We start from the raw sequence: 143,370 nt of genomic DNA on the forward strand, positions 1-143,370 counted from the left end.
GGTCTTTCTGGACTTTTTTAGGCAGGCACTAAGGTCCTTCCCAACAAGGCCATGCCCTGAATATCTCCCAAGATTATCAAGTGGTACCTTCACTATATAGGTACAGCTGTTGTTTTTTCACTTCCTCTTTAAAATGTCTGAGCTGATACACTGTCCTTACAAGAGATCCGAGACATCCAGTGAAAGGAAGCCATTTTGATGGCTTGGTATATCCACGGTTGCATTCCTATGGTCAATACCCAATGACTTGGCCATGCCTGACGGTTAGAAAGCTTATCGACTGCTGAGAGCTTTGTCTTCAGTTTCCCAATAAAATAAAAGAAGTTTAATGGCTTTATTGCCTGATACCCATTCTTCTACTTTTTGCGTGAACAAATGTGTCTATTTTCCACCATCTGGGTGAACTTTATTCTGTTGTCTACTTTAAATTAAGGATTCGGTGCTAACACAATGACTTCCGATGAGAAGTCAAATTTACGGATTCCGGCACAATCACCATTTCCGTATAACATTCTCTGGTGCACGTTAGTTACCTGGCATTTTATCTTAATGGCGGATAAATGTGGACATTTATTACGAGCATAGTCCTTTTGAGACTCTGTTTCAAAACGTTTTTTTCAAACCCCATATACAGATGAGGGAGATTGTTCCCCTAGGGCTTGTCCGGGATTTGACCTCTCGCACCCTAAGCCAGAATCATACCCCTAGACCAACGAGTCACATAAAACACATTTTTTTGCAATTTTCCATCAAGGAAATACAGCCTCGGTCTGTTACTGGCTCAAAAGGCAAAGGTCAAGATGTTTGTTTGGCATGGGTTCTTTCCATGCTGCCACTGACAGTTATTTTGCAATCTAAAAATGAACGTCCTCCTGTTTTTGGAACAATTGTTGGCAGTGGGAAGGATAATTGTTCTTTACAATGAATATACAAAAGGAGTTGCTCACAGGTTCAGCCCAGGTAAATGCTCAGTTTGTTTTTAAATGAATGGTAAATTAACATGTTTTAAAAAGTAGTTTTAGACCTCTGCTGGAATTTGTCAAAACCTGACCTTACCCATTCTGACAAACTGCTTTGATCACTTGAGGTTAATCAGTAAAGTCTTATATATGTACCTATCATCAGTTCCATTGTTTTTGAACAGTTCATTTACAATCTAAAAATGTACGTCCTACTGTTTTGGGAACAATTGTTGGTAGTGGGAGGGGTACTGGCTCTTTACAATGAATATACAAAAGGAGTTGCTCACAGGTTCAGCCCAGGTAAATGCTCGGCCCATACACACACAGACCAAAACCTACTCACTGGCTGCTGGTTACAATATCATAAGATAAATTATGCTAGAAAAATATGGCAAGGAGTGAAACGTGTTGATAACTTGTATTAATAAACTATTGGCTTTTTACTTGCAAAGGCTTTATTGCACTGACATTAACAAGCAGGACCGTCAGTTACGATCCCTGTGTGTCCACGTGTGGAGGGCCTAAATAACACAGGTAGTGTGGCCGAGCGGTCTAAGGCGCTGGATTAAGGCTCCAGTCTCTCAGGAGGCGTGGGTTCAAATCCCACCACTGCCATTTGGGAAAGTCACATATCTGGTAAAGCAACTGACTTTATGGCCTGAGATAATTATAAGATTCACAGAAATCTTGTAACATAGCTTGTTGAACTTGTCTGAAGCAACTAAAATGATAAGTGGCAACTTGGTATCCTTGCAGACTCTTTCATTTATATCTGTACTCACATTGCCCTTTTTTCCTTTTTTAAAAATACAAGTGTTCAATGTGAAATATGCATGTATTCTCACTAGTGTCCAATGTTATAATAAGCATTTATTATGGAGTGGAAAACATTCGTAACCAGAGGTCGATCGATTGAAACTTTCCTCTGCTAATAATAATTGAATTTGCATTCTATCACCCCTTTAAAGTGCCCATATTATGAAAAAAACACTTTTTCTGGGATTTGGGGTGTTATTTTGTGTCTCTGGTGCTTCCACACACATACAAACTTTGAAGAAAAAAACCCATCCATGCTGTTTTGAGTGAGATACGGTTTCTGAATGTGTCCTGCCTTCAGTCTCCGGGTGACGTCACAAGCCGAAACGAGCTGGCTAACCGCAACCATTAGCTCGTAGCGCTACCGTTAGCATGCTAATGCTAACGCTAGCATGTTACCTCGTTCTCAATAGCAAAGCACTGCTACAACACACACAAGTTCACCATAATCTCCAAAAGAACTACTTCCATGTGCGCCCTCATTTAGAAGTCTCCCAGCTAATCCTGCCTTGTAACTGACTGAAGTTGGAGAAACAGCCTTTCTTTTACTGTCTATGGAGCTAGCTAGCTGACATGATCTACATCTGAGCTACTGCACATGTGCGAGTGCAATCAAAGATAGTACAGAAGAAGAAGAAGAAAAGAGGTCTCACTCTGTAGCTAAAACAGAGCCCAGGTGAAAAGAGGATCTGCAGCAGTGAGAGAGAGCTGTGCAGTACAACAAAAATATGGTGTTTTTTGAAAATTAAACCATGTAAACCTATTCTGGTACAACCTTAAAATACAATTATGAACCTGAAAATGAGCATAATATGGGCGCTTTAAGTATCCACTGACACAAGTTTGTCCTAAGTGAAATGTCTTTACTATTTATTGCTTCAGTGTACACCCTCAAGACTCTAGGAGGAAATCAGGAAATTCACAAAAAAGATTATTGCCGATCAAATGCTTAACTTTGTAAGCTCCTGAAATCTTGGTTGCCACAGGTTCCCAAAAATTCCCATATTAGATGAACCACACATTTTCAAGCCCCCGGTCCTGAAAAGCAGAGCAGAGTGGCTCAGCCAAAGCGTGCTGGGCCCATAACCTAGTGATGGCCAAATGAAACTTCATGAAGCTTTGTGAACCATTTTCTTTATTTTCTGAGCCCACTAGATGGCGCTCTTGGTTTAAAGAAAAAGGCTCAATGAATGGTAACTCAGTGTGGTTTCAACCCTTTGTTGAACAGAGAGCGCCATCTGGTGGGCTCAGATAATGAAGAATATGGTTCATGAAGCTTCGTTAAGCTTCATTTGGCCATCACTACCATAACCCAGAGGTTCATGGATCAAAACCATTCTCTGCTACTTACAATGCTTTAGATATGCAGCATTTCTATATCCCTTCTATCTATATTTACATTTCCATGTGACAAAGCATCTGTTGCCACAAGTGTCCAAAGTGAAATGTCTCCACCTGCATTCTGACAAACTGCTTTGATCACTTGAGGTTAATCAGTAAAGTCTTATATATGTACCTATCATCAGTTCCATTGTTTTTGAACAGTTCATTTACAATCTAAAAATGTACGTCCTACTGTTTTGGGAACAATTGTTGGTAGTGGGAGGGGTACTGGCTCTTTACAGTGAATATACAAAAGGAGTTGCTCACAGGTTGAGCCCAGGTAAATGCTCGGCCCATACACACACAGACCTAAACCTGCTCATTTGCTGCTGGTTACAATATCATAAGATAAATTATGCTAGAAAAATATGGCAAGGAGTGAAACGTGTTGATAACTTGTATTAATAAACTATTGGCTTTTTACTTGCAAAGGCTTTATTGCACTGACATTAACAAGCAGGACCGTCAGTTACGATCCCTGTGTGTCCACGTGTGGAGGGCCTAAACAACACAGGTAGTGTGGCCGAGCGGTCTAAGGCGCTGGATTAAGGCTCCAGTCTCTCAGGAGGCGTGGGTTCAAATCCCACCACTGCCATTTGGGAAAGTCACATATCTGGTAAAGCAACTGACTTTATGGCCTGAGATAATTATAAGATTCACAGAAATCTTGTAACATAGCTTGTTGAACTTGTCTGAAGCAACTAAAATCAGAAGTTCCAACTTGGCATCCTCCTTGCAGACTCTTTCATGTATATCTGTACTCACATTTCCCTTTTTTTAAAAGACCACACAATCAGAAGTGTCCAATGTTATAATAATGATTTATTATGGAGTGGAAAACATTCGTAACCAGAGGTCGATCGATTGAAACTTTCCTCTGCTAATAATAATTGAATTTGATCACATTGCCATGTTTTAGAAGATTAAAAGGGTGATAGAATGATTATATACGGTATTCCACGCTGTTCCTTAAGGTCTCCTAATAGGGTATGTAACATTGGTTGGGCTGAAAATGGCCCGGGTGCTGTTCTATGCACCCTAATGCAACCCTGTGAAATTGTCATAGAGTGAAAGACCGATTTTCTCCCTTATATGGTATGCTCATGAATATTTAGATGAGCTGCGCGCTGATTGGTTGGTTTACAAGCGAAGCACACACACACACACACACACACACACACACACACACACACACACACACAATGGGGAAGGGACAGCAGAGGTCTATATTTGTGTATATATTTCAGATACTGCTGTCAGTTTCAGCAGAGCAGATCCTTGAAAAACTTCCAAACGTTCTTCTTTGGGTACCGTCTATTTGCTGGATTGTTCCGAGGTAACCGTCGGTAGCTAACGTTAGCAGATAAGCCCGTTGACAGCAACGGTAGTGTAGTTTTCAGGTAACGTTACTGTTGACGTTCAAACAGGCCTGTGTGTGTGTTTTGAGAAATATCTTTATACTGCATTAAGGCTATATTTATTTTATTTTTATTTGTTATTTATATATTATTTTATTGCCATTACCTGTTCCCCCTGTTTTCATACATACAGAAGTTTAGTTTGCTAAATATATCAAATTTTTTTTGTTGGATATTGGATGTGAAAAGAAGGAAATGGTTCTTTCATAACGTTGCACTTTAGATGTGTGTGAATTTCCCACACCAGGAGTCATTTATATAGTTGTATTTTATAGCAATCGATTATCTATTTAAAAAATGTTCTATGCAAAATGTAACATTTTCTATTAAAGAAAAGATAGAAAATAAATATTGTGTGTGTTGTAAAGTGGTTAGAAAAAATTAAATCGGAATCGGCCTAGAAAGTTGTAATCGGGGCATCTCTAATATGTGTATATATATATATACATATATATATATATATATATATGTATATATATATATATATATATGTATATATATATATATATATATATATATATATATATGTATATGTATGTATATATATATATATATATAAATATATATGTATATATATATATATATTAGGGGTGGAACGGTACACAGAAGTCACGGTTCGGTTCATACCTCGGTTCAGACATCACGGTTCAGTTCGATACAATGGAGGGAAAAGCATAACAAAAACGCAGAAGGCAAATTTCTTTTTTATTGTGCATGTCTCAGGCTGTACTACCTAGTACCTACCTAGGGGACGTGGAATGTCACCTCTCTGTGGTGGAAGAGGCCGGAACTTGTGCGGGAGGTGGAGCGCTACCGGTTAGATCTGGTGGGGCTTACCTCTACGCACAGTCTTGGTTCTGGAACCATACTCCTGGATAGGGGTTGGACTCTTTTCTTCTCCGGAGTTGCCCAGGGTGTGAGGCGCCGGGCGGGTGTGGGGATACTCACAAGCCCCCGGCTGAGCGCCGCTACGTTGGAGTTTAACCCGGTGGACGAGAGGGTCGCCTCCCTACGCCTGCGGGTTGTGGGGGGGAAAACTCTGACTGTTGTTTGTGCATATGCACCAAACAAGAGTTCAGAGTATTCGGCCTTCTTGGAGACCTTGAGTGGAGTCCTGCATGGGGCTCCAGTCGGGGACTCCATAGTTCTGCTGGGGGGACTTCAACGCGCACGTGGGTAATGATGGAGACACATGGAGAGGCGTGATTGGGAGGAACGGCCTCCCTGATCTAAACCAGAGTGGTTGTTTGTTGTTGGACTTCTGTGCTAGTCATGGATTGTCTATAACGAACACCATGTTCGAACATAGGGATGCTCATAAGTGTACTTGGTACCCAGAGCACCCTAGGCCAAAGGTCAATGATCGATTTTATAATCGTTTCATCTGATCTGAGGCCGTATGTTTTTGGACACTCGGGTGAAGAGAGGGGCGGAGCTGTCAACCGATCACCATCTGGTGGTGAGTTGGGTCAGGGGTGGGGGGAAGACTCTGGACAGACCTGGTAAGCCCAAAGCGGGTAGTGCGGGTAAATTGGGAACGTCTGGAGGAGGCCCCTGTCCGACAGACTTTCAACTCACACCTCCGGCGGAGCTTTTCGTGCATCCCTGTGGAGGCTGGGGGCATTGAACCCGAGTGGACAATGTTCAAAGTTTCCATTGCTGAAGCTGCGGTGAGGAGCTGTGGTCTTAGGGTCTTAGGTGCCTCAAGGGGCGGTAACCCACGAACACCGTGGTGGACACCGGTGGTCAGGGAAGCCGTCCGACTGAAGAGAGTCTTTCCGGGATATGTTATCCCAGACGACTCCGGAGGCAGTTGCCAGGTACCCGAAGGGCCCGAAGGGCTGCAGCCTCTGCCGTGAAAGAGGCAAAGCAGCGTGTGTGGGAGAAGTTCGGAGAAGACATGGAGAAGGACTTTCGGTCGGCACCAAGGTGCTTCTGGAAAACCGTTCGCCACCTCAGGAGGGGGAAGCGGGGAACCATCAAGCTGTGTACAGTAAGGATGGGGACGCTGTTGACCTCAACTGAGGAGGTAATAGGGCGGTGGAAGGAGCACTTTGAGGAACTCCTAAATCCGACTAATCGCCCTCTATGGTAGAGGCAGAGCTGGAGGATGAGGGGATTGGCATCAATTTCCCTGGTGGAGGTTGCTGAGGTAGTTAAACAACTCCACAGTGGCAAAGCCCCAGGAATTGACGAGATCCGTCCAGAAATGCTTAAAGCTCTGGGTGTGGAGGGGTTGTCTTGGTTGACACGCCTCTTCAACATTGCGTGGAAGTCTGGGGACGAGTGCCTAGGAAGTGGCAGACCGGGGTGGTGGTTCCCCTTTTTTAAAAAGGGGGACCAGAGAGGTGTGTGCCAATTACAGGGGTATCACACTTCTCAGCCTCCCGGTAAAGTCTACTCAAGGTGCTGGAAAGGAGGTTCGGTCGATAGTCGAATCTCAGGTTGAAGAGGAACAATGCGGATTCCGTCCCTGGTCGTGGAACAACGGACCAGATCTTTACTCTCGCAAGGATCCTGGAGGAGCCTGGGGTATGCTCAATCCAGTCTACATGTGTTTGTGGATCTGGAGAAGGCGTATGACCGGGTGCCCCGGGAGATACTGTGGGAGGTGCTGCGGGAGTATGGGGTGAGGGGGTCCCTTCTCAGGGCCATCCAATCTCTGTACGACCAAAGCGAGAGCTGTGTCCGGGTTCTCGGCAGTAAGTCGTACTCGTTTCAGGTGAGAGTTGGCCTCTGCCAGGGCTGCACTTTGTCACCAATCCTGTTTGTAGTATTTATGGACAGGATATCGAGCCGTAGTCGGGGTGGAGAGGGGTTGCAGTTCGGTGGGCTGGGGATCTCATCGCTGCTTTTTGCAGATGATGTGGTCCTGATGGCATCATCGGCCTGTGACCTTCAGCACTCACTGGATCGGTTTGCAGCCGAGTGTGAAGCAGCTGGGATGAGGATCAGCACCTCTAAATCGGAGGTCAATTTATCGCACCGTTGTGACGAAAAGAGAGCTGAGCCAGAAGGCAAAGCTCTCAATCTACCGGTCAGTTTTTGTTCCTACCCTCACCTATGGTCATGAAGGCTGGGTCATGACCGAAAGAACAAGATCCAGGGTACAAGCGGCCGAAATGGGTTTCCTCAGGAGGGTAGCTGGCGTCTCCCTTAGAGATAGGGTGAGAAGCTCAGTTATCCGTGAGGAGCTCGGAGTAGAGCCGCTGCTCCTTTGCGTCGAAAGGAGCCAGTTGAGGTGGCTCGGGCATCTGGTAAGGATGCCCCCTGGGCGCCTCCCTAGGGAGGTGTTCCAGGCACGTCCAGCTGGGAGGAGGCCTCGGGGGAGACCCAGGACTAGGTGGAGGGATTATATCTCCAACGTGGCCTGGCAACGCCTCGGGATCCCCCAGTCGGAGCTGGTTAATATGGCTCAGGAAAGGGAAGTTTGGGGTCCCCTGCTGGAGCTGCTACCCCCGCGACCCGACCCCAAATAAGCGGATGAAGATAGATGGATGGATGGATGTCAGAAAAAAATAAAAAAACATAATCACTGAGTTGGAAAAAGGATCACCCCCTTGTTTCAGTATTTTGTTGAACCACCTTTTGCTTCAATTACAGCCTTCAGTCTGTTGGGATATGTCTCTACTAACTTTGCATACTAGACATTGCAATATTTGACCACTCTTCTTTGCAGAACTGCTCAAGTTCACTTAAATTTGATGGTGACCGTTTGTGGACTGTTGTCTTCAAGTCATTCCACAGATTTTCAAGGGGGTTTAAGTCTGGGCTCTGACTAGGCCATGCAAGGACATTCACCTTTTTCCTCCTTCAACCACTGTGGGGTCAGTTTTGCTGTGTGCTTTGGGTCATTGTCATGTTGGAAGGTAAATCTTCTTCCCATTGACAACTTTCTGGTAGAGAACAGCAGATTTTCCTCAAGGATTTGACAGTATTTTGCCCCATCCATTTTTCCTTCTATCCTGACAAGGGCTCCAGTCCCTGCTGCAGAGAAACAACCCCATAACATGATATTACCACCTCCATGCTTTACTGTAGGAATGGTGTTATTTGGATGGTGAGCTGTATTGGATTTTCGCCAGACATATCATTTGGCGTTGAGGCCAAATAATTCAATTTTAGTCTCATCTGACCATAACACCTTTTTCCACGTGGCCTTAGAATCTTCAAGGTGGGTTTTGGCAAAGCTCAGTCGTGACTGCATGTGGCCTTTCTTGAGGAGTGGCTTTTTTCTTGCAACCCTCCCATACAAGCCACATTTGTGGAGAATTTGTGATATTGTTGTCACATGCACACACTGACCACTCTGTCATGAATTCCTGCAACTGCTTCAGAGTTGCTGTAGGCCTCTTGGTAGCCTCTCTGACCAGTTTCCTCCTGGCTCTTTCATCCAGTTTGGAGCGACGTCCTGACCCAGGGAGGGTCTATGTTGTACCAAATAACTTCCACTTCTTAATAATAGACTTCACTGTGCTTCTAGGCACTGGTAAAGCCTTTGAATTTTTTTTTATATCCATCTCCTGACTTGTGCCTGTCCACAACTTTATCCCGGAGATCTTTTGACAATGCCTTGCCACCCATAGTTGATTGTTTTCTTCAGTTGCACTACCAAGGACTGAAATGCTTCAGGAAAAGCTTGTTTCATGCTGAGCTAATCAAAATGACCACGGCTGATCACAGTTGAAAGTCAATTGGCTTTGTGTGCTATTGAGAAGGTGATTAACTACACCTGGTTGGGTTTACAAGTCATTTTTAAGAGGGGGTGATTATTTTTCCAACTCAGTGATTTAATTTGTAATTTTTTTTTTTTTCTGACAAGTTGGTATTATATCGTTCACTTGGATGTTATAAGTTGTAAATACAGCTGAATGAAACAAAAATAGTTTTTGTCCGTTTTCATTTCAGGCTGCAAAGCAACAAAATGTGATTATTTTAAAGGGGGGTGATTCTTTTCTATACCCACTGTATATATATATATATACATATACATATACAGTATACAGTATATATATAATTACAATGAAATAATCTATGGTCAAACATGATCACTTGAACATTATCAGCTGACTCTGAGCTCACGTAATGGCACCAGCTCCACTTGTTGAAGAAGACATTGAGCTGTGGTTGAAAGCTCTTTAAGAATATTTTTTTTCAAATTATTGTGGGATACAGTCCACATTGGTAAATGAAATAAATCTGACTTTTTTCCATTTTCCTTGAATAAGAACATTAAAAAAAGATCATGTGTCTGGAGCCGCCTGTGTAATGAGCCATTTCTTTTAAATGTCACAATGTGTGACACCCCTTCCTGTCATCTTACTTAACACACTGTTTGGTTGCGCCACAACTCCTGGCTTGTGGGTGCTGTCGTGCCATACAGATATACTTCTGCACAGCTGTCAACGACACACATCTTCCTGCTACTGGTAAGGTCGCTTTATCACTAAATAGTTTGCTAGGAAAGAAATATGTGTTCTTATTCTTCAACGCTTCACTTCTTCTTTTTGAAATGTTCTTACATGGTGATGTGTTTCAAACCACGTCTGATGTCAGACTACAGGAATATGAAAGAATTGTCTTTGCGACACAACTAGTTTTGGAGTCATGTTGGGGAAGACAAGCTTCTTGTTTCTGAGAGGACGTGGACTGAATAGAGATATCATTTTCTCAGTTATTCTCTATTTGATATCTGAATCCTGTTTAACTATATTATGTGAAATAATTATTAACTATGAACTCATGTCTGACAAATAGGATAGATTTACTTTGCTGTACAGCAAAGTAAATCTATCCTATTTGTCAGAGCCAAAAGTTTAAGTCCGGTGAACTCCATAGTTACATGTCTGCAACAGGCGCAAATATTTCTACATTTTGGTCAAAAAAAATGTAGGGAGAAAAATGTACAATGCCGTGCCTTTCTAACAATGTACTTAGGGAGGCAAACAGACTTTCACATGAGGCACAGTGAGCTTCCAAGTGAAGTGGTGTCCACCAACTGCCACACTGCCTCCTGTATTAAATCATACCAGAAATACCAGGAGGAGTACAGAAACAGGCCCTTTCCAGACAGCTACTGTCTTCACATTTCTTACACAACACACACCATTCTTGCACAGGATGTTCAGCAGGGTGTCGTGATATCTGTCACAGTATTAAACATTTAGCGATAGGAGTAAGGGTTTTTGAGCAAGAAGCAGGACTATCTAAGGTGCGCTAGAGTCTCGTCTCTGTGAAAACAGCTGTTGGAGTTGAGGCCTGAAGTCAGAAGTCAGAAGTTAGGAGTTTATGGTTTATAGTCTACTTTGTTACTATTTGTTGAATGGTCTGGAATATTGTAGTTACTGTGTAATCTTTTCTTGATTTTTGTCTGGGTGGGTGGTGATGACGAAGGGAGGGGGGGGCTGTAGTTGCTCACAGCTGGCGTTACTCATCAGCAACATGGAACAGGCAGCTAGTGAGTGATCCGTATTATCTTCACCGCTGCTACATTCATATCACATAAATGATAAATGGATGAAAGCTTTTGGGAACTTAGTGGTAAAAATAATTGGCAGTAACAGTGGGCTCATTTGCTCTGTGTGCTTCAGTTTCTGGCACTACGCCACGTCCGTCATGAAACAAGCCATGTGTATGCTTATGTCTGAGGGAGGGGACACAGCCCTGGATAACCAGAGCAGGGCCAACTACTGTGCTGCCCTAGGCAACATTTCAGCTGATATTGTTGCTTTTTTTCACATTTTGGTTTTGTGTCTTTTCCTACATTTGTCTTTTTTGCCCCGAGCATATGCCTATCCTGCCTATGGTGAATGTTTGCTTCAAATGAGTCACAAATAACATTCCTGATATTACAGTTTTTAACAACTGCTTAAACACATTTTTCAAAAACTGCACACACAAAATGCAAAATGCCTCATAGCTCCTCCAGAATGAAACCCTCCATTCAAAATGCCATAAACGCATCTCAAAATTAAGCATTTACATCAAATGGAAAACACTTTTTTCATAATAGTACATTTTTGGATATACCATGCACACACTGTGGTTCTAAATCTAAAGCTCCATGGCTTATATCCACATTTCCATACAAGGTTCTACAGTGATAGTATCTGCTGAGAGTTTCTTTGACCTCTTTGGATGATACTATGTCGAACCATCTCCGCGAAACACTCAAGGATTTCTTTTTGTGTTGTATTACTTGTGTATTGAGCATTTCCACTGGACATGTTTTTCTTCCCTCTACTCTCTGCTGCCAGGACATTAGCATGGGCTAGACAGATACAGACAACTAAAACAACAATACAGGAAAACAAGACTTGGACAATACATGAACAATCAATGAGTGCAAGTGTAACTGCTGAGAAGAAACCGTTTGTATGTGATGGATGGTAGTGTTCTGATGTGATGGGGAATGTCATTCCACATTTTGTGGTATGAATGAAAAAAGGATTTCTGACCATAGTTGTTTTTGTATGGGGGGACTGGAATGAATGCCTGTGAGACTGACCTAGTGAGGCGTACTGGTCTCATATTGTGTGTTGGGAGAAGTGCAGCAAGTGCTGGTGAAGTGCTATTTTGTATCTGAAAATAAAATGTAATAGCGTGGCTGTTTATGTAGTTCTGGTAAGTCAGAGCGTTTGAGCGTGCGAGTGCAATGCAATGGTGAGACCACTTTAGGAGATTACTGTGGATCTTGAGAGATCGATTGTATAGTCGTGCTATTGGTTCAGTAATGTCCTTAGTGGTAAAAGACCAGATTGGAAGACAGTAGGACACAGTTGAAAACGCAAGTGCAAGTAGGTAGGTTTCAAAAACAGAAAAGGAAAGACATGATTTAATCTTGTTATACACATAAAGTTTCTGATTCAACTTTTTTGTTAAGTTAGAAATGTGTTCCCGGTATGTAAGGTGTGAATCAAGTATGACACCAAGATATTTGTAAGTCTTTGTGACGACAAGGTTGGCCTGTACACCATCGGTCTCACTGCTTCTTCTTACAGTAAAGAAACCATCAATATCATGCTGCTGTGGCATACTGTTCCTTTTCATTTCTTTATTCAATTAAAATATCTCTTTAAAAACTAAATAGAAAACATTAAGTCACTAACTTATTATATTAGCAGTACCCAAAGCTATAACCATTCAATAGTAAAGACACAAATAAAGTAGGCTATATACTGTATGTTCTACCACTCAGGGGATTCATTTGTCCCACTACACACCCCAAAATGTTTTTGTATAATACAAATGTAATGGTAACGTTAACACCACACTGCATTCTCGACCTTGTCAAACCCCCATAACTCCAGTGTTTGTTTATCACATTATCTTAGAGAATTGGATTGTGCCTTTTGGATGCGGTCATTTTGGTTAACCCTTGTGTTGTCCTTCAGGTCACCTGGACCCGTCCAGTTTATTTGGGGTCCCCAAAGCTCAACGCCAGGCCAATACAAAACGTCAAATAAACATATAGTTAACCCTTGTGTTGTCCTTCAGGTCCCGGTGACCAAAAGGACAACACAAGGGTTAACTACTAGCTACGAGCAAACTAACACACTTCAATATTTCCAACTAGAGTATTAGTTTATACATACCATGAAGAGAGATGTGGTGATTATGCAGTCTCTTCTCTTATCTGTTGGCAGAACAAGCAGCCAAGTGACAGTACTCTGACCCAATGGAAATGTTAACTGTCAGTGTAGCCCAATGGATGGGGGGACACCAGGAGGGGGTCGATCATATCTGCGCTCAACTCGTTTTCACTGCCAAATCGTCCCATCCTGATGCTTGGTCATGCTCTCAGCATCAGATACCGACACACAAGGCACCTTATCAGCCACCTGTCTCAGTGTCTCAGTGTGCTGTATGTTCATCATGCATATGCATCCATTCAGCAGGTTAATCAGTGCTGTTCTGGTGCAGAAATGGGGCTGTTTGAGTGGAAAACCCTACATTATTCTATCAATATGGCAATATAGGAATGTGCAGAAAAATACTTTGCACAACTTCAGTACAACCTGAGACAGGTGTGTCGGAGGGGGGCAAGTACGTAGGTCTTAAGTTGCAAAGAAATTCCTGCACACTGTCTAACTTGCAATAATAAATGTAATAGCTGGCAACGTTTCTGTTAGACCATCATCAGGCAAATGTTAAAATATTGGCATGTGCAGGCTAGGTATTGAAGAGAATTTGATAACAATGACAGAATAATTCTTTAAGCACAATGGTAAATGGTGTGGGCTATTTCCCTTCTAGTGCTAAAGCCTTTTGAAATGCAGAAAATGGAACCAGTTTCAAGAACTGATGAACTTTTGATGAGGTTATGTTTATTTTTAAATGTGTGAAAATGTCAGACGGTTATGCAAAGGCCTTTAAAGGAAGTGTGCAGAGTGGATGTAGCAGCCAGCTTCCCCTTTGTTCTGAATAGAGTGTGATGTAGCAGAGACTGATAAACATCAACTCATACTTTATTACAACCGAGATAGGGAGTGGTCAAGATGCACAAACATACATTAAACAGTCATACGGATATAAAAACAACACACACACACACACACACACACACACACACACACACACACACACACACACACACACACACGCACACACACACACACAGACACATACACACACCACACATACACCCAACAACACACTCACTCACTCACACACACGCACGCACGCATACGTGCACACACACACACACACACACACACAAACGGTAAACCAGAAACATGGTTTTACATGGTTTTAAAGTCCATAAATCATTATTCAATGATTACTTGTTTTGTTTTCTGATGTTAAGCTCTCTGAACTTACCGTGTAATGTCAGTAGGTGTGTCCCGAAACTTGTGAAATATCTCCAATGTTGATTAAAGGGTATGATATGTTGGAGCACCAACCAAAAAGAGCAACGTCCATGCTCGTTTTTATGCGTCTGTTACCATTTTGCGAACAACTATTTTCTCAATGTTGTCACTAGCAGATTACGATTCAATATCAGTGTTTGTTTTTACGTTACAGCGAGCCATGTCATTGTACACATAAAATCTATGACCATTTCCTTTGTTTTAGTCACACTGACCTTAATGAAATTGTCAGAACACCATTTACAGTAATGTAGTTCCCTCCCCCATCAGGGCTGATTAGTCATGCTTCAGGAGCCCCACCATGGCTGTATCATCTGCAGACTTAACAAAGGTGTGAGATGTCAACACATCCTATTTCTACGTCTTTGGTTCCTTTGCTTTGCCTCAGAACCACCCACACTGAAGTTACTGCTTAGAAATCTATCCTGTTTTCTAATGGACGTTTTGTACATTAAAAACCGACATAGTTTTGCTTAAATGTGTCTTTGTTATTCAGAGAGAGAGATACTGTCACAGATGTGTTGATTAAAATCTATGCTGTTTTCTGAGGTCAGGGTCAGCACTGTTGTCTGTTGGGTTCAAGGTAAATATCCATAATTAACTATCCTTTAAATATGTATCATGTGGGCTAGTGCTGGGTACTGTACTCAGTGACGTATCAGCTGTCATTTGAACCAAAAGAAGCAGCAGCAATATAATATACAAATAAACAAACAGAGATACATACAAGACAGAGACATTCTGCTTCCTTGTGTTTCAGCCTCAGTCACAGAGTGGAAATGTACAGATGACAAGACGGCTCTGTTCTCTTTGACCTATTATGGTATGCAAGAAACCATGTCAGCTGGGGCTCTGGCAGTGGGTGGAGGTTTCACACTTAGCAACAAAATGTCTGCACATTGTCATATGTACTCCCCTGACTGCATGATGTTTTAGGGACCTTTACAGTTTTTCTTGATTGCTTTGACCTGCTTAAAGAAACTGGGATCCACTTGGTTTTCATCATCACTGTCTCAGCAGAGCAGAAGACACCTCTTGCAAATGTGTTAACCCTTTCTCATTGGATTGACACATTTTCCCACCCTTTAGCAGAACAGTTAACACGGATGTCATTCAAGCAGTCCAAACTCCATTGTTTTAGCTATGGTAACCAAACAGAAACCATCTGTTCCGAACTATTAGAAACTACCTCCATCAGTATGAAATCACTGAAGCACCTGTTTGACACTCCTTCACACAAATCTTCAACTAGCAATCAGTCTGCAGGCCTTAAAGGTGCAGCGTCTGTGTTGAAGAGACTGAGTATCAATAGTGGCTATTTTCTTATACTCTACAGTAATAGATTTTTATTTTATTTTTATTTTCTTAATTTCTTATACTCTAATAGATTTTATTTTGGTTTACACGTATTTTGTGTAATATTTACAGTATTTCAGTTTTCAGCCATAGTTTCAAAATAAGGATCAATGGAATCAATAACATTTGCATCAAAGCAATTCTGATTCTGGATCCAATTCTTTGCAAGAAGGCAAATATGTCAACAAATGTCCTTGGCATGAAAGCTACGTAGAGTAATAGGCTACAGTGACAAGCAATGGTGCACTGATTCTCACTGAGTGCTGTATTTAGTATTTTGTTGTCCACTGTGTAATGGTTGATTGGAAGAGCCCAGACACTTATTTGCAAGTTGTGTTGTTTGAAGGCAACATTTTCTTTTGTTGCATATTTTAAATGTTTTGGCACGGTTAGAGCCTTTTGCAAACAAAATGTGTCATTTTGACCATGAGTGCCACTGTTTCAGCCTGTGTGTTAACTGTTTTGAAAAATGTGGCGTGTTGAGTTGACTGCTGCGTCAAAGCAATCAAGAAAAACTGTAATATTTTAACATCAAATGTTTTTGAGTCACTCGTCATTGGTTTACCAACATATATGACGGTATTTATCGCGTAGCTTTCTTTCCTATTAGTGGTGCCACTTTTGTTTTCGTCTTTTGTTTTGGTGCTTCCTATGGGCAGTCCAGTGCTCAATATGACATAACTTGGAATAATAAAACACCTTTTTGCATGATGCACATTGCCTGAGCCTCACCTTATCCCCTTCCATGCCACAGTATGTACATTGCTGGGACAATTTTGTGGGGTGAGTCACTCCCTGTCCCGCTGGAGCGACCCTTGTCCGTTTAAAGAACCCCCTCTAAACTGTCTTGGTCCTCTCATCCTGCAGCCAGCTGAGTAATGTTCGTTGCTGCCACACCTGAAGCAATGCTTACAGTCCTCATATGGTGTCAACATTCTTCTCTTGTCTTGTCTCTCACTCTCATAGGCACAGGAAGTGTTAAATTTTTCCAGTAACAGTTCATCAGAGACATTTGTCAGTTCAAGGTATGGTTGAAGGTCACGTTTTATGTTATCACTTTGCAAGCCAGTCAACACTGTGTGAAGGAACATATTTTGGACCAGACCTGGGTCATATTTTAATCCTGACTCTGATTCTTGTGAGGCAAATAAGATCTTCTGTCTCAAATCCAGGGCACGGATGACAAAGTTGTGAGGGGTCTCTTTTGCAGCTTGTGCTTCAGAACGTAATTGTTTGTACAGGTCTATTGCACTTTCTTCCTGATAGTGAAACCTGAGGATCCGTCTCAGTGTGGGTAATGTCAGGTCAGTTTTCCCCTCTAGGTAGCTGCGGAGTTGCATACCAGGAGCAATGGCTCTTATCACAGCATCCACTATTTCAACATCTGAGAAGCCCTTGGTTAGACCATGTTCTATCTGCCGTGCTAAGCTGGAAAAGGTAAGGTGGTCTTTCTGTCCAGGCTCACCAATCTGGCCAGATATTTTAAGATCTTTATGCCATGACTGAGGAGTGACTGGAGGGGGAGCAGTATAAGGAACTGACATTCTACTGTAGGTCGTGGCTGTCTGTGCCTTATTTTCTGGTTTTTCACCCTCGTGTTTCTGCAGCAGTGATAATCTCAGTTGCAAAGTCTCAATTCCCTTATCTAATTTAACCTGTTCCTCCATTTTCTCTTTTGCTTGACTTTACTGTCTATCTTGCTTATTATCCTGTTTTGTCTGTTCATTGTCATTTTGAGCTAGTCCAGTTATCTCACTGACAGTCTGACCCTTATTTATTTGATCCATCAAACACAGGAGTTCAGCCATACCTTTATCCTCCAGTTCCTCCAACTCTTCTCTTTGCAGGTGGTTGCTTATGAGTGAAATTAGTGCAGTTCTGTTCTTGCCACTTACACACTCAAACTCTGGACCAGCAATAGTCAAAAAGTCACATAAATTCTCGAGATGTTCTCTTGACAGCATGCATAGTGCTTGTATGGCCTCCAGTTGCAGTTTTTCTAGCTCCGATGACTCCATTTTCAACGCGGTGACGGGGGCAGTAGCAGGCCGTGTTAGCGTTAGCTCGACGTAGCGGCGTTAGCTCTCCTGGTAACGTTGTCGTTACTCAGATAGCAGGCAGCTGTGCTCAGATATCCCGCAGCCCACAGTTGCTACTTTAATACCCGATGTCACCGGTCTGGGTAATTTGAAGGGTTGAGTGACAAATGGGTTTACTTTAGCAACTTGAAAAGCTAGCCTACGTTGCGCTCATCCCAGCGGTGCCTCCAAAATGTTAAGCCCCTGAATAGGGGAAGAAATAACGAGTTAAAACAATAGCGACTGTTTAGCTCTCAAGCCAGTAGTTTAATGACTGAAAATAACAATACAGGTTAAGATTACACCAAAATATAAAGCAAGAAGAGTACGTTACCTGAATAGGGGAAGAAATAATGAGTTAAAACAATAGTGACTGTTCAGCTCTCAAGTCAGTAGTTTAATGACTGAGACACTGGCCAAGAGCTCCCCCTACAGGCTACGCAATGGACGTGATGTAACTGGCTACTTTCCTTTTTTTTTCTTATCATTACAGTCAAACAAAGAACAACATAAACACTCATAACATTGCATCTACCGTTACTTTGAAGTGCATTATTTTATACCTTACGTATAGTATCTACAACAGCATCATTTAACAACATTGTATATTATTAAGTATTAAAATGAAGAGAAGAGAGATTATCATGAATGGACAACAGACAACGAAAAACAATGTGTTTAATTGAATTTACTCCACATTAAAGCCTTATGTGTTAAGACAGTGTTAGACTGTATAATATTAATGGACAATGCATCCAGTTCGGCGAAGTGCTGCAAATGCGGAAGTGCCTTAAACCTGCATTCTATCTGAATTCCAGCAGGGGGAGACTCGTGCGGTAGCAAAAGGAGGTCGGTTTCTGTAGAAGTCTATGAGAAAGTGACCCACTTCTCACTTGATTTATTACCTCAGTAAACATTTTCATAATGAGTTTTAAGTCTTCTGCAACACAGAAGGATGTTCATTTTTTGAATTATGGTCTTGTTGATTTTAAAATCAGCGATAAAGCAGGGGGTGTTTGAGGGCCTGGCTATGATTTGATTGCCAGTGAAAGTGTGTAACATAACGTAGCGTGTAAGGGCTCCTCCCTCACGCCTCCCTCTCGTCTAAAATCGTCACATCCGCAACCAGGATAGCTGCGCTCGTAACGGCAAACTCAGCGACTCATAGCAGATCTCCACAGACCAATGGGTGACGTCACACATGCTCTGTCCACTAATATTATACAGTCTATGGTTAAGCTCTAAACAGCTCCTAATAACCCAGCATAGGCTGCTGCTCCGGGAGCGGCCAACAGGAGCAACATTAGGGCTGCTCGCATCACTTTCTAGGGGCCGGTTAAGCAGCTAGCCAGCTAACAGCTAACACTTGAGTTTCCATGGTGCAGAGCCCACTTCCAACACCAACCGATCCGATTATTTAGGATAAGATAAGATTTCTTTATTGTCATTGCATTATAGATACAATTGGATTTAGGTGCACTACCTGAGAAGGTGCACTAAAATATCGTATCAAACATCTCACATTCACACACAACTCACATTCACGGTTGTCAGCATGCTGCAAATGTGACAGGCGAGTTGCAAGGGAATAGGGCGGGATCTCCAGCGTCTGACCAATCAGTGTCTTTGGAATCGCTACCACAGCACAGTTGGCTAGTCAACACTGACAGCCATCTTTCAGCCAACTCATCCAGCCCAAGCCCCCAGTCAGAGCACCATGTCTTAAAGCCACCATGGGCTTAGCGGATAAGGGTGGAACTGCATGGCCCATAAAGACTTTTCACATAGACTTGCACAGCGAAAGAAACTTCTATATTTCAGCGGATCATTTTTTTTGGGGTACATCAACTTACAAGCCCGAACACTTAAAGGGTCCTTGTTTAAAACGTCACGTTTTTAACATTTTTAACATTAACTAGTAGCCAAATCCAGAGTTATTAAACTAGGCATTATTAACGTGCATAATGGACGCAAGCAGACTGCACTGCGCATGCTCATATGACGGTTCTCCCGAAGGTCCTGTAGCTGTGATAATGGATAATGCTAACGCTAATGGTTGTAATTCACCATGTGTTCTATTAATACATCCATGGTATGTATGCTGTAAAGCCTGTAACGTGGATGAGAGATGAAGCCATGGATGTTATTAAGAGAAGCTCTGTTCATGACACTGCAGGCTAACCGTAGGAGTTAGCACTAGGAGTTAGCTAGCACAACATAATAATTAGCTACATCTCCTTGGTTGTCTAAATACATCCATCATTTATTTAGATAAGCATTTAAACGATCGGGCACAACGAAAACACAATGTTTAACGTAAGTGAATATTTTATACAATGAAACGGCGAGTTCATGAGTTCGCTACTTATAAGAGACACGAGAGAGAAGCTCATGAACGAGCATGTTGCTACGACAACACAAACTGTTGCTAGTGCGCATGTCCGTTGTGAAGTCATGGGCCAGTCAACGTGGAAAATCCAAGCTCCATGTTTGCTTTATGCGCTTTTGAGCACTCTCATTGGAATGAACGGGGCTTCCCGCCGAATGCTGTATCCAGTTCTCTTACAGTTTTTTACAGTTGCTAGGATACATTTCTCAATACTTGAGGTCACTTTTTCAAAACTCTTTTTCGAAACTTTCAGTTCGGCACAGCAGTTCATTTCACATTCAAAATACACTAAAACTACCAAATCACTTCATACGTACGTCTCAAATCAACTCATTCTCCCATAACACTAGCAAAGGTTGACAGCCAACAAACACACTTTGTCACCCACAAAACAATGACCTAAAATACACTAACAACAGGTATCATTATACAATGTTTTCTTATGTAAAACAAGGACACCTCTCTACTGTTTAGAATTCACTGCAATATATGTTACTGGAATGAATCAGACATGATGCAGTACGCTTCAATATATTGTATGTCTTTTATTTGCACTGAGTATTTCCAAAATACAAGAATTTGTACACACCATCCACTGATACAGATACAATAGGAATGCTAATCTACTCGGTCTACTGCATTTGGCCACAGGTTCTCATCCACATCACATCTTATAACGTCTAGGGCAATATACCTAGGAAAGAATCTTCTGGCAGGCTTGATCCATCCCTGGCAATCTTCTGCTGATATGTCCAGGCATCCAGCATTCATTGCTTCCAGGAGGGACATTTGATTATGTGGATGGTGGTCCTAAGCCTGCTAGCTACACAGCAGCGTCCGGGATGAGGGGATTCAGGCAGGTTTCGGTGATAATCATCATGCAGCAGTTCAGTGTGTAATTGTTCATTGCTATGCTGAGTTCTAGCTTATCCATTATGTGTGCGATGGATCTGGCGTTGGTGAGTAGGAGGCTTTAGCAGTGGGGGTCTGTGTTGTAGTTTCCTTAGCCGGGCTAGCAGGCCCGAGTGGCATTCTCGCTTCTGCTTTCTCTCGACAACAACAATCCACGGAGTGCCCGGTCTGGCTATGTCCTCCTGGATGTTATGAGCCATCTGGAAGGCTCTCGTAACGGCTGTGTTGTATCGTAGTCCAATATTGATTAGTTCAGTGTGGCTGTGCTTGTTAGTAAGACCTCGACATGGGAACGTTACGAAAAACACAAACAAAAAACATAAATATACACCGACAGGAGAGCTAGGAGCCGCTGCACAATCGCGAGCCGCCATCTTTGTCGCCACCATCTTTGTCGCCCCTTTGTTTGTCTATTTAGGATCCTCATTAGCTCCTACATTGAAGGTGCTATTCTTCCTGAGGTCCATACAACTCACTTGTTAATGTGGCAATGCAATAATAAATACACATAACATCTACCACTCTACACTTTTAATGCGTGTTTTGAAGTGTTTTTTTCAAAGTAATTTAAATACGCGATAATGTTAATTTGCACATCGTTAACACAACAATCACAATATTATTGTAGACGATACATATCGCCCACCCCTACTTGGGGATCAAAATCCTAAGAATCTGTCCAATATTTATACTATAAATTACTTGCAGACTATTAAAGAAATAAAGTCTGATTTCAACAGATGGACCTTACTACCATTGGACCTCCATAGTCGAATAGACATAATCAAAATGAATAGCTTACAATGATTACTTTTTCTCTTCCAATCCATACCTATTGAAATACCCTCAAAACAAGTTATCGAGTGGAAAAGAATGATTTCTTGGTGGTTCATATGGAAAGGTCTAAAACCAAGGGTTAGACTTCCTACATTGCGATTACCCAAACAAAATGAGGGATTAGCTCTGCCAAATTTGGAGAGTTATTACAAATCAGCACAACTGATATACTTAATTGTTATTATACTTAATTAGTGCTAAATGGAAAATGTTAGATCTGACTCAACTGGATATTCCCCTCCAATCATTACCTGGAGACATTATAAAAAGAAAAACTGAACTGTTGGACAAGAACACTCTTGAACATTTTGTTTGATGAATGTCGCAAGCTAAAATAAAAAAAAATAAAAATCGTTAAGATGGTTGGCACATGATAAAAACTTCAAACCAGCCCAGATGGATTATCGATATAAACAATGGTCATTTAGAGGTATAACAGCATACTGTCTCATTTCTGACAAGGGGGGATTGGATAGCTTCCAAAAACTTAAAGATAAATATTACTTAGAAAATCAGGACTTCTTTAGATACCTCCAGGTTAGAGCCCACTTTATTAAGACAACAGAAGACTATAACACAGACCTAATTCACATATTGATTGATACTTACAAATCTAAGATCAACAAAAAACGCATTGCTAGAATCTATATGCTTACAGCTACATAATGGAAACTCGACACTCTATTAAAGCAAAATGGGAGAAAGAAGCGAATATAACTATTTCAGTAGAGGATTGGCTAAACATTTGCAAAACACAGCACTTCAAGTTCAGGTAATTGGAGGGAATGTACATGGAAGAATATGATTAGATTTTTTATTACAGTGAAAATAAAACCAAAACAGAAGGATTTGCCAAATTTGGGAAGATGTTGGAGGGACTGTGGTGACACTCAAGCGGATCACTTCCACATCTTCTGGGATTGTCCAACTATCCAACCTTATTGGATTGAAATAGTGGAAAAGATTAACTTAATAATGGGCTTTGACATTTAACATGATTTCTGTACCATATATCGTGGCAATCTCCAATCCATAATCAATTCTAGTGATAGGCACTTGATAGAAATGATGTTGGCAGCTAGTAAAAAAGCTGTAATTAGAAAATGGCTAATTAAAGAGCCCCCAACTAAAGGGGAATGGATTGGAATTATAAAAGAAATGCATAATATGGAAAAACTAACTTTCTCCCTGAACCTACAAATGGACACATTTAATAATTACTGGATGAAATGGATAGCCCATTTCAATACAGTAGTACCTTGACATGTCAACACTAAATCAGGATCGATATGGCTACATGTGTATGTGAGAAATTGTGGATGTATTTACATGAAAATGTAGTAGTCTATGTAAAGATGTGGATATGTACTACTGGACAAATGTTTGTATATGGGGGATATGTATATGTTTGTTTGTGTGTATATAAGCACATACAGTACATACTAAGAGCATAAGTTTGAGGAGGAAAAAAAATTCGGAGTCTTTGGAATGCAATAGCTCCCACAACTGTATACCGAGGCCATCAGCAAACAGATCTTGGACTTATGCTATGACTTTTGATTTAATCAAACTGACGTTGACCTACCCTGTTCTTTTGTTTGTTTGCCTGTGCCATTAACCTTTTTTCTTTTCTTTTTTCCTGTATTTTATAACATGTTAATGCAATAAAAAAAGAGTAAAAAAAAATAAATTTAAAATACAATGTCTGTCTGTGTTTTTTCATCAGGAAATGGCTCTGTGTTTGCGGTTCCTTCTGCTCCTGCTGATGGCTGGAAATGGTAACTTTTAAAAAGTTAACATTACATAATTTATTTGAAAATCTTTAAGGCACAACTGAAGGAAATTACTGTGTAATAACTATTACTGTTATGGTAAACCAGGGGTATTCCACGTTTTTTAAGCCATGGACCCCTTGACTGAAAGGCCAGTAAGCCTATCATCAATGTTTTTATTCTGATTTATATTTGCTAATAATGTGTTGGATGTAAGGTTATGAGTTTTGAATTGCCCCTCTGGGACAAATCAAGTTATTTGAATTGAATGTTAGACATTTAAAATTTTGAAAAAACGTTATAAAAAATTAACAATTACCAATAATTTGGTGGCCCCCCTGCTGTAACTCTAAGGACCCCCTAGGGTTCCTGGATCCCCTGTTGAAGACCTCTGTCGTAAACTATAGGCTATGTACCAAATGTTTGTGACGGCATTTTGTCATTGGGTAGCAAGGGGCTAAAAATGAGAACTCAAAAAAAGAACTCAATTTCAGTAATAAATAATGTTCAGACCAATCGATCATTCAGTTTCAATTGCAGTGAGTCCCAGGACCCTTGTTCTTCAAGTTGCAAAGATTGGTTACATAAAATAAAATGTTCTTCAGGCACGCTTAGGCACAAAGGAGAAATAGGCCTACATTATTAAAAGCCTTTATTTAGTTGGGCATAATGTCTTCAAATGTCAAACGGTTTGAAGCTCCTAGGCTCTTCATTAGAGCAGGAATAATAAAGACAATACTACACCACTGAAGGTACCAAGAGGAGGAAGAGTGAGTGACCATAACCCCCCCCATAGCCCTCTACTGGACTCTATGAGTAATAGCCTGCTCCAATCCTGAACACGTGTTGGCCCACTGAACTTTGCATAAACGTAGCTGGCCAGTTAGGACATGCCTACTCAAACCGTGCAGCAGCACAGCATAAAAGGCCGCGTCACTGCTATCTGACATCCTACGATCTCTTCCTCGACGTCGGACACGGAATTTTGGTCCTGAAAAGCGACTCCATGCAGAAGAACGGACTGGAGTTTAGTTTTTTTGTTTATTTTTCTTTGGACTTGTAGTTGAACGGTCTTCTTTCTCTGTCTGTTGGTCCGCCATTGTAAGTCAGCAGTACTGAAATGCAGGCGCTCGACCAATTAAAGTTCTGTTCCAAGTACAATGGAACGCAGCCTTGGCTGTCGTCCGTGTTTTCATCTTAAACTTGTGTGTTTTCACTTCAGCAAAGTTAATTAGAACATTTTGGTCACCTTAAAATGTCTTGTTTAGCATTCTGCCAACCAAGCTAGCAAGCTCGCGCTAGCGTTAGCTGTAGCGGGAAACACAACAACACGTTTGGGACGTTGAACTTGATACAACAGAAGAAAAGAAACACACTTATCTCTATTAAAACTTATCTCTAGTATCGATGTAAGGCTGATCCAAATGCTTCCAAGCTTTGAACATTGCCACGGTAACCGGCGTCCTAATCTGCTTTGCCATTGTTGAAGCTTTGAATATATTAAAATATGTCACTGAAATTCTGAAGCCCCAAAACTTGTATAGTGAAAGGCCTAACACAAACTGTAGTACAGGTGTCCATCTGCCCACCTCTACAGAATCTATGTCATTTCTAGAAGAGGTAGATGTGAAAAATGAATTCTAATTATTCGTGTTGACAGCACATTATAAAGTTTAGAATCTGTGTCTTACTTGTAGAAGACTGTGTTTTCATGTAGTTGTGTTTTCTTTGCAGGGTTGTGTCAAGAAGAGGAAGTTTGCTCAAAGTCGGTGATCCACTCGTGTAATGACTGTATCAAATCTGGACCGTACTGTGTCTGGTGCCAACAGCTGGTGAGAAACCAATTCAGGCCTTCAAATCAGTGGCAGCTCCACACTTCATGGACACGTCAATTATCCTAATCAGATTGTGATGTATTGTTAAGAGAGCATGTGAGCGGTGTGGAGCGCTGAGAATTTCCACTTCCCCGAAATAACTCACAGAAGGCCCCCAAAACAATCCCGCTATTACGATATCAAAAATCTAAGATGACATCTAGTCTCATATCACGATATCGATATAATATTGATATATTGCCCAGCTCTACTCTCTTTTACTCTTCACTTTAAAATATATTTCTGGGGTCAATGCTCTGTTTGACTTTTTAAAGAACCGTGGCTGTTACCCTTCTTTCTCTTTTTTTAAATCAATGGTATTTAATGGTATTTACCTTTACAATAAGGTACACAAAAAAATAGGTAGTTAATGATTAGTTAACTGTTAACTGTTTTTGAAAGAGTAATAAATTATTAGTTACTGTTTTTCAGAAGGGTAGTTTCCCTTTTTCATAAGGGTAGTTACTGTTTTTCAGAAGGGTAACGAATGATTAGTTACCCTTTTGCAGAAGGGTAGTTACTGTTTTTCAGAAGGGTAGTTACCCTTTTTTAGAAGGGTAGTTACTGTTTTTCAGAAGGGTAGTTACTGTTTTTCAGAAGGGTAGTTACCCTTTTTTAGAAGGGTAGTTACTGTTTTTCAGAAGGGTAGTTACTGTTTTTCAGAAGGGTAGTTTCCCTTTTTTCAGAAGGGTAGTTACTGTTTTTCAGAAGGGTAACGAATGATTAGTTTCCCTTTTTCATAAGGGTAGTTACTGTTTTTCAGAAGGGTAACGAATGATTAGTTACCCTTTTGCAGAAGGGTAGTTACTGTTTTTCAGAAGGGTAACGAATGATTAGTTACCCTTTTGCAGAAGGGTAGTTACTGTTTTTCAGAAGGGTAGTTACTCTTTTTCAGAAGGGTAACGATTGATTAGTTACTGTTTTTCAAAAGTAAAAACAGTAACAAATTATTTGTTACTCTTTCAAAAACAGTAACTAATCATTTCTTACTAAATACCACAGTAGCATCAAGATGAAGCCTATTCTACCATCAAGAACACTGTGACGACCTGCAAAAGTGCAAACGTGATGCAGTGCCACGTAGGCTGACCTACATGCTAGAAAACCTTCTGCCCCACCGCATGTAGCTGCTTTGTTGCCCCTGTCCAACAGATGGCCTGGGAGTTTTACTCCACTGGTTACCCTGCAGCAACACTCAATGGTTGGAGTGGTTAGAGCCTGGCCTGGCCTCCTCTTCTCCTGAAGCCTCCTGATGGGGGAACACTTGTACTTCTGGATAATCTTCACTTCCATGACTAATAGAACAAACTCAATGAGCCTCAATTGTCCTTCCTTGAATACACATTTATTACAACACAAATCTGACATCAGAGAAGACATACCAAAAACTTACCTAGCATTGCATTTGCTCAGCTTTATCCAGTATGTCCCAGGTAGCATCCTGTATGATCACACCAACAGGGAGGAGGCCAAGGGCGGACTGGCCATCTGGCATACCGGGCACTTTCCCGGTGGGCTGACGTGCTTTTTGGGCTGACCGCCCCGATTTTTTTAAAGGTGCCCTGCCACACATATTTCATTACTTTGTGGTAATGTCTGAAGTTCTACCATGGACATTTTTTGTGGAAGAAATGCCTTGGTTACCTTTTTTCAAGCCATTCTAGCGTGGTACAGAAAGCCTGCAGGAAGACTCAGCTCGATTTGTGCCAGTTCTCATTAATATTCAACAAGCTAAGCTACTTGACTCTGATTGGCTAACAGCTAGCCAGTGAGAGCCTGGCTATCAGCATCCTTTACCCAGCGCAATTGGGCGAGCTCATGAATAGTAATGAGCTCAGGCAACACCACGTCAGACTGACCAGCTTTTGTAATTGGCCTGATTTCTCCGCTTATTTCTTTTCAGTGGCTAAAGCTGACAGAGGAGGTAGCAGTTCATTTTCACATTCACGACATAACACAAACACATATGGACCTAACATATTTAAAAAAATACATGAAAAAACGGTTTTCTGTGGAAGGGCACCTTTACATTTGTTTATTTTGTCCGGCCCATGAACCGGCCCATAAAAGTAGTAGGCCTAGACCGGCGGCCCATTGTTTTTTCAATTGACACTGGGCTGCTGGCCCAAAACACTTTAGTCAAAAATATCACATGGGCTAGGTTTTTTTTCTGACAGACGCAGGCCACCAAACACGTAGCTCAGCGGCCCATTGGTTGTTTTCTTAATTTGACACTGGACTGGCCCAATCATATCTTTAAACAGCGCCCTCTTTGGGATTTCTGCCTGCATGCAGTGTCAGTGTAAATCTGCCAGGTTAGAATAGTGATAGAGATCATGGAGAAGAAACGCAAAGGAGGTGCAGAGAAGCTGCGTGAGAAAAAGAAACAGGCCCTTCAGGCAGACGCTGCCAAATGTGTCACATTGACAGACATGTTTTCGGCAGTAGCAGGACCTTCATCAGCTCCCGTGGCTGATGATAGTGGTGGTGGTGTCGGCGGCAGTGGAATGAACAGTGAGGAGGAGACTGGAGGGACAGAAATGAGGGAGTGAGGGTAGAACCGTTGATGATAACACTAGGAGTATACCGTTTTATTGTATTAATAAACGGCACTTTTTTGATGTGTCAACTCTCACTGATTCTTGCTTACTCATTACATGGCGTTAGTAGTTTTAAGGAGTAGGAGTTGGTATACATATTCAGGGGCCGATTTTTGGTCCCAGTCCGTCCCTGGAGGAGGCCATGCAACATGTTACCATAGGAGTCAGGAGCATCATCAAGGCCAAACACCAGAGCCTTCTCACATAAAGTATGTAGGGGTGTCACCATGCCAGAAATCTAGTAGTCGGTACTGATACCACCAAAAGTACACGATACTCTACCAAAGTCGATACATCGGTGTGTAAAAAAATAAAAAGAATACCCTTTATTATAGTCCTCTATTTAAACATTTGAATATTATTTAAAAAATAGAACAGTGGCAACTACAGATGTCACGTAATGTGCAGTAAAAAACAAAACTGAATCCCATGTCCTCCTTTATTATTATTCAATATTTTGTATTGGTTTCTTCAGAACAAACAAGAAACACAAACATGAACAATCATGTCATGATTTTTCCAGTTTTAACTTTCTGTCACTGTGGAGTGCAGGGCTTTGAGTGAGAGTGTGATGTACATATGATGTGGAGAAAACGTCAGCCTGCTGCTGTAGATGCAACGTCACAGTAAAGCCAGAGGCTGGCTGGGGCCATCAGTGTGCACCGTGCACGGAGATCAGAGGATATTCTCTGTTTTTCTGTTCTGGTCGCCGTTCTTCTTCAGCATTTAGCAGCAACGTTAAGGGTACATACTGCCGCCGTCAAGTCCAGAAGGAATGCATCCCCCGGTACCTATGGTACTGTGGAAAAGTGAATACCGTCATGTTTTCTGAATTTTGGTATCAATGTGGTCCCAAGGATCGGTTCTTGTGACATCCCTAAAGTATGCCAGGTGTAAAGAACTCTGAGGCTTCTCAGGATAACAAAGCATGATTATCATGCCAACCCAGTGATGAACTGGCCATCTGGAATTTGGGCAAATGCCAGAAGGGCCGCCCCCCTATGGGCCACTACTGATAATTTGTCTTTGGTTAATTTTGATGTTATTTTATGCATGCAGCCACAGATATTCAAGATTGTATTGTGGCAAAGTGCGTGGAAAGATACACTCTAGATAGGCAGAGTTACTAATTTCCAAGCTGGGTTATTGACAAAAATAGGGCTGGTGTGTTGCAAATACCAGGCCCATTTTTTGATCCCAGTCCATCACTGTGCCAACCCCTACATTCTGTCATGTCTGATATCCAACTGTGCAGCTCAGTGTTGCTTTCAGTTCATTTAGATTTGCAAGTAGATGCAGACAAAAACTAAATCTCAATATTTCAGGGACAAGGGTTATCATTCATTGTCCATCACAGTCTCAACCAAAAGTTGCTCTTTGCATCCCAATGTAGCACGCCAATATATTTTGTAAGAGCCATCCTCTTGAAGCTTGGCAATCTTCAACTGAATTGAAGAAAAGTCAAGTGAAGCAGCACAGACTGAACATGATATGGACATCAAACAGTGTGTCTATATGTGTTTCTGCATTCCCTTTGTCCAGAATTTCACCAAACCGGGTGAGCAGGAAGCAGTACGCTGTGACACCAAAGCAAAGTTGACAAAGAGAGGCTGCAAGATTGAGGAAATCATCTCCCCAGTGAACAATCAAAGAGTTGTCAGGAACGATCCTCTGTCGTCGTCCTTTAACCAACAGGAGCCTGTCCAGCTGAGTCCACAGCACATCAGTCTGAAACTGCGACCTGGTGAGTGCAATCCCTTCACGCTCGCCTTGCTTGCAAAGCAGAGAAAGTGGAGGTAACCTTTCCCCTTATGACATCATAAAGGGAAGATTCCAGATCGGCCCATCTGAGCTTTCATTTTCTCAAAGACAGAGCAGGATACCCAGGGCTCGGTTTACACCTATCGCCATTTCTAGCCACTGGGGGACCATAGGCAGGCTGGGGGAACTCATATTAATGTTAAAAAACCTCATAAAGTGAAATTTTCATGCCATAGGACCTTTAAGAACACTAAAAAAAAAGTTTTTCTTTTCTTCTTTTTCTTCTAAATGTTTTCCCATTTTTCAATCTATCATCAAATTTAATTTGAGAACTGTATACACTTACTGTCATTGAACTTCAATTATGCATACATTAGCATGACAGTATTCCTTGTTTTCTTTCTTTTTCATTAGTTTGTTTCTCTTCTGTGTTCCCAGGGCTTCCCACCACATTCACGCTTTCTTTTAAAAGAGTTGAGGGTTATCCAGTTGATCTCTACTACCTGATGGACCTGTCTTACTCCATGAAAGATGACTTGGAATTTGTCAAAAACCTTGGACAAGATCTTTTTGCAGCTCTAAATGAAATCACTAAATATGCTCAAATAGGTAAGAATATAACCTGAATCATCTGAAATACTGATATTTAGTATTTGGTTACTCTTTTGAATATAGCCACAATTTACAGAGTATTTATCTTGTGTATCATTAGTGATGGCCAAATGAAACTTCATGAAGCTTTGTGAACCATTTTCTTTATTTTCTGAGCCCACTAGATGGCGCTCTTGGTTTAAAGAAAAAGGCTCAATGAACGGTAACTCAGTGTGGTTTCAACCCTTTGTGGAATAGAGAGTGCCATCTAGTGGGCTCAGAAAATAAAGAAAATTCATTTGGCCATCACTGTGTATCACATATCAATGAATACCTATTGGGACACACGCTGTTAATAGGTACAAGGAAAGAAGACAAGCGGGACTTGACACTGCAAGTATTTTAAACTATAGGATGGATTTAGTAATTGTGGGGGGGTATTGTAGTAGTTTTACTCGGTAACAAGAGATATTAGTTATGTTATTTACATTGTAATACATTATTAAATATGGAGTGTTATTGTGACTGGCAAACAAAACATTTGGCTCGGCCCCAGAATAAGGCGGGTCCTCTTGTACCCGCCTTATCCGGCTATCTGTTCAAATGCACAGTGTGTTTGCGAAATGGGGAAGAGTAATTGAGTGATGGGATCCCACTGACGATCCAAACTGATGTTAGAAAGAGATCCCAGGGTTAGATATGAGTGGGTGTGCAGATATGAGCTGTTATGGGTCCCATAGAAACAAATTATCCTAAAACAGATGGAAAACGTTGTCAACAGTACCGTTACCTAAGTGAATACAGCGTGTAGTTCCTTTTTTAGCAACAGTTAGCTTTATGTGCAATGGTTACTCATATGTCTTACAATTACATTCCAGGATATAGCCAGTGTCCTTTCTCTCACAGAAAGAATCTTTGGATCAGAAACAAATATTTGTACTACTGTTGAGTCCGTTCAGCCTCACACACATATCACACATAGCTAATGAACAATTCCAGATACATAACACATTTTTCAATGTGTTTTACAGATCACATTTTCTCTGACTCTGACCACTACTACTGTCATTAGTAAACATTGTGCCAAAATATGAACAATAACGTTGACGTCGGTGGGCTTATTTGCTAGCTATGGGAAAATCCGGCAAATAGACAGTACCTTAGAATAACATTGCGTAAAAACAGGTGATTTAACATCACCGCTCATTTTACAAACAGTTTAGCACAAAACAAAATGCTGACGGAGGCATTATTCCCTTGAAAATATTGTAAACGATAAATAATAAAACGGGTAGGTCAAATCAAGAAATCTGATTGGTTCATAGCCGTCATATATCTGAAATGTTATGAACCTTTAAAGAATTGATACCTAACAATGAGGAGAGAAGAGTAAGGAATGAATGTTGTTTGTCGACCTGCAGGGTTTGGTGCCTTTGTTGACAAGACAGTACTTCCTTACACCAACACCAACAAGGAGAAACTGCTGAAGCCGTGTGATGAGGATGACCAGCAGTGCCAGGCGGCCTTCGGCTACAGACATGTGCTTAGTTTGACGTCAAGGAAAGAGGAGTTCAAAAACAAAGTGAGAGAGCAGTTCATTTCTGGGAACTTGGACTCTCCAGAAGGGAGTCTGGACGCCATGATGCAGGCGGCCGTGTGCGGGGTAAGGACTCAAGCGAAGACATCCAAACTGTACTGGGAGAAACACAAGCAAAGCAAGCATGGGTTTTTTTATAAAAAATAAATCATACTCGTGGCCGGGTTGGCTCAGTGGGTAGAGCAGGTGCACATATACTGAGAGGTGTATGCCTCGAAGCAGAGGTCCAGGGTTCGAATCCGACCTGTGAGGATTTCCTGAATGTCTTCCCCCTCTCCCTCTCTCCCCTTTCTCACCTAGCTGTCCTGTCAAATAAAGGCGGAAAAGCCCAAAAAAAAATCTAAAAAAAGAAACTTCGCACAATATCTGTTCTGAGCAGCTAAAGCATGTGAATAGGTATGTTTGCACAACTCAAAGCTTGGTTAAGGTTAGATGGTAGGATGATTGAAAACTCAGTGGCCCTCATTTATCAACCTAACGTAGAAACCAGCGCAGATATGAGCAGAAATCATCTTATGATAGGCTTCACGTGTGATTCATGAAACGTTCGTATCACACCAATCAGAGCGTAAGGATGGTCGTACATTGATAAATGCAGCGGCTGGAAACGATCGTAATATAACTATCACGCCCCAATATATTCTGGGTTTTGAGGCCTCGCCCCTACAATTTACGACATGGCGAGACGTAATCCGGCTGAGAAGCGGCACTTTTCAGAGGTTGAGATTGAAACCCTGATATCTCAGGTTCACTTGCACTAACGTGTGTACTATTTGGCAGCCTGAAAACTGGTATTAAAGGCTGTAGAAAGAATGAGGAATGGAAAGAGATCACTGATGCAGTCAACAGTGTTGCCGTGGTAAATCGGACTCCAGCTTAAGTTTATTTAATGTATACATACTTGACATATGTATGCTATAGTCCTAATAGTAATATACAGGCTTATATTGCAATCTCTTAGGCCTACATGGTGTACCTATATTTAAATAAATGTCTTTTATTTCACTCTTTTGTTTTTTTTCATGAGTCAGAACCAGGCAACAGCTGTGAGGGAGAGCACGTGTCCTCCCCCCGTGCTGGACCACCACCCCGACCCTGTCTCCTGACAGCAGAGGGGCTGGAAAAACAAGCCGAAATATGTCAGTCAATGGCAGAAATAAATCGTTCACTTCACCATTAAAACTTTAAAAGAGAAACGAAAACTTGAAGAATAAATAAAAATGTTGTGCATCGTCATGTTTCCTGTATTGAATATCATTGCCAAACATAATACTATACCTTTTTAAAAGTGAGGAATAATATCCTGTGTCCTTCAGTATAGCCCCAGTTGGGGCTGTGCTGGACTCTGGTCTCTGGGCATCGGCTCATCTGGCTCCATCTCTACATTTATGGCACCCTGTTTTCCTGTGCGATGTTGTGCAGAACCCCACAGGCTAAAACCATGTTGCAGACTTGTTCTGGCGTGTATGGGTGATATCGCTAATGCAAGACAGAGCCGTCTGCCCTTAATCAATCCGATGGAGTGCTCCAACGTGCACCGTGTGCACTGTTATGGCACATAGAGGTCCACTATAAGAGCCAGATCTGCCATTGCTGATAAGTGATAAACTGATGACTTCTTCTTCTTCTTCTCCTGTTAAACTATATGTTAAACTATATGCTGCACCGGAAGTCCACACTGACTCGAAAACTTGCGTAAACGAGTTCAGACCAGACGTGAGATTTTATCGCAGCCTACGCTCACGTTCAAATTGATAAATGCCTTGCTTTGCGTAGGAATCGGCGTACGCCCATCCTATGCCTGTTTTAGGTCGTACGCACGTTTCATAAGTGAGGGCCATTGCCTTTACGGTTCCCTTGCTTAAGTGGTCCCTAACACATATTGTTGTTTAGGACAAAATAGGTTGGAGGAACAGCAGCACCCGGCTGATTGTGCTCACCACTGACGCTGGATTCCACATGGCTGGGGATGGAAAGTTAGCTGGCATACTGGAACCCAATGATGAACAGTGCCATATGGAGAACAACATTTACACCAAGAGCAGTGACATGGTATGTATAGGAGCACATAAAGGTTGCAGTGCCATGTCATCATAACTGATGGGCTAAACTAGGAAAATAAGACCTACGTTGGAATAAATTGCAACTATCCATTATCATTTATTATTGCCACACTGAACTGAATCGTTCTTTAAAGGTGCTCTAAGCGATGTCACGCTACAACATTTTTTGTCACATACAGCAAACATCTCCTCATTATCCGTGAAATGCCTGTCCCCTGAACACACTAAAAAACATCTCCTCACTATCTGCTAGCTGCCTGTCCCCTGAACACACTGTAAAAAACATCTCCTCACTATCTGCTAGCTGCCTGTCCCCTGAACACACTGTAACAAACATCTCCTCACTATCTGCTAGCTGCCTGTCCCCTGAACACACTGTAACAAACATCTCCTCACTATCTGCTAGCTGCCTGTCCCCTGAACACACTGTAAAAAACATCTCCTCACTATCTGCTAGCTGCCTGTCCCCTGAACACACTGTAAAAAAACATCTCCTCACTATCTGCTAGCTGCCTGTCCCCTGAACACACTGTAAAAAAAAACATCTCCTCACTATCTGCTAGCTGCCTGTCCCCTGAACACACTGTAAAAAAAACATCTCCTCACTATCTGCTAGCTGCCTGTCCCCTGAACACACTGTAAAAAAAACATCTCCTCACTATCTGCTAGCTGCCTGTCCCCTGAACACACTGTAAAAAAAAACATCTCCTCACTATCTGCTAGCTGCCTGTCCCCTGAACACACTGTAAAAAAACATCTCCTCACTATCTGCTAGCTGCCTGTCCCCTGAACACACTGTAAAAAACATCTCCTCACTATCTGCTAGCTGCCTGTCCCCTGAACACACTGTAAAAAAACATCTCCTCACTATCTGCTAGCTGCCTGTCCCCTGAACACACTGTAAAAAAACATCTCCTCACTATCTGCTAGCTGCCTGTCCCCTGAACACACTGTAAAAAAACATCTCCTCACTATCTGCTAGCTGCCTGTCCCCTGAACACACTGTAAAAAAAACATCTCCTCACTATCTGCTAGCTGCCTGTCACCCTGAACACACTGTAAAAAAACATCTCCTCACTATCTGCTAGCTGCCTGTCCCCTGAACACACTGTAAAAAACATCTCCTCACTATCTGCTAGCTGCCTGTCCCCTGAACACACTGTAAAAAAACATCTCCTCACTATCTGCTAGCTGCCTGTCCCCTGAACACACTGTAAAAAAACATCTCCTCACTATCTGCTAGCTGCCTGTCCCCTGAACACACTGTAAAAAACATCTCCTCACTATCTGCTAGCTGCCTGTCCCCTGAACACACTGTAAAAAACATCTCCTCACTATCTGCTAGCTGCCTGTCCCCTGAACACACTGTAAAAAAAAAAAACATCTCCTCACTATCTGCTAGCTGCCTGTCCCCTGAACACACTGTAAAAAAAACATCTCCTCACTATCTGCTAGCTGCCTGTCCCCTGAACACACTGTAAAAAAACATCTCCTCACTATCTGCTAGCTGCCTGTCCCCTGAACACACTGTAAAAAAACATCTCCTCACTATCTGCTAGCTGCCTGTCCCCTGAATACACTGTAAAAAAAACACGGTAGTAGTCTGTAGACAGCCCAGGCTCCACAAACGCTTCAAAAAAACAAACGGTGCCAACCTGCACCACCAAACATAACAAACAGAGTTCCATCAAATAACCAACAATAAGGATTTGGGGGTAGGGGTGGGGGGGGGGTTAGTGCGCGGAAGCACGGAAGGGAGGGGAAGGGGACGGGATGAGGAGGAGGGAGGTGCGAGCTAGCCTCGTTTTGTTTGAAAATACTTTGAACGTCAACAAAATGTGCTGTCAACCCACATCGCTTAGAGCACCTTTAAAAGCCCCACTGATAGTGAGTTTATATACATGTTGTTTAAGAGGTGTAACATGGACATCAGACTCACAGAACTTCACTGATTCCTCTGAGTGTTGTGTGCAGGACTACCCTTCTGTCGGACAACTAGCTGTGCAGTTGGAAAAAAACCATATTCAACCGATATTTGCAGTGACAAAAAATGTGGAGATGGTGTTCAAGGTAAATATAATTTACCTTTCTTTTCTATACCTAATTTTATTTATTTATAAAGCACACGTTATAGGCTCTGTTTACTATTTTTTTACGATTTTTTTCTTTGTCCTTGTGTTTTGTCCCAGCAACTCTCGCAAATGATTCCTAAATCCGAGGTGGGAGTTCTGTCATCAGACTCTAAAAATGTGGTTGAATTGATTAGGAGCGCCTACAATGTAAGTTGTCAATTCATCAAATTGAGCTACTTTCTCCCTTGCAGTTTTTGTCTATATCTCACAACCATCTCAAACGTGTGATCCATGACAGAGATTGTCCTCCAAAGTAACTATAACCCATGACAACCTGCCTGACAACGTGAGAGTGGTCTACACCCCTAAATGTGACCATCCAATACAAGAAGGGGACAGCAAAGGGGTTTGTGACGATGTACAAGTGGGAAAGGAGGTCAGTTCTTTCTGGAATTTATTTTAATTTTCATGGTGATGTTCATTTAACTAATGCATGTAGTTCTTGTTACATCAGTTTCCGGTTTTAGTATTGTATACTGCTATAATTGTATAATGCGTCTCATGTCCCATTAACAAGTCATCTATCCACCCAGACCCTTGTAGCACCAGGCTAAGCAAGGTAGCCCCAACATTCTTCTCACTAGCCCCCTCCTCCTAGCCTGACAAGCCAGACCCACATCAAGATGTTGGGTCTGGGAACTCACCATTGACGGAGCTCACCCGAGGGGCGGGATAAACGGTTGTCTTTCAAATTCCCTCTGCACGCAATAGGATAGCGCTACAACCAACCAGAGCAACGCTAGTGGATAGATTCAACTTTGCGGTATCCGAACACATCTTCCTTTTTTAAGAATGACTTCAGTGCCGTTCTTTGTTCTTTTCTCAAAGAAAAGCTTAACTCCAAGTCTTCCAGAAGACCGCTGTTCCCAGCAGCAGCAGCCATAAGCCCGCCTACCGACTCTATACACGATGTGATTGGCCTGACCAGAGTTTGGTTTTTCCAACTCACAAGCCAACGGAGAGTGCCTAGACCCCCCTGGCTGCAAATTACATTTGCTGCCGCTAGGGTGCGTCTAGATTTCTAGGCTACCTCCTCCAGTTCTTCTGCCGAGAGCCCAAGCCATCCCCAGGTCAATCCCTTCACCATGTTCTCCTCCCCGTGTGACACGCTCACATTAGCTCCACCAAGCTCTCTTCAAATGTCTGAGTTCTTAAATCAGGTTATTTTTAGGCAATTTTTTTACGACTTTTATTATATACACCTCAGAGAAAATGACTTGTAATGACACGTAAACAAGACCCTAAGATACCTGAACTCTTTCCCTTGAGTGGTAGTTACTCATTCCGAAGGTGGCAGAGCCCAACACAAACTGAGAATAAGCTTGACTTCCTGCCAAGAAAGCCGGCACAGCTCTTATTCCAGCTATGCAAGAACCAAATTGGCTGTAGTAATGACACCTACACTCCTGCACTCCCCTCCCCAGTATCTTGGCAAATACAAAGAGCTGATCCACTGCTCCACAACCAGAAAGGAATCTTCATTGGTTCTATCGAATCTGAGGTTCAACAATGGGTAGAGGTCTGAGGAAGTCAAAAACCTCAGAGGCAAGGCATCAGGGGATGAGATGCTGAGGTCTCTGGACTTTGTTGGGCAGTAAAGGCTCGCCTCTTGGATGTTGCATGATAGTCAAGGGCAATGCCTGTGCAGGCCAGCATGGTGTTGGGGGGACCAGATTGTGGCTGAAACTATTGGGGTATAACATTCATTGTTCAGGCTCCGGGGAAAAGATAATGCCACAAGGCTGGATATGAGGATCCAGCTGATTGTAGAAGCTCAGATTTAGGAAGAAGGGGACCAATGCACTGAATATTAATATGAGAGAGGATCAAGAATGTACACCCTGAACCAGTGTTTTTAGAATCTGTTTTAAATGTTGTAATAAATGTATAAACCTCGGACTCGTCATACCTTTTTTCAGATTTCATTTGACGTCACAGTGACAGTTGACTCATGTATAACGGACCAGTCTTTCACTATTAGACCACTGGGCATCAAAGACACATTGACAGTGACCTTGTCTACAAATTGTGAGTGTAGATGTAAAGACCCAGACTTCACCAATCACCCACACTGCAATAACAAGGGAAAAGTCAGCTGTGGTATTTGCAGGTAAGCTTCACACCTCCTACACGATGACTGTATTTAACTTTAGCGTTAGCAATGGATAGCTGCTTCGCAAGGTAACAATATACAAACAAAAAATAAGTAGTATGTAAACAGTATTACAAAGTTTCATGCTTCTGCAGTGTGACATTTAGGTGTTGACTTGGGATGCTGTGTGGATTACTAGAAGAATGGAAAATGTAAAAATATATTCATGTTATGGATAAGAAAATGGGATTCCGCTCACAAAACTGATCAAATAAACTTTTTGTAATAAAATGCATCATAGAAGTTGAAATGCTGGTGGAAAATATGTGTTTTTGTTCAAGTTGTTTCTTGCTCTCTGTAACATGTCTTATGCAGCTGCAGTGAAGGCTTCATTGGTCAGTTCTGCGAGTGCTCCATTGGCGATAAGGACGTGAGCAGCCTGCGAGCGTCCTGCCAGAGGCAGAATGGCACCGAGTGTGAGGGTCAGGGCGAGTGTGTGTGTGGCAGGTGCGAGTGCCACACCACTGAGACTGGAACCAGTTACCATGGAGAGTTCTGCCAGTGTGATGATGAACACTGTGATAAGTTCAACAATCAATTGTGTGGAGGTAGAGTTTGACTCATTTTTACATTATCTGTATTTTAAAAACTCACTTTTTCCATTAAGGTTAAACAGCGGCAGTTGACGCTTGCGCAGACGCTTAAACCGATCTTAGCTCGGTTAAGGTGTACACATCGAGGGATACCCCAGTTACTGATGGAGTTTTCTACCTCCGTTAAACGGGTTATTAGAACTTCAGTTTTAACCGAGGTTAGGTGTTTACACGGCGTTTGAAAAACGGGCATTGCCTTAACCCGAATATAATAATTTTTTTAAACTGCATGTAAACGTACTGACTGTAAGCTCTAATACAGCGCACTGTGAGCCCCAATGCAGCACACTGTGAGTCCTAATGCAGCACACTGAGTCCTAATGCAGCACACTGAGTCATAATGCAGCACACTGAGTCCTAATGCAGCACACTGAGTCCTAATGCAGCACACTGTGAGTCCTAATGCAGCACACTGTGAGTCCTAATGCAGCACACTGTGAGTCCTAATGCAGCACATTGTGAGTCCTAATGCAGCACACTGAGTCCTAATGCAGCACACTGTGAGTCCTAATGCAGCACACTGAGTCCTAATGCAGCACACTGAGTCCTAATGCAGCACACTGAGTCATAATGCAGCACACTGAGTCCTAATGCATAAAGACAGTGAAAGTGAAAAAGTGAAAAATAAAAAGGCAACATGTTTTGGGGAGAATAAAACTATCCTGGGCTGAGTTTTCCTAGTAACCTTACCAAAAAGGCTCAGGATACTGTAAATGTTGGTATAATATGAAAATGGCTGGTGGATTTAAGACAAGAAAATAATAATTTATTGAATGAATCAAATTTGAACATATCTGTCAGTGGCTTGTTGATCTTTACATTGTTAGTTAATTTCCTATCCGAGCCTGGGACACACATTCATACGGTTTGATAAAGTACTAATTGGACTTTAACTTATCATTGCACTTACAATAATGAGCGCAGCTGTCCTCAATTTAGGTCATTGTGTCATCTCATCTCCTTTTTCTCACTGCTGTGATTGGTTGAAGTCGCGGGAAACTTCAGGTTATTGGTCAAATGTGTGGAAAAGTTGGGGTGATTGGTCAAAATTGCGAGTCGCATCAAATTTGCGGTGATTGGTTGAATTTGCGTGAATTGGCGCGATCGCGACATCGCGAAATCCTGGAGGGACTGAGCAGCTGCAACCATGATTTAGGTGCCCCCCCCAATCCAAGGAAAACTGTGAGGCAAGAAAAAACATAAGGACTGGGGACATGAATGCACACAGATGGAAAGAGAGAGGAGCTCAGTGTGTCAAAGGTAGTATCCCGGCAGTCTAAAACTATAGTGGCATAACCAAGATATGGTCCAAGGCAAACCTGAGCCAGCCTACAAACGGTTGGTAGATGAATCTGACATCATGAAGAGAAGCAGAGTTAAGGAGGGGGTGTGCCGTGACTGTGGCTACACACCCTCCCCTTGCAGGTCTAGGCGAACGCTGCCACTCCTCACTCCCTAGCAGGAAGGCTGGCTCCGTTATTGGCTGCAAACAGGAGACATTTGAAGCTGTGGTGGAGAGGAGGTCACTGTCAACTGTTATCTATCATGGAAACGACAATCAATATCTGAAACAAGTTCCATCCCTAGCTTTTTTACCCGAAATATGAAACAAATAGCGCTCTGACTTCCGTTTCACAAGGCTTATAATTAGTAATTTTTTCCGTAGTTCCCCTTTGTGCCACTCTGGTGCTGACCCTGAGGTGCACCTTACAGATACTTAGCATCCATTCCTGTCTATTGCTCCAAATCTGTAGGAAAGGGGAAGTGCAACTGTGGGAAATGTGAGTGCTTCGAAGGCTACGAGGGCTCGGCCTGCCAGTGTAAGAAGTCAGAGGAGGCCTGCCGCACCGCCAACAACTCTGTGTGCTTCGGCAGAGGCAGCTGCAAGTGTAACCGCTGCGAGTGTAAGGCGGGGTACCAGCAACCCGGCTGCCAGTACTGCATCGGCTGCACCAACCCCTGCCTGACCAAACTGTAAGCAGTCCAAACTTTACTCTACTTTTACTTTTGCAAATTATTGTTGAACGTCTGATTCATTTTTCCCCTTTGTGTCTCGGGCTTTTTGATTGCAAACATGCATTCTTTGTCATCCTTTTGCTTATTTAAAATGTTTAGTTTCTCACCTTGAAACAAATAGATTTGTCATTGTTGTGTTGTACATGACGAGGAGTTTGTCCTGAGATAATAACATTTCATAGTTATTCATCAAATTAAAACCAGATACTTCCTATTTTTTTTATTTGCAGGAACTGCATTGAATGCCTCGGCTTTGACTTAGGTCCATTAAAAAAAAACTGCAGTATGGTGTGCAGCGGTAGCATTTATCATAACATGGTGGATCAGTTTTCCATTGAAAAAAAGAAGTGTCATCAGAAGGACACGGAGGGCTGCTGGATCAAATTCAACCTGGAGCAGTTGGTGGGAGAGGATAACTACAGAGCTGAGATCCTGAAACAGAGAGGTACGCTGCTGATCCACTCTACAGGGTCACAGTTCACGCTGCTTCTGCAGCCGGCGGATCAGACACTTGTTCTACTGATGATTGTGTATGTGTGTGATCTCTGTGTGGTTTGTGTGTGTTGCTACAGAGTGTCCGGAGCCCCCCAGCGTCTTAGCCATCATCGGAGGCTCCATTGCCTCTGTGGCTCTGATCGGCATCCTGCTGCTCATGCTCATCAAGCTGCTGCTCTACATGAAGGACCTGAAGGAGTTCAGGAAGTTCGAGAATGAAAAGAAGAAAGCCAAGTGGGCAAAGGTGAGACCAGCCATTTAAATGTCATCTTTTTATTATCACTGCTAAAAAACTAAACCTAGAAATAATCACACTCAACATTTTAGGAACTTGGGCGTTGTCATACAGTTTCAATGTATTATATGTAAAAGTGACACAGAGTGATAGATAGATAGATAGATAGATAGATAGATAGATAGATAGATAGATAGATAGACAGACAGACAGACAGGCAGGCAGGCAGGCAGGTAGATAGATAGATAGAGTCCTCAGAGTTCCAGCCCTAACACTACATGTCCTGCTTTTACTGGAGAGAGACCTTTTCATGTCCAGTCAGCTAATGTGGCCAAGTTGTTTTTAATTTCAACCACCCCCATATTACACACACACACACACACACCACACACACACACACACACACACACACACACACACACACCACACACACACACACACACACACACACACAAAGTACATACCATACACTCTGGCATAGTGGCCAGGCCTTCATGGAACTGTTTCTACACTGTGGAAAAGAGCTGGGACTGTGTCTCACAGCATCAGGAAGACTCTCTGTGTGCTTTAGTAATGAGCTTGTTCCAGACGGTGTGTAATCTGAAACTAAACTAGATAAAAACATCATAGACAAACTAATCACTGGGCTTTCTGTTTCCAGGCCGACAACCCGCTGTTCTCCAAAGCCACCACCACTACTGAAAACCCCCTCTTCAGTGGAGAATGAGGCCCCAAGTCCACAGTTATTCATGCTGTTTGTCCACATTCACACATTATTTATCGGCTTTAATGTGGACTTGCTTACTTTCTTAAAGTGGACATATTCTGTTTTTCTCATATTTTCTGTCATATCTACAATGTCATAATGTTGGATTTTCATGTTAAAGGACAATTCTGGCGTAAAATGAACCTAGGAGTTAATAACATATGTGTACCGAGTCGACCGTTCTCTGGGATATGTTTTCATGCTAATCGAATGCGTCTCTAGCTTTTAACAAGCTACCGCAAAACCGGTGGTTAGCTGCTAACGCTAGCTTTCGGGGCAGAGAGTAAATCACTATTTTCTACCACTAACAAGGCTCAAAATATCACCACACTTCCACGGTAGCATAATGAGGGTCCCTACATGTAAACCGAAGCAATGAGAACTTTGTAAGTATACAGACAGTTTATTAAAAAGATAGATTATAAAGACAGTAGTGTTCGTGTTTACATTCGGCCGCCATCTTAGAAAACAGTCATGAGCAGTCGAATCACAACGCTGGGTTTGAGCTATGTTACTGGTTACTGGTTGCACGGTGTTCGTGGTTCGACTGGTTATGACTGTTTTCCAAGATGGCGGCCGAATGTAAACACGAATGCTACTGTCTTTATAATCTATCTGTACACTTAGAAAGTTCTCAATGCTTCAGTTTACATGTAGGGACCCTCATTATGCTACCGTTGAAGTGTGGTGATATTTTGAGCCTTGTTAGTGGTAGAAAATAGTGATTTACCCTATTTTGTGGTAGCTTCAATTCAATTAGCATGAAAATATATCCCAGAGAACAGTCGACTCGGTACACATATGTTATTAATCCTAGGTTCATTTTGCGCCAGAATTGTCCTTTAAACGTGGCCTTTCAAATTTCAATTCAAATAATGAGGTAAACGCATTTTAGACAAATCCCTGTGAGCTAAAACGTTCAGGTTTCCAACTATTCTGAACGCTCCGGTTTCAACCGTTTTTTCTACTCTCGGCTAAGTCTTACGCAACTCTAAGCCGGCCTTATATGATTGGTCATCTGCTCCAAGTAGGCCGGACGGACTGGAGTGGGTTTTTTTTAAGCTACTGCAGTGTTAAAATTGTCACATGTAGCTAAATGCCAACAACAGTAAACAATGTCATCTTGGCTGCCGGTGTTGTTAAATTCTCCCCAATTCCGGTCCCTTTACTGCTGGGACATGTCCGGTTGTGTAGTATTTTGGTTTAGAAGCCTTTATTGGTGATTTTTCACGGTTCAAAGTCCTGCTATATAGTCCGTTGCAGTCAGTCTCAGGTTCCGGAGTGCAACAACACAGCAGAGAATCAGCAGAGACATGCGCTGACCAATCAGAGCCGACTGGGCTTCTTAAAGAGACAGGCACTCCTACAGAGCATCTCATACAGAGGGTGAATACAGGAGCAGCAGCCATGGGCAGGATGAGAAGAATACAATATTTTTTGAACATTAAAGCATGTAATAATGTTCTAGTAGAATCACAAAATACAAATATGAACCTGAACATGCTATATAATGGGTCACCTTTAATGATGACTAACTGTCATTGGCTGTCTCCACAGCAGCATTTTCATCGTATTTCTTTACTTATTATTCCAAAAATGCATGTTTTTGCTCATTGCTTGTAATATTTACTCATGGTATATTGTAGTAAAGCTAACAATATAGACAGCAGAAGAGAAGTGCAGAATGTATTGTTTATGTATTGTTTATATTATGTATAGCACACACAAAATTGATACTCATCATTGAAAGCAGTTTCTCTGTGCATGGGGCATACACTTGGAGGGATTTCTGAAGGATTTCTTCAGATGTGTGTCTGTAAAAATTGAATTCAACTGCAGGTTAAATGAATGAACACAAATCAGTAAATTAAATATTTTCGCAATGTCCTCATTTTAATGTAATTTAGGCTAAGCAGAACCCAGAGCTGCAGCAATCCATGTTTGTGTCCAACAGACAACAATGAATAAATAAAATAAATTGAGGAACAGGCCTGGCTCTTTAGCTCCTGAATGCTCCACATGTTAGCCAGCTAGCAGCTATGTGCTCACTGTGCTGAGTGTACACATGGACCATAGCAGCTGTTCCAGCACCCTGTTCAAACAGATGACATTCATTTTCACACAGACACACAACACACCACGATCCCTTTGGGAGATGTGCACGGTGTGACAACCGTCCAGCCTGACAGACTGGTCTGACGGACAGAACATCAGACCCATGTCATCGGAGCCCTCTGCATCCTCCACACTGAGTATGGAGCACGTCTTTCCAGAAGATGCTCTACGCTCACTTAGGCTACATTTACACTAACGTTTTCATTTTCAAGCGGTGTTCTAAGACAACAACAAAAAACAGCTCCGTCCGCGAGAGCGTTTTAGCTTCTCAATACAGAAAATCTTTCGGAGAAAGTGAGAAGTAAGAGCAGGGATTTATTAGCTTGGAGCAACAACGAGATGGAACTTTTCCTGAAAGGTCTGTAAGCTACCTAACTGATAAGACTGACTGATCAGTATCAGACACAGAGAGACAGAGGACCCTATTTTAACGATCTGAAACGCAAGTATCAAAAGCCAAACGCAAGTAGCTTTGTGGGCGGATCTCGGCCGCTGTTGCTATTATACCGGCGGGATAAATGACTCTTGCACCTGACGCAAATCTAAAATGGGTAGGTCTGAAGTAGTTACACTACTCATAGGTGTGGTTTGGGTGTAACGTGCAATAAACCAATCGGAGCATCATCTCACATTCCCTGGTGAGGAGGTGCGCTTGTTCCATGGCGGATTGCTATTATAATGGCGGATTTGCCAGCGCACGCCAGGAACGGTTCACAGCCGAGGAGACCGACGTTCTCGTCAGGGCTGGAGCAGGAGCTGTCCGGGATACGGCAAAGTATAAATGCCCATCTTGACCGGGTGGCGATGTTGCTGCGGCCTCTGGGGCGCATCTCCTCAAGTCTGGAGAGGATTGCTGCAGCCGTGGAACATAATGTCATCCTGTTTAATGTCAAGTTGTCTTAATAAGGACACTCCAAAGAAATTGAATGTCAAGTTGTCAAGACAAATACATCTTCTGGTAATGTCATCTTGGTAAATGTCAAGTTGTCATTACAAAGACATCCCAAACAAATGTAATGTCAACTTTTCATAATCAAGACAACCCAAACAATGTCAACTTGTCATGACAAAAACCGAATGACACTTAATGACAGAAGTCAAACGTTTATGACTTGTTTATAACATTTATGACACGTTCATGACAGTGTCATGTCACGATTATGTTGATACCTTCGAGTAAAGTGTTACCACGAGGTGGAACTGTTCCTGAAAGGTCTGTAAGCTACTTAGTTGATAGGACTGACGCGCTGCATCCTTTCCAAAGCTCTCCATGTGGGCCGTTCAGACCAGTGGTGTAGTCTAATGTATTATTTTAGCGGGCACTGTACTATATAAATATATGGATCCGACTGGACATATCAAAGTGTGTGTGTGGGGGGGGGGGGTTCTGGGTTTCCTCCCCCAGGGAAATTTTGAGCGTCACAGACTTCATTTCCTGCAATCTGATAGACCTTCTTTGCACCAACTTACGGTGGAAATACCTTTATTTAGCCTAGGCGTGGCTACAGATCTCCGATTACCTGCCTGACCGCCAGGGGTACACTCTGTCACCACCATACTTTGGAAGCTTTTGTTGTTCCAATTCACGTTTATAAGTTTCAATCTTTTTGTCGCATTCTTCCATAATGCACTTCAGTGATTCCCCTGAAACGTGTTGTCATCTCTGGGTGTAGAGTGTCCATCACTGCCCGAGTTTTGGCCAGCTTCTCTTTCTCGTTCTCAATCACCAACAACATTAGGTCCAGTAAGTATTTATTTTATATTGATTGATTCATTTTCAAAATAACAGAAAAATGATTTCAAATAGCAAAGCTCCAGCTATGTTCAACATCTGGAGCATGATGACATCGTGTGGAAGAACAAAAACAACCAAGACACAATTTAAGGTTTTAAAAAAAGACTGCTTTAATTTTTTCATTGTTGGATGAGGAGTACTACAGTAGTCACCAGTGTGTGTGTGTGTGTGTGTGTGTGTGTGTGTGTGTGTGTGTGTGCCACCACCACCTTAGTAGAACACCTACAGACTCCGTTCTCAGCTAGCAGCTGCAAGGTGTTATCAAATATTTGATACATTTTAAACAAAAACATCTTCATTGCACTTTAATAATTTGCAGGAGTCACTGGCAATCGGCCAATCAGCACAATGTGAAGCCAGGCTCAGATTGCGTCATCTTCAGGGCGACGGTGTACTGCCGACTTCGGCGCCAGACACAAGCAGGCCACGCGCTCTCTACACCTGTCAACTACAGGATGAGCTACACACACACACAGAGAGAGAGAGAGAGAGAGAGAGAGAGAGAGAGAGAGAGAGAGAGCCTGGCCACCGGACACAATCATGTCATCATCAACACAAAAACAGCTGCTGTTGATTAGTAGCGACAGTCAGGAGGAGGGACAACAGAAACCACCGGACCAATCACAGCGGGACAGCCAGAGGAAGTCACAGAGAACTACATCTGCTGGGTGGAGTTCCCGTTCCAGGTGTTGGTTTCGTCCTCGCTGTCCTCCTGATTCCGCAGCCTACAGATTTTCCCGTCCTTCTTGAAGTCCTTGGGCCGCTTCTCCGCAGGGTGCTTGGAGACACTTTCTCTGAGAGGACACGCACACACAGGGAATTCATGAACATACACACACACACACAGCACCTACTGCTACAGCAACAACAGGTGACTCAGGCAGTGACCGGGCAGTGCCATTTCAGATCACATTTGACAGCTTAGTAAAGTTTAGATGAATTTCACCCAGCATTTGGTTAGGATCTGCGGTTGTGTATCAGTTCTGTACATATACTATGTACGATACACAGTCTGTCAGGCTGCAGATAAGTGAAGGTAAAGTGTATACTCCATGTGTTTGTGTGTGAAATGGAGCACCTGTTTGTTTTGTCCGAGGCTGAGGCTGATGCTGAGGCTGATGCTGAGCTGGTGTAGGAGCTGGACGGGCGACCTGGGCCTCTGGGTGCTGCTCCGGCTCCAGGAGGGGTGGGGCTGGTAAACAGGAAGGAGCTGAGGAATCTCCACACAGCCAGTAGAGGGTAGAGCAGTGTGCCCACAAGGGCCCAGACGCCCCCGGCAGAGGACTGGACCACTGTGTGCGCAGGCCTGCTCGACTGCTGGAGGGACAGCACCCAGATCATGTTAACGCCCCTTAACACCCAGACATTAGGCTGATGTGAACATCACAGTAAAGTGGCGTGTAGGAGGATCAGAGGGTAGTGTAGGATCCCCGACGGTTTGGTTACAGGACGTTGGGTTATAGGGCTGGGAATTGATAAAAGCTTAGCTATCTAGAACATCTAGAACGTCATCCAATATGTATTCTAAATGGTTTTACTGATGAATATAAAATGCTAGTTTATGAAGGACATGTCATACTTGTGAGCAGACAAGACAGTTCAGGCCATTGCTTGACCATGGGATGAATGTGAGCAGCCCATGGCTCTGTGTGTGGACTGAAATGGACTGGGTCTACTCACCGGCAGCAGCACAATGGAGGCACTGGGAGCCAGCTCCAGCTCCAGCAGAGTCCTGTTCAGGTCCTCACTGGTGAACTCCCGCCGAGGGAACATGGTCGCCAGGGAGAACTTCCCATAGCGCTTCCCCACTTCCTGAGACACACAAGCACCAAACACTTCAGTCATTGTGTAGGAACAGTTGATAGTGCTATGTGCTACACTCTGACACTGCTCAAAGGTGTGGAACACTGGAAGTGACAGCTGTGTCCACAGTCTCCTCTCAGTGGCTCTCTGGACTCAGTAAGTGTGTGTCTAGCAGTGCAGTCTGTGTGTGTGGGTGTGGGTGCGGTGTATCTGTCAGTATGTTAAAGCAATAACTGGTCCAGACCCAAGCAGTGTTCCACCTGCTGATTGACACCCACTTGATCAACAAAGTCCCGGGCCTCCTGCAGTCTGCTCTGGGCCGGAAACTGGTTGGTGAAGGAAGAGCCGTCTGGGAGCCTGAACTGGATCCTCGCTATGGTACTACACAAACACACACACAAAATGAGAGGCAAAGGAAGGTATAGGGCGCTATATAAATGTAGCCCATTTAAACATTTCTGTTTGTATTTGCTTCTTTGTTTATTTTGCAGTAATTCCCCTATTTGCTTTCATATTTCATTTTCTCTTATTTATTTGTATTAATTTTCAAAAGACAGTTGAAATGATGTATTCATTGGTAAATGTGTCTGTGTATTTATTGATTTCTGTTTGATATTATGGCCCCATTTCTTTCCCAAGCCTGTTTATTTCTGTGTTCTGGCCATCCCCGTGTTTAGATGGAACTACAGAAACGGCGGCCTCCAGTCAGGAGAAGTGAGCCGCTAAGCGCTGCGGTCCGGCCAGCCCATACTCAGATCGTCGTGGTAACAGTGGGCCGCCACATGTGCAGCTTCTTTTCAAAACAGATTGAAATATTCAACATATGTATCTTGGTAACTGGACTTGAGTTCTGTCTGGTTCATGTTCAGCAGCTCTTTGAGCTTCTCTCAGTGTTTGTATTTGAGATGCATCTCTAACGATTCACTATTTCATCATACACAGACATTTCTTCACTGAGATTAAACCCTGCGTGTGTCTGCGTGTGTGTGTGTGTGTGTGTGTGTGTGTGTGTGTGTGTGTGTGTGTGTTGTACCTCCTCTCCCTGAGTGCTGACTCCTTGCGGGCGTCGTGCTGGGCCTGCCGGGCCTCCAGCGCTGCCTGCCGGGATGCCCTCTCCTCCTCCTGGGTCTGGGCGTAGCGGGCGGCTCTGTCCGCGCGGTCCTGCACCACACACGGGACAAAGGCTCAATGGATGCACTATGTGGGGCCGCTGCAGTACAGCTCAGAAGCCCCGCCCCCTCCGTTGTTAGCGGATGGGACACGGACCAAACTAAAACATCTAACTACACGTCAATGTAGTCAAATGTCCCACAAAGATGGTTTTTAGGTCGGTCTGATCACGCTGCTGTCTGTTCCAAGCGTTCATTTTTCTCATCGGTTTGGGTTTTTTCCATGCGCTCCCGTTGAATATAATCATTTGCAAGTGCAGAGCTTTTACGTATTGTGTTTGACAAAGAAAACAGAGTTTCGAGTGCAAAATGGAGTGGGTAGTCTCACCTATTGTCTGTGTTCTTGCTGGAAAATACAAAGGAGGTTTTTAAGAAAGCATTGCACTTAAACTGTGATGTTGGGAATACCATGCTAGCTGTCAAAAAGTCTATTCAGCCTAATAAAGTCCCAAGTGTTGTGACCCGTTTAAATGTTTAATCATTTTTCTATGTTAAAATATGGTGATTCCGTATGGCCCCAAAGAGCGCTGGGTTTGAGCTGAGATTCTTACAAAAACAGTTTCAATCTCTGGGAGAAGTCCCTCATTGGGATGTGTTTTTGACACGTTGATGTGGCGCTAGATTTAACCCTGCAAGCGGCGCTGTGATGATCTCACCAGGGCGATCTGCTGTTTGACGCGCTCCCTGGCAGCCTTCTCCTCAGCCTTCTCCCTGTTCCTCTCCTCCAGCAGGCGCCTCATCTTCTCCTCTTCCTGCTTCTTCTTCAGGTCCTGCACATCCTTCCCCATCTTTCTCCGCTCCATTTCCTTCTTGATCTCGTTCTGAACCACAGGCAACACACACAACCAGCACACACAACTCCAGTAAACATCCCGACTCACACAACTGAACACTCCCAAGGATCCAACGCACAGGGAGCACACTATCCAAACACACTACTATGTATATCTGACGGGGAACACACAGAACCACACGAGACTGAGAGGAAAGGAAGCCCGTGTGTAGGAGCCACATACTGTATGTTGTTTATGGTCTCATTTATATATTTATTGATTATTATTAGTGAGGTCAGTTAAACGCGTTTTAACGGCGTTCATTTTTTTATCGCGAGATTAACGTTCTTTTTGGCCTAGCAGACTTTGTAGTTTTTTTCACATGCTGTTGCAACAACTAGTAACGTTAGAAAAACTACAACACCACACCGGATCTAGCTAGACCGGAAACACAACAACACGCACGCTGCACACACTTGTTTGGGCGTGCGAGCCGGCCAAAGAGTAGTAGGCTAACGTTACGTTTTGAGTGGATGGCGAGCGCGAGACGCCGAAATGGACGGCAATAAGATTCTGAATGGAAAGTTTACATTTAAAAAGTTGCCAAATGGTTCCATTGACAAGACCAAAGTGATCTGTGTGTTTTGTCGTTGTGAACTGAGCTATCATCGCAGCACGTCCAGTCTGAAATACCACTTGATGGCCAAGCACACAGCTGATGGCCGAGCACACAGCTGATGGCCGAGCACACAGCTGATGCCAATTCTCCGCCCCCTCGTCAAAGCCAGGCGACAAAAGCCAATCCACTATTCCATGTTGATAAGAGCATTAAAATGAGAAAAAATAATGGCACAAAAAGAAATCTAGGGACAATTAGGATAAAAATGTGCAATTAATTGCGAGTTAACTATGACATTAATGCGATTAATCACGATTAAATATTTTAATCGTTTGACAGCACTAATTATTATATTGTGCACTTATATTGTAGGTGGTGGGCGTTTTCATCGCAGTTTTCGCAGAAGTGATAACATATTAGTTTGCTTCACCTGTTCTCCTGGGACAGTCAGGGGGTGAGCCTGGGAGTCAACACTTTCTGTTGACCGCCACACCAACGCACTTATTTCGCCTCACAAAGTAACTTTCCATTTGGTAACTGCAGTGCTAGTTGTATTTTACGTGTCATCATTGCAATACAATCTTTAAGCGTGTCACAGTGTGTTTAGTCCCTCGCGGCAGCACTCTGTTGGACTGCTTACAGCCGCAGCGCCATGTGTTAGGATGTGTGTCCATTAAAAAGGGCCATGGTTGGAAGTCCAGAACACAGTCCACTGTTAGGGCCGGGGGTCAGAGACAGTACACTCCAGGCACACACACACACACTAGTTTCAGAAAAGTGTGCATGGATAACCTGGGCGGTAATTGGACAGGACATAGTATGCATGTGCGGAGCGGCTTTAACACTACAGCAGCTCGGCTGTCCTGCCTCCTGATTGGCTGACATGCTTCTGTGTCGATAGCATCTTGCTTCGGTAGCTCGACTTATTTTCTTGTCATATTCTTCATTACAGCGGCTAATTATCCACTTTACATTTTTAGGGTTAGAGCAGCTCCAGCAGGATATAAACAGTAAGGCTTCTGGACATTACAGTTCTGATAGTAAGTTAGTTCAAATGGCTTTAATATAGGCTTAGGAAAAACCAATCACCCATCACTCCTTCAGTCGGCCACATACGATGCGATGGCCAATCGGCACAGGCCTACTACAGAGACACTTTTAAAAGACAACGGGCTGAGTGACATCACAATGAGCACCTGTCCAGCCCCGCCCCAGGGTTCTACTCCACATGTGCATCAGTGAGGCTGGGGTTCAGATCTGAGATCAGTGCGTGGACATATTCACCCTCTTCAAGCATATCCTAAGACTGAATGTTTACCGCAACAAATGAGCCGTCTTTCAGCTTCTGGAGGAAATCTCCTCAGTGTTCCGTCAGTAACAAATATTACAACTATTACATACAGTGGGGGGGGCATGACCCATGGAATGGCTAATGTCCTCACCTCTTCTTCTTCTCTCTTCTTCTGCTCTCGTCTCTCCTCCAGCTTCTTGGTTAACCTGACGGGACAACACAATGATAACACATCACTTTTACCTGGAGAATGATAAATGGATTTCCTTCCTCATCTTGTAATTTATTACAATCCCAGCAGTTAGAAGAGTGTGGACTGGACTTCAGCTTAGAGAGTCTAATCAGCCAGAAGAAGTGAAATCCCCTGTGTGGCTGTTCAGAGGCTTTAATACAATAGGATTCATTGTCCAGCATTAGTAGCTGTAATGACATTTATTATCTAGGCAAATATCACCTTTATGAAGCTAATGTTACATTTGTTTTCAGAGAGAAATGTTTGTGTAACATGTATATGAGAGACAGGTGCGGCTGGAAACAGCTGAATTTCTGTCAAGGCCTTTCTAATGTGTGGGACTGGATCTCAGAAACATCTTTTAGTATAGTTCCATACTGATGAATAGTGCATTTGCTACCCTGTCTTCCACTGGCTGCTACTTATGACTGTGTGTAGGCTCCTACCTGTCCACAGCTGGACATGTGTGTAGGCTCCTACCTGTCCACATGTGCACAGCTGGACATGTGTGTACGCTCCTACCTGTCCACAACTGTACTTGTGTGTAGGCTCCTACCTGTCCACAGCTGGACGTGTGTGTAGGCTCCTACCTGTCCACAGCTGGACGTGTGTGTACGCTCCTACCTGTCCACAGCTGGACGTGTGTGTAGGCTCCTACCTGTCCACAGCTGGACATGTGTGTAGGCTCCTACCTGTCCACAGCTGGACATGTGTGTAGGCTCCTACCTGTCCACCTTAGCATCCAGGTTCTCTTCACTGGGGGCAGCATGGTCTGAAGATGTGTCGGCTGTCCCTGGGGCTGTGCTGGAGACGGACGCTGCGTGGAACAGAAACAAGCAGAGAGCACCGGGTTAACTAGATTATCCACAACAGGTCAGCACAAACCACGGTTAATGTATACATCCATAGGGCTGCCACCATCACCACATTTATACTTCATTCATTGATTTTATGCAAAGCTGCTAAACTGGCATTTGTCATTATTACACATTCTGGCTAATTAAAAAGTAACCTACTAGGGTTGGGTGACTAAGAATATCTAGTGTGCCTCCAAAGAAGCTGCTCAGCAGGGTGTGTGTGTGCCGGTGTGTGCGTGTGTGTGTGTGTGTCTGTGGTAGAGTGAGTGAGACAGTGATGCTGATTATCTTTGGAGCGAGTAGTGAGCAGTGTTTCCCACAGGTTGAGAGTTTACTTGTGGGGGTGGGGGGTGCAGGATGTGACGGTGCAACGCGTGATGGCTGGGTTCAGTAATAAACTAGTCAAATGAAGGTTTATGAACTATTAATTGAAAACAATGACTACATAACATTAACAGATAATTTAGAAAGAAATAACTATTTACATATTAAAGTGCTCATATTATGCTCATTTTCAGGTTCATAATTGTAATTTGAGATTGTATCAGAATAGGTTTACATGGTTTAATTTTCAGAAAACACCATATTTTTGTTGTACTGCACATTGCTGCAGCTCCTCTTTTCACCCTGTGTTCAGGTCTCTGTTTTAGCTACACAGTGAACTTCTGTAACATCTTTGTTGGCAGTTGCACATGCGCAGTAGCTAGGTAAGGACTACATGAGCTAGCTAGCCGTTTCTCCAACTTCGGCCTCTACAAGGCAGGATTAGCCGGGAGACTTCTTCTAAACGAGGGCACACTTCCAACTTTGCGTGGAATACCTGCAGAACAGGGACATGGAAGTAATTTATTTTGTAGATTAGGGTGAATTTGTGTGTGTTGTAGCAGTGTTTTGCCATTGAGCATTGAGCTAGCATGCTAACGGTTAGCCCCGGCTAGTGACGTAGAAAGCCCTGCAGATTTTGACCAGCTCACCCGGAGACTGAAGGCAGGACACATTCAGAAACCGTATCTCACTCAAAACAGCATGGATGGGTTTTTTTTTCAAAGTGTCTCTGTGTGTGGAAGCACCAGAGACACAAAATAACACCCCAAATCCCAGACAAAGTGATTTTTTCATATGGGCACTTTAAACAAACCAGACTAAAAGATGAAAAGTGTAGCCGTGATGTGCCTTGTCAATTAAATCTGGTTGGTTTATCAAATGTTACGGTTCAGCAGATAAAATACCCGATTACCCAGCGCCCAAATGATATAGTGTTAACTTAGCCTTAATACTATACTATGATCCATACAGACAGTTACATGTTATTATAAATGTCAACACTGTCTCCTCCTAAGTGTTGACGCTGTCATGCAGGCGGAACGTGACTTCACGAGGGGGAGGTCTAGGCCGCTGGTCTGTGTGCGCTGTAAGAAATACACCGTTGTTTTATCTACCTGGGCGGGTCTCAATCTAGTGCGTTTGGGACTGTTCAAATCCACTTTTGCTAGTTTGACGGTGGAAAAAAGGGTCCGTGCGTTGGGCGCATGGTTCTAAAGGGTTGTACTTAGTGTCTTCATTAATCAGAGGTGTGTTTTGGGCGTAACATGCAATCAACCAATCAGAGATCATCTCCCATTCCCTTTAAAAGGCAGGCGTGTTTGGACCTTGGAGCATTGCCATTATGACGGCGGATTTGCACCGTAATATTTTTATTTGTAATCTTCTGCATGTGTGTGTGCTGCTGTGCGTCCCTGTGTGTAACAAGCATAGTGTGTGTGCGCCGTGCACAAGCCTAGGAGCATTTTACTAATGCGCTGTTAAAAGAACAATGAAATGCTGCGTTATTGACTTTAGACCAGGTTTTTGTTGGTCAATGGCGCGATCACTTCCTGCTGCCTCAAGATAGCAATACACCCAGAATGCACCCGAACAGGATTCTGTTACTGCGTTGCCTATTTCTCGCCTCAAATGTTTTCAAAAACATATCTTAGTCAAGTGCTCATGGCAATCTGCTTGGACCCCAATCATTGGCTGATCAGACGTTCCCCGGCCAGTTGATTGGTGCATCTCTAACAGAAACAATCCTGACAGATGGCGGTGGCCAGGCTGTGTGATCCAGGCTAACTCACCTGGTGCAGCTGCACTGGCTGGAGCTGAGGCTGGAGCTGAGGCTGGAGCTGAGGCTGGAGCTGAGGCTGGAGCTGAGGCTGGAGCGCTGCTATCAGCTGGGCTGGCCTCCACAGGAACACCTACCTCTGGTAACACTGTCCCACCTTCCATCTGCTGGGCATGCATCTGGCAAACACAGGGACAGCAGCATTAGCACAAACCAGTCCCGGTGTTAGAGGACCGTCTTCACATCTGCGCTTCTAAATACTGCCGTTCAAATACGGCCAAGTCAGTCAGATACTTGGTCTGGGCATGTCTGGACAGAATCTTATGGCAATCCAAATAACAAGAAAATAATAAGAATTGTTGACAGATTTCAGAGCCACCAGAGCAGCTGCTAGCATGGTTACCAACACTCATCGTGTGGGGGGGAGGGTTCTGTGGTTAGCTACATACAACACATGAGCTCCCTACTAATCCCACTGCTGTACCTGCTTCACTCGGTGGATTCTTTTCTTCAGTTCTTCAGCAGGAACACTGCCGGCGATGACCTCCAGAGGGATCCCATTCTCCCCGATGAAGAAGCTGGAGGGGATGCACACCACGGGGTCTTCACACAGGGGGGGAGTTGGTTAAGGAACAAGCTCCCAGACACTGACAGTGTGTAGTGTTAACAGAATCAGTAGAAACAGCACTCTGCACTGGTCACATGCATTCCCACCATAGTCAGGGAAAACACTGACAGGTAAGGAATGGAGACATGACGCAGCTTGATTTTAATGGATCAGTATCAACTAAAAGAAAAGACACACACACACACACACACACACACACACACACACACACACACACACACACACACACACACACACACACACACACACACACACACTCTCTCTCTCTGATCCTTTAAATTAAATTACATTTCACTTTATGAGTTTTTTTTAACATTAATATGAGTTCCCCCAGCCTGCCTATGGTCCCCCAGTGGCTAGAAATGGTGATAGGTGTAAACCGAGCCCTGGGTATCCTGCTCTGTCTTTGAGAAAATGAAAGCTCAGATGGGCCGATCTGGAATCTTCCCTTTATGATGTCATAAGGGGAAAGGTTACCTCCCCTTTCTCTGCTTTGACCACCCAGAGAATTTGGCCCGCCCATGAGGAAATAGAGCTACAACCGTGGGCCTATATAAAAGAGACTTCAGATACAGTATTAGGGACCACTAAGGTCTATATAAAAGAGACTTCAGATACAGTATTAGGGGACCACTAAGGTCTATATAAAAGAGACTTCAGATACAGTATTAGGGACCACTAAGGTCTATATAAAAGAGACTTCAGATACAGTATTAGGGGACCACTAAGGCCTATATAAAAGAGACTTCAGATACAGTATTAGGGGGACCACTAAGGTCTATATAAAAGAGACTTTCAGATACAGTATTAGGGGACCACTAAGGTCTATATAAAAGAGACTTCAGATACAGTATTAGGGGACCACTAAGGTCTATATAAAAGAGACTTCAGATACAGTATTAGGGGGACCACTAAGGTCTATATAAAAGAGACTTCAGATACAGTATTAGGGGGACCACTAAGGTCTATATAAAAGAGACTTCAGATACAGTATTAGGGGGACCACTAAGGCCTATATAAAAGAGACTTCAGATACAGTATTAGGGGGACCACTAAGGTCTATATAAAAGAGACTTCAGATACAGTATTAGGGGGACCACTAAGGCCTATATAAAAGAGACTTCAGATACAGTATTAGGGGACCACTAAGGTCTATATAAAAGAGACTTCAGATACAGTATTAGGGACCACTAAGGTCTATATAAAAGAGACTTCAGATACAGTATTAGGGACCACTAAGGTCTATATAAAAGAGACTTCAGATACAGTATTAGGGGACCACTAAGGCCTATATAAAAGAGACTTCAGCTACAGTATTAGGGGACCACTAAGGTCTATATAAAAGCATCCAAAAAGCTGCATGTCATAGGGCCTTTAAAAGATGCTGGGGACATCTCGCAGCATGCCTACTTTCTGTTAACTTGCCAGACAAGATGAGATTGTTAATGGTTGAGTCATTTCATCAATTAGATGTGGTATGCATATTTTTAGATGCTTAGTGATGACAAAGATGTACATGGTCTAACCCCTCACACAGTAGTCAGCCATGTAATGTAGTGATTCATCTCTTAGCTCAGAGAAGTAATTTCCTTTATATATATATATATATATATATATATATATATATATATATATATATATATATATATATATATATATATATATATATATATATAACAACCAACACAACCCAAGAACAGAAAAAAGATACAGATCTGAGAGAACTGCACACAGGGCTCGCTGTGGACAAAAAGTTACAACACAGTTCAATCTCCAAACACACCAACACATCTGTTCTTTACATGTATTACATCATACACCTGCCAAACCTATTGCACTAAATCCGTTGCTAGAGTGATGCACATGTAGATGTATATTACTGGGGATGCCCCTCAAAGTCCACCTGTCCAACTATCCGTCAGTGACTCCTCAGTCCACTTGATAAAACTTCAGGTCGAGCCCTGGTTGTTTTGTTTGTATTTGTCAGTCAGTGTGAATAACATCTTATTTTGATATTCTAGCAGGGCGAGCGCGCTGACAGTGTCCTACAGGTGGTCTGTAGTTATGAGTGGTGATGACACGGAAATAAGACACAGCCACAACGCATGGTGAACCAGACGGGTCTGTGTTTCAGACCCCTGACCCGTTCAGGACAGTCCGCCTCATTGGACAGCGGCCCCTCCCCCCAGTCAGCGGTAAGTCCACGGCGAAGGGTGCTGTAAAGCTCACAGACGGAGCAAGAGGCGCACCGCCACACGGGAAATACAAGGAGATCCTCCCCCTCCGAGGGCCGTCCCTGAGGACTATCCGCCGGCAGACTGCGTGGGAATCTTGGTATTAAACTATTCTGAACAAATCAGGCAGGAATGTTTCAGTCGAACACAGAAGCAATTCTACATTAAAGGTTTGGACACATGCCGTTTTAGGTACAATCAGTTTCATAAATGTTACTTAAAGGGTCATTTTGTTTTTACACAACCTGGACCCTATGTTCCCATGTTTCTGTGTCTAAATGACTGAAGAGAGCAACAATCTCTGATACTGGTCCAGTATTTAGCAAGAAACAAGCTGCAATGTAACCCTACAGGACTAATGTTCAGCGTCAGTTAGCGTCCACTAAAAGTTCAGTTTTTGCCGCTGACAGGCTCAAATTATTATTCTAAGTGTCTGACAACATTATGGAAAGGATCCGTACAGACATAGACCTTTTTGTTAAAGAGTAAGACCATCTTGGTTCGTCTTTCCACTGTTCCAACAATCACCACTCTGGTTTGGTTGAAATAAAGCCTTAATTCATCCATTAACATGTGGAGATATGCTGGCTCTATACACGCTAAAAGTGCTGACTTTTTACATGAAGTCTGGTGGGTTTGGTGATGGGGATTTTTGAGCTTTTTCATGTTTAACAAAAAGGACACATTGTGCATGGCTTCCTCCATTGGCAGTAGTTTAGAGTACTCTCGGTAGGTGTGTATTATGGGTCAATATGAGTGCAGTGGTATTATCTAGTATGTGCATCATGAACAAAAGCCAGCATAGCAAGTTAACTGAAAATGTTGACTTTGGAATTAAACTTCTGATTCTGCCACTTAAGACATACAGGACAATCATGAATACTGTACACTGAATAGTCTGAAGGCCAACGTCCACTGCAAAACTATTTGGAGCAGGAAACTGGACAGTTGAGGTGCTGTGGGACATCCTAGTTAGCTAATGGGAGCCAGTGGGGAGTGTTCCAGTCCCATGCACTGGGCTCTGATGTAAGCAGGCGAGTACCTCTTGGCATCCACTCGGATGGCCACACAGCAGTGGTGGGCTGCCTCTGACACTTGCTCATCCTCCCAGCTGGACATCAGCTGGGCAGACTGGTCATCCTCCCCTACACACACACACACACACACACACACACACACACACACACGTCATTTAGCTTCAGCTGACTGCCAACACATAACACTCTCCTGTCCTGGTAAGGTTGTAACTAACCTGGCTAGGATTGTCAGCGAGGGAACCCACTGCATAATCTTAATAATGTCACGTCAATAACTGACCTGCAAAATAATTTAGCTGGGCCACCACAATCCACTGGCCTGTCCTCTTATTCTATCGTAAAGTTAATCTGGTTAGACTATTAGAGACACCAGGCGCTGTTTTAGAGTCATCGTTACACAGGCCACACAACACTACAGCTAACATAGAACGCTAGCACATCGTATTTAGGTTACAATGATTCTTTCTTCTTGGGCCGTTTTACTTAAACACGCGTAATGACACTTCATAATTATTTGACAGCTGGTTGGCTATGCTAGCTGGCTAATGGCTACGACTAGCTGGCTAGCACGCAAGCGCTTTGGCTTTTTTATCACTTGTAACCTATGCAGGATAGCGTTAGCTAGCTGGCTAATCGACACGCACACACATACATACCTGTAATGACAACGACAAAGACGGAACTCCGCTGTTTAGCCAGGTTAATGGCATCAGGGATTGAGCCCTCAAACCAAAGCATCTTTAGGAGCTGTTTTAACGTTACCGACACCGTTAACCAGCTAAACTGCCGTTAACGTTCCGTACATTGATGAAGCGAAGTGAGTCTGTCAGTTTCTACTTCGAGCCTGAACATGGAGCCCTGCGCTGATCCGTAGCCAACGGAGACACTTCGGGAACAAACACCGGGGATCATGTGACCATCGTCATCATCATCTTTTTTTTTTTTTTTTTTTATCATAAATTTATCGTGACGTGTACCAACCGATTTTTTTTCCGGTAAGTTTCGCAGTACATATACTTTATACGACTTTATTACGGACTCATGGTCCAATAAACTGACAGCACAAATAATCCCAGAGGCATAATACAATTACATAATATAAAATTTCTAAACAATAATAGATACAAATACTGAGAAATGAAATGAAATACTTACACACCATAAGTTAAAAAAAAAAAAAAACAGCTAGAAATAAAAATAGAGGTCAAATGTAGAAGCGTTCATAAACATTCAAGGTTCAATTTTTTTTTTTTTAAGTAAAAGTAATGGTAAATCTACTTGTATGGATACATTGTTTGGTCATTAGAATGAGACTAGGCTACTATACATTATTTCTAAGTAGGTGAATATGTGTCTTTTTCAGGTATTCAGGTCTGAAAAATGGCTGTTCACTGCAAGGTTGTATGAATGGTGTGGATTTTTAGTAATGGAAGTATAAACCTGGAAAGATAAAAATGATAAAGCTTAACTGCCCCCACTTTACCACTCTTCACCTCATAACCATTATTCCAGATTATACCATGGTCTGTGTGAATACTGGATTCTGATTGGCTGCAGGGTGTCCATAAAAAAGTGTTATGGGAACAAGGAGTTCCAGCGGAACGGACCGTTTACCGTTGTAAATGAATGCGCCACATTAAGAAAAGAAAATGTGAATGTGTCATTTCCAACACTGAGTGGTGCTCCGGTGCCTCGTCCTCTGAACGCCACAGGATGGCGCTAACACACAAGCTGCAGGAAGTAAGATACACTGCCCCTCTGAACTGACTTTAATTATTTCACAGTGAATCATGTTATCTCACATCCCGTTGGCTGTTCTTACAGCTATTGCAGAAAACCAAGATAAGGGATTAAGAACGGATATTCCAGTTATCCTGGATGAATTTAGCCTTGACTGCACAAAAGCAGAGGCGCCTAAATTACCATGGAGATTTATTCTGTGCCGTATCCGGTCGGCAAAACTCCGAACACATCTTCCTTTTTTTAAGAATGACTTCAGTGCCGTTCTTTGTTCTTTTCTCAAAGAAAAGCTGAACTCCAAGTCTTCCAGAGTCGCGGCCAAAGCCGACTTCGAAAGACCGCTGTTCGCCAGCAGCAGCAGCCATAAGCCCGCCCACCGACTCTATACACAATGTGATTGGCCTGACCAGAGTTTGTTTTGTCCAGCTCGCAAGCCAACGGAGAGTTGCTAGACGACCCTGGCTGCAAATTACATTTGCTGCCACTAGGCTAGGGTGGTCTAGGTTTCTAGGCTAAAGATCCTCTGCTCATTTGAGTAACGTTACATCCCGGTAGGATACACACAGACATCGTAGCTTCAGCGAGACGTCATCCATGCGACTTTGAAGTGTGTAGTCGTTCTAATCACGTATTTTCACAGTCTTATAGCCTACTTCAACAGTTTAACAATAAACAGAGACTTTCTTGACTTGCAAAATTATCTATTAAACTGAACATCATATGTGTAATTCATGGCTCAATTCAAACGGGATAAAACAATTATTTGTCTTTCCCCAATTCACTACCGTTCATATTTTTTTCCGAGTCCCATGGCAGTCCACCGGAAGGGGAGGGACTTCGCCTCTCTATTGTTAAATTATTAAATATTTTTAACATTCACCAAAACTGTGCATATGCTTATTTTTCAAAGGTAGTTTTTGGAGTACAATCAGCAGGGGTCCTTCTATGTGTGGAGTAATTTTGAAGACATTAGTCGATGTAGTTGTTATATAGTTAGATAGTTTTGTTGTAGGCTATCTCTCCTCGGTGTTGCCCTTTGTAGACGGTCCCTAAGCACTGCTCATAGAGACGACTGTTTATTCCTCCAGGTGGGAGCTGTTGTGATGGAAAGAGGCTGTAGCTCGTTGTCTACCTTACTGCGGTAGGAAATATGCATCGTTTGTGATTTAATAACGTTTCGCTATTGAGTTATTGATCCCGGAAGTTCGAATGTGTGATTTTTTTTCCAACTTTACCGACGTGATTCCCAGCCAGTCTTGCATACGTCATGAAGTGTTGCGTCAACTTGAGTTTTAACTTTCACTTTTGATTTTAGTTTGAAGTGCAGCTGCTCTGTGTCTTCTCTGGTTGTCTCTTTTCTCACTTCGACAGGAAATTATAAACCAGCAACGAAATACAGAAGAGGTAGTAACGCTAGGCGGGCTACTGATAGTATTTGACTGGCTTCATTTGTTAAATACTGGACTTTGTTAACCGAGTTGTGTTTTCGTCCGTCAGGTCATGGCTGACGTCTGCGATAGTCGCGAGATGAACGGCCAGGTGAGCTGTCTTACTGAACAGGATTAGTCTACAGAGTGTGTTCGGTACCTGTCGGTGGCAGATGTTTAACACATATGTTCCATGTTGTCAGACGGACGGTGGTCTGGATCTGGAAGAGGACCCCAGCGGGTTGGAGGAGGCCAGGAAAGAGTTGGAGACATGGAAGGTAAGAGGCCTACTGGCGGACTGTCTCCACAACATTACATAGGGGCCATCCTAAACCTAACTACGTCATCTGGCTCAATACAACTAGCCACACTGTTACACTCCTGTCCCAACACTGACGTAGATAACATACTGTAAGTAGGCTAACTGTTGAAAAGACCAATCAAATGTCCAAAACCACCAACTGATGTCAGGCTATAAGCCTGTTTTACAGTAGGCCTTTTATAGCCTAAATACAATACATATAATAGATATGCAACCAAAAAGCCAAGGACAGCTGGTCTTCTACTGTACTACCAGCTTTGTAGTACTTCTACTGTACTACCTGCTGAGTGATTACTGTATACTGTATTGTGTAGTACTTATACTGTATGCCATCTGAGTGGTACTTACTGTATACTGTACTACCAGCTGTGTAGTAGGCTACTGTTGAGTGGTACTTATTGTATACTGTACTACCAGCTGTGTAGTACTGTTGAGTGATACTTACTGTATACTGCACTACCAGCTGTGTAATACTGCTAAGTGGTACTTACTGTATACTGTATACCAGCTGAGTGGTATTTACTGTATACTGTATACCATCTGAGTGGTACTTACTGTATACTGTACTACCAGCTGTGTAGTACTGTTGAGTGGTAGCCTACTTACTGTATACTGTATACCATCTGAGTGGTACTTACTGTATACCAGCTGAGTGGTACTTACTACTGTACTACCAGCTGTGTAGTACTTACTGTATACTGTACTACCAGCTGAGTAGTAGAGCTGAGTGAGCCTCTTTCTGACTCAGGGTCTGTGTTTGGAGGTGTTGAGTGTTGGCTCTCCATATTCAGGTGTACCTTTCCACATACACACAGATACGCTGCACCACAGAGTGTGGTGACATCACATCACAGCGTCACTAGCCTGCTACTGTAATACACGGAGCAAGGGCGCCATCACATAATATTACTGAACAATATTAGCAGGAGGTGTGTGCTGTCTGGCTCAGCTCTGTGGAGGAAACATGTCATCTAGACAACTGTTTGCCAGCCTACAACACCATCAGATCCAATCCATTCCTTATGATGTACTTTATTTGTAATAACTTGAATGGAGTTTAATATAAAATTAATTATTATTAATTAATAAAATTGTGCCAGACTCCCATCCCCTCCCCTGGTGTTCACAAATAAAGAATTCAGCAGCAACCGTTCTCTCTAGAAATAATGTCCCTGTTGATGTGGCGGTCCCTTGTCATCATATGGACCTGGAACTACGTAGTTGAGGTAGAAAGCCAGGGTCTCTGTGAACTCTCATGTGTTTTTAAGGCTAAAGCAGAGCAGGCTGACGATGTGAAAGCCAGGCTGATATTGGAAAAGCTGGAAGAAGATGACGCCAAGGCGAAGGCCCAGCAGGAGATGTTGGCTTACGTTAAAAAGCAGGAGGAGTGTCAGAAGGACTTCAGTCAAAGCATGGACGCAGTGCAGGTACAGTCCAGTCCCTCTGTGTAACATCTGCAGCAGCTGGGACAGATAACCAGGAGCTGTTTCTTACAGGACCAGATCCTGCAGCTGGCTCGCCGCAAAAAGGACCTGCAGGACAATCTGAAGAGATGTCAGACTCAGCTGGAGGCCAGGAGGGTTGAGTCCACCAAACTGAAGCAGAAGTTCAAGGTCTACACGCAGCTGTGGCTTACATCCTGATCAGTAACAATACATGCATGCTAATCGGAGAATAATAGCTACACCGTTGTTTGTGTGCAGATCTACGCTCAGATCCCAGACACAGAGGTGAAGTTCAGTGGTCCGGTTGAAGAGGAGGCGGATGGCGACAGCCAGCCAATCAGAGCAGTGTTTGTCATCAGCCAGAGAGCCAGCGTGCTCCTGCACGGAGGACAGGCGCTCATCACCTTCGAGGAGGAGAGAGGTACACACATGACTTCATCTAATCTTACTTGTTCCCTTGTATTTTTATATTACCAAACCCCAAAATAACGTCTGTTAATGATCGGTGTTCAGGGCTGCCTGGCTGTGACAAACATGCTCACATTAGTCCCCATACAAAACTCCAAGCAGATCAACCAAAGGCCTTTTTTTGTGTTCTATAGGCTTCCCTTCTGATTCGGTCAGAGAGGTTACTGTTAATACTTCAAACGCAAATTTGGCCAATGATCGTAAGAGTCAGTCTTCATTGATCACAACATAGGATAGATATTATGGAAATGATAGACTCTGTAAATGTTGGGTAATGTAAGTGTATTACCTAATGTGAAAACTGTAATCTGTCTTTAACACTACTGTAGCATGTTACTTGTAGCACTTTTCACGGTGATTATAAACATGGATCTTGCATTGAGTGTTAATGGACTCACTGCTAGTGAAAAGGACTAAGCTGAAAATACATCATTATGGTGTGTCATGGTGATTAAACCATATGTTCTCATGACATTTCACAAAATAAACGTATATTTTGAATCAATGGTTCATTACAGAGTGTTAATACGATCCTCGTTACCAGCAGCTCGCTGTGTGTGTGTGTGTGTGTGTGTGTGTGTGTGTGTGTGTGTGTGTGTGTGTGTGTCCTGCAGTGGCATCTCAGGTCTTGAAGATTGCCAAGTGCTCTGTGTCCATCGAGAACACGACTGTGGATGTGAAACCACAAAGAATAACCATGGATCCTGCTGTTAAGTTTGAGGTACACACACACACACACACACACACACACACACACACACAGCGGCAGCAGATGGTCAGAGTAAAGATGATGATGACGACAGTCAGCCAATCGGAGCCAGCAGGGAGGACTAGTCCATGTAGTTTACTAATACTGCAGTTAGATTGAGCCAGGGGTCTTTCTTTTTGGCTAACATCTGATATGTAACTATCGTTTCCCCACACAGCTCCATGTTGCAGAAGTATGCCCACTACAAAGTGTTTTCTAACTAACTAATAGTCCAGTGAGCAGCAGAGAAGACTTTTCTGTGTGCTCCACTGCTCTCCACACATGTACAACACCAGTGCTGCTTTATTAAAGGCCGCTGGACTCAGAGAACCAGACAGTCCATCCACGCTGACAGCACTCCACTCTTCACATATGGATACTGAGTGTGTGCTGCTGTCACCCCTGCAGGTGCACCTTGATGTGTCCAGAAAGGAGCTGAAGCTGTCCAACGTCCCCCCCTCCATGCCGGATGAGAGGGTAGCGGACCGACTAGAGCTGAGCTTCTCCAGGCCCAGCAGAGGAGGAGGAGAGGTGGAGAGAGTGGAGTACGATAACAACACGGGGACAGGACGCATCACCTTTCTCTGCCCTGGAGGTACACGCTCACTAAGCAGGCTTTCACTAGATACCAGCCTGAGGCCAGACAAATCATTTTTTTTATGCCAAAAAAACTCCAAATACACATTGTGTTACCCTGGGTTCATTCTGCCGCTGTGAGTGACTGAACGAGGCCGCTGTCTGTGATTGGTTCCCCCCTGGAACAGCAGGACAGTCCACTTATCTCACTGCTAGGGTCAGTTATAGTGGTGGCCTAGCGGTTCCAGACCGGCTCGCTAATCAACAACAGATTGATGTTATTATGTTATTATGTTATTATGTTGAAAGAAACGTTCACATGTTTAAAGTAGGAATCCCCAATGCACCCTTCAGGCTAAAGCAGCCAGCCTAGAGAACCTGCTGAGACAGGCAGCCTGCATGTAGCAGCTGGTTTACTACCACCACATCATCAGTTTAACACCACCTGAGAGAGACGCTGTCTATGAACTGAGAAATCAAACTCTGGCATCTATGTTTTTTTTACCTGATCATTTTTGTATTTGATATTCTATCTTGTTCAGCACTTTGGTCAACCACAGTTGTTTAAATGTGCTGTATGAATACATTTGACATTGACGTGTGTGTGTGTGTTTGTGTGTAGTGGCTGACAGCCTGGCCCTGACAGGAAGTTACCATGTGGATCTGGATCCGGAGGTGAAGGTTCAGGTCGGCCCCAGTTACAGTTACAAGCTGCGCAAGTTTCAGGTAAGACAGGAGTCAGCTGAGAGAGTGTTGAGGGTTTGACTTACTAGACTAACTGGTTATTATCAGACGTTGTATATGACCCATGCTGAGCGGTTAGCGCAGAGCGCCGCGCCGCCTGTCGGTACACGATCCGTGCTGCCTGCACAGTCCGTTCTGCGCATGCGCAAGATGTTCGCGCATGCGCTGTTGTACGAGGATTTACGACACTGCACGATCTGTTCCACGCTTCCGGTCGTAGTTGTAGCGGTCTGCCGTTAGCCTCCACAGGCAAGCTAACGTTAGTTTAGCTAACAGCTAATTCAGCTAACCGCTAGCTGATTGTAGCGGTCTTCCGTTAGCCTCCACAGGCAAGCTAACGTTAGTTTAGCTAACAGCTAATTCGGCTAACCGCTAGCTGATTGTAGCGGTCTGCCGTTAGCCTCCACAGGCAAGCTAACGTTAGTTTAGCTAACAGTTAATTTGGCTACCCACTAGCTGAGACAGCATGTAATAACTTTAAAAGACGTCAGTTCTACTTTACTTGTGCTCATTTAAAATACATTCACTTAATACTTGTCTTTATTGGTATTACTGTAAAGTCTTAATTTAGCTGTAGCCTGCTTTTCCCATTGTTAAGTTTGAGTTAACGTTATTTTAAACTGAATCAAGCTGTCAGCTAGTGGTTAGCCAAATTAGCTGTTAGCTAAACTAACGTTAGCTTCCCGGTGGAGGCTAGCGTGGAACAGATCGTGCAGTGTCGTATCCTAGGTAAAACAGGATTATCATCTGCGCGTGCGCGAACATCTAGCGCATGACAGATCGTGTACCGACACCGCCGGCAGGTAAACATGGCTCCTGCTGCCTCCTCCTCTCATTGGTTGAGCTTTGAAAGGCCAGCAGCAAGCCAGGTCACAGTTGAAATAATGACAAGTTTGAGTGCAGCGTCGGGTGGCAGTTTGGAGCGGCGCGTCACGCCAAGGCTTCACTTGACTTTATTATTTTACTCAGACAGTCAAATGTTATTTGCGTGTTTGGACTGGAGTCTTTGATTTTAATTATATTCCTTTTCATTACTGCTAACAATGATGTTCCAAAACCTGACTGATGCTATATAAACCCACTGAGGGACTGGTGTGTAGTATTAGTCAAGGTTAGTGAAGAAGCCAGACTGATGCTGTGGATTGATTTCAGACCTTCTGTGGCGCTCCGAAGCGCACCATCCTCCTGGATGACATTGAGGACAAGGAGGACGAGGAGGACCTGCAGGACCACCTGGAGATCCACTTCCAGAAGCCCAGCAACTATGGCGGGGAGATCGAGAGCATCAAGTACAACAGCCGGGGGAAGAAGGCTCTGCACGCCCTGTTCAGCGAGAGCTCTAGCGAGAGCTGCCTCTAGTTTGGAGCCTGTGTAATGGCAATAAAGACGTATTCTATATATTCTATATTCTAGTCCGCTGCAGCTGCTGACAAGCTGTCGGATCCTGCCATTGTTTGTAATCTGATAGTGTATTGATATATTATGGAAATTAAATTTGCTGTCCTGCTGTGAATGATATAAGGAGATGTCTATCTCTATGTCTTTGTTTCTGTGTTTGATTCTATGGGTTTGACTATATGTATATTCCAGCCAGGCACTAATCTGTGACATTATTGTAGACCTGGCCTGGGTTTGGTTGTAGCTGAATGCTGCTGTGTAACCACAGCGCTGTAGGGACGTGGGGACACAGCTGGCTTCCACTGAGTCATCTGATCATACCCAGATGTGTTAAGCTCTGTTCACCTGTTTCTCTTCTACTGTACACTGAGCTCATTAAAGATCAGACTCAATCAACAACAACTCTGTGTTTTTATAACAACGGACACACATCCAGTGGTTTACCCAGCATGCAACAGAGCTGTGGAGGCTACCTATAGTGCAGTTATTAGAGCTGATGAGTCATTTATGTGGCATGTATTCACTGAGTTTAAAAAAAATAAGCCATCCCATGCAGAATGGGGGATTATTCCAAATGACTGTCTTTATGAAATATGAAAGAACTAGGGCTGTCAGCATTAACGCGTTAATCGCATGCCACCATTTATTAATTTATTTTCACTTCACTCGGCTTTGCGTCGTGCCTAACGGGCTACTATTTTGACCCTTTGCCGCACTTTGCCATACTTCCCCGTAATGCATCCTGCTGCTGCAGGCATGATGGAGAAAGACAGCAGCAACACAATTCTGAATGTCACTTTATTTTCCAAAACTCCCGGACGGGTCGAAAGCCATATGCGCATTGTGTAAAGCCGAATTAAAATATCACCGAAGCACGTCAAGCTGGAGCTACCACCTACGAGCTAAGCATAGTAGTACAGTTAACGTGACTCAGGTTGATGCTAGCGGGCTCAGGCACAGCTCTATTTTGGAGAGTGCTACTTGCCGACCTGCAGATGAAACCAAATCCCAAAAACTGACTACCGCTCTCGCAAAATGGGTGGCAACTAACTGCAGACCTGTCAGCATCGTAGAAGACTCGGGTCTTAAAGACTACTGTTGGCATGTTCTGACCCGTCTTATACGTTGCCGTCGAGGGGGTCAGTAGTTTTACCATACACAGCCTGTATGACACGGAGGAAGCAGCCACACTGGAACTGCTGCCAAGTGATGCAAGGTGATCACTGGACGTCAGTGAGTAATCAAAATTATTTAGGAGTTACTGCACAATATATTGACTCTAGATTCAAATGTGTGACTAGATTCACACATTTTTCTTTTGTTTACAGTAAATAAATACATAATAAACAAATACAAATCTTAAAATCAAGTTCATAAAGCAACTTTCTTTGCATTCATTTGATTCCCAATCAAGATACACTGGTAAGAATTGCTTTCCATTGTTAATATTTACTTAAAAACAGTTCTGAAATGCAAAATAATAGAATTTTAATCATCTGATAAAACATGCGATTAATCGCGATTAACTATAGAACTTCAGCGATTAATCGCGATTAAAAAAAATTATCGTTTGACAGCCCCAGAAAGAACACAATGAAATGAAAGAGCTGTATCATGGTGCTCAGATCCATCACAACTCATCCAGTCATTGAACAGCACATTCTGTTTCATACATTCTGTACAATAGGCTACATTGATTATTTTACTTGTTCCATATTTTATGTTTTGGGTTTAGGCTACTTTACTTTTTTATTACTATAAGGCACTTGTAACTGTGCTACTATAATAATCATTATTATTATTATTATTATTATTAACAATAAAAATGGTCTAACTTTCCCTTTCAATCTGCGCGTGTAAGTTTTATTGAGACTTTGAAAGAGCTCCAGGACTAGGTGTACATGTAGAGGCGTAAACAGCCAGGCACATGTACACCCCGGCCACTGGGAGGCGGTAATGCGCCTTGCAGCGCATCGATACACAAAAAAGGAGACGAGCCTCCATCATGACAGCGCATGCGCGAATTCAAGGTGAATCTAGCATGGAGGAATTTAGCTGCTACGGTCGCGGTAAATCTAGTTTTTAATGAGTTCGGTTACCATAAACATCTTGAAGAGTAATAAAACATCGCGTGCCGCTATCTGATAGAAGTCTAATGTCTTTGTATTTCGGTGTTGTGTCTGTGAATGAACGCTAATTATCGCTGCCATCTCCTTTGAACTTTATAACGTTAACGTTAGCTAGGTAAGTTGGGTTTCTTGCTCATCAGTTAGCCTTATTTACAATAAGTTAACTGTTAGCCAGCGTTAGCGTCCATGTGAACGGTAGGGGTAGCCTACTTGAGAGGTCTCCAGTTGTCAGACATGTAACAGTTCCAGGCTTACGTGCAGTTTAGTGTCACACATTATTTTCCAAAAACTGAGTGTCCTAAATGATGAGGGTCTTATTTGAGACAGGTTAAGGTTAGAGGTAGGGTAGGGTTAGGGTAGCACAGGTGGTTTAGCAGGTTCATAATTAATTAAGGACATTGTATGGGGAATTTGGGACACTAAACTGCACGTAGCTATACCACAGTATCCAGTATGAGCCGTCAGTGGGCTGGGACACTAGCTAACTGTCAGGTGGCACTATCTAAAGACCGAGGGTGCATACAGTAACGTTATATGACACAATGATACAAATATGGATGACATAATTAATATAGTGGCACCGTAACGTTACGTTCCATACTGGACGGTAGAACCTTATTCTGCTGTTATGTCCGATCCCTGTAGGCTAAAAGAGAGTCTCTCTCTGTCTGGGTTAGAGTTCCAACATTAATGTTGTTAGAATAATAATATAATAATAATAATGTTTGGAAATAGCGTCTGACTGCTTATCTCTGCCCTGTAGAAACAGACCGGTACACTGCAAGACAGCAGACATTCCACCATGGCCAGGGTGAGTGTGTGTGTGTGTGTGTGTGTGTGTGTGTGTGTGTATATATATGTAGGAGAATAATTACTTTATTAATCCCTAGGGGGAAATTCAGTCATTTCACCCCATTTACTTGACTGAGTTGTGTGAAGCTGTGTGTGTGTGTGTGTGTGTGTGTGTGTGTGTGTGTGTGTGTGTGTGTGTGTGTGTGTGTGTGTCGGTCTGTGTTCAGGTGCTGTGCAGCAGAGCCAGGCTGGTCACATATCTCCCAGGGTTCCATGTGTTGCTGCGCCGTGTGGCTGGAGCCAGAGCCTTCTCTGCTGCTGGGTCCATCTCGGCCACCCCCCCCTCCGACATGGGTAGGCCTCCGCTGCTTCACGTCCCAGCATTCATTAGCTGCCGCAGATCATACATGGACATAAAGCAGCAACACAGAGATGTGACGTTAAGGGCGACGTGAGGGTTAGAGAGAGCGGTGCGGTCTAAGATCAGGGCTGCACCCTTTGGATCAAAAGTCATTTTGGGATCAGATAAGTGAGTTTACTCGCTTGATTATCAAGGAAAATGCACCAAATACTAAGACTTTGAAATGTGTATTTCTCAACTTAAACATACAAAGTTAAAGAAGCATAAGAAGAAATACACAGACTTTTATACTTAACTACAAAATGAAATAACAAAAAGATCTTTTCAAAATAGACACTTTTGCTTTGCTCAACAGTACAAATGAAATAAGTAAAACAATAAATAAGAAAAATACAAATTCTTATTAAAATAAGGTTGTATGCCCTTATAAAGAATGACATTCAAGATGGGTGTAATATAATAACTAGTGATTAAGTTGCATAACGTAAAGAGTAAGTAGATATAAATTTGGGGGCAGCATCATGCTATGCACGGAGATGAGGCACTGCTCACTGTTCTCCGTGCTGGGAGGGGGGGGGGTCTTCTTCTGCATGAAGGGACAGACTGGAACACTTGTAGGCGTGCATATTGCCCCTGTCAGGTCTGGAAGGACTGCATCTCCCGGTACCTACGGTACCACCTACGGTACCTGCTGTCCTGTAGAAAAATGAGTAGCGTCATGTTTCAGAATGTTGGCATGGACTTGCTACTGACGTGTGGCTTCTCGTGATCCTCCTAGTTGCAGTTGGTTGTGGCGTAGATTAAGTGTCGCGATAAGTATGCAATATTTAGTTCATTTCGTGGAGCGCTGCGTCCCGTCCGTTGGCTGTGTTCATTAGTTGTGTTTGATTTAGAGCCCGCTTGAAACGCTGTAATGATCACGTTTCATTGGCCAGCTACCGTGCCACTCGCATGTTAGTGCACGTCAGCGCACGGGTCCACTACGTGACAAACCCTGTGGAGCGTACCACCACGTGACATGTGTGCATATTTCGAGCGAGCGACAGTGTGGGTGAAGAAATGGATAGAGACAAGAAAAACGGAACGGATCAGAGAAGAGAAAGAAAAGAGAGGACCTAAAGAGAGAGCGAAGGGAGTCAGTGGAGCAAAAGAAAGAACACGAAAGTAAGAAAATGAATGTTGGTCAGGGAGAAGACGAAATAACAGAGATTGAAGAGGAAACAAAAGCCAAACAAGCCTCGCTAGCGAGCGCTTTTGCTAGTGGCACAAAGTACGACAAGAACATATACATAACGAAATCACCACTGCTGTAACGTATTATTTGGCCAAAAGATATGATGCCCATCCACACGGTGGATACAAAAAAGACAGGTAGCTGTCCCGCAGCTTTATAAAAGGCGGTGCAGGCAGAGGTTGGAGTCAGATAGATTGAGAGTGTAAGAATGCTGATGCGTCCTGTGCCCTCCCTCCATGCCTCAGGGCTGCAGACGGTGTGGCCTGATGACAGCATGGGGCCGTTTGGACCCCAGGACCAGCGCTTCCAGCTGCCTGGTAACGTGGGCTTTGACTGCCACCTGGAAGGATTAGCCGAGCAGAAAAGGAGCCTGGCGCACAAGACGCTCCCTGACGTGCTGTCCTCCCCGTCCAGCAGCGAGAGACACGAGTTCATCCTGGCCCAGTTCATCCCAGAGTTCTCAGTAAGTCAAGTAACATTCACATTACCCCAGGGTCCGAAATGAACACTCGCCAGTCGCCAAATGTGGGTACATTTTCCGTTTGTGTGTGTCTGTGTGTGTCAGGAGAAAGATGAGCCAGCCTCGTCTCCTAATCCAGCTGACCAGTACTTTGACATCTCCAGTCTAGAGTGTGCCGTTCAGTCGTGCCCTGAACTACTAAAGCAAGGTACCGTGCTGCACTGGTCACGCAACCGTCCATAACAGCCATGTTGACTTCCTGGGGTTGTGAATGTGTCGTTGCTGCCACTGTGCCTTTTGTAATCCAAATGTTTGTCATGTTGTGCGTGTCTGATGTTTCCTGGTAATGTGCTTGAACAGATTTCCAGTCCATGTTTCCTGAGGCGCCGTCGTCTGGCATGATGGTTGTAACGGTGACCCAGAAGAGCCAGAACGATATGACAGCGTGGAGTGCTGAGGTGGAACAGGAGAGGGAACACATGCTCGGCAAGGTGGGCTGCTGTCTGAAGACAGTGAATCCCAACCACACAATCCCTAACCATTGAAGCCGCTCAGTGAGACTAAGTTGTTATTTGCTTTGCAGTTTGTTGATGGCGCGAAGGAGATCTGCTGTGCTCTGCAGAGAGAAGGATTCTGGGCCGACTTCATCGAGCCATCCTCTGGCCTGGCGGTAAGATCCCACTGTCACTCAGTGTTGGAAGGGTTAGGGAGGGGCTGCCATAGCATCTTATCATATCTGAATCCAGGTCCCGATCCTTTGGAATCCCCTCATCCAATCTTTTTAGGTGTTTGTTTGGTGGAATGAAGACATCTCTGTTTTATTTATTTTTTTAAATTTTGATTTGAGTCAATCAGTCAATCAATGTATTTTTCACATGAAATCAGTCATGTGACCTGTAAGGTTTCATTTTACTGGTCGAATATTTGCCTTGATCATTGCACTTAAAAAACAACTGATATAATATAATAGTAACTACAGTAGCCTGTAATACTTTCCTTGCACTACTGGTCACATGCTAACCTTTTGCTGACGGTTTATCCTAACCTAACCTATTATTTTTTTTATGCTGCTGGGAAGTGTGCAGCTGCTGAGTCGAGGGTCCCCAGTGTGTGGCCAGCTTGACCCACTCTTGATAGATTCCACCGTAGTCCCTAATAAGGGCACCTCCATGTGCGTTAGTGGCATTAATGAGAGGGGCTGTAGCTGGGGCCAACTTGTCCTCACTGGCATTTTCTTGGAACATACGCTAGAACGGCTTCTGCTTGGTTTTTATAAACTAATTGGCAATATTTCCCTGTTTGGCCATGGCTTGGGCTTTGACTTTCCTGCTTGTTTTTTAAAGTTTTTTTTTTTTTTTTTTTTTTTTTTTTTTGTGCCATTTTAGGCCTTTATTTGATAGGACAGCTGGGACACGAAAGGGGAGTGAGAGGGGGAACGACATGCAGCAAACGGGCTGCAGGTCGGAATCATACCCGTGGCTGCTGTGGCGAGGACTGAGCCTCTGTACATGGGGCGCACGTTCTACCAAGTACTAAAGGTTGACATCAAATGCCTGGTCAGATTCACGGCTTGTTAACTTATTAGATCCAATCACAGTTTTCTAGTGTTATATTTAGAAATTCTTCTTTTGTCCAAGTACGGTACGGTCATGCAGATAAAACACTTTGGGTGCCGTGAGTGTAATAGCCATTATCAGAGTGTGAGCGTTGTGCTGCGGCCCAGAGAGCGGCGTGGAGGCTGAGCATAGCTGCTCTCTCTGGAGGGAAACAAGCTGGCTGCTCATCATGTGGAAATCACAACTGACAGCAGTTCAAGTTTGCCTTTGGTCTTTCAGCACAGATACTGTATGCAGGGCTTATTTGTTTTTTCAGTTGTGCTGCACTGAGAAATGTCAATGCTGCTCATACGCTGGATTCATACCATTGTACATATTTGTTTATTTCTGTTACATTTATTATTTCCTCTCAACTATGTATGCATTCAAATTCATTCTAAGTGTAACTTACTTGGCAATACATCTGGTTAACAGTGTATTTTAGAGAAATGCATTAGTGTATCTGTTTTCCTGGAGATGGGTGTGATGAGATAGCTAATTGTGTGTGTGTGTGTGTGTGTGTGTGTGTGTGTGTGTGTGTGTGTGTGTGTCCGTCCCTCCCCAGTTCTTCGGCTCGTACACCAACAACACACTGTTTGAGACGGATGACCGCTACCGCCACCTGGGCTTTCAGATCGAGGACCTGGGCTGCTGCAGAGTGATCCGACACTCTGTGTGGGGGACACACGTGTTTGTGGGGACAATATTCACCAACGCACCACCCAGCAGCCCTGTTATGAAGACGCTGCAGGGCAGCTGAACACCAGCTGCCATTCAAACTGTTAACACACCTTTTTGGACTATTTGGTGACTGCAGCTTCATCGTTGTAACTAATTCTCATCAGTGGTTTCACCTTTGCAACATGTGTGTATAAATGAGTTGATTTTGAGTTATATTTATAGATGCCAGTCCCACAGGCTGAAAGGCTGCTGTCATCTCATTAAAGTCTTTCTTGACTAAACTAAGTAAGAGTTGGCTTTTCTTCCAGTTGGGCCAGTCTGTGTACAAGCTTAAACTATATAACTACTCTGTGATTTTATGCAAACAGGTTGAAGCCACGTTGGTCAGGTTCTGGGAAATAAAAAAAAAATAGTTAACTATCAGCAACTGGAGCTCACGGCGTCACTCCACGTAATCCACCTTTTTTATTGCCTTAGTAATAAGCAAAATAACAACGCGATGAACATAACGTCACGTTTGTTCCTAAAAGGACTAACGGAGCCAATGGTGTCTGACGGGCCGAGCCCAGGAACATGAAGGAGATCAAAGTTCAGTCGAGGTGGACGTTGTCTTTCTTTGCTCCAAAGTTCATGTGTTTTTGAGATGACGAGAGATTGCACAGTTGAGTCTCGAAGAAAACTAAAACTGCTCCAATATGGCGACATCTTGGATTTGAAACCTGGAGCTGTAGTCCCTATGTTCCCAGGGTGCAAAGAACAAAGGGAGATGGACATTTCAAATGCAGTTAGAATGATACAAATCCATTCCAAGTCTAAAGCCATGAAAAAAGCCTACAGACAGAGAGCGTTTTAGCAGCCTGAGCCGGCTTTCTCTGACTGTTTTCAAAGTCCTCTGGTTTTGCATTGCTCAGCGCTCTCAACGCTCAGAGTTGAAAAAAACTTCAACTCAGAGTTGATAAAAAATGCCTGACGTCATTTAGCTTCACGGCAAAATACCAGTTGGCTGAGCACGGGGGATTTGATGGTTGCTTAGCAAGAATAACAAAAAGACGCAGCTGGTCGGTGCGAGGTGTTTTGAACAAACATGGCAGGGCTCTGTCTGGTCCGTTAGAAGTCACAGTAAGAGGAGACTGAGCTGGGGAACAGAGAACCCTGGGAACATGGATACGCTCTTCTGCTGATTCTGGAGCTGCTGCTGCTTATTAAATGTTTATTGGCAGACCAGCTTAGAGGTGCATTACTGCCGCCCAGTGCACTGGAGTCACTACTCTCTCATCCATGGGCTCTCTGCTGAGTCACGTGGGACACCTAGTGGTAATGTGTTGTGCAGTTGGGGGTTCGGTGCCACCTTGGCAGTGCCCTGGTGGTGAACTGGCACCTCTCCAGTAGTGATGGCCAAATGAAGCTTAACGAAGCTTCATGAACCATATTCTTCATTATCTGAGTCCACTAGATGGCGCTCTCTGTTCAACAAAGGGTTGAAACCACACTGAGTTGCAGTTCCTTGAGCCTTTTTCTTTAAACCAATACATCACTCCTCCAGCTAGTAAGTCTGTCTGTCTCTCTGTGTGTAAGTCTGTCTGTCTATGTGTCTGTCTCTCTGTGTGTAAGTCTGTCTGTCTGCAGCTCTTTATACACACATGATGACACGGACTACAGGAGAGAGCCATGTAACCTGCTGCCAACCAGCCTCTGCAGGCCCAACCTCAGCTGGGCGCTGGTCCTGGCTGGGGGCTCCACACCCAAAGGCTGAGGCCCTGAAGCATCCCCAGACACAGTCCCATCAGAGGGACAGAGTCCAGGCAGAGGACACGCCGGCACACGGCTACTGGCTCAGACGGGACGCCTCTTAAATGAGTCTTGACATTCTTTTTTCAACTTTAAACAACAGCTTGATAATCAACTGGCTCCAACATCGCTGAGGAATTTCATTCCCCATTATATTTTCTCTCTATAACATAGGTGGCCTGAGTTTTCTTTGATTATGTAATAATAACATCAGCAGCATCCCAATCAACCCTTCATACCAGATGTTATGGCTTGCTCTCTGATTTAAACAGAACTTCTCACGTCAGAGATATTACACACTGGCATAGCAAAGACTTCTCTGTGGGAAGTGTATGCTTTTATTATTAAGAAAACAATTAGGGCTTTATTCCAAAAAGAGATTATTAGTATTCCTGACTGAACATGTACTGGAAGGCTTTAATAGAGAAGAGCCTTGGGTGAAAGTTTGGTCTTTGCCTTTCAAATATGTGCTGACTAATAACGTGAGAGAAGTTACGTCAACACATTCTACCCAGGTGTGTACTTAGAAGGTATAAACTGAGTATTGAATGTGAACGTTCTGATGAAAATATATTTTCTGGAAATGTTCCCACACAGAGACAAAAGACAACGAGGATGATTGCCATAAAAATAGTGATTGAGTCTAGTTTTGTGTATAACAGATTCAGCTCTCTGTATCACTTTTCATTTGATTTGTTTCATCTATTTGCTCCGAGTTACACTGAGAGTGTTCCCGGTCTGACGTTACATTTTCTAGTTCTTGTATTCTTTAAGCTGTTCTTTATTCATCCTAGATGAATATGCAACGGCCTTATTTCAACAACAAAAAAGCTTTTATTGAACATCAAGTATCAGCGTCATCCGTTGAGTGTCTGTTGATCTTTAAGAATTCTGTTAGTTCTTGTTCAGGTTGGTCACAGATTCTTGGTTTTGCAACAATCTTTAGTTAAACCGCCACTAAGTGGCTCTCTTAGGTGAGTTAGTAATCAGCAGTTGATATTCATATGCATGGTGACCTGTTGTATCTGTAGGAGCTGACTGAGTTATTGTTTTTTGTTCATTAAATGTCTGTAATATACATTCTGACCACTAGGGTGTAGTATAGGGTTAACTAGCTGATTACAGTGGCACACTTTGAGACTACAGTATTGAACCTTTTCACAATATTCTAATTTTCTGAGATTTTCAATTTGGGGTTTTCATAAGCTGTAAGCCATAATCAACATTATAACAAACAAAGGCTTGAAATATCTCGCTTTGCATGTAATGAGTCTATAATAATATATTAGTTTCACCTTTTAAGTTGAATTACTGAAATAAATGAACTTTTGCACGGTATTCTAATTTTCCGAGTTTCACCTGTATATGACGTGTTAATAATGCTTACATTATATGACGTGTTAATAATGCTTACATTATATGACGTGTTAATAATGCTTACATTATATGACGTGTTAATAATGCTTACATTATATGACGTGTTAATAATGCTTACATTATGTGTTCATAAGGCTTACATTATATGACGTGTTCATAATGCTTACATTATATGACGTGTTAATAATGCTTACATTATATGACGTGTTAATAATGCTTACATTATATGACGTGTTAATAATGCTTACATTATATGACGTGTTAATAATGCTTACATTATATGACGTGTTCATAATGCTTACATTATATGACGTGTTCATAATGCTTAATTATATGACGTGTTAATAATGCTTACATTATATGACGTGTTCATAATGCTTACATTATATGACGTGTTCATAATGCTTACATTATATGACGTGTTCATAATGCTTAATTATATGACGTGTTAATAATGCTTACATTATATGACGTGTTCATAATGCTTACATTATATGACGTGTTAATAATGCTTACATTATATGACGTGTTAATAATGCTTACATTATATGACGTGTTCATAATGCTTACATTATATGACGTGTTCATAATGCTTACATTATATGTGCAACTAGAACATTAATACATTTAGAGTAGACCAAACAACACTTGGAGTAGAAAGATTTTTTTATATTGAAATGGCAGGATTCTGTGCAGATACGATGGTTGAAATATGACGCTACTCTGGTGGAGGACACTTATTGGTTCTTCAGCCCCCCCCCCCACTCCGCGGGATGTGGAAGGACACACTCGCTGGCTTTAAGGCGTTTCCCGGCGTGGTGCTGCTCTCAGGCCGGTGGACATCATGTGACTTTAGATTCCATACTTCTCCTTCAGCTGCTCCACCAGGCTGACGTACTCCGCCATGGCATCCTCTTTGCTCTTGCCTGATAGGGAATTTAAAAACAACCACCATTCAGGTTAATTCATAGATAATGCATTTTATTTGACGTTTATACAAGTCATATTGACGTCAGTTATCGGCCATACAGCCAGGTTAATATCGGTCATCGTATCGGCCAAAATGTTCATATCCGTTTATCCCTAGAAATGATGATGATGATGATGATGCCACTGAACCAGACTGGACCCCCGTACTGCAGGACACTTTGAATGGAGGAGCAGAAGAATAGGTTGAGGATTTCCTTACTGGCTCCAAATGACCCAAGTCTCCTTAAAAAGTAGATCATCTGTTGAACTGTATTGCAGATGAAACCCACATGGTGGGTCTAGGACAACGTGCTGTCTGAGTTTACCCCCCAGATATTTAATGATGAGGTTTGCTTTATGGCAGGGGCCTTCAATGTTTTTTATCAGGGACCCCCTACTCCATATATTGTATAAAATGAAGTTGTATATTAAACTGGGCCTACAAAAACTTTTAGGGCAGCCTAAAGCCTTTATAGATACCTTTTTTTGGGATAGAATACTAAGCTATTCAAATAGCCTAATAATTATCAGCATGATTTCATAAATTATTTTATAAACCATGATGTGGAACAGTCAATCCTTTGGAATGAACTGTATCTGTGCTACCTTAGTGACCTATGGGCCAGTAAGCCTATCATCAGTGGGGATTTCTATTAGCTAATAATATGTTGGAATCATGTTAAGATGAACAATAGTTTGGAGGCCCCCCTGAAATGACTCTGTTGACTCAGTGACCCCCTGTTGAAGATCCCTGCTTTATGGGTTGATTGTGAACGGTGACTGGAACAATATGAATGAATGAATGAATGTTGTATTGATCGTAACCAAAGGGTAGGGTCGGAAGCTTCAGCTTATATAAGGCCCCCCCCTTGTCACATTTTTAAAATAAACTCATTTTCAAGGCAATAAAATCGACAAGACAAAAAAGATAAAAGAAATTAAATGGAAAGAAAAACAAATAGTCCCCTGATATATGGGTTTATATATATATATATATATATAAAAAATATGGGTCTCGTGTGGCTCCGAAGGTGATGATCTCAGTTTTGAGAGGGTTTATATTAGGAGAGCATTACGGTCACACCACTGAACCATTTTGTTCACACTGTCCAGATAAAGGTCTGGCTCCTCTCCCTCCATCAGTGCTACCAGTGCCGTATCATCGGAGAATCTGATGACGTAGTGGTTAGGCACACTTGTAACACAGCCATTTGTGTAAAGGGTAAGTAACACTGGGGAGCTGAGACAGCCTTGTGGAGTACTGCAGCTTGTCGTTACCGGGGGGAGCACAGGTGCTGGTCATATAATTAGAATATCATGAAAAAGTTGATTTATTTCAGTAATTCCATTCAAAAAGTGAAACTTGTATAATGTATACATTCATTCCACACAGACTGATATATTTAAGTGTTTATTTCTTTTAATTTTGATGATTAGAACTGACAACTAATGAAAACCCCAAATTCAGTATCTCAGAAAATTAGAATATTGTGAAAAGGTTGAATATTGAAGACACCTGGTGCCACACTCTAATCAGCTGATTAACTCAAAACACCTGCAAAGGCCTTTAAATGGTCTCTCAGTCTAGTTCTGTAGACTACACAATCATGGGGAAGACTGCTGATTGGACAGCTGTCCAAAAGATGACCATTGACACCTTGGACAAGGAGGGCAAGACACAAAAGGTCATTGCTAAAGAGGCTGGCTGTTCACAGAGCTCTGTGTCCAAGCACATTAATATAGAGGAGTAGGGAAGGAAGAGATGTGGTAGAAAAAAGTGTACAAGTAATAGGGATAACCGCACCCTGGAGAGGATGGTGAAACAAAACCCATTCAAAAATGTGGGGGGGATTCACAAAGAGTGGACTGCAGCTGGAGTCAGAGCTTCAAGAACCACCACGCACAGACGTAAGCAGGACATGGGTTTCAGCTGTCGCATTCCTTGTGTCAAGCCACTCCTGAACAAGACACAGCGTCAGAAGCGTCTCTCCTGGGCTAAAGACAAAAAGGACTGGACTGCTGCCGAGTGGTCCAAAGTTATGTTCTCTGATGAAAGTACATTTAGCATTTCCTTTGGAAATCAAGGTCCCAGAGTCTGGAGGAAGAGAGGAGAGGCACAGAATCCACGTTGCTTGAAGTCCAGTGGAAAGTTTCCACAGTCAGTGATGGTTTGGGGGTGCCATGTCATCTGCTGGTGTTGGTCCACTGTGTTTTCTGAGGTCCAGGGTCAACGCAGCCGTCTACCAGGAAGTTTTAGAGCACTTCATGCTTCCTGCTGCTGACCAACTTTATGGAGATGCAGATTTAATTTTCCAACAGGACTTGGTACCTGCACACAGTGCCAAAGCTACCAGTACCTGGTTTAAGGACCATGGTATCCCTGTTCTTAATTGGCCAGCAAACTCCCCTGACCTTAACCCTATAGAAAATCTATGGGGTATTGTGAAGAGGATGATGCGATGCTCCAGACCCAACAATGCAGAAGAGCTGAAGGCCACTATCAGAGCAACCTGGGCTCTCTAACACCTGAGCAGTGCCACAGACTGATCCACTCCATGCCACGCCGCATTGCTGCAGTAATTCAGGCAAAAGGAGCCCCAACTAAGTACTGAGTGCTGTACATGCTCATACTTTTCATGTTCATACTTTTCAGTTGGCCAAAATTTCTAAAAATCCTTTTTTGTATTTGTCTAAGTAATATTCTAATTATCGGAGATACTGAATTTGGGATTTTCATTAGTTATAATCATCACAATTAAAAGAAATGAACATTTGAAATCTATCACTCTGTGTGATGAATGAATATAATATACAAATTTCACTTTTTAAATGGAATTACTGAAATAAATCAACTTTTTCACGATATTCTAATTATATGACCAGCACCTGTAGATGTTAACCCGAACCAGCTGTTGCTGCCTATTGATGAGAAAGGAGCAGTACCAATGGATGAGATTTGGGTTTTATCTCCATCTGATGCATTTTACAGAGCAATATGTCCAGCTGTACGGTGTTGAATGCAGAGGAGAAGTCAATGAAAAGCACTCTGGCATGTGGTTTTATTATCTGTGCATTCAGATGTTTCAAAACAAGATTATTTCCTTATTGGCATAAGAAAACGCCCCGCAAATTCCCATATAAGGACATGACACTTCCTGTGCAGCTCCTGGGACGCGGGAGACCGTGTTCAAGAGATAATTGTCGGAGTCGCAGATGACTTGTACATTGCAGTGGTGTAAGTAAGTAAAAGTACAAATAACCAGAGACATATTTACTTTAGTAAAAGTAGAAGACGTCCACTACCACAAACAAGGCCTGGCTTTTAAAAGAAGTTCCTGTCCTAACCAGCATAAAACGGAAATATGTTGTTAGAATCGGAATGCGGTTGGTTTTATTCCTGGATGTATTTTAAGACGGTTTTATTTTCTTTAACCATGCAAGTAAGCAAATAAAGTGTGTGAAGCAGCGAAAATTGGGAGATGTGAAGAAGGTCAAGCCAAATAAATAAGATATGAACGCGTCTTACGCTGCCTGGCGGAGGAGTAAACGGCGCTGTGGAGAGAAATAGATGGCAACTAGGATTTAAAAACGGGAATAATAAAATACATTTTCACTTTTACCGGAGGCTGTGTTACCGAGGGTCAGCGGCGCTGCGCCCGGGCTCTGGAGCACCGCAGCCGGCTTGGAAGCCGATGAAGGAGCGGCGGTGCCCCATATATATAGTATCTATGGTAACCAAACTTCACTGGTGAGACAAATGTGTGACGGTCAGGAAGACGTTTTGGCAGGGGGGAAAACTGATCAGAAAATGTAACGGAACGTTGTCGAAATGTAGTGGAGTAGAAAGTATAGATAATTGCTGCAAAATGTAACGAAGTAAAAGTCAACAGTATGCACCATTGAGTCTAGTTAAGTAAAGTACAGCTACGTGAAAAAGTACAGTAACAAAGAATTTGTACTTTGTTACATTCCACCCCCTGCATTTTGGCCCTAGAAATAGCCCGATCAATCACCAAATAACGCAGGGATTTAATCTGTTTAATTGCTGATGTTAGTGTTTCTTTGCATACTATGATCAACAAATGATCAGAAATACATTACAGTACAATACTATCATTGTAAACGACTGTAGAATAAAATGCAGTAACCAATTATTTGGAGCAAATTGTCATCACTCAAATGTGCGTAAGAGTGCTCGTGAGTGTTCGTAGAGTTTGTTCTTAGCTAAGAACAACCAAGATAAGAAAACATTAGTGAATGTCAGAATCTTCGTAAAAAGTGTAGTGGGGTTTAAGGACACATTTCTTCCGTAAGAACGGTTGGTGAATGAGGCCCATTCATTCATTCTTAGGGAGTGGTATGAGGCTGTAGGGACAGTGTGTGTCAAGTGAATGCTGGAAAATGGGATGACCCCCTCCCCCTCCCTCCTCCTCCTCTGGGGGACAAAGGTCTTAAAGGGTGTGCTTGTGTGTTGCCGTGTTTGAAGGTAAATCAGACTGAAAAGTGTTAAGCACACTCAGGTTACTTTTGACAAATGAGAGCAAACGAGGAGTCCACGTGTAAAGCCTGGATGGCATCAATCTCTCACACGTACATATGTGATTACTTGTGGTGAAGTCCCCAGATTTAAGTGGTAATCAGGTAACCACGAGATACACACATTTGTACTTCTATACCTGCGAGGACCCTCATGACATAGTGAATTATACCTTGTCTTTGTTACCTTAACTAACACACTTACACACACCTGTGTGGATGGGACTATAGGACACATGTTTCTGGTATGGAGACTACAGGACACACGTCTCTGTCTGAATGGGACTACACTCAAGAGTGTAGCAGCAGACACACCGCTGGCAGCCTCAGAGGGACGAGTGGAGACAGGTTTAGACACACTGGGTGTCAAACACTGCAGTGGCTGCATGTGTCCACGACAACGCACGCAACATGGCGGCTGTGGCCGCTACAAGTCAGCCGCTGTCCAAGGCTCCGGGACGGCCAACTGGGTCTCCGTTGCCTGCTGGTCGGTTAACGGTTGGTGATCTGTTAGCGAGTGGCGACTATCGGTCAGAAGACAACTCTAAATTAAACTAACTGACTAACTGTAGTGGCATGAATTAAAAAAACAAACAAACAGAAAAACATTTCTTAGAGCGCCACCACCTACAGAACTCAACATGTACCTTTCTGCTTCTCCCAGGCATCCCATTTGGCTTTACCGGTGAAATCAAACATCCCTGGACGACCTGCACAGACAAGACACACAGACACATGGGAGGGAAGGAAACAACACGTCAGCAAAGAGCTTATGTACAGGAACTGGCCTGCTACTCTCCTCAGGGACTTCCATCCACTCACCAACCGTTGTTTTACAGCCATTCATTAACCATTATTTTTACGATGACTCTATTGATTATTTTCTCCTAAGCGGATAACCCTTTGGCTTACTTACCAATAAATAATCAGAACGTCTTCCATTAATCGTTCAACCTTTAATTCAAGTAATAATACAATATTGTCGTATGTAATAAAAATATAGCCGAATGCATTGCATTATATGTATTTTACCAACTATCTCGGCAAGAGCGATGGATTGTTTGCGTGACAGTCAGGCCCAGGGGAAAAAAGGGCAATCGTTACATTAGGTAAGAAACACTTGTTTTCCACAACTTGGAAATGAATGTAAACTTGTAAATAGCAAGTCAGCCGTGAAAACGGTACCTTCAACATTTCCGGGTCTTTTATGGGTTTAAGCACCACCCCCAGTCTAATGAATAGGACTGGCGGTTTCGCCGGAGCGCCTGGGGCTCAGACCAAAGATTAGCGACCGAGACAAAGGCACTTCAGACCGCTGCAGGAAAGCTGCAGCGGTCTGAACCGGCCCGTCGCCGCCTCATTCAAACAGCTGATGGTGTCGCTGCGACTCGGCTGGTCAAGTCCGTTACAAAGTGTCAGCTGGTTAAAATGGCAGCGATTTGGACGGAGGCTCGAGCGGAGAATGGTTTCAATCGCTAGTTTCAAGTCTCCTTCAACACAGCATGATGCTCATTTAGTAAATGGTCCCATTTATTTTAAAATAAGAGGCTAAAGCAGGGGATGCTTTAGGACCGGTCAATCAGGACAGAGGCTTAGCAATGCTAACCATGCTAACACTGGACATTAAAATAGAAACAAACTTGTTTTTGGCTTTCACCTTGAAACGTACAATGTGTAATTTTCTGCCGCTAGGGGTCTCCCAATCAAAAGAATGGATGTAAACACTGACTTTTGAGGACGTCGTGAAGTGGCATTATGGGAGTTGTAGTTTTCATTGTTTAAACACAATTGCAGAATAAAATATATCTGTTCCCGAATGGGTTTATCCATTACAGTTTCATCCACATTACATTTATTTATGTCATTCTGATAAAATAGCTGCAGTGTCCCCCACATAATTAAGTTTTTTTCCCCCCCGATTCGATTTGTATTGGTAACGTTAGCTAGCCAACGTTAGTTGACCAGTTAGCGAGCAAGCAAGCCAACATTAGCCACTCAGCTAAAGCCACAATATCACAATATATTTCAGTCAGTGTCAACTTCTGGATGTTTTCAGCACCGGGGGGAAAACAGGATTTGTTGTAACGCCGCTGAGAGACTTACTTTGCGGCTGGGACTGGCCGAGGATATGCCTTCATAAAAGAGGATGGCTACCAGGTGTTGCTGCCGGACTCTGCCCACCTTCACCTTTTGTCCGCAGGACAGTCACCATTTGTCGCCGCTATATGCTAAAAGGGGGGGACATTTCAGCACCACCGCGGCCAGCTAGACTCGGACGCCTGGGGCGATATGGTCCGTTTCCCTGACGGAACACACAACTTTCGGTTACTGCCGTTAGAGTTTGTGCTGGCTGAGTTTGGATTCCTGTAAGTTTATAATAATGGCTGGCTGCTGGCTAACGGTGGCTGTGTCTTGTCCCCGGGGCTAGAGGTGTGAATCTTCACTGATCTCCTGATTCGATTATCATGTCAGCGATTCAATATCTCGATGCATCACGATGCGTCGAATACATTTTTCTATTAAAGCCATATAGGATATCTAATTCATAGCTTTTCAAGCTTCAAAAACAAAACATTCTGCAGTGCTCTAATACTAAATAAATTGGATACATAAAACTACAGCACTGAGCACACGGCACTTCCTGAATCTGCAAAACCAGAATACGTAAACAGAAAGGTTGTTAGACATACATTAAATTGTAAACAGAAATAATTGATTATGGCCCGGCCGATTATCGATGCAGCATCGTCCACGTCCACGATTCGATGCATCGATTATTGGATTGATCTCAACACCTCTACCCGGGGCTGTTGTCCGCTCTCAATCCGAGTGAAGTCCCTTAGCGGCGACGATACCGTGGTATCGAATTGGATATCAAGAATAGTTTTTACAGTCTGTGGGCTCAACGCAATAGAACAAGGCAGAGAACCAGAGAAATTAAACATTTACTCCATTTCATCTCTACTAGAAATACAGCTGTAGCAAGTATCTCTCTATTACTATCCTCATTCATAATTTAAGATACTACAAATGAAATCCAGCTACAAAAAAGCCTGAAAAGTCTGAAGTACAGGGAGTGGTTTCTATGGAGACGATACAATATCTCGTCTCATTGGTGGAAACTAGCAGCTTTCAGAGCGCAGCAGAGTTTCCACTCTTCTTGCAGCGACCTCTCTCTCTGAACTGGGCTTTGGAGCTGTGGCGCTGTTCCAACAGCAGCCCATGTGAGAGTGAGAAGCTGTGTTCACAGTCCCGTGTGAGAGTGAGGCGCTGCGTTCAGTGAGGGTGTCGATTTCGATTTAAAAATCGACCAAAAGAAGTCACAATCTCGAATTAAAAAAATAAATAAAAATGGAATCGTCGATGCTGCCACGCCCCGAAGATTTGGAAAATCTTGACACCCCTAGTGTCAAGAGTTCCTTATGAGAGTAAGACGCTGTGTTCAGAGTCCCGTGTGAGAGTAAGACGCTGTGTTCACAGTCCCGTGTGAGAGTAAGACGCTGTGTTCACAGTCCCGTGTGAGAGTAAGACGCTGTGTTCACAGTCCCGTGTGAGTAAGACGCTGTGTTCACAGTCCCGTGTGAGTAAGACGCTGTGTTCACAGTCCCGTGTGAGAGTAAGACGCTGTGTTCACAGTCCCGTGTGAGAGTAAGACGCTGTGTTCACAGTCCCGTGTGAGAGTAAGACGCTGTGTTCACAGTCCCGTGAGAGAGTAAGACGCTGTGTTCACAGTCCCGTGAGAGAGTAAGACGCTGTGTTCACAGTCCCGTGAGAGAGTAAGACGCTGTGTTCAGAGTCCCGTGTCAGAGTGAGAAGCTGTGTTCAGAGTCCCGTGTCAGAGTGAGAAGCTGTGTTCAGAGTCCCGTGTCAGAGTGAGAAGCTGTGTTCAGAGTCCCGTGTCAGAGTGAGAAGCTGTGTTCAGAGTCCCGTGTCAGAGTGAGACGCTGTGTTCAGAGTCCTGTGTGAAAGTGAGACGCTGTGTTCAGAGAGCTTCCTCACCTGTGTTGACATCCCCGACAGTGGCCTGCTTGAACAGCGAATAGACCTGCAGCATCTCTTCATCGGCCGGCTTGGCCTTCAGCTGCTTCACATCAGCTGCTGCAGCATCAAACTTAGCCTGCCGGCCAGAGACAATCAGGGGTCAGAGTCAGAATCGCCTCATGGATAGGGTTAGGGTTAGGGTCACATTGTGATTATCTGCATTTGCATGTGAAATGTGATAACTGTAGCCTGCAGAGAGTTACTGATGATAATGTGAGGAGTTAGTGTTGACGGCTGCTGGGCGAGGATTACTGCCTTCTTCTCCTCTCAGAGTTCTGCCTTTACAGCACAGTTAATAACCACCACTAACTCTCCGTAACACACCATGGCACAACCAAGCGTTACGCAGAAATCATTTGACACACTAACCTTTAATTCATTTTGTTATTTAAGATAAAAACTATTTTAGTTGTACTTTTAAATAGGGCACATCTGCTGTTTAGCACAGTTTATACAAATAACAATATTTTTCAGTCATTCATTCTGTTAAAAAGAAATCGTGAGTAAATCAGGAACTTAAAACCGTGAATCGTATCGTTAAGATTCCATTTATGCTAAAAAAAAAAAAAAAAAAAAAAAAAATATGCTTATTGCATTGCTCATTAAAAGAAGCACTACAGTTAGTGATATGAATAAATACAGTTAAAGATAATTCACTAGATAACTTGTCACCGTTTACAGAGACGTAACCAAACCAAAAGTAGTGCTGTGTGTGAGGAAAGCTGCTAAATGTCCAACAGAATTCCTGAATGTACAGGATGACCCCTCGGCTGTAGGGCAAAGGTCAGGGCTGGCCTGCACGTGTCAGACTCTGGACTGTCAGCTGACCCGATAGGACTGCAACCCTCCAACATGTCAACACGCACGTAGAGCCACGCACCGTTTAAACTCACAGTACTAACGGTATTAGATATTCACATCTTCCCAACCAAAGTCAAACTGTTAACGGTAACGTTCGTGCACAGATGCCTCGCGGAGAGAAAGGATAACGGCGCACTGCAAGTCCTATCACACTATCAAAAACTAGCATGTCTTATTGACCGAAGTAGCTATCTAAACTCTAGCTAACGCTAGCCAACGGCCAAAAAACATCCAGTCGCCAGCAGCTGCTCCGACTGGAGGTTAGGCAACCAGAAGAACACGCCTCTGTTCATGGAGCAGGACCACGGATGTATTCAGAGAACAGGACACGGAAAGGCGCCCCGGGGCTCGGTTAACGGTAGCTAAAGCTCTAGCATCAGCTAACGCTAGCAGCTTCCTCTGGGCCGCAGGGGAAAAAGAGACCTGTGTCGGGTTAATATCTAACGGTAACTGCTTCAATAACTCAAGCCTTACCTGGAGCTCCGCCATGGTTAGAGAGGGATCTGACTAGGCGGACTGGGATGGCGGTGGAATAAAGGCCACCGAAGTTCCCAGCATGCAACTGCTGCCGTACCCGGGCGAGCGATGACCCGGAGGCGAGTTTTTTTTTTTTTTGCAGGATGGTAGGGGAAGTCTCATGAATATTCATTAGGGAACTCATCCCTGATTGGCTAACCCTGACATTCTTACCCTAACCATAACCAATCCCACTTCTCTTGCCTAAACATAACCAATCCCACCAGAGCAGGCAACGAGTATTAGCCATTCAGAGGGAGAGTAGGGCGGGATCTTCCCCTACCATCCTGCAAAATAAATGTCGCGACCCTATTAAATCTCTGGCCTATGGTCGAGCCCGGTTCGCCTCGCACCCGCCCTCCCCTTTAATGCTATTGGCTGACTCCAGCCTGACTGACTGATACCATTAGATGGCGTGAACATTGTAGCCAATCACGCCTAAGGTGCGTAATTATTAAGGATCCATTGTATAATATTATGCAATTCATTTTATAAAGCGGATTTAAATTCAAAAATTGGCCATGAAGATTAATTACAAGCACTAATACACATTAAACAGACATAGGAAAAAATATACAGAAAGTATTATAAGAAATAGAAAAAATATAATTAGTTATAATATAATAATAATAGTAATAATACAAACATATTCACACTATAAACATCCTTATATAAACAAACATATATACCCAGATGAGTAAGGTGTGGATGAATAGAAATGACATATTGCACAGTTGGAGGTAGCAAAGAGTGATAAATAGATACATGTGCATAGTGCAGGATATTGTCCCGTGATGGCTCATATTGCAGAATCAGCTAGCAGTGCTACATTATGATGTTGTATTAAGGAGTCTGACTGCTGCTGGAATGGAGGACCTGCGGTAGCGCTCCTTCTTGCACTGAGGGTGCAGCAGTCTGCTGCTGAAGGAGCTGCTCAGGGAACTCCCTGTCTCATGTAGGGGGTGAGAGGTGTTGCCCATGATTGATGCCAGCCTGGCTAACATCCTCCTCTCCCCCCACCTCCTCTAGCCCTCTTCACCAGTCTGTTTAGCCTTTTTTTTCTGTCCCTCTCTGCCATTTTTATCGGCTCCTTTTCGGGTCTGAACTTTCCGCGAAGCTTGCGCAGAGATCAACTGATCAACTGGGTTATAGGTTGCCAGGTTGAGGTGACAAACGGGTTGAAAATTGTACATGGTGTGTGGGTTGTGTGAATAGGATGCGTTTCATACAAGATCTGGCAACTGGTCAACATTAGACAAACATATTGGTCCGATTATTTATAAAGGAGTTTGAGCCATGCAAATTACGGGAGTTTTCCGGGAGAAATAACAAACCGGGAGGGGTCCGGGAGATGGGGCTAAAAAAACGGGAGAAACCCGGGAAGTGTTGGCAGGTATGGTCCCCGTGTGTTCATGTCTCTGCTATAGTGTATTGAACTTCTCTAGGTGTTGAGCCTTGTGTTAAGTCACTTTATTCCACACGGTAATGTCCTAGTGCCATGGTGGGGTCATTCAAAGGTGGTTTGAATGCTGTAGGACAGTACTGAAGGCCCAGGTGTAAAATCCATGGGCTGCCACTGGACCTGCCACTGGACATGGAAGGCAGACTTAAAGAGGACATTCCAGAAAACGATTGGTAAAAAACAGGAAAAAAAAACAGCCAACAGTATATAGTATAATTGGCTGATGCAGACCTCTACAACTGTTACTTAAAAAATGTAAGGGCAACTATTATATAGCATTTTCATGTTAATACTTGTATTGTGTGATTCTACTAGAACATTATTACATGCTTTAATGTTAAAAAAAAAAATACTGTATTCTTCTAATACTGTCCATGGCTGCTGCTCCTGTCCAGCGGTTGGACGGTGGCTTTTAGCCCTTGGCCAGAGCTTGGGGCGATCAAAGGATGGCTGCTGGACTACTTTAGCTGCTAAGTCTTGGGTTGGTGCACTTGCTTGATGTTTGACTGTGTTAGCAAAAGACAATCATCAGTAAAGTAATGATACCATATGCATGTGGATGTGTATTTGCAGCAGTGGTGTCCAAGGGAACGGCACTCTGAAACTGTAGGGGGCGCCACATCACAAGGAAATCCAATATCATGCAGTGTTGCTCGGACTTTTTTTCATTTGTTCATCCATCAACAGAAGGCCCAGGTGAATCAGTCCCTGAGAGAAAGGGCTTTTCTAATCCAGTCAAACTGAGAATTTCAATTCCTTTAGTACATGTTACTCTGTTAATACACTTAAAAACACTAAAAACACACCATCAGTCTAAGAACTTTATTATTCAGCATATTTTAAAACAATGAAAATGAATGTCCATGGTCACAACTACAAAAAGAACTGTAAAAAAAAAAAAAGAAAGCCCACGAATTAAACCTGTGATGGAAACATGTGGTTGTTGAGTTAAAGTAATACTGAGGTCACCAAGCAGTTTGGGGATTGGCTTTATAGACGCTGTAGTCTTCCTGTCTAAAGAAGGCCACTTCTGTTTCATTGGCTGAAACAACAAACACAAAAGGGTTCAAGTTAACACTGGGACAACACTGAACCACTAGCAGCAGACCCTGGACTGTCACATCCTAATAGACTTATTGCTTAGAAATCATTCTTATACTTCCATTGCTGGCATTAGAATATCATTACAGTACATTCTGAGAATATTAATACCATTTTCTATGAAGAAATGACCATATATGTCAGGCTAGAGTTTGGGGACGTGTATACAAATTTGTATATGCATTTGTCAAAAGCTCTAATAAACAGGTGCTACAGACCTTAGTAAACAGGGAAATACACTCACCTAAAGGATTATTAGGAACACCATACTAATACCGTGTTTGACCCCCTTTCGCCTTCAGAACTGCCTTAATTCTTCGTGGCATTGATTCAACAAGGTGCTGGAAGCATTCTTTAGAAATGATGGCTCATATTGATAGGATAGCATTACACCACCACCAGCAGCAGCCTGCCCAGTGGTAACAAGGCATGACGGATCCATGTTCTCATTCGGTTTACGTCAAATTCTGACTCTAACATCTGAATGTCTCAACAGAAATCGAGACTCATCGGACCAGGCAACATTTTTACTGTCTTCAACTGTCCAATTTTGGTGAGCTCTTGCAAATTGTAGCCTCATTTTCCTATTTTTAGTGGAGATGAGTGGTACCCGGTGGGGTCTTCTGCTGGTGTAGCCCATCCGCCTCAAGGTTGTGCGTGTTGTGGCTTCACAAATGCTTTGCTGCATACCTCGGTTGTAACGAGGTCAAAGTTGTGTCAAAGTTGATCTTCTATCTGCTCGGCCCATTCTCCTCTGACCTCTAGCATCAACAAGGCATTTTCGCCCCACAGGACTGCAGCATACTGGATGTTTTTCCTTTTTCAGACCATTCTTTGTAAACCCTAGAAATGGTTGTGCATGAAAATCCCAGTAACTGAGCAGATTGTGAAATACTCAGACCAGCCCGTCTGGCACCAACAACCATGCCACGCTCAAAGTTGCTTAGATCACCTTTCTTTCCCATTCTGACATTCAGTTTGGAGTTCAGGAGATTGTCTTGACCAGGACCACACCCCTAAATGCATTGAAGCAGCTGCCATGTGATTGGTTGATCAGATAATTGCATTAACGAGAAATTTAACAGGTGTTCCTAATAATCCTTTAGGTGAGTGTATAAGACAATAAAGACAGTAGTTCATTGGGTCCACCTTTAGCTAATGCAGGGAATCTTAAAGTGTCTGCTATATATAATAGGGCTGTCTAAAGTAACGTAATTACGGAGTTAACACAAAATCCTTTTAAAAGGAACACGCCGACTTATTAGGACTTTAGCTTATTCACCGTATCCCCCAGAGTAAGACAAGTCCATACATAGGCTACCCTTCTCATCTCCGTGCGTGTTGTAACTCTGTCTGATGCACCCACCGCTAGCCTAGCTTAGCACAGATCCTGGAGGTAACCGGCTCCATCTAGCCTACTGTTCCCAATAAGTGACAAAATAACGCCAACATTCCTATTTACATGTTGTGATTTGTATAGTCACAGCGTGACTACTGAGAATATAGTTCCCAGTATGTATACGGTTATATGGCTGTGTCTCATGTGACCTTGTTATTTGTACACGCTGTGATACAAATCACAACATGTAAATAAAAAATAAAATGTTGGTGTTATTTTGTCACTTATTGGGAGCAGTAGTAGGACACGTCCCTTTAAACACTGGAAACGTATCCCTTTAAAGCACATTTAAAACAGATACTAAATGTGAGTTAACTACGGACAATCATGAGATGAATTTAAATAGTGAATCGATTGACAGCCCTAATATATGTAGCCATGTATTCCCTGAACAAAGTACACAGTGAGAAGTGAACTCAAGTCTTACCAACGCCAGCAGCTGTAAGGGTTTGGCCATCCTGCAAGATCAGCTTTTCATCGTCCTCTAAACTCATCACCAACTCATTAGTCTGCCAAAAAAGAAATGTTTATATTCAGATGTCAACAAGGGTTTTTAAAGCAGCACAGAACTCCCAAACTACATATAGGCATCTGTGAAACATACAGTCAGGATGACAAACTAACTACTGAAATATGAGAAATATGTCAGCCTTTCTGAGATGGCTTCAGTTGTAAATGTGCAGATCATTTCAAGCTCATTCCGTGGCGATCCAGAGTCCTAAATCTCTTAGCTTCGAGTTGACTCGACATACCTCATTTGGTCCGGACTTTTGGACTTTTCAGTTTGATCCGAACCAAAATTACAGGTGTGAAACCTCCCCCGGACCACGGTCCGGATCAAAAGACAAAATTTTGGTCAGATAAAAAGAGGTGGTCTCGGTCTGTCATGGTCCGGTTCGTTTATAGTGTGAAAGCATTTTTTAGATGGTTCGCACTTTCGGACTAAATACAAGAAGCTCTGGCAGGCTCTCCTTGTGTTACAAGACCAGGTAATAGCTCGGTGCTTAGCCTGTAGGCCTACGTGAGAGAGAGAGAGAGTGATGGTGAACGCGCTCAGAGCAGACAGCTGTCAGCTATCAGAGCAGAGAATACATCAGCAGTTTACTTGTTAAGTGGTAGTAAATGTACAGTGGAGGTTTCTGTTTGTCTCTGAATAAATGCTCCAGAAAGAAAGTTCCAGTGTCTTGCTTCTCAACATCAAAACAAAAAGAGCAGCGGCAGTAGAGGGGAGAGCAGCAGTCAGTTGAAAAAACTCCGACACAGAGAGAGGAGACGAGAGGACGGGGAAGCCCGTCTACAAACCAATCAATTAGAAGTATCTGGAGACTCGCCAAGATGGTGTAGGATTGACTCAAAATAAACAACAGTACCTATGAAACATAGCGATGTGGTTTACATTTCAGCAGGATCAATTCCTCACGAGTTTTGGTCTTTAAAAAGGGCTTTTAAAGCCCCTCCAGCAGTGTGACAGGTGTTTTGACAAAAATCACCCGGAGAAAAAGAAGATCAGTAGTTCAGTTTAAGGGGAAGGAGGCTGACAGGAATATGACAATATGTTCATTAACAACATACCTAGGAGTTGTTGGGCAACAACCTTTCTCAAGGACAATGATTAGGCTATTACATGTTTGAATGTACAGCAGCTCTAGAAGGCTGAATTCTATTTATTTATTTATTTATATATAGTGTCAAATCCTCAGAGCAGCAATCTCAGGACTTTACAGACCACACTTTCCCCCAAGACCATGCATTTGGTGCCTATTAGAAGGTTGGTCTTCTTTTTAAAGCAGATTAATGATTGAGTATTGGTGTGTATGTGTTTAAATGTCTCCATTGTTTATTATCATTGTAACAAAATGACCAAAATCACCAAAAGCTGGGTTCAGTTTGCTAAAAACAGAAAAGACGTACTCACTCTGGGCGTTGTGCTCTCTTAACAGAACAATCAACTAAATCACAAACGGTGTCTTTAAAAAAAATAAAATAAAATTCCCACCAAGGATGGCAAAAATACAGAAACAAAACAGCACGTTAAATTAAGTTAATGCTGGTAAAAACAGTTAGTATGCACATACATAGCCCGTTTACTGCTCCATATCTGGCCTGTCATCGACATCAGGCCATAGATCTGTAATATTTTCTCTAAATCAGCGTGACATACGACTTAATATTGATTATGGATTCAAACGTGTTGTACTGCATAGTTTAACACAGCGAATGAGCCACAACAAACTGCATGAAGAGGACCAGAAACAGTGGGGGCAGTGGTGGCCAAAAGGTTAGACAAGAGCTGTAACTTTCACCAGCAACAACCTTTCATTCAATAAATAAATAAAGAACGCAGCGATGATGTCATCACAACGGTAGGGTCACGGTATTGCCGTTTCTGCACAGGTAATTATTACCATTATATATTTATATACTATACATAATGGGCTGACACTGAGAAGAGCTGTGTGCCGGACGCTGCTGTCCTGATGGTGCTGCGCCCTCCTGCTGCCACAGTCTTCATCTTTAGCCGGGTAAACTCGGCTATATGCCAGTCGACACTCTGTACGGAGAAAGGCTTGTTGCTTAATGAAGAGGCCACTGCCAGCGGACCATTTCGTGCCTCAGATACCACTAAAACTGAAGCTGCAAACCATGAGCCACTCCTCAACCTGGGTGCTGCTGACACTGTGGACGCTCAGCACGTGTGTGACACTTCAGATCAGAATCAGAAGAAGCTTTACGGCCACAATAAGTACACTCGCGTGGAATTTGCCTTGGTGAATGACACAAACATAAACAAACAAACTTAGTAAACATGAATGTGAAAGATAAGATACCTTTGCTCCATGTGCTTGGTGGATAATCTTCATTGTGTCTGAAAATACAAGAGAATAGATGCAGAGGTGATTTAGCCAGGTGCCATGCACATACCAGAACAAGCCAAATAGCTCAGACACACTCCTATCCATTACTTGATTACTACTTTAACATGTTTTAGTTGGTCAAAGTACATCAAGTACACAATTATAAATGTATTATTTGTAACCACGGTGGCCCCTTTTAAACACTACAGAATATATAATCATTACATGAGGTGATAATGAGCAGCTGCACATAACGTTAGAATCTAGTGTAACACTAGTGAGCCAATGTTAACGTTAGTCTGAACACTAGTTCTTCTTCAACGCGCTGTTGCGATCCAACTTACTGTCCATTAGAGATGTCAGTCTTCCTGTATAATACCATTCGAATTTCATTTGTTATTTTTATTTTAATATTCAAATAATATTCAAATAGTTAATGCTCATATGCAGCCTGTTATAAATATGTACTACACTACTCAGGCTTATGCATTGTCAATGCCACTATCAGCATGTGGTTGTTGTTACATGTTCTGTCCACTAGAGGGACTTCCAACATCAGCCTGGCATTAAAGGGGACCTACGTCACGGCGCATTGCATTTCTTGCACGCCACTTTCTGTTTACATTATTTTTTCACCACGAGCACACAGTGACAAAACACAAATCAACAGAGAACTCTGTAATGAAACATTATCTAACAAGCGTAGCTAGTGAAGCAGCTCTGTTGTAAAGGCTAACGGTGCTCGGTTAGCACAATGACATCATGTTAGAAAGCACAGTCAAAACCATTTGTCATAAACTAAGTAACAATAGTGTTAGCCACAATGCTAACATGGCATGGCATTGATAACTACCTGAGCCAAACAGTGCGGTCACTACTATTTAGTGATTTATAAACAACCTGTTTCTTGCATTGTCACGTAACTGAGAATCCAGCTGTTAGAAGGTAATATATGAAGTGGAAGCTAACTCTGACAGCTGTAGGGCAGCTAACATTAACTTTAGCTGTCGCCATGAAACTCCCAGCTAAGCTCCTATAACTCTGACAGCTGTAGGGCAGCTAACATTAACTTTAGCTGTCTCCATGAAGCTCCCAGCTAAGCTCCTATAGCTCTGACAGCTGTAGGGCAGCTAACATTAATGTTAGCTGTCTCCATGAAGCTCCCAGCTAAGCTCCTATAACTCGCGACGCAGTTATAGGAGCGACGCAGAAGGCAGAACGAGCTAACTAATGATAACATAAGCATTTTGGCTCGGTGGACGTCGATTTTAAAGTCATGTTAAACTATTTCCCATCCTTCTTCCGATTTCCAGCTGCAGCCTGTCACTCCCCCCTGTACTCACATTTTTACTCGGTACGTAACGTTAGCTCACAATGCTAACTGCGTTTCTCACTCCCGTAACTTATTGTTCATCAGACGTGACACAAGAAGAGGGATATTAGCTAACGTTAGCCAACCTATTTATAAAAATAAAAAAATCACATTTGAATAGTAATTTTAGCATTCGAATAGAATTTTTTACTATTCGAATTATATTTGACTTTCAGAATTCGATCCAACAGCCCTACTGCCCATTTATCAAACAACAATTTTTTAAATAAATTTCAACCTGGCTTCCATTCTCGTCAGTCACCTGAAAGTGCCTCGACCAGAGTAGTAAATGGTCTGTTAGTTACTGCTGACTGTGACTCAACATCTCTGCTGCTGCAGCCTTCCACACTGTGGACCACAGCCGTCTGGAGAGTTCTACTGGTGTCCAGGGTGATTTCACTCATATTTATCAAATCCAGCTGAACATGTCAACTAAAACAATACCAATTCTGACTCCTCTAGAGTCAACATTTAGAGGCATGTGTATCAGACATAAAAAGATGGATGGGTATCAACTTTCTGCTGTTGAATGCTGATAAAACAGAGCTATTAGTAGTAAGACCAGCCAAAACGTGGTCACTTTACATTTAAGAATCTGTGTATTAATGTCGGTGCTTGTATTATCTCTGAAAGCTTGAGCATCAAAAACCTTTGGTGTGATTTTTGACATTCCAGTCTCACACCAAGGCTATTACCAAACAGCATTTTTCCATCTCAGTAACATTGCAAAAAGTCGACCCATCTTATCATTTCGGTGACGCTGAAACTGTAATCCACGCATTTTTGTCTTCCCGACTAGATTACGGCAATGTCCTGTTTTCTGCTCTTCCAAATTGTGCCACTAGAGGCCTTCAACTTGCTCAGAACACTGCAGCCAGAATCCTGACAACACTGGAAGATATGATCACATAACAGCCGTTGTGGCCTCTCTTCACTGGCTCCCAGTGCAAGCTAGAGCTGATTTGAAGGTTCTTCTTTTAACATAGAAAGCCCTGCATGGACTCTCACCACCTTATTTATCGGAGCTTATTACACCATATACACTGACGCACTCCGCTCCCTTGATGCTGGTCTCCTGGTCATTCCCCTAGTAAACTTTAAATATGTTGGTTACAGAGCAGTCTCGTGCCGTGCCCCTCATCTCACTACATGTTAAAGAAGCTACTCAGTTGATACCCCCCCTACTCATTATACTACAGCCAACCATAACACACCATCCTTTCTGCGTCATTCACAAACTCAAGACTCATAAGACTCATTGTCTTATGTTGCTGGTTGTGTATTGTTTATTATTACTGCTTTAATGCTGTTCTATTGTTTTGCTGCTGTGTGTTATTTCTGTGTTCCTTTAATTGTAAAATGCACTGAGACCATGTCTAATGGTGATTTTACACTTTAAATACATTTGATTGATGATGTAACGCTAGTCTAACACTAATGTCAGCCATACATACCATAGGCGTATTTCTTGAAAGGAGGAGGAAGCCCCGGCCGTGTTGCTATATCTGAAAGAAATGGAGTTTATCATGACTTAAGGAATTCCCATGGGTACAATGCTGAGTCATGACATGCCACAGTCTGTCACTGTGCTGACTCACCGTCTCTGACCAGCTGTATGAAGTCGTGCACCGTCTGGTCTAACCGGACTCCGTGAAACACTACTGGTTTAAAGTTTCTGTGCTCGAAGGAGCGGACCAGTCGCACTGTGACCACAGCTGCAGCGGCCATGTCCCCGCTGCCTGTCCGCGGACAGCTCGGGGAAACTAACGCTGGCTCGGAGTGGTGTCACACAGCCAACAGCTTCCAGCTACCAGCTAACGTTAAAAGCCAACAGCTTCCAGCTTCCAGCTAACGTTAACAGCCAGCAACTTTCAGCTAACAGCTAATGTCAACAGCTACCAGTTGTTTGGCGTGGGTGTGTTAGCATGTGTGTGTGACGTTCTCATAATACATCCATGGTGACGTAGGCGATCTAACGTTACCGGATATCTGATAAGGCAGATCAGTCGAGCCCCGAGACACGAGCACGTTCAGCTATCAAGACTCGATGAGTCAATAACCGAGCTGCTCTTCTTTTTCTTCTTCTTATTTATTGGTGAATAGCGCCACCCATAGCATCGGAGTGTATGGAGAGTGAAACATGTTTTATGATTCCAAATGAAAAGCAGACGTAGCCTGTATCAGTTGGCACATGAGCACCCTTACTTCTTAGTGCTATTACACTGGCAGGGGTGGCAGCTCCCTCACTCTGACATCTCAACTCACTCCAGTCTTTTTCCTTTTTTATATCCTGCTTCTATGCTGCTTTGCTTCACCTTTTTAATATCTATCTCTAGTTGTTACTCTTTGTGTTGTACTGATCTTGTTTGTCTTTACCTTGTGACATGCCTTTGACTACCTTTTAAAGCGCAGTATATAATACATGTATTACTATATTTATTACTTTGTTTGGTCATTTCTCCCATTGCCACCTGTTTCACAGTGTCCACACATTCATAGCATTGTGTGTGTGCTGCTCACAGGAATGGAACAAGTACTCAGATGTTTTTAAAGAATAAAAGTAGCAATACCACAGTGTAAAAATATTCTGTACAAGTCCCTCCTGATACAAGTATATATATATATATATATATATATATATATATATATATAGATAAAATGCAGTTCATTTTAATGACTACTACAGCAGTCAGCTGGAGAAACTCAACACTCCCTGGAAGGCTTTACAATATAAGTGGCACTCCTACTAAATATTACCCACCTTATTCATACAATAACTTTTGCATAGAGGAAAATTCAAACCCATTTAGTTGGTAGAAGTCACAGACTGGTTTCTGCCCACTTCACACAAGAGAATTCCACTACAGAGAGAGGAGATGAGAGGACGGGGGAAGCCCGTCTACAAACCAATCTGCCACAACGGTCGGGAGATGCAGCTCACGCATTGATGATGACAGGATGTACTTTTGTCACATGTAGTTCTTTGGTGCGCTTGCATAACTGCAGTGTGAAACCAAAACTTACCGCATCAATTGCAAAAACAGGTTCAGACCTTTAGAAAGCCCCCTTAGAACATCGATACAAAATATGAATTAACTATGCCGCTTAAGCTTTCAAACAAATGGAGTGGTGTAGAAGTATAAAGTAACACAACATGGAAATACTACTAAGTTCAAGGACTTCAAAACTGTACTTGAAGGGGCTGCACTCCAAATACTGAAAAACAGTTGGCAGAGAGAAGCAGACTGTTCCAGGTGAACTCAGGGAGACGTTACCATATGCTAGGGTGCTATCCAATATCGTGGCAAACACACACCTGCCATCAACAGCTGCATATGTTTTCCACGATATTGGATATATACACAGGTGCTGGTCATATAATTAGAATATCATGAAAAAGTTGATTTATTTCAGTAATTCCATTCAAAAAGTGAAACTTGTTTAATGTATACATTCATTCCACAAAGACTGATATATTTCAAGAGTTTCTTTTACTTTTGATGATTAGAACTGACAACTAATGAAAACCCCAAATTAAGTAGCTCAGAAAATTAGAATATTACTTAAGACCAATACAAAAAAAAAGGATTTTTAGAAATGTTGGCCAACTGAAAAGTATGAACATGAAAAGTATGAGCATGTACAGCACTCAGTACTTAGTTGGGGCTCCTTTTGCCTGAATTACTGCAGTAATGCAGCGTGGCATGGAGTGGATCAGTCTGTGGCACTGCTCAGGTGTTAGAGAGCCCAGGTTGCTCTGATAGTGGCCTTCAGCTCTTCTGCATTGTTGGGTCTGGAGCATCGCATCATCCTCTTCACAATACCCCATAGATTTTCTATAGGGTTAAGGTCAGGGGAGTTTGCTGGCCAATTAAGAACAGGGATACCATGGTCCTTAAACCAGGTACTGGTAGCTTTGGCACTGTGTGCAGGTACCAAGTCCTGATGGAAAATGAAATCTGCATCTCCATAAAGTTGGTCAGCAGCAGGAAGCATGAAGTGCTCTAAAACTTCCTGGTAGACGGCTGCGTTGACCCTGGACCTCAGAAAACACAGTGGACCAACACCAGCAGATGACATGGCACCCCAAACCATCACTGACTGTGGAAACTTTCCACTGGACTTCAAGCAACGTGGATTCTGTGCCTCTCCTCTCTTCCTCCAGACTCTGGGACCTTGATTTCCAAAGGAAATGCTAAATGTACTTTCATCAGAGAACATAACTTTGGACCACTCGGCAGCAGTCCAGTCCTTTTTGTCTTCAGCCCAGGAGAGACGCTTCTGGCGCTGTGTCTTGTTCAGGAGTGGCTTGACACAAGGAATGCGACAGCTGAAACCCATGTCCTGCTTACGTCTGTGCGTGGTGGTTCTTGAAGCTCTGACTCCAGCTGCAGTCCACTCTTTGTGAATCCCCCACATTTTTTTATGGGTTTTGTTTCACAATCCTCTCCAGGGTGCAGTTATCCCTATTGCTTGTACACTTTTTTTCTACCACATCTTTTCCTTCCCTTCTCCTCTCTATTAATGTGCTTGGACACAGAGCTCTGTGAACAGCCAGCCTCTTTCAGCAATGACCTTTTGTGTCTTGCCCTCCTTGTGCGAGGTGTCAATGGTCATCTTTTGGACAGCTGTCCAATCAGCAGTCTTCCCCATGATTGTGTAGCCTACAGAACTAGACTGAGAGACCATTTAAAGGCCTTTGCAGGTGTTTTGAGTTAATCAGCTGATTAGAGTGTGGCACCAGGTGTCTTCAATATTCAACCTTTTCACAATATTCTAATTTTCTGAGATACTGAATTTGGGGTTTTCATTAGTTGTCAGTTCCAATCATCAAAATTAAAAGAAATAAACACTTAAATATATCAGTCTGTGTGGAATGAATGTATACATTATACAAGTTTCACTTTTTGAATGGAATTACTGAAATAAATCAACTTTTTCATGATATTCTAATTATATGACCAGCACCTGTATATATACACACACACACACACACACACACTTTTTTTTTCAACCTGGTATCAAGCAGAGGTGTATTATTGCATGAATGCATTGAACACTATTCTATCCAGTGTAGTGTAGGAGTGTTCAGCTAAAGGCACAGTCCTGGCTCTGTTGTGGAGGAGTTGTCCTGGTGTCCTGGCAGTGATGCTGGAGCCTAACTGCAATCAATTAAACTTTAAAAATCTCGCTTTAAAAGTTCTGAGAGTAAAACAAAGGCCAGGTTCTATCACTGCTCTAAATGACCTCTTGCTCACTCTCTCTTTCTGAGTCTTATTCTTGTTAGTGTCAGAGAGGAAGGGGGCAGCCATGACTTCATGTCCTGCTTTAGCCTTGTCAAAGCACAGAGGAAGTGGAGTTTACACTTTCACAGAGAGAAAAGACACCTCTGGCTGCCCTTCCTATAACCCCTAGATGTTTCCAGTTGCCTCTGGCTCCGGATGGTTTGGGGGGCGGTGTCGTGTGCACTCCCAGCCCCTGCGGATCTTCGCCAGTCTGAACATCAGGCAGGGCAGAGCCAGGAAGACCCGTCCCACCAGGACGGTGCAGGGCAGGATGAGGGCCAGCAGGTACACCGGGGGTAGGTAGTAACGGTAGGCCGAAGGGAAGAAGGCAAAGTCCCAGCCGAAGAAGAGAGTGTGCATGATGGAGAGAGTTAAGGCTGCGTAGCCAAGTCCTGACTGGAGAACCACAAAAAGACAAAATATAAAAAGGTGGAGAAAGGAGAGCATTAGAACACACTCATTGTTAGGGTCGCCTGTGGAATTGGGTGCAATTTGTAATATTAATAAACTTTGAGTAAACAAGGGACCAGCGCTCCGTGCAGCAGCGGGGGGCGGGGTTTCAGGGCTCTGCACTTTGATTGGCAGGCTCTAGTTGTCTAACACGCCATTTGGAAATGAATATCTCCGCTGTGTATTTCACCGGTGTTTCTGGCTGTAGTAGTCGTAGAAGTAGAACTATGAACTATTAATAGTCTCACTTAATACCGTGCGGTAAAAGGTGGAGCCTTCAACTCTGATATAACGCTGGATAGCTTCATGAATAATATTGCATCATATTCTAATAGTGTTATATTTGTAAGTAAACTTTAGCATTCTTTTGGATTCTGTTATTCACTGCTTTTGCTTGTCAGTGGCTGCAGAGCGAGCGGTCGGAGCAGAGGGGAGTTTAGGTTAAGTAGCGAAGCCATCAAGTGAACACAGCACATGGGTGGATAATAAGAACGGTACAGCAGAGTTTGCAGTTTTGTGCACTGTAAGCTGTAGCAGGAAAAGTTAACACCCTTTTTTGGGCATATTAGTCTACTTGCATTGGGAAAGGAGTCTGTCTATCATTAGCACATTTTCCTGTCCAAAAACGTGCATATCTGCGCTCATTTTTAGTAGGAAAAGGGTTTAAGAAACTAACAAGGCTGACTTGTGATTCTTTTTCATTGGCCTACTAAAGAGTGACACACCATTACAGTATATAGCCGTTTACACTGCCACCTGGTGGAAAGACTAATACACTACAAACAGGCACACTGGCCAACACTTTACACAGCCGTATCAGCTGCTAGAACTAAACTAAACAACCCAAAAACGGTCGGCGTCGGTCCTCTGTCGGCAGATATTGCTCATCGACGTGCCTTTCATTGCAGGGAGATGCTATCGAACAGGTAAAAGTGGCCAAATTGTTGGGCGTCACGATAGATGAAACACTATCATGGACTATATTAATAACATAGTGTCCAAAATGAGTAGAAACATCTCCATCATTAGAAGATATGCTCACACAGTCTCCAGTCTTGTCCCATCTAGACTATTGCTCTATGATCTGGTCTGGTGCATCAAAACAAGAGCTTGTCAAATTACAGCTCTAAAGTTAGTGTTTTGGAACGTTGCTGTCATTACTGAACCATGGACAGGACGACAATACTACCATAACCAAAACTATTTATCATAGAACTGTCTGCTGACCTGAACAAATGTAAACTCCCTCCAGTTGAGGGCATTTCCCACAGAGGGCAGAGAGGTAATAGCCAGCAGAGCCAGGATTCCCAATCCCAGAATTCCACAGGACAGGTAAAGGTCGGACCTCCAAACCAGCTGCTCCACCCACGAGTTTTCAACACCAGCTTTCACCTAAAAGTGATAGAATGTAAAAAAAAAAAAAACTTAGCTAGCTCGTTAGCTAATGTTAGCTTGCTAATTTCACCCACCTTCATCATACACTGCTCACAGAAAATTGTCACTCATCTGGTGATAGCAATGTGCTTTCCTACAATGTGACAGGAGCGTGTGAATTAAACATTAACTTGTTTTTGTTATTTTACTAATTTAGAGACTGGCTGGTAAGCTAGCTTGCTTGCTAGGGGGCTAATTGTTTAGCGGTGAAGAGAGAGAGAGCGAGGTCTATTACGGTCTTTATATTTAAATATCACGGTGTAGGATATTAGTTTATTAACGTAAGTTTATTTTGTAATGGGTAGGTATGTAGAGATCTTTTAAAAGTCGTTATTGTTGGAATAAATATGACTACACAAGTAGTTATGTATATCTGATTGTATCTGATTGACTGTTTGCGATCTTAGGGACCTAATGTGCGAAAATAGTTATTCCAATAGTTCAAATCTTTGTGTTTTTTTTTTTAGAAGGAACATTCAAACGTCATTTTTTACCAGTTTTGACAGCTCTTATGTGTATTTGATTGATCAGATGACATGAAAAATAAAAGGAGCCTTGTGTGTGCCTCTCATAGTCGTTTGTTTGCTTTCCTCACTTGTTTTCAAGCTGAACAGCCAATCAGATAAATTGGCTGTTCGGACGACAGCCGCTGATGAAAGAAGGCTGACGAACGCTGACGCATGGCGACGCTGCGGGACACACCGCACAAACTAGGCCGGCGGTCGCCTTGGTGCATCAGGGCCTTAATATGTGTCTAGGGCTACTCACCTGCTGGTACGCAGTGTTCAGTAGAGTGTAATATGTGTCTAGGGCTACTCTCCTGCTGGTAAGCAGTGTTCAGTAGAGTGTAATATGTGTCTAGGGCTACTCACCTGCTGGTACGCAGTGTTCAGTAGAGTGTAATATGTGTCTAGGGCTACTCACCTGCTGGTAAGCAGTGTTCAGTAGAGTGTAATATGTGTCTAGGGCTACTCTCCTGCTGGTAAGCAGTGTTCAGTTGAGTGTAATATGTGTCTAGGGCTACTCTCCTGCTGGTAAGCAGTGTTCAGTTGAGTGTAATATGTGTCTAGGGCTACTCTCCTGCTGGTAAGCAGTGTTCAGTTGAGTGTAATATGTGTCTAGGGCTACTCTCCTGCTGGTAAGCAGTGTTCAGTTGAGTGTAATATGTGTCTAGGGCTACTCACCTGATGGTAAGCAGTGTTTAGCAGAGTGTAGCCTGCAGCGCTCCGCAGTGTCAGACACATGCTGTATACAGCATGGAGTCCAGCGCAGAGGAAGCTCAGCAGGCCCAGCTGCTTCCGACTGCACAGCCAGCAGTCCAGCCAACCAGGAAATCTCTTATATTTGGTTCCCCTGGCCAGCTGGAAGACAGCCGCCACCAGACCTGAGAGGAAACACAGGATGACATGCAGCTCAGCACACTTTTTCAACAGGAGAAGACTCAGAGCTAGGTTCACACACAACGGCGATCCACGGGCGGTACACGGGCGGTCCACAGGCAGTCCTCAGGTTCATTCTGAATAGAGGTAGAGTGTTTAGGATGCAGCGGTGGGAGGGCTGCAGGAAGGAGCTGAAAAAACCCTGTAGCGGGCTGAGACGGATTCAACTTCTGAAGAAACGCGACCCAACGTCACGCTGCGTTGGCTAATCAACTGACGATCAGACTTGTCAGTCCATTTTGGGGCGATGTGAAAGTCCCGTACAGGAACTCTGATATCTTGTTCTAAAATAATTGGTCACTCTGTCAGAGCTCCCTTCGCTCTATGCCAACAGCAGGATTTTACAGGACCCTTCCTTTCCACTTTCCCTGTGCCCCGAATACTAGCGTTGTAAGCTAATCAGCAGTCTGCGCTAGTTCTTTCAAGCTACAAACACATTCGATTAGCATGAAAACATGTCCCAGAGAACGATCAAGTGGGCACACATCTGTTATTAATCCCTAGGTTAATTTTGCGCTGGAATTGTCCTTTAAGACAGGCAGCCAAGCAGCCATGTTGACAACGTGTAAATGTGATGTAGTTCAACGGCTTTGTTATGGGACGTGAGGCTCTCCCGTGTGTGTGTAGAAAAACTACCGTAAGCAGCAGCTGCCGAAGACACAGTGATGCACATGCTTTTCCATGGGTAGTGAAGCTACAGTAGTCAGTGTCAAGAACTAAGAAAAGAGATCATATTTCTCCTGTATTAGCTTCTCTGCATTGGCTTCCTGTAAAATCCAGGATTGAATTTAAAATCCTTCTCCTGACCTACAAAGCTCTTAATGGTCAAGCACCATCATATCTTAAAGAGCTCATAGTACATTATTGTCCCACTAGAGCACTGCGCTCCCAGAATGCAGAGTTACTTGTGGTTCCCAGAATCTCCAAAAGTAGAATGGGAGCCAGAGCCTTCAGCTATCAGGCTCCTCTCCTGTGGATCCAGCTCCCAGTCTGGGTTCGGGAGGCAGACACCGTCTCCACATTTAAGAGTAAACTTAAAACTCTCCTCTTTGATAAAGCTTATTGTTATGGAATGAGGTGTTGCAGCATTCGCGTAGACCGGCGATGAAGGGTGTATATCTCCAGACACAGCACCCCTTCTCTCTCTTCGCACTCACTATGTGGACTACTTTGGTCAGCTCGACCCCTCTAACTCTAGAGACAAACTAAATTAACATAATAAATTATTGAGATCCTGGAAATTGTGGATTTATTTGTCGTACACTGCCAGACTTTGCAGACCTGTTTGGGAAGCCTTTTACGCTCTACATACAGTAGGTTTATGCGAAAACAGTGAGCTATGCTCAGAGGCATCGCTGCAAAGAGAATTCTGTTAGTTTGTCACTAGTGAGCCTTCTCACATCACCAATAACAACTTCATCCATAGCTAATAGAAAATACTCATCAGTGCACTTTGGTGTTACTTCATGTTTCAAGAGTTTGAAATAACAGCTTGACTCTAGAAACCGTGCTCTGGTCAATACCTGGTAGGTAGACAAGCGCCAGCGTAACCAAGGCGACGGCCGGCAGTGTGTCATTGACCGTGACCAATGGGAGCTGGTAGAAGTTGTTCTCTCCCTGATCGAGGAAGGGCAGCAGGATGTGCCTCAGGAAGTTGTATCCGTAGAAGAAGAGGAAGAGGAGGAAGGTGAGCAGGATGGGGCGTCCCCAGGACGGGAAGAGGACCAGCGGGACTTCCTCTACGTCTCTGGCTGCACACAGGCCGCCCACATCCACAGGGCTGAAGCCCAGGCGCCGGGCCAGCTGCAGCACGGCCACTTTAGAGTCGGCTTCGTCGCTGCAGATCGGGACCTGGGGGGGAGGGGAATCACGTTGTTAGAAACAGTCAGCGGTGGGCTCTACAATGTCAACCCTGGATATTAAATGTTCTGTAGCAGTCCCAGTAATATTCCTTTGTGGTGTGCTGAAGTAGCGTATGTTTTGGATAGAGGATCCAGAGAGTAGAGTTTAGATTCTCTGCCCGAGCCCGAGTGACGAGGTAAGAGTGTGTCTTCCCCATCTGCAGCACTGTTGTCGGCCGTGGCAAAGGACAGTATTAATTAGGTGATTGAGACAAGAAAGTCTCCTATATGGTTCAAGGGTTTGATTATGTTGCTGCCCTGATCTGTTACCCACACTATTCGGCTGAGGGAGATAGGGTTGAGTTGTTTCTTCATTCGGATCCATTTGCGATCCATTCCATTCTGAATAAACAAACGTGCTTCGTTACGTGCTTCGTCCTTGTTGCATTACCTGTATTCATTGAGATAATTCTAAACAGATTTCTGTAGTTCAAACAACCCGGAATTGTAGTTGAGAACGTCAGTTATAACGGCCCATGTATTAAAAAATTGTCGGGTTTAAAAATCGGGCTCGGGCTCATAATTACAGTTAATGTGTCGGGCCAGGCCGGGCTCGGACACAACGTGCACGGGCTTGATTTTTTGAGCCTTATCTAAGCTCTAGTAGAGAGTGACGGCGTTAGAACAAAGCAGAGAATCGGAGAAATAAAACGTTGTTTACTCCATTTCATCTCGACTAGAAAAAAACAGCTGCAGCAGGTATCTCACGATCGCTATCCTCATTCATATTTTAAGACGCTACAAATGATATCCAGCTACAAAAAAGCCGGAAAAGTCTGAATTTAGAACAGAAGTACTGAGAGTGGTTTCTATGGAGATGATAGACCGTCTCGTCTCATTGGTGCAAACTAGCAGCTTTCAGAGCGCAGCAGAGTTTCCGCTCTTCTTGTGGTGACAATTTGCTCTGAACTGGGCTTTAGACACAACACAACAGGTTGCAGAGCGGCCTCAGATGTTGGTGTTGATGAGCTGCACACGTATTCATGGACAAACTCAAAGGGTTCATTTACTACCAGCTCACAACTTTATCCTTCTCTGCTGTCTTCTGTCTGAGACCCGCCCAGGTAGATAAAATCCAAATGACATTTTTTTCCAAACAACGGTGTTTTTTTTACAGCGCACATAGACCAGCGGCCTCCAGCCCCTCCTCCTAACCGAGCCTTCAGTTCTCCGAAGTATCCATTAACTGTTTTTATGGACTGGAGCCCGAATAAAACCCGTAATATTATTACATTGGCTGTAAAAGTTTTAAACTACTATTCAGAGTTGTCTTCATGACAGAAATCTGTTCAGATGAGATGTTAATGAGTGTGTTTAGGATCCCAAAAACGCAGATTCAAACACTTGAAAAAACAAACCAAGATCTAACAAACAACAGAACTACCTTTAGATAGCCTTAGTTATATGATTGAACAGGAGTTAGGAGGAGACCGTGTTGAGATTTATAATCATATTAATATAATAATAACATGTAACGGTTAAGTTAACACACATAACATTTGGGCTCCAGGTAATCAGGTATTTTATCTGCTGAACCGTTAACATTTGGCAAATAAAACAGATTTAAGTCATTTGTTTTAAATTCAATGAGCAAGTTGTTGTATTTTCTAAAAGCAGCAGAAAGGCAGAACTAAATACATTTTAACATGTTTATTTATTGCAAATAATATTGTTATCGCGATATTCAACAACGTTAGGGCATATTGCATATTTTCCTCATATCGTGCAGCCCTAATAACTACCCTAAAATTGTGACAGATGCAGCATAGTGTCGCAGTATATTCATCTTTTAGTCTAATTTGTTTAATATGTAAATGGTTAGGCTATTCTTTCTATTACATGTTATGTAGGAATTATTTTCAATTAATAGTTCATAAACCTTCATTTGACTAGTTTATTACTGAACCCAGCCATCACGTGTTGCGCCGTCACATCCTGCACCCCCCACCACCACAAGTAAACTCTCAACCTGTGGGAAACACCGCGCACGCACACACACACACACACACGCACACACACACACACACACACACACACACACACACACACACACCTTAAGCTATAATACCATTCAAATTTAATTTGTTATTTTGAATGCTCATATGCAACCTGTTATAAATATGTACTACACTACTCAGGCTTATGCATCATCAATGCCACTATAAGTATGTGGTTGTTGTTACATGTTCTGTCCACTAGAGGGACTTCTAACATCAGCCTGGCCTTGAAGGGGACCTACGTCACGGTGCACTGTACACAACTTTGTTTACATTCAATGATGTTGTAACGTTACTCGGTACGTAACGTTAGCTCTGTGATGTTGTACTAAGGTTACTCGGTATGTAACGTTAGCCCTGTGATGTTGTACTAAGGTTACTCGGTACGTAACGTTAGCTCTGTGATGTTGTACTAAGGTTTCTCAGTACGTAACGTTAGTCCCGTGATGTTGTACTAACGTTACTTGGTTCGTAACGTTAGCTCTGTGATGTTGTACTAAGGTTACTCGGTATGTAACGTTAGCCCTGTGATGTTGTACTAACGTTACTTGGTTCGTAACGTTAGCTCCGTGATGTTGTACTAAGGTTATGCGGTACATAACATTAACCCGGTCGTAATTTTAGCTCTGTGATGTTGTACTAACGTTCCTCGGTACATAACGTTAGCCCCGTGATGTACTAACGTTACTCGGTTCGTAACGTTAGCCCCGTGATGTACTAACGTTACTCAGTTCGTAACGTTAGCTCCGTGATGTTGTACAACGTTTGGTCTTCCTCACCTGCCTGTTCCCATCGCAGGCTCCGGCCTGCAGCGCCCATGCACTCAGCACATTGAAGCCCTTCACCACCGAGCTCTGTGGGAACAGCTGAGCCAGCCTCTCTGCATTCGACTGCTCCTGTCTGCTTAGGCTGCTGGCGTTGCTAACGTCCACCAGCACCTTCCCCTGCAGCTGCTGGCTGAGCCCCAGCAGGCTGTGGTAGTGCTCTGGGTAGACGGCAACGAACAGCAACCGATCTGCCCGTTGCGCCGCCGCCCCCTGGGAGCACAGTTCCGCTCCGGCAGGAAACGCAGCGTGGGCCACGCGGCCCGGTGCTCGGCTGCCCACCGCCACCCTGAAGCCACTGGCCACCAGGCGCGCCGCCAGCGAGCGGGAGAAGTCTCCGGAGCCGATGATGCCAATCACGGGGCCCCCCAGGCCTGGCTGGGGCCCGGGCTCTGACACTTCAGCAGCCAACAGAGGCTTGTGCATGGCACTGTGCGTGACGGCCTGCTGCCTGGGGATCAGACGTTTTAGAGAAATATTCAATCATACCTCTGCATTGTAGAAACAGCAAACTTTACATGATTCATTTAATATAACTCTACTTATTATTATTATTATTATTATTATGAAAACAGCCATGGCCTTACTGATGTGAAGGTCAGAGACGCTAATGATGATGATGGACAGGGTCATCACATTAAAACCCTCGCCAATAGCAAAGCCACTTATTTCATAACTCATTATGTGGAAAAGCCATGAACAATATTAAACAGATGTACTCATTTGATGGACTGTAAGCAAGTTAACACGTTTCCATGCACAGCCCCTTGGCAGGTCACGATTTAAACAGCAATAATATTAATATTAACACGACACCTCATCAAACTCTTTGCATACAGTAACGTTTATTAGGCTGTACTAAGCTAACTTACATCACCACAAAAAAACACATTTTCAAACTTGGGAACTTTTCAATCCACTAACAATGCAACATTTATGACAGCTACAGTCTGGTGACTTTCGGAGGCAGCCAAACTGATATTATGGTTGGTTTTTGGTCACTCTTAATAAAACGATTAAACCCTGCCAACGTGAAGTCCAGAGCGTGCGCGTGCACGTCTATTAACGTTACCGTTACAGGAAGAATCCAAGGATCCAAGTGTCCAGCTATGGCTCTGGTCCAAGTGACACAACGCAGGGTACAATGTAAAACTCCACCGAAAGAGAACATGACTCAGCCTTTAAGAGAACATGACTCAGCCTAAAGTGAACATGACTCAGCAGCCTACCGTGTTGTCTCGGGAGAAGTCCAAAGCCAGTGGAAACAGAACAAGTTAAGATGTTAAACTAACCAGAACTGATAAAAGCTTCACGATCAGACCTCTCACCCAGCAGCGACACTCGTGCACATGTAGAGGGCAGAGGCGCGTGCCTGTCAGATGTACGAGATGCCTCGCCCACTGCTGCCTTCAGGTACTCCTGATGAGCTCCGACAAACACATACCAGCCAATAGCCAAAAGTACGGAGCTTTGTACATGAGGTCCTGAGTATAATCAAGCACAGTCTTCCCATTTAATGCTATTTGATACTTCTTACCCACTACAATTCAGAGTAAAATATTACTGGGCTCCACCTGTTTCACAGCTTCAGGTTCTAGTCTCTTTTTAGACATTTTACAAAACAGAATACTAATGTTTGGCTTGTGCCTCCTAACAAAAAGCAGTATATAGTCTAGTTGTAGCTCCTGTCAGGTTTCAGGTGTCTAGCAGTTGTTAGCACTTCCACTCCACTAAATTCTCACATATTTTTATTGAAATAAAAAGGTAAAATTATCCAATATTTCACAGAAAAGCAGGGTTCATAAAAGGTTTGAGAAAAGTGTGAAAATACATTTGGACATATTGGATTTATCCCACAAAGGCAAACTCATGACAACATCAGAAGATAACAGCACATACTAAACCATATCTAACAAAACAAACTTGAAGCCTTCTTAATTAGCCTGGACGCTGAGAAGGCGTTTGATTCGGTGAGCTGACTTTTTCTATATACTATACAATAAAACCGTCAAGTCGGATTAAAATACATTGCTACATCACAGACAATATTATATAAGAGCGTGGCTGGAGACAGGGGTGCCCAATCTCACCGTTACTCTTCGAGCTATACACTGTATAACGGCCTTCTGACAAAAATATCCCATTCTACAGACTATACACTAAAGACAGGTGGGAAAAAACGGGTTAGTCTTACTATATCACACGAGGCCTGGCTTGATGTATGTCAATTAAAGTGGAAATGTACATATTCAGTCCCTCCAGGATTTCGCGGCCTTTTCTTGAGATTGTTGCGGCCCAAAATGCCTGATTTCGCGGGAGCTTTTGTTAAAAATTGCAATAAAAGTTGCGATGTCTTTTGTATGTTTGTTGCAATGAAGTTGCGGGAGACAGTGTAAGTTGCAAAAAAGTTGTGATTTTTTTTTTGTATAGTTCTTTAAAAATAAAAAGGAAACTTGTTTTGAGGAGAATAAAACTACTCTGAGTAGGCTGAGATTTCCTAGTAACCAAAAAGGCTCAGGATACTGTAAATGTTGGTATAATATGAAAATGGCTGGTGGATTTATGACAAAAAATAATAATTTATTGAATCAATCAAATATGAACATATCTGTCACTGTCAGTGGCTTGTTGATCTTTACATTGTTAGTTAATTTCCTATCCTGGCCTGGGACACACATTCATACTGACTTTACTATTACTACTACTTTAGAGTAGCTGTCCTCAATTTAGGTCATCGTGTCGTCTCATCTCCTTTTTTTCCTGCATCCACCGTGTGTGTGTTGTTTGTGTGTGTGTCTGTGTGTGTGTTTGTGTGTGTGCAAGTGTCAGTCACGGGGGGAACGGAGCAGTAGCCCCACCCGCTGCAGAGAGCCGACAGCCAGGATTGAAACGGCAGCAACTTCAGCGACTTTTAAATCGTTACAGTCTACATTGATGTTAAAATGTATACAGGTTGGCAGGACGGTCTGAAATGTTTTGCACGGTCTTTCGCTGTACTTTTTGTTGGTAAATGAGTCACACACACGTCTCATCTTCATATCAAAAACAAGGAAATGATCAACCCCGTTCTCACTCCCGATTGGTCATTGGCTCTCTGAGTGCACGTGGGACTGCTGTGATTGGTTAAAGTCGGGGGAAACTTCAGGTTATTGGTCAAATGTGCGGAAAAGTTGCGGTGATTGGTCAAAATTGCGAGTCGCACCAAATTCGAATGAATTTGTGTGAATTTGCGTGAATTGGCGCGATCGCGACATCGCGAAATCCTGTAGGGACTGCATATTGTGGGAATTTGGTTGGCAATGTCTTATTCTATTTTTTTAAGATTACGAAGGTTTTTCTTTCTGTAGATTTAAAACCTATTGAAACATGGAAACTCCTAACCCTAACCCTCCTAACCCTCCTAACCCTAACCCTCCTAACCCTCCTAACCCTAACCCTCCTAACCCTCCGAACACACCTAACCCTCCTAACCCTAACCCTAACCCTAACCCTCCTAACCCTCCTAACCCTAACCCTCCTAACCCTCCGAACACACCTAACCCTCCTAACCCTAACCCCCCTAGCCCTAACCCTCCTAACCCTAACCCTCCTAACCCTAACCCTCCTAACCCTAACCCTCCTAACGCTAACCCTCCTAACCCTCCTTACCCTACCCCTCCTAACCCTCCTAACCCTAACCCTCCTAACCCTCCTAACCCTAACCCTCCTAACCCTAACCCTCCTAACCCTACCCTTCAAGTATGATGAAAAACAGTTACGAACAGGGCCGGCTAAGCCAACAGAGACATGAAGCCTTTTAATTAAAATGTTGTGGTCAACAGTGTCAAAAGCAGCAGTGAGATCAAGCAGTACTAAAATTGAAAATTTTTGTGAGTCAGTGTTTCTCTTGAGGTCATTAATTACTTTTATGAGAGGCTGTTTCTGTGCTGTGATTGTATCACATATTGTGTTTTTGAAAGATATGCATCCAGTTGTTTATATACAGTTTTTTTTCCAAGTATTTTACTTATAAAAGAGAGATTGGAAATTGGTCTGTAGTTATTAAGTGTACCTGGATCCAGAGTGTTTTTCTTTAACAGAGGTCAGACAGCAGCACATTTAAGAGAAGCAGGGGAAATGCCAGTCTGCAGAGAGCAATTAATAATATTTATGTGGTATTTATAAAGCAATAAAAGACCGATTTCAACAGTTTGGTAGGGATGGAATCAAGAGAACAAGTGCTAGACTTTAGGTGCTGAATCACTTCCTCTAGACTTTTGGAGTTGGCAGATAAGAAAGTTGACATTGAGCTTGCGGCAGTAAATTCTGGTGAGGGCGGAGCGGGGCTAGATTTATTGCTGCAATAGATTGTTATATTGTCTCTAATATGACACACGTTTTCTTGGAAAAAGACAGCAAATTCAACACACTTAGTTGATGAGAGGAGCACGTGAGGAGTAGATCATTTATGCTTTGATTTAGTAGTTAGCTTAAATCTGGGCCCATGTCTGCTCCCTTGACATATATTAGGCTGCATGTACTGTAGGCCTACTGGTCTGTACTGGAAGTGTACACTTTTTGTAGGTTAGATTTATGTGTTCACTTTTTACCGACTTTGTTATAAAAGATGCTAAAGTTCCACGTGAATGTTGTGTTTATTTCGCCTGCAGTTGTGACATGGCTTTGTGTTAATGAAAAGTACGTCTTGAAATGTGAATGATCATTGTAGGCTAGCATTTAGCCTACCATTGGGAGTTTATGTGCAACAGCAATATTTTCGACAGCAGCTGAAGGCATCACATGTGACAGTGGAAGATAAGGCCTGCACCGTGTGGATGTATTGCTGCACCCTGTGTTGAGTCTGCTGATAACGCAAGGGTTTCATTAGAGTGAAACAGTGACAACACAGAGCGTAAACACACAGGAAACACAAATAAAAAGGAGCTACTACTGAAAACATTTGCCACTGGGTGTCACTGTTCTACTGCAGCACACAGAGCTGAAGTATGAGTTATCGTTACCTATTGTCCAGTCTTTAATTTCATGTGTCAGGTCCAGGGCTTGACATTAGCACCCACCAACCCGGCAGTGGCGGGTAACACAGTCATTCTTACTAGCCACTTTGGCGGGTGGCATGCCTTTATGTTGTAACACTTGTGGCTGGAGTACTGAGCCACCGTGCCGCCGCCCGACACAGGAACACAGCTGTAACCCAGTGTGCAGCTGCAGCCCAGAGTAAGCCCTGACTGCAGAATTATGCAGATCGAGGAGTGGCTGAACATGGGTGGAGCTAAACGTTTGACTCCGCACACTTGCCCAATATCAACCGGAAGAGGAAGAATGTGTGTCTTGCACAGGACTTTCACCCCGGAAACCAGGGATCATGTCCCGCGTAAGGCGTTTCATTTCCCCATTGTTGTTTTCCTAAACCCAACCGTCCCGTTGTTGTTGCGCTTCCCCCAGAAACCGCTGATCGTGGCCTGCGTACGTGGTTTCCTTTCCCCGTTCTTCTTTTCCTAAACACAACCGTTGCGTGTTGTCCTGACCCCCCCAGAGACCGTGGATCGTGTCCTGGCGTGTGAGACGTGTCCTTTCCCCATTCTTCTTTTCCGAAACACAACCGTTGCGTGTTGTCCTGACCCCCCAGAGGCCGTGGATCGTGTCCCGGCGTGTGAGACGTGTCCTTTCCCCGTTCTTCTTTTCCGAAACCCAACCTCCGTATAGATGCTTCCCATTACGTGCTGACCACCACGAAATAAACAAGATAATTGTGTCCGTGTACACGAATCAATAGATTAAAAATAACGTGCCCATTTCACGAACTGCTGTGAGAACACCCACATGGTTTGAGAATGTGCTGCCTGATCTCCGCTACCAGATGGCGCCCGCGCGGAGTCAACCGTGTAGCTCCGCCCACATTTAGCCCAACCCCGATTTGCGTACTGCAGTCAGGCGCAATTGCCATCTGGTGGTGGAGATCAGGCAGCACATTCTCAAACAATGTGGGGGTGAGGGATGCCTGGATAGCTCAGTTGGTAGAGCGGGTGCCCATATATAGAGGTTTGTTCCTCAACGCAGCAGGTCAGGGTTTGACGCCAACCTGTGGCACCTTTGCTGCATGTCATTCCCCCTTTTCTCTCCCCTTTCATGTTTTCATCTGTCAAAATAAAGACTGAAAATGCCCAAAAAATAATCTTAAAAAAAAAAAGGGAGTATGTTGTTTATTGCTTTATACATTATTTGTGCCGTTTGGAAATGAACCAGATCAATGAATTTCAGTGTTTTTGAGTTTAGGAATAGAGAGTAGTACTCATTTACATTTTAAAGGGGGGGGTTATCTGGGTCTTCAAGTTAATTGTAGCACAATATAGTCAACTTTATTCAAATTTCATTTCATTATTCATGTTTCAAGTCTAACATGTAGTTTAATGTCATGTTTCTTTTTGCCTGACTGATTAGAGGCTGAAATGACAAAAAAAGGAGTAAATGCGAGTGATGAGATGTCCTTTCCTACTACAATTATTGTTGGCACAGATATGTATTGAATGTATATTAGTTGATTTTCAATAACAAATGTACTAAGTATACACCCTGAGGAGTCTTAAAATGGAATACAGTTCAAATGTTTCACCTTCAGGGAAGAAGTGTATATAGTTAGTCTCTCCTGCCTCCTGCTCAGTTAACGCTGTGAAGGCAGTACCTGTGATTGATCGTGGTGAGATGTAAAATGTCATCCAGCCTGAGGCTGAGCTGACTGGCATCTGTAAGTCCACCTCAGGCATGGAAGAAGCAGACGGTGAATGTAGCTGATCAGAGTCCAGAAAATAAATAGAAGAATATGCTGATTTTCACAAGTAATGTAGCAGGCTGTGGTCTACTACAAAAATAACAGATACCACATCCATCCAAAAATATCCTAGACATTGATGAAAACAAATTTTAGGGATATAGGCATGTTCAGGGGGCCCTCAGTCTAATAATAATAAAAATTCATTTTATTTATGGGCGCCTTTCATAGCACTCAAGGACACCTTACAGTTAAAACAAGCAAAAATACAGTTAAAAAGACAAATATAATGAAATTTAAATGAACACATTTAAAAGATTGAGATACAAAATTAAAATAAAGCATTCTATCCATTATTTTGATGGAGAGTGGAGTCATGTGGAGTAGGCCTTTCGGAAAAGGTGGGTTTTGAGGGAGGTTTTAAAGGTGGGTAGAGACTCTATGGTACGGATGGATAGCGGGAGGGAGTTCCAAAGGCGAGGAGCAGAATGGCTGAAGGCTCCAAACCCCATTGTGGACAGGCAGGCAGAAGGAGTGAAAAGCAGTGAGGAAGAGGACGATTGGAGTGTTCGGGATGGAGTGTAGGGCTGAATGAGTTCAGAGAGGTATTGAGGAGCGAGATTATGGAGGGCTTTGAAGGTGAGACGAAGAATCTTAAAGTCAATATGGTATTGGACAGGGAGTCAGTGCAGTTGTTTAAGAAGTGGAGTAATGTGTTCAGTTGTTGGGGTTCTGGTGATAATACGGGCAGCTGAGTTTTGGACCAATTGGAGTTTATGGATGGACTTGTAGGGTAATCCAGAGAGGAGGGAGTTACAATAATCAATACCGGAAGAGACAAGAGCGTGGATGAGAGTAGCAGAATTCATAAAACCTAGAGGAAGTACAGTAAGTGAATTATAAAAAGGAGGGGCCCCAGGACTTAGCCCTGGGGAACACATATGTATGCAAACATACATCCGCATTTTGTGTTTAAGAGTGACATTTTAAGTGGTTTCATTAGAGATTTGCTATGGTTGTTTTTAAAGCTGCAAAGACAAATTGATTAGTTGTCAACTATTAAATTAATCATTAATATCATAAATATTTTTTTTTATGAAAAACAATTCTCTGCTTCCAGCTTGTTAAATGTATATATTTTCTAGTTTCTTTACTCCTCTGTGACAGTAAACTGAATATCTTTGAGTTGTGGACAAAACAGCTATGGAAAACACAACATTTTATAGACCAAACAACTGATCCATTAATCGAGAAAAATAATCGACAGATTCATCGACAATGAAAATAATCGTTAGTGATGCGTTTTTTAAACCGCTTACGTACGGCATAACGCTAGTTAACATACAGCAGGTTAATGTTAGCCTGCCCTTAGCTAGTAATGCAGAACTGAGTACTTTAATATCTGTTTATTTAACACAAGTAATATCGTTATGGCTATATTCAACGTCGCGATATTCAACGTTATTGCATATCACATATTTTCCTCATATCGTGCAGCCCTAGTTAAAATGCTGATAGCTTTACGGTGTAAAGTGTGTCTGTATTTCAATGGAAAGGATTCCAACACTGGGACGTAACGTTACAACAGTTTGCAGCTGAAGACACAGAGGAGCCTAGCTGACCTGTGAGACACCATGGACACTACCGCTGTGTAGAAACAACAGAGACCGGACTTAGTGATGCGTTTTGGTCCTGCTCCGCAAGCTTGTTGTTATTGATAAGAGGACACATCTGCTGTTTTTGCATAGTTTATACAAATAAAAGGAATATTTTTCCGTCATTTCATTCTGTTAAAAAAAAATCGTGAGAAAATCGTATCGCAAACTTAAAATCGTGTATGGAATCGTGAGTTGATTGTGTTGTTACATCCCTACCACCAACACTACGGCTTGCATCTTGTGTTACATTGAAGGCCATGCACTACTTTTTTGTTCAGTCCTTATTTGCTGTGTATTTAATTTTAGTCCTACTGAGCAGAAGTGAAAGCTGTGTGGGTGGTTGCGACATTTCGATATTCCCCCCTTGATGTGTTATTTGTGTGATCGAAGCGGATCCTTTTGCCAGCATGAAATATGACTGTGAGCAAATATCTCTGACAGTTGATTCACAAAAGGCTAATTGATGTTAATATTTAATATAATTGTTCCCTGATAACAATAATTGCTGTTTTTTGTATCTCACAAGTCTCTCAGAAGACGCTATGCTCTATAGTAATTGTGTCCAAAATTGTATTCTTTGTAGAAATGTAAGTTATTATCATCATCTGAGTGGTTTAATTTATAGATAAGTCCACCCAAATTTTACGTATTGTAAATATTTAAGTAATCAGAATTACCAAATATGGGTTCCCGTTAAATTTGAAACCTGATTTGCATACTACAGCTCCTCACATTTCTAGGGATGCCCAACATGTCCATAACTACTGTGGAATTATGGAGAAAAGCCAGAAAAAGCCAGTTCATACAATTTCCGATTTTTCGAAAATTCTGCTGATAAACCTCCTGAATGTAAGCTGCACCCAAACGGCCAAATATGGGTTCCCGTTAAATTTGAAACCTGATTTGCATACTACAGCTCCTCACATTTCTAGGGATGCCCAACATGTCCATAACTACTGTGGAATTATGGAGAAAAGCCAGAAAAGCCACTCCATACAATTCCCGATTTTCGACAATTCTGTTGCTAAACCTCCTGAATTTAAGCTGCCCCCAAACGGCCAAATATGGGTTCCCGTTGAATTTGAAACCTAGTTTGCATACTACAGCTCCTCACATTTCTAGGGATGCCCAACATGTCCATATCTACTGTGGAATTATGGAGAAAAGCCAGTTCATACAATTCCTGATTTTCAACAATTCTGTTGCCAAACCTCCTGAATTTAAGCTGCCCCCAAATGGCCAAATATGGGTTCCTGTTGAATTTGAAACCTGATTTGCATACTACAGCTGCTCACCTTTCTAGGGATGCCCAACATGTCCATATCTACTGTGGAATTATGGAGAAAAGCCAGAAAAGCCAGTTAATACAAGTCCCGATTTTCGACAATTCTGCTGATAAACCTCCTGACTTCGCCCTGCCCCCAAATGGCCAAATATGGCTTACCGTTGAATTTGAAACCTGAATCGCATACTACAGCTCCTCACATTTCTAGTGATGTCAAACATGTCCATATCTACTGTGGAATTATGGAGAAAAAACAGGAAAGCCAGTTCATACAATTCCAGATTTTCGACAATTCTATTACTAAACCTCCTGAATTTAAGAAGCCCCCAAACGGCCAAATATGGGTTCCCGTTGATGCAGCTCACATATGTGATGACGGCAGGATGTAGTTTTGTCATGTATTGAAATGATTGATGGGAACAATTTTTTTTTAAATGAGTCCAGTATTGAGCAAAACAGCGATAAAGGCTGCAATCTTACCACTTAGGGCATTTGTGCACTGCCAGTTTGCGTCCACTAGAAATGCTGTTTTTACCACTGACAGGCTTTGATTATTATTATTATTATTATTATTATTATTATTATTATTATTATTATTATTATAAGTGTCTGACTACATTATGGAAATGATGCCTACAGAAATAGACCTTTTTGTTAAAGAGTGAGATCCTTTTTGTTTAACATGAAACATCTCAGAAATCACCATTGCCAAACTCACTGGACTCCATTTTAATACTTTTAGAGCCAGTATTGTTTTTTTGTAGATGTAAATTGGTGAATTAAGGGTTTATTTCCACCAAACCAGGGTGGTGATTTTTGAAACAGTGGAGAGACTTACCAAGAAGGCTTTTAGTTTTATTTAGTTTCTGTCGACTTTGAATGAAGTGTGTTTTACGATGATACAATTACTGTTTATTTAAATGGAGTCTGGTGCGTTGGCAATTCCGCGGCAGTTTCATTATAACAAAAGGTATCTTACTCTTCAACAAAAAGGTCCAGCTCCGTAGGGATCCTTTCCATAATGTTGTCAGACACTTAGAATAATAATCTGAGCCTGTCAGTGATAAAAACAGCACTTTAAGTGGACAGAAACTGAAGGTGTGCTCTGGCTGTTGCTTAATACTGAAGCAATTTCAAAGATTGTTGTTCCCATCATCACAAAAACATGGGAAAATTGGGTCCAGATTGAAAAAAATACTGAAGTTACCCTTTAAATGCTTTTACATTTGCTTTCCATAAATATCTGCCGTCTGGCAGAAGTTCCACCTGAGAACATCCTTCGGTGCAAAGAAAGTGCAACTTTCTCCAGCAGCAGCATCGGCAGTTTGTTTAAAATAAATAAAATAACCATCATGCCAGAACAAAGAAAACAACACCACCTGTAGAAAATAGATATGCAAATATATGCAACTTTTTTAATGATGTGTTCTGTTGTTGTTTTTTTGCCTTGTTATGTAGGCCTATGTTTGTACTCACCTTCATCTTCATTTGTGCTTCCACAGCCTGAGTTCTACCAGGTTTGCCACACCATAAAGGACTACGAAGAAATTGGGGGGGGGGGGCTGAAGTTGGGCTGTGTAAAAGACAGGCTCAGACAGTGGGAGACGGTGGTGTTCTGTGCTTTTTAGTTGCTTGTTTGGGTAACACTTTACAATAAGGTACACAAAAAAATAGGTAGTTACTATTTTTGAAAGTGTAGTTACTGTTTTTCAGAAGGGTAGTTACCCTTTTTCAGAAGGGTAACGAATGATTATTTACCCTTTTTCAAAAGGGTAGTTACCCTTTTTCAGAAGGGTAACGAATGATTATTTACCCTTTTTCAAAAGGGTAGTTACCCTTTTTCAGAAGGGTAGTTACCCTTTTTTGAGAAGGATAATTACCCTTTTTCAAAAGGGTAGTTACACTTTTTCCAGAAGGGTAACGAATGATTAGTTACCCTTTTTCAGAAGGGTAACGAATGATTAGTTACCCTTTTTCCAGAAGGGTAACGAATGATTAGTTACCCTTTTTTCAGAAGGGTAACGAATGATTAGTTACCCTTTTTCAGAAGGGTAACGAATGATTAGTTACCCTTTTTCCAGAAGGGTAACGAATGATTAGTTACCCTTTTTCCAGAAGGGTAACGAATGATTAGTTACCCTTTTTCCAGAACGGTAACGAATGATTAGTTACCCTTTTTCAGAAGGGTAAAGAATGATTAATTACCCTTTTTCAAAAGGGTAGTTACCCTTTTTCAGAAGGGTAATGAATGATTAGTTACCCTTAACTACCCTTCTGAAAAAGGGTAACTACCCTTTCAAAAACCGTAACTACCTATTTTTTTGTGTACCTTATTGTAAAGTGTTACCCTTGTTTGTTGTAGCTATGGATGTGTGGGACGAGAAGGCAATCGAGAATATACAAAGGAGAAGAAAAAAAAGATGACCAGACCAAAAACAGACCGGCTGGAAAATTTATTGTGAATGTTCCTATTTCTTTTTTTTTCTTCTTTTCTTTTTTGTCAAAATGAGGGAAAATGTTTTGTAAGCCAAAACTGTTTTTCAGAGCATTACTGGATCTGTTGCAACATGCAACATGCAGTGAGTGGTGATGATGATTATAAAAATGGTGTTGGTGGAGGCCTAGCATGATTATAAAAACATCGATAGTGATATACCTGACACCACAACATATTATTTATGTTTATAAAACATAAGTCCAGGCAAAGATCCGATGACTGCTGAGATCATTTAACAAGTTTAGAACACATTAGTCTCCTTTTTATTTTCTGCATTTTTTCCCCCCTTGCTTCAAATGCACATGTCTGTGTATCACGGTAAGAGCTTGTTTATATTTCATACAACATTTTTTTATATGTAAAACCTGGGAAATCAGGGGTAAAAAAAAAAAATAGATACCAGGATCAGCAACAGACTGTTTAAACTCACGATGCAGCTTTGATATACATTATTTTCTTGAGTTTGAGTAGGTGTTCTCTCCCACGTGTCGTTGCTGTTTCCCCTTTAATTATTCATACAGTACATTTATTTCACATCTGCTTATACTTCACACAATGCCAGGAGTCCACCTCTGATGCAGTTTAAGAGAAGAGAGGACTTACTGAGGTTATAAAGATGAAACTGAAAAAGATTGACCGTCAGACCAGTGTTAGACTAAGTTTTTTATTATTAAATGCCAAATTATTAAAATAATGGGATTTGTGTATTTAATGCCTTGCAACATTACAATAAAGGCTTCGCTTTGTTTCTTGTTAGGCCTGCTTCTGCTCCTAGGTAGCTTCTCTGTCTCTCACCTTCCCCTCCCATCTGTCTGTGTCTAATTGTGGAGTGGAGTGGAGTGGAGTCTGGTGTGCGGGAGTCAGGGTTCCAGCTGCAGCTCATCTACCACAATCAGCTTCTGCTTCATATACCCGGTCAACCCTCCACTCTGCATCTGATCATAATCAAGACGACCACATTACTATTGGAACCTGGCTCCTGTTACCGCACCACTCCTGCCATCCACCAGACCAGACAACCCCAACTGGACCTCTCCACTAGCTGGATAGCTCCGACGGTACCACTCCTGCTCGGAACCCCTCGGACCTGTTCGCCTCACTGGAAACCTGGACTGTACTGAAGTACTTTAAATAAACCTGTTAACTTTCACTCTGGCTGTGCATTGTTGTCTGCATTTGGGTTCAGCTCTTGTTTCCATCGTAACATTTCTAAGTAATGGAGTCTTGGTCTTTTACTTTTTGCTTTATTTCTGCTCACTTGCTGATGCTTTTTTATAAGTGCTGTATTCACCTGATGTCACTGTTTATTCAATCTATTGTATACTGTACAACATACTGTATATAAGTGACTGAACGGTAGAAAGTCTAAAGGAATTTAATTGAATAAAAAAGAAATGCAATTTTCAGATTTCAGAAGCTACAACCAGAACATGTTTGGTATTATTTTCTTGATAAAGTATTCAAGTTAAGGTGACTCAGCTATCAGGGCTGTAGCAATGGTTTTAGAAATGCAGAGGTCCAGATTTGTCCATTGCAACCCCAAGAATTATTTTCATTGATTTTTACTAACTATATTTCCTGTTCCTGTTGATCTCCCTACTTGAAGATCTAAATTAGGTGTTGTGGCCCATGAGTTACTTTAAAAATGAAATCATATTTGGCATGCAGTGTGTATATATAGATGCAGTTCCTATAGTGACTGCTAGGTGTCACTATCACCATATGGTAACGTCAGTGACAGGAAGCTCGGCGCCCGGCTGGGTGGTGAAAAGGGTAATCTCATCCAATGATAAGCACCTCATTGCCAGAGTTTCAGGCTTTTCTGTTGGAAATTTAATGCACAATACAGGGATGTAATCTACCGCTCGGATGCACGCTGGCTTAGTCGTGGGACAGTTCAAGAACACTTCTATTATCTACAATCAGAATTGCTCAAATCAAAACAATGCCCAGCCCTACATCCTGAGTGGTTGGCTGACCTCACTGGCCATCTGAACACAAGATGAGCTTGTATCACTAATGTATGCACACATGAGTTTGTTAAGCTTTGACTTTGAGAGGCAAATCAGTCAAGGCAACGCTGCATACTTCCTCACACTCGCACGGTGGGAAATGATCTCCAACACACAGATTTCACTGCCTAAGAAACACTAACCTGTTCTCTAACCCTTTCTCTGTTGATGTGGAAGGAGTCAAATGTAAAATTAAAATCCCTACTTCAACCCAGAGGACAAAGTTTGGTGTCCCAAACGTTTCAGCCATGTCAATTAACTACTGAAATATGTTTGCGCCACAGTGTAACTTTGATTTTTGCCATAAATTGTAGACCGTTTTATAGTGCTCTCTTGTTAGTTTTATACTGGCAGTGATGAAGTTGCATGGTGCAACATGGGGACTAATATGATATGCTGAAAGACATTTAGATTGGCTCAGACCTGAAGAGCCAAAAAAAACAAGAATATTGTTAACAACCAATTAAACAGAACAAGTACATATACAAGCTTAGTAGTTCAGGAATACATGAATGTGGGATGACGATTTGAAGTCAGGAATGGTTAATAAAAGCTAAAACCCAGTGCACCTTAAATAAATTGTGTATTAAAGATGAAGTCTTAAAAATGTATTTACTGACAGTTTTTGCAGATCTTCTTGGAGACCTTGTTTTTTTTTTTAATTATTTACTACCGTGCTGTCACTCCTCTCTGGATTTTCTGTAAAAATCATGATTGTATTTTAATGTTTTGCAACGCTGAAAAAAACATTGAGCCTGTGCTTCGGACTGAAAACTTACCCCGAGGCAAGGATGAACAAGAAATAATTTCCCCCGGCCAGAGTCAGGTCTTCCAGGGTCTTCCCTGCGGGTGGTCTGGACAGGGAACTCCCTTCACATTCCCTCTGCATCTCTGAACTCCTGTCCACCGGGCAGCAGTGCCCTCTTGCATTGCAGACGAGTGGAAATATAGGCCGCAAGCTTCAAGAGAATGAGCCGCCACCGCCACAGCTCTCTGCACATGAGATAGCAGGGCGAGGAGGAAAAGAAAGACTTGAAGAGCAGCTCTTGCTGCTGGAGTCCTCTGGGGGATTGTCTCCTCTCTGCCAGAGCTGGAGCTCAGAGAGGTGGGACTGATGGAAGAAGGAATGTTTTAAAGAATGCTATCCTAACGTGTGTCAACCCCCACAGCACACAGTGCTTGAGTAACTTAAACCCTGTGATGCCCAAGCCAGTTATAGGTGTCGTGTTTTTCAGGAGAACCTGGGCTATCAGGATATGTATGCTGCATGGATGTCATATGAATGTATATAGGGGGGAAAATTTAAATCTGTAACTAACACAAATATACACACACACACACACACACACACACACACACACACACACACACAGAAAAGTCCATACGCCTTTATCCAAAAAGTTAGGTGTGCCATCTCCAATGCCTTTCCTGTCTGCTATGAGACATCAGGAGGCCAAATCACACTCAATTACACATCCAGGGCTTCCTGAATGACCTGCAGCTCTGCCTGCAATACACACACTACATAAACACACACAAAGCCTCCTGCTTGTTCCAGGTTATTTATTATATTGGCTAAGCAAGCTGCCTTTCTCCTGACAGCACTTCCTGTCCATTCCCCTTTTAATAAGTCACATAAAATATGTAAAAACCCAATACAAATCTGTTCATCCATGCTCAATGCGCCCTGTCCAAATGCACAAATGACAGTCTGCGCATTTTAATTACATTTACGCCTATATTGCAATATTTCTGCTCACTTGTTTCATAGGTACTTGTAGCAGTGAAGTAACACAGCCAGGAGAGCGGCAGCATCTCCACCGTTGCGGTCGCTGCTGCCGTAAAACGCTGCCGTAAAACGCTGCCGTAAAACGCCCAAAAAGAAGAAGATGGTCAGAAAGACAGCCTCTGATTGGTCAACACCAGGGCCTGAAGTTAACTTTTTTGACCACCAGCCACTGTGGCAGGTGGATTTCAAAATCCACCTGCCACAGTGACTTTTTACCAACCATAATTTTTTTTGCCTCATAAAGTGAAAAACAGGAATTGCTGTGTCTCTATGATGCTATCCTGTCCTATTCATGGTAGCCTACTCGTGGACATTGCGCCGTCATCACGTGCTGTAGTAGGGGGGCCCGCCTTGATAATCCTGCATAAGGGCCCGGTGTTGGCTCGTTACGCCACAGCATATAAGAGATGAGATGACTGACAAAATCAGGAGTGGCCTAAGCGCACCACAACAACAAAAAAACACTGGTGAATGCGCACCATAACACATGAAAAAACACACAAGGGCAGTCCCTCCAGGATTTCACGGCCTTTTTTTGAGATTGTTGTGGCCCAAAATGCCTGATTTCACTGGAGCTTTTGTAAAACATTGCGATAAAAGTTGCAATTTCTTTTCTTTTCTTTTGTTTGTTGCAATGAAGTTGCGGGAGACAGTGAAAGTTGCAAAAGAATTGCATTTTTTTGTGTATAGTTCTTTAAAAATTAAAAGGAAACTTGTGTTGGGGAGAATAATAATTATTACTATTAATTAATTACTCTGGGCTGAGATTTCCTAGGAACCTTTCCAAAAAGGCTCAGGATGCTGCAAATGTTGGTATAATATGAAAATGGCTGGTGGATTTGAGACAAAAAATAATAATTTATTGAATGAATCAAATATGAACATATCTGTCACTGTCAGTGGCTTGTTGATCTTTACATTGTTAGTTAATTTCCTATCCTGGCCTGGGACACACATTCATACGGTTATACGGTTGATAAAGTACTTATTGGACTTTAACTTATCATTGCACTTACATCAACGAGCGTAGCTGTCCTCAATTTAGGTCATCCTGTACATCTCATCCACCGTGTGTGATGGGGGAACTGAGCAGCAGCCCCGCTGCTGTCTTCATAACAGAAACAAGGAAATTAATTTGACACCTTCTCACTCCCGCTTGGTCAGTGGCTGCACGTGGGACTGCTGGGATTCTCGTGAGTAATGAAAATGTGATAGAGGGCCCCGGCTGTCAATCAATGTCTTCCAGTGACGCGGCCCCCTAATTGGTCCGGGCCCATAAGCAACCGCGTACCCTGCTTACCGATAGTTGCGCGTCTGAATCACTCAATTCTCATTGGCTACCTGCCAATGTGGCAGGTAGATTGACAGTGTTACCCGCCAATTGCAAAATTCACCCGCATTTGGCGGGTGGTCCAGTGTTAATTTCAGGCCCTGGTCAACACACATCAGAATGGTCCGACATTACCCGAGTGACAATCTGGGGGTAGTGTACTATCACTTCACTTCAGCCCACTGAAGTCAGGAAGTGAAGATGGCCAGTTCTCTTAACACATCCATATGTCCAATTTTCATACGAAAAGATGAATAAATAACCGTTCAGTTGTGGATTCATCGTTCTGGAATTATTGTGCAAAGTGTCCGAAAAGTCACTGCCAGTCCCTCCTCCAAAACGCTCTGAAGGAGGGTCTGGCTACTCCACATTAGTGATGGCCAAATGAAGCTTCATGAAGCTTTGTGAACCATTTTCTTAATTTTCTGAGATGGCGCTTTTGGTTTAAAGAAAAAGTTCTCAAGGAACAGTAACTCAGTGTGGTTTCAACAGTTTGTTGAACAGAGAGCGCCATCTAGTGGGCTCAGAAAATAAAGAAAATGGTTCATGAAGCTTTGTTACGCATCATTTGGCCATCACTACTCCACATAGCATTCCGGGATGGGAGGAAAACGTGCTCTGGTTTACTGGCATTTCTTTAAACCAATCACAATCGTCTTGGGAGGTGCTAAATTCTGCACAGAGCCGCTGCAAAATAGTCGTGCGAGAGAAAACTGAGATTGGACAGATAGTCAAATTAGCTGTCTGTCTCTGCCCTGCAGAGATCTGAGGAGCAGTCAAAATTAGTCCTCATTAATCCACCGAATTTAAAATTCCAACACAAAAAAAGCGGAAGGAAACGTTAAATACATGCATCCGGCGGAATTTCCTGCAGTGGAAGGCTAACTTTATATGACAGTATAACTGATCTAAAGACACCTGCCAACAGAGTGTGTGAAGAAGCAAAGGTTAATGTGAAAGCAGCACACATTATTTAAGCGTGTTAAACATGACATCAGCAGTAATCATTGCAGGGAGCAGCACAGTGGTGCAGGGGCAAGAACTGTTGCTTCGCATTAAGAAGCTCTGCGACCCTGCTGGGCCTTTCTGTGTGGAGTTTCCATGTTTCCTCCAGGTGCAATGGCAGACAGGCCAACAAAAAGACATTTTTAAATATATGAGCAAAGTGTTGCAATACTCAAGAACAACAACTGTCAGAGTGAAAATGTGATTTATAACAACACTACAGAAATCCACAAAATACTGATGACTCTCCAGTTGCATCCTGTATATATGTACTTTGAGCAATTCAGCCAGGTTCCAAAATGTTATGGAAAGCCTGACAATGGAGGCTGTTATGGCAGCAGATTAAAACCCCTGGATTTAGAATAAAATATTCATAAATCACATATGGATGTAATGGTAAGGTGTCCATATAAATATTGATGATATAGTGTAGCTTGTTCTCTTCAGATGTGAGAGATCTATAACATCTATAACTGTCCCCATTACATTACTGTATATGCCTTGACAGTTTTTCCTGGTCGCCAGTTTGGTCCTTGGAGACTTGTTATTAAAGTCTCATTTCCAACATTTTGATCTCTAAGGTATGAATGACAACATGGACTTGAATGCAACAGCCTCATATAAATGGAGGGGGAGTGTGGCCCCCGTGCAGGTAATCACTTTGTACTGAAAGTCAAACAATCCAACACAACACCAGGTGGAAATCTGCATTTGAATAGTGTTATCCTCCTGTCAGGAAGTCAATTAGGACAAAAGCCAACACATTGGCAATGTTTTTGTGTGACATTGTTTTCAGCAGACAAGGATGAGTCAAGCTTTTGACATCTACATTGAACTTGACAGTTTTAAATTTTCCTAAATAGTTCCATGTTAAGATTATCTTTTCAATGCCTCTCTTTTGAGGTGATGTTTTCTTTCTATTCTAAGAACACCTCATGCATGAAGTACTTCATTTGTCCAAGAGATGGCACTCTCTGAATCTCAAGGTTTTCCTTTTCCTTCTGAACTGCTTTGACTTTTGTACCTTTGCATGAACATGCAACCTAACGGAAAGCAATTCATTTGAGTCTTCAAGCTACATAGCAAGATGCTCACACGTCTCAGTGACTGTAAAGACATCCACTGAGCATTTTCATAAGCTCCTCTTTTTTGCAGCAGCAGTGTGGGTGAAAGGTCTCATGAGTGGGAGGAATTAATGTCCAGAGCAGCACAGTGTGCAAAATGATGTGCAGCACGCACCATCCAAAGAGACTGCAGGAAGTTGAAATACTGCTATGTCAAAGCAGGCAGATCCATCTGACAGGGAATTTCCTTTTCGGAACCTATTTGCCATCGCTTTCATTCCACACAGCCAATGTCCTAATTCATTTGAGGGCCTGTCTATATCTAGGACGTTCCAGTTCCGGGATTGCTCCGGTGCCCCAGGAAATTCCGCCGGATGCATGTCTTTTCGCCGATGTCCGTTTCCTTCGTCTTTCTTTGTGTTGGAATTTTAAACTATGGGGACTATGGTTATAGGTATGGGGACTATGGTTAACTGCTCCTCAGATCTCAGCAGGGTAAATCCAGACAATTAGCTAGACTATCTGTCCAATCTGAGTTTTCTCTCGCACGACTAAAACTATTTTTGAATGTACACGATCCACCAAAACAAGTTCCTTCCTGAGGCTATTTTGCAGAGGTACCGTGGCTCTGTGCGGCGCTTAGCAACGGCCATGACGATTGTGATTGGTTTAAAAAAATTCCAATAAACCAGAGCGTGTTTTTCTCCCATCCCGTAATGCTATGCGGACCTCCACAGCAGCACTGTCGAGGAAGGTCTGGCAAAGTGAGACTATTTAAGGGCTAATGACACATACACTGCAGTGATTGCTGGTCATCGTGCTTCATAGAAGAGAGTCATATCTTTTTTATCTTCAATAACAGGCCAGATATCAGATGTTCGCTCACTTAAGTGAGTGCCAATCACAGGACGAAGGCTGACACACTGTGCATGTTGGCTGCTGTGATATCACGACGTACATCGGGCTAAAGATGGCTGCTTGTCACTGCTTTTTTTGCTGACGCTGCAGACTACAGAAACACAGATGTGCCATATATCTATCAAAGGATGTGTTTAATGATTAGGGCTGGGATAAAATAATGGATTCTCCAATTAAAATTGATCTTTGAGTAATTTAATATTGATTCATAAAATCTTGAAATAGATATATAGATATGCCTTTTCACCATGGATGTAAAAGAGCATCACGTAACAGGGCCGGGATGTTGCAATTTCAATGTTTGGCTACTATGTTCTTAGATACAGTATACAGTTTTGCTTGCTTGTACAATTTACAGCATACATTCTCTGAGAATCTCTTTTATATCCAAGCCGAATTGTTATTGTAACTGAAACTTCCCCTTACCTAATTGATATTGAATCAAAATGGGAAATATAATCGAATCAGGACTTTGTGAATCATAATTGAATCGATTCAGGAAATCACTGGCGATACCCAGCCCTAGAAATGATACTTACTTGTAATATAAGTGACAATGAATAAGATATTTAACAAAATCCAATGGGCCAGGGGACCTAAAATGGTTACCAAAATGTAATAAGGGCCTTCGCCGCTGTCGGCGCTCCAGCCCTAATTACATTTTTTTCAGTTTCATTGAAACTGAAATGAATTGCCTTTTTGAGGGGCTAACCATATTAAAAAACTCACCAAATTTGGCGGTTGCATCAAGTCTGGTGAAAATTTACGTATTTTAAGGGTGTTGGGAATAGGCGCGCAAAAATGGCTCGCTAGCGCCCCCTACAAAATTTTAAAAATTGAGCCCCTGCAGTACGTTTAACGTAGACTCACGGAACTTGGTACACATATGTAACATATCAGGACGCACAGAAAACGTCATTGGAGCCATACCCTAAACCCAACAGCAAGGCCGCCATTTTGAATTGAAAGTTCAGAATTTCCACATTTGGCCATTTCCACATGTCGTACTTTAACGAATTCCTCCTAGAGATTTCATCCGATCAACTTCAAATTTGGTCTGTACCATCTTAAGACGATAATGATGACAAGTTGTTAAAAGAAAAACATTTCGTCATAGGGCATGGCCGTGGCGGGGCGGCCATTTTGTGCGTTTCGCCATCAAAACAGGCAGTGGGTGTAACTTGAGTGTACATTGTCCAATTGCCTCGAAACTTTTCATGATTCATAAGACTCTAACTCTGAGGACATTTACCTGACAAAATTGACTCAAAGTCATAGCGCCCCCTAATGGCAACAGGAAGTAGGCCTAAAAGTCAAGGTTCTATACTTTAACAAACTCCTCCTAGAGATTTCATCCGATGGACTTCAAATTTGGTCTGTACCATCTCAACACTTAAAGATGAAAAGTTATTAAAAGAAAAACTTTTCGTCAAACGGTGTGGGCGTGGCGTGGCGGCCATTTTGAGTGTTTAGCGATGAACGAGAAAGTGGCTGTAACTACAGTGTACATTGTCATATCTGCTTGAAATTTCCCACAATCAACAAGAGTCCAGGCCTGAGGACATCTAGAGGCCAATATTGACTTTTGGTCATAAAAGGAAAATAAGGAAATAAGCCTTATATGACAAACTGAAATGACATGAAACTTATAATGTGCGGTCTACATGTGATACTGAGCCGCCCCCTATAATTTAACCACACCCACGTATGCAGACCACGCCCCCTTTCATAACTGGTGAACCATTTAAGGTAGAGTCTTGTGTGAGGTATCATTGAACTCAGCAGAGAGTTTGTTTTTGATTGGTGATGGTTTGGCCCCCCCCCCCTCTGCTTAAGCCACGCCCCCTTTCATACCATTTTAACCGTTTAATGTAGACCCTTGTGTGAGGTATCATTGAACTCAGCCGATAGTTCCTTATTCATTAGGGATGGTTTGTCCCACCCCTATGTTTAAGCCACGCCCCCTTTCATAACTGATGACCCATTTAAGGTAGAATTTATGTGAGGTATCAATGAACTCAGCAGAGACTTTCTTTTTTATTGGTGACGATTTGCAGTGTCTGAGTGCCACGCAAATGCACGGTCGCAAGGAGCGGTGTCCGCCATTAACCCCAAAACAATGGCAAAGGCAGAGCAGGATACCCAGGGCTCGGTTTACACCTATCGCCATTTCTAGCCACTGAGGGACCATAGGCAAACCTCATTAAGTGACATTTTCATGCCATGGGACCTTTAAAACAAAGATATGCCTAATAATGGAGCCAGATTACCACAAAATGACAAGTCCTTGTGACATAAAAGTCAAGAGACACTAAAGCGTCACATCAGTCACTCAGAAAAACTAACTGTAATCTGTTGACAAGTTTCCCTATCATGTGTAAGCAATGTGCTAGTCTAATTTGAAAGTTAATACCCTCCCATCATTAAAAATCAGTCACAACATCTTGCCATATACGGCACGTAAAGGGCTCTATTACTACACAATTTAGTAATTATTAGTACACAATAAAGGAAAGGGGAAAAGCCAAAAAGCATAATATGAGCACTTTAATATAGTCAGATAGCATGGTTTATACCCTGTTAAACGCATCCTCCTAAAGCCTCATTCAGAGGCTGTTGTTGTGGTGCTTTGCAGTGGTGTGTTCCCCTCAAGTGCCCTTGACTTGAAATCTTCAAAGCACTCATGCCTTCATTTTTAAACTGCATAAATAATATTGATGTCGTATCGTGATCAATTGTGGCTTATGTTTGGAGTCTTGATGAAGGGGATAAAGATAATTTTCACAGTTTGATTTAGAGCAGAATGCTTGAAACCAAAAACCATTTGAACTCTTAGGCTTTGACCCTAAGGCATAAAACATTGTTTATATCTATATTAGTCGGGAATGCAGAAATCAAAATGGCACAGAAGAGCGCTTTAAAGGGCTTAGCAGGAATGGTATCCATCAAAATTAAAGTTGTCACACCCCGAAGGCCTTGCTTTTGTCTAATCTCACTTTGTCGATTTTCCTTCAGCAAACTACAAAGAGCATGGTCAAGCTGAAGAGCAGAAGGAGGACATCAAGATTGGTGGATTTTTTTCTTCTTCATTATTTGGGGGGCTGAACTTGGAGGAGTCAGGAAAGAGAGTCAGGGGAGAAGAGTTGAGATAAAAGAAAAAGTGTGTGAAGGTTGTACAGAAGTGGATAAGATGGAGTCCAGGAGGACGTATCAAGGAGACAGGCGGAGATGTGGCGGCTGATAGGAGTCTGAAGAAGGGATGGATCCTCTCCTTTCTGCTGCTGAGAGCAATCAGGAGAAGGGAAGAAAAGAGCATATCTGTCATATTCTCTTTATCGTTGCTTCTTTCATCTCTGTCAAGATCATCTCCTTTTTTAAAAAAGGCATAGATAATGCTGATGTGGGAGCTATAGAGCTCAACAGTCCTGCCCCTTCTCTGAGAGACCTTGGGTTCCGGAAGTAAATTTCCCATTCATTTCTCCCATTGACGTCTGGGAAAATCCGTATATAAAGAGTTTTAGACCATGCCTTAGGCTAACCAGGTGGGACGTGACTCATAAGCATACAACGTATCATTTCGAGTAAAAAAACAAACAGAAAATCTCCAAAAAGTAAAAGGTACAAGACTGTGTACACATTGTCATCTCAGAGCGAAGGAACTACTCATCCCATAAACCACCGCGCACCACTGAACAAAGGAAGCTAAGGTTAGTTTAGCTAACAGCTAATTCGGCTAACCGCTAGCTGAGACAGCATGTAATAACTTTAAACCCTCAAAATAAAACCTGAAAATAACTGTTAACATATGTAACGGCTGTTACGTCAGCTGTAGACAGCTTTACCCAGTGTTAAGTTTGAGTTAACGTTATTTTACACTGAATCAAGCTGTCAGGTAGCAGTTAGCCGAATTAGCTGTTAGCTAAACTAACGTTAGCTTCTCGGCAGAGACTAACGTCAGAAGCATGGGAACAGATCATGATTCGTGCAGTGTCGTAAATCCTCGTGACGGATCGTGCAGGCAGCAGAGATTGGGTACTGACACCCCCCCTCCTCACCAGCATGAGTTCCACCAATCAGAGGCATCACTGTGGGATTGTGGGATTGTTCAGGATTGTGGGAATTACTTATCCAAGACATTGCGAATAAAAGACATTTATCTCTAAACAAGGTTAGTGCCCCATGATTTTTGGCGTCTATATGAGCATATACAATCGCTTAGTCATGTACGCAAGCTGGTTTTAAGTCTACCATCGACGGTTAGGATTTTATGGCTTATACTGCAAATGTCAATGGAGAAAACCCGCTGTGGGCGGGACTGTTGAGCTCTATAGAAACAAGATAGCATATGAATCTTAATGTGACCCCTAATTTGACCGCTTCTAACCAACCCAAAACAGCATTGACAAGAAAGTAATGCTGTGAATATAAACTTAATGGTGGATCTGAATCTAAATGATGCCGTAACTGTTCATATTTTGCACTATTATTTCTAACAGAATGTTTAATTATTCTCCACAACCTGTGCACAATCGGCAAGGTAATATCCTTGGCAAAGAGAAGGTAGTAGCATAAGGATGCTAATGTGTCTGGCTTGCGATGGTAAATGGGGCGGAGGCACTTTTTGGATGTCTCCGGGAGGTAGAGTGTTGGCAAATGAACACATTTAGGACATAGAGGCGCAGATGGTCACGCTGACCTCAGCGAGCAATTCCAAAAGCTAAAGCTGTGTTTTCCAAACAAAGGACATTATGGGATGTTACATTTTAACAGTACCTGTGCCAAATAGGATAATTTGTCAGATAAATAATCATTATCTGACACTATTCTAACCCAGTCGAAACGTTGAACGACAGAGATGGTGTTATTCAATGTTTTTCTTATTGTCAACAAATCTCATTAAAAGACCAAAACCGATGCGTCCGCACATTTCTTAATACTTTCCGACTTCCTTTCCCTGTCTGTGGCACTCAGCCGGCTGGGCCTATAGATATCAGAAAAAGCTGCATTAATTAATATTCATGTATCAGTGGATCTAATGACTACATATAATGTTAAAGGGGTTGCTTGTAGTGACAGACCCATATAGAATTATCACTCCAATCTGCAGTTGATCTCAGCTCTTCAAGGCAGTTTAGCGTCTTTCAGCTCATGACTTGGGCTTCACGGCCCAAAAACTTTACTCTTTTGCTTCGGACTTTCTGCTCTCATCAATCTCATTTCCTCAGTTGACAACTGTTTTTGTCCAAAAAGCTCTCTTATAAACCCACTGTACACTACCTGCTCAACACCAAACAGAAGACAGACAAAGGTAGAAACAAGCTGGTGAACATAGTGGAGCATTTAGTAGCTAAAGAGACAGATACTTCTCTCGGAGCCCAAATCAGAGCTTAAAGGAAAGTGAATATTGGTCTGTCTATATAGTCTGGCTCAACGGATGTACATTGCTGGGATAAAGCCTGTCCCTCCCATTCTGCTGTCTCTGCTATCTATTTTTCAAGGGCTTAAAAAAATACAAATAAGCCAAAGCGTTTTTTTCCCCCCATCCCAGAGTAGATACAACTAGTTGAACAGAAACACAACAACAAATTAATGCGTTTGCTTCTCTGTGTCTGCTGGATGTGTAGGCAAATCTGCAACTTGTTGTTAACACCTTCTTACTTTGTAGAAGCGGTAACCACCATATAAGCACTCTCCGGTGGAAGCTTGGCCCAGGTAGTGCCGGTGCAGAGCAGCAGCGATTGGATAGCCAGTGGGAACCTGCATTGTCGTTGTTAGCATTGCTAGTCGCCGTCATTTCAGCTCAGCCACCTCCATGTTTGCTTGTGACATCAGAGGCAAAAGCTATGTGCAGCCATGGCAATCATGTGAATGTCCATCACACCCTGGCGAGAGCCATATGGAGAAAATCACTGCCCAGACTATATTTTGTTCTTATTTTTACATACAGCACCTTTAAGAAGGGGTCACAAATATATAGTTCCAATTATTTAAAATATATTCTTAATACAGTGAGGAACTGTAGTTTTCAACAAACGTTACACCTGATTCATAGGAATTACATTGATGTCATGTATAGCCTAGCACTAGCTGCATGAACTGAGACCATGTGAGTACTTGATCACACGTGTTTTTGTTTCACCCTCATCACCACTTAATAGCTGCATGCCACATGCAGACAGTATTAATACATAATCTACTTCACTGGTCGCTTCACATCATGTTGTTATCAAATGCCTTCTTCTTGAAGGTAGACACAACGATGCAACCACATCATGGAAAAACACCCTATGAGTCTGAAGTAACACACTAGTCCAAAGTGGGTCATAACGGACTGAATGGTTAATTAGCACCATTTTTCAGCAATGAAGAGGTCTGGCAATCATCATCTTTAATATGCAAGGTTTTAACACCGGATAGCTAACACAGCTCCAATTAGGCCCAATCATTTTTCCAAACTGCATGATCATTGGCCAAAAACAAAACATAAAGAACTGCTAAAATGTTAAGAGAAACTGTCTCAAAAGCCACTGTGACATATAGACATAAACATCGACAGCACATATACGGACATGTACTGTATATAGTTTCTTTTATTGCTAAATGGCATGTGGCCTAATGTGACTCACCTTGGTAGCAGTGTTTGCACAGGCAATGTATTACATTTCACAAGGTCCTAACATTATTTTATCTCCCATGTATTTATATTTCTACAACTAAAAAGGTTACCGAGCAGTCAAATGAAACACGGCCACGCCTAGCAAAAGCTTGTGCTGCTCTATTGTTGCATCTGGCAGATTAAAGTTGTAGCAATGACAACAAAAGCCTTTGAGCCGGGCGACAGGTGTGGGAAATAACCCTGTCTGTGAACCTGGGGATTCCTTTGAGGATGCTGCTTACAGCTAAAAAGGTGTGACGCGAGCTGTAGCGCTGCTGTCAGGGGCGGCCTGTGTGTCTCACAGACTGGTCTGGGGTTGTGGTGCAGGTGTCAATGGTTCAAAGGCTTGTATTGTCACCGGAGAGACAAGAGCAAGACAGCAGGCCTGATGAGCAATCTTCTCCGAGGAGCCTCCTGGAGGGGTTGTGAGTGGTTGATATGTGCTTGTTAAAATAACCGAGTTGGGAGGAAAAGCTGTGCAGCTCAACCTCTGTGGTACATGGAGAAAACACAAGTTGTGTTGAGAACTGAAACGATTAACCATTAGTTCATCAAGAGAACATTATAATAATGGATTAACTGTCCAACTCATGTTCCAGGGAAACATGCCAGCCATTAGCTCGATCAGCTCTTCAGATGTGGAGAATTGCTGTTGTCTGTTTGATATAATTGAATTGCTTTGGGTTTGGCACTGTTGGTCAATCAAAAACCACAATCTTTTCTAATTAACCAAAGCGCATTTGTAGTCTAAACCTGACCACATACAGGACGTAAACGCAGTCTAGTTGAAAATAGTCTTGCATTGCCAGCCCTGTCTCCACAGCTCTGTGGAGTAAGGTCTGGCTACACAACAGATACATTCCAGGATAGGAGAAAAAACGCTCTGGGTTGTTTGCATTTCTTTAAACCAATCACAATTGTCTTCGGCGGCGCTAAGCTCTGGACGCAGCGACGGTGGCTCTGCAAAATAGTCTCAGGAAGGAACTTGTTTTAGTGGAACATTTGCACCCTGCAAAAGAAAACACTGTTACACCACATACAATATGAAATGAAGTTAACTGTTCACACAATACAGTAATGTGAGCTATTTCAATTAGCTGCATACATGGTTAAATCTCATTTGCTCTTACCAGTGTATCTCTGTGTGTACTTCGTCCACAGCAATCCCACCCAAAACTACCCCAATTAGAGAGAAAATGCTGTAAACATATTCTTTGTAAATCTTTACAATCATTCCCCCAAAGAACCAAGCAGGTGTTGCACCATCCAAATTTTCTTTAAAGGTGCCCTGTCACACAAAACCGTTTTTTCATGTATTTTTTGAAATATGTTGGGTCCATATGTGTTTGTGTTATGTCGTGAATGTGAAAATGAACGGCTACCTCCTCTGTCAGCTCTAGCCACTGAAAAGAAATAAGCGGAGAAATCAGGCCAATTACAAAAGCTGGTCAGTCTGACGTGGTGTTGCCTGAGCTCATTACTATTCATGAGCACGCCCAGTTGCGCTGGGTAAAGGATGCTGATAGCCAGGCTCTCACTGGCTAGCTGTTAGCCAATCAGAGTCAAGCAGCTTAGCTCGTTGAATATTAATGAGAACTGGCACAAATCGAGCTGAGTCTTCCTGCAGGCTTCCTATACCACACTAGAATGGCTTGAAACAAGGTAACAAAGGCATTTTTTCCACAATTTTTTTACAGAGTCCATGGTAGAACTTCAGACATTACCACAAAGTAATGAAATACATGTGGCAGGGCACCTTTAAAACTTGACATTTTCAGCGTGTAGCTTTCTACCTGGAAAGCTGTTGTTGTTGTCTCCCTTAGCTAATGGAGAGGTAACACACAGAGAGCAGAAGCGAAGGGGCAAAGCCTGACATTGCGCCGGATGTGAGGCTTTATCCTGGAAATGTACTTCCGTTGATCCAGACTAAGGTAAAACAATCCTTGCAGCGATTATGTTTTTGTATTAGGCAAAACCATTTAGTAGAACATCCATGTAATTTCAGGAGATAGGGTTGTACAGCCATAGTTGTGATACTATATCACTTTTGATAAGAACTTTTCTATTCCAAAAGAACAATTTTACTCACTCTAAATAAAAAATGCCAGTTTGAAACACATCGAAGTAGATTTCTATAGTGCTGTCAAGCTGTTTTCTTATCAGTGCAAAAAGAGTCCTTTAAGCTTCAGAGTGTGTTTGAGAAATGGCATTAGCTCTGTGGCTTTGTCACAATCAGATTACTTTTAAGATTGAGAGCTGGAGGCATTTTGTCTGATGCTAATGCAATTTGTGGACGTTCATCGAAACTGTGTTGGACAGGATGCATCCACTGGACCACTGCGTATAGATGTGGGTAGGCTTTGTATAATTTCAGTTTGCCGATATGATGTTGGATGGAGGTAAAGTGTGTTTGTATGTGGTCCCTCTCGAGCCTGCGAAAGGGACCACATACGAGCTTGCTGATAGAAAGAGCAAATGCGTTTGCACACACAGTGGGACTTTTCCAGTCAGTTTAATCAGAGAAAGCCAATGTAGAGGAACTTCTACGAATGCTTACACACATTCATACGTGCTCTAGTTGCACGTGTGCCTGCACACCACAAAAATGGCATTCATGGAATATGAAGAGTGTGATTGATGTGAGTGTTAAATGTGTTACCTCCTGTAACCCATATCTTAAAAGTCATGGGAAATTGAACACAGTTGGCCCGCCTTGTTCCATCCAAAGAGGTCAGGCTAGACTGACCTTTTCCCATTCAGGTCTAATCTCAACTTTCCTCCATGTGTAATGTGTATCACGCTAGATGAGAACATTGAACAAGGTTTGAGTAGTGTTCAGGTAAAAAGGGATTGCTCACAGTTTGAAGGATTACTTTTTGCTGGAAGTGAATGTGATGTAATTTCAACGGCAGAATTTTAAGCTACTGACAGATTTTATAATAATTATAATTAATAATAATAATTTACACTTTTATTAATCCCGCAAGGGGAAATTACAATGTTTTCACTCTGTTGTTATTACACACAGGCCCGAATTACACACATATGCTCAGTACCTATACATGCACTAATGGAGAGATGTCAGAGTGAGGGGGCTGCCCATGGAGAGGCGCCCTGAGCCTTTGGTGGTTCGGTGCCTTGCTCAAGAGCACCTTGGCAGTGCCCAGGAGGTGAACTGGCACCTCTCCAGCTACCAGTCCACCACCATACTTTGGTCCATATGGGGACTTAAACCAGCAACCCTCCGGTTCCCAACCCAACTCCCTACTGCCACCCCCCTATAGTGCGTTTGAATGTATTATAGTTGTGAAGACCAAAACATAGCTAAAAGTGAGTGTCATTTTGGACTTAAATTGGTCGGGTTGCCAGTAACGTAACTTCAAATCAATTCTAATGTTGCTCTGTGTCTGCTAGATACGTAAAAAGGCAACTACTAACACATTAGCATAACAACTTCATGTGGTAATAACATGCCAAAGTTGAGTTTAGAGCAATTGTTCAATGGCCCTCAAGTGGCCAACAACATCAATAATACCACTTTAAATCTAATTTACATAAAACAGAAAAGAACAAAACAAACACTAAGTAAAAGAAAGTTGTATCTTGAGAAAATGACCAAAGTTTATTGCTACCATATTATCCTTCAGCCATGTCAATTAAAATATTAATGATGGCAAAAGTGTGATTACACTCATTTTTTAGACTAGATCTTTCTTTGTATGTAGACCTGTTCTTTTAAACTGTCTAATATCAGATATTACGGTTTTAGAGGTTATGAGCTTGGTAAAGCACTGGCCTGGGTAATGCATCTCACTTTATAAAATGATTAGCATTCGTGCTATTTCCCCAAAAGACACCCGAGAACAAACTGTGCATTTTTAATAGATACTTTGACTCAGAGCATGTAGATGCCATATTTAATAAATGCATGAAAATTGGCACCTCTGATTGTTTCTTCCAATAACAATAAGTGGAGCAATGGTTTCCCTACAGCTGCAGTTTCATAGTGATTGATCCTCAATGAGCTCAGTAATCTTGTTAAAGCTGCTGGTCATTTTGCAGTTTGATCACAAAAGAAGACAGTCTTCATCTTACCATCCAATGTTCCCATGGTCTGTCAGCTAAATGTGAATGAACTGTAATGGGCTAAGGAGGTGGATTGAATCCCGTCACAAGGGGCAGAGCAGTAAGTCACAGCGGTGCGAGAAAGAAGGGACGATCAATTGTGGCTTCTTGCCAGAGATATGGGCTGTTTATTCAGAGAGGGGAAATAAGATAGGTCTCGAGATAGGCTGGAGGAGACACAAAAACATTTTTTTTAATAGAGAAAGCCTTTAAGCCAGTGTCTTTGACCTAACTGCAATGTGATTTCCTCTTCTGAAATATTGAGATCACTCCCTAAGGGATAATACCCGGAAAGTTGCAAGTTCCAATTGTAATGGATAAGCGTTCCTTGATTTGAAAGTCCAGATTCACACAAATGTCATCCATCCCCCCTATGAAATTAAATTAGTGTGGCGCTCACTGAACTATTTATCTTTTTTTTTTTTTTTTTTCATTTGTTACATAAATAACCCAAGCTCTAAGCTTTAGCAAAGCCTCTCTGGCGCATTATGGAAGCATATTGATGACAAACGATTTGAGAGAGTACGAAACAAATTGAAATCGCTTCTCAGTCTGAAAGTTTGTTTGTTTGTTTCGGATCCTCATTAGCTCCTGCATTACATTCTTCCTGCAAGTCATGTCTTTGAGAGCGCAAAGGACCCGGGTTTGTCAGAGCAGAGTTCGATTTGTGAGCGAGGGAGAATAGAATTGTGTGCGTAAGGGATGATTTGAGAATCCAAGAGGAATTTTTAACTACATGTAGAGTCATTAACAAGGAATCTCACGCTCCTGAGGATCAAGGCTGCTCATGCTCACTTTTGGCAGTCTGAATCCTCTGAGCGCAAACTCAGACCAAGAGCAGAACGTCACCTGTTCAATTTGACATCAAAGTAAAGGGTCATCCTGTCAAACCCTTCTCTCTAATGTCAAAATAAAATCTGGGGCAGTGGGGGTTTTTAAAGGACAATTCCGGCGCAAAATTAACCTAGGGGTTAATAATAGATGTGTACCCACCCACTCGATCGCTCTCTGGGACATGCTTTCATGCTAATCGATGTGTTTGTAGCTTGAAAACTAGCTAGCGCGGAATGCTGATTAGCTTACAACGCTAGTATTCGGGGCACAGGGAAAGTAAAAACAAATCGCTATTTATACCACTAAAAAGGCTCAAAATATCACCACACTTTAACGGTAGCATAATGAGGGTCCCTAAATGTTAACTGAAGCATTGAGGACTTT

At 42.7% G+C, this 143,370-nt stretch overlaps 7 protein-coding genes and 2 non-coding genes across 16 annotated transcripts; 5 read left to right on the forward strand and 4 right to left on the reverse strand.

Moving 5' to 3' along the window:
• The first annotated feature begins 1,495 nt into the window (after window positions 1–1,495).
• Window positions 1,496–1,577, forward strand: trnal-aag (transfer RNA leucine (anticodon AAG)). The gene has a single exon. It is a non-coding gene; the product is annotated as a tRNA-Leu (tRNA).
• Window positions 1,578–3,674: 2,097 nt separating this feature from the next.
• On the forward strand, window positions 3,675–3,756 carry trnal-aag (transfer RNA leucine (anticodon AAG)). Its single transcript has one exon. It is a non-coding gene; the product is annotated as a tRNA-Leu (tRNA).
• Window positions 3,757–9,914: 6,158 nt separating this feature from the next.
• On the forward strand, window positions 9,915–44,655 carry itgb2 (integrin, beta 2). Its single transcript, XM_078263058.1, has 16 exons — window positions 9,915–10,008; window positions 23,747–23,798; window positions 25,527–25,624; window positions 29,809–30,010; window positions 30,466–30,636; window positions 32,040–32,281; window positions 34,109–34,267; window positions 36,253–36,348; window positions 36,468–36,557; window positions 36,649–36,786; window positions 38,330–38,520; window positions 38,878–39,110; window positions 40,910–41,129; window positions 41,402–41,616; window positions 41,744–41,910; window positions 42,563–44,655. Exons 2-16 carry the CDS (start codon window positions 23,750–23,752, stop codon window positions 42,626–42,628), a joined length of 2,337 nt encoding a protein of 778 aa, XP_078119184.1. The 5' UTR covers window positions 9,915–10,008; window positions 23,747–23,749; the 3' UTR covers window positions 42,629–44,655.
• Window positions 44,656–46,662: 2,007 nt separating this feature from the next.
• On the reverse strand, window positions 46,663–60,226 carry ubxn4 (UBX domain protein 4). 4 transcript variants are annotated; one of them, XM_078263062.1, is made up of 13 exons: window positions 59,978–60,226; window positions 59,327–59,429; window positions 57,762–57,790; window positions 55,907–56,025; window positions 55,436–55,601; window positions 53,191–53,281; window positions 52,384–52,438; window positions 50,206–50,370; window positions 49,414–49,541; window positions 48,659–48,761; window positions 48,258–48,389; window positions 47,656–47,891; window positions 46,663–47,371 (listed from the first exon to the last, which is right to left on the reverse strand). In XM_078263062.1, the coding sequence occupies exons 1-13, from the start codon at window positions 60,057–60,059 to the stop codon at window positions 47,233–47,235; spliced, it is 1,548 nt and encodes a 515-aa protein (XP_078119188.1). In that variant the 5' UTR covers window positions 60,060–60,226; the 3' UTR covers window positions 46,663–47,232. The 4 variants fall into 4 exon arrangements, with proteins under 4 accessions (XP_078119188.1, XP_078119187.1, XP_078119186.1 ...); XM_078263061.1 differs by having other exon boundaries at window positions 47,656–47,894; XM_078263060.1 differs by having other exon boundaries at window positions 50,206–50,382.
• Window positions 60,227–62,169: 1,943 nt separating this feature from the next.
• nmi (N-myc (and STAT) interactor) lies at window positions 62,170–68,591 on the forward strand. Of its 2 annotated transcripts, XM_078263063.1 has the most exons (11): window positions 62,180–62,202; window positions 62,377–62,465; window positions 62,559–62,600; window positions 62,692–62,766; window positions 64,079–64,237; window positions 64,307–64,423; window positions 64,514–64,676; window positions 65,338–65,444; window positions 65,880–66,066; window positions 66,670–66,773; window positions 67,944–68,591. In XM_078263063.1, exons 3-11 carry the CDS (start codon window positions 62,562–62,564, stop codon window positions 68,148–68,150), a joined length of 1,158 nt encoding a protein of 385 aa, XP_078119189.1. In that variant the 5' UTR covers window positions 62,180–62,202; window positions 62,377–62,465; window positions 62,559–62,561; the 3' UTR covers window positions 68,151–68,591. The 2 variants fall into 2 exon arrangements, with proteins under 2 accessions (XP_078119190.1, XP_078119189.1); XM_078263064.1 differs by lacking the exon at window positions 62,377–62,465 and having other exon boundaries at window positions 62,170–62,202.
• Window positions 68,592–70,191: 1,600 nt separating this feature from the next.
• mmadhcb (metabolism of cobalamin associated Db) lies at window positions 70,192–75,726 on the forward strand. The gene is made up of 8 exons (XM_078263065.1): window positions 70,192–70,433; window positions 71,082–71,129; window positions 71,338–71,464; window positions 72,951–73,168; window positions 73,271–73,373; window positions 73,526–73,656; window positions 73,749–73,835; window positions 75,326–75,726. The coding sequence occupies exons 2-8, from the start codon at window positions 71,121–71,123 to the stop codon at window positions 75,518–75,520; spliced, it is 870 nt and encodes a 289-aa protein (XP_078119191.1). The 5' UTR covers window positions 70,192–70,433; window positions 71,082–71,120; the 3' UTR covers window positions 75,521–75,726.
• Window positions 75,727–79,254: 3,528 nt separating this feature from the next.
• dbi (diazepam binding inhibitor (GABA receptor modulator, acyl-CoA binding protein)) lies at window positions 79,255–89,617 on the reverse strand. Its single transcript, XM_078263072.1, has 4 exons — window positions 89,488–89,617; window positions 88,111–88,228; window positions 84,759–84,821; window positions 79,255–79,532 (listed from the first exon to the last, which is right to left on the reverse strand). The coding sequence occupies exons 1-4, from the start codon at window positions 89,500–89,502 to the stop codon at window positions 79,459–79,461; spliced, it is 270 nt and encodes an 89-aa protein (XP_078119198.1). The 5' UTR covers window positions 89,503–89,617; the 3' UTR covers window positions 79,255–79,458.
• A 2,182-nt stretch (window positions 89,618–91,799) lies between these two features.
• Window positions 91,800–100,346, reverse strand: c11h2orf76 (chromosome 11 C2orf76 homolog). The gene is made up of 5 exons (XM_078263071.1): window positions 99,317–100,346; window positions 99,173–99,223; window positions 96,320–96,357; window positions 93,919–94,000; window positions 91,800–92,033 (listed from the first exon to the last, which is right to left on the reverse strand). Exons 1-5 carry the CDS (start codon window positions 99,444–99,446, stop codon window positions 91,957–91,959), a joined length of 378 nt encoding a protein of 125 aa, XP_078119197.1. The 5' UTR covers window positions 99,447–100,346; the 3' UTR covers window positions 91,800–91,956.
• A 162-nt stretch (window positions 100,347–100,508) lies between these two features.
• Window positions 100,509–112,417, reverse strand: steap3 (STEAP family member 3, metalloreductase). 4 transcript variants are annotated; one of them, XM_078263067.1, is made up of 6 exons: window positions 112,278–112,417; window positions 111,004–111,495; window positions 107,850–108,177; window positions 106,072–106,271; window positions 104,681–104,845; window positions 100,509–103,399 (listed from the first exon to the last, which is right to left on the reverse strand). In XM_078263067.1, exons 2-6 carry the CDS (start codon window positions 111,472–111,474, stop codon window positions 103,130–103,132), a joined length of 1,434 nt encoding a protein of 477 aa, XP_078119193.1. In that variant the 5' UTR covers window positions 111,475–111,495; window positions 112,278–112,417; the 3' UTR covers window positions 100,509–103,129. The 4 variants fall into 4 exon arrangements, with proteins under 4 accessions (XP_078119193.1, XP_078119192.1, XP_078119194.1 ...); XM_078263066.1 differs by having other exon boundaries at window positions 111,004–111,499; window positions 112,278–112,416; XM_078263068.1 differs by having other exon boundaries at window positions 111,004–111,499; window positions 112,341–112,405.
• Between the last annotated feature and the right edge of the window lie 30,953 nt (window positions 112,418–143,370).

The sequence above is a fragment of the Sander vitreus genome, chromosome 11, assembly GCF_031162955.1.
Source record: "Sander vitreus isolate 19-12246 chromosome 11, sanVit1, whole genome shotgun sequence".
Classification (NCBI taxonomy): domain Eukaryota; kingdom Metazoa; phylum Chordata; class Actinopteri; order Perciformes; family Percidae; genus Sander; species Sander vitreus.

What these genes read in the sequence shown, in the direction of transcription:
- ubxn4 (XM_078263059.1), bottom strand. Translation starts at nt 60,059, where the DNA reads ATGCTTTGGTTTGAGGGCTCAATCCCTGATGCCATTAACCTGGCTAAA. An exon ending in TGTGCAGTTCTCTCAGATCT is followed by an intron (nt 56,026 to 57,761) that starts GTATCTTTTTTC and finishes CCCTGTGTGAAG; the next exon opens with ACCCCGTGGTGTGCATCCCC. An exon ending in CCCGGGACTTTGTTGATCAA is followed by an intron (nt 48,390 to 48,658) that starts GTGGGTGTCAAT and finishes TGTGTGTCTCAG; the next exon opens with GAAGTGGGGAAGCGCTATGG.
- itgb2 (XM_078263058.1), top strand. Translation starts at nt 23,750, where the DNA reads ATGGCTCTGTGTTTGCGGTTCCTTCTGCTCCTGCTGATGGCTGGAAAT. An exon ending in ACACCAAGAGCAGTGACATG is followed by an intron (nt 34,268 to 36,252) that starts GTATGTATAGGA and finishes TGTTGTGTGCAG; the next exon opens with GACTACCCTTCTGTCGGACA. An exon ending in AACCCCTGCCTGACCAAACT is followed by an intron (nt 41,130 to 41,401) that starts GTAAGCAGTCCA and finishes TTTTATTTGCAG; the next exon opens with GAACTGCATTGAATGCCTCG.
- c11h2orf76 (XM_078263071.1), bottom strand. Translation starts at nt 99,446, where the DNA reads ATGGCCGCTGCAGCTGTGGTCACAGTGCGACTGGTCCGCTCCTTCGAG. An exon ending in TTTCAAGAAATACGCCTATG is followed by an intron (nt 96,358 to 99,172) that starts GTATGTATGGCT and finishes TTGTATTTTCAG; the next exon opens with ACACAATGAAGATTATCCAC. An exon ending in ACCAAGCACATGGAGCAAAG is followed by an intron (nt 94,001 to 96,319) that starts GTATCTTATCTT and finishes CTTTTTTGGCAG; the next exon opens with ACTAATGAGTTGGTGATGAG.
- steap3 (XM_078263067.1), bottom strand. Translation starts at nt 111,474, where the DNA reads ATGCACAAGCCTCTGTTGGCTGCTGAAGTGTCAGAGCCCGGGCCCCAG. An exon ending in GGCGCTTGTCTACCTACCAG is followed by an intron (nt 106,272 to 107,849) that starts GTATTGACCAGA and finishes GTTTCCTCTCAG; the next exon opens with GTCTGGTGGCGGCTGTCTTC. An exon ending in TAAACACTGCTTACCATCAG is followed by an intron (nt 104,846 to 106,071) that starts GTGAGTAGCCCT and finishes TATCACTTTTAG; the next exon opens with GTGAAAGCTGGTGTTGAAAA.
- dbi (XM_078263072.1), bottom strand. An exon ending in TGTCGGGGATGTCAACACAG is followed by an intron (nt 84,822 to 88,110) that starts GTGAGGAAGCTC and finishes TTGTCTGTGCAG; the next exon opens with GTCGTCCAGGGATGTTTGAT. An exon ending in TGCCTGGGAGAAGCAGAAAG is followed by an intron (nt 79,533 to 84,758) that starts GTACATGTTGAG and finishes ATTCCCTATCAG; the next exon opens with GCAAGAGCAAAGAGGATGCC.
- mmadhcb (XM_078263065.1), top strand. An exon ending in GGGAACACATGCTCGGCAAG is followed by an intron (nt 73,657 to 73,748) that starts GTGGGCTGCTGT and finishes TTTGCTTTGCAG; the next exon opens with TTTGTTGATGGCGCGAAGGA. An exon ending in AGCCATCCTCTGGCCTGGCG is followed by an intron (nt 73,836 to 75,325) that starts GTAAGATCCCAC and finishes GTCCCTCCCCAG; the next exon opens with TTCTTCGGCTCGTACACCAA.
- nmi (XM_078263064.1), top strand. Translation starts at nt 62,562, where the DNA reads ATGGCTGACGTCTGCGATAGTCGCGAGATGAACGGCCAG. An exon ending in AACTGAAGCAGAAGTTCAAG is followed by an intron (nt 64,424 to 64,513) that starts GTCTACACGCAG and finishes GTTTGTGTGCAG; the next exon opens with ATCTACGCTCAGATCCCAGA. An exon ending in ACAAGCTGCGCAAGTTTCAG is followed by an intron (nt 66,774 to 67,943) that starts GTAAGACAGGAG and finishes GATTGATTTCAG; the next exon opens with ACCTTCTGTGGCGCTCCGAA.